This window comes from Cetorhinus maximus, chromosome 10 (assembly GCF_964194155.1).
Source record: "Cetorhinus maximus chromosome 10, sCetMax3.hap1.1, whole genome shotgun sequence".
Taxonomy (NCBI): domain Eukaryota; kingdom Metazoa; phylum Chordata; class Chondrichthyes; order Lamniformes; family Cetorhinidae; genus Cetorhinus; species Cetorhinus maximus.
The window spans coordinates 45,086,487-45,208,382 of record NC_135888.1 but is presented as its reverse complement, the minus strand read 5'-3'; the positions used below and the strand labels follow the sequence as shown (position 1 = coordinate 45,208,382).

The window sequence follows — 121,896 nt, the reverse complement described above, 5'->3', positions numbered from 1 at the left end:
GTAAATGGACTTCCAAAAGGGCATTTGATAAACAGCTTGTTAGCAAAGTTGAAGCTGATGGAATAAAAGGGACAGTGGCAGCATTGATACAAAGTTGGCTGAGTGACAGGAAACAGAGTGGTGGCTGAACGGTTGTTTTTCGGACTGGAGCAAAGTATATAGGGGTGTTTCTCGGGGTCTGTATTAGAATCACTGCTTTTCTTGAGATATATTAATGACTTGAGTGTACAAGGCACAATTTCAAAATTTGCAGATGAAACAAAACTTGGAAGTACTGTGAACTGTGAGGAGTATAGTGATGAAGTTCAAGAGGATATAGACAGGTGGTGGAATGACTGGATAAGGGGCAGATGAAATTTAATGTGGAGAAAAATGAAATTATGAATTTGGTAGGAAGAATGAGGAAAGGAAATATAAAATAAAGGATACAATTCTACAGGGAGGAGCGGAGGGACCTGGGGGCAAACGTGCACAAATCGTTGAAGGTAGCAAGTCAGTTTGAGAAAGTGGTTAATCAGGTATATGGGATCCTGGGCTTTATATAATATATATATATATATATATATATATATATAGAGGCATCGAGTACAAAAGCAAGGAAGCTATTTATTAAAAAAACTGGTTCAGCCTCAACCGGAGTAGTGTGTCCAAAGCTGAGTACCACAGTTTAGGAAGCACGTGACGGCATTGGAGAAGGTGCAGAACACATTTAAGAGAAAGGTTCAGAAGATGAGGGACTTCAGTTATGTGGATAAATTGGTGAATCTGGGTCTGTTCTGAGGGAAGAGAATGTTGAGAGGAGCTTTGATAAGAGGTGTTCAAAATCATGAGGGGTCTGGACAGAGTAGATAGGGAGAAACTTCCCATTGGCGGAAGAGTTTAGAACCAGACGGCACAGATTTAAGGTAATTGGGAAAAGAACCAAAAAAGCGACATGAGGAAAATCTTTTTTATGCAGTGAGTGGTTAGGATCTGGAATGCACTGCCTGAGAGTGTGGTGGAGGCAGATACAACTGAGGCTTTCAAAAGAGAGTTGGATAATTTATTTGGAGAGAAAAGATTTGCAGGGCTACAGGGAAAGGCAGGAGAGTGAGACTAGGTAAGTTGCTCTTGCCAGAGTGCTGGCATGGACATGACAGGCTGAATGGCCTTCTGTGCTATAGCCATTCTATGATGCTTCTCTTTTCTGCAGAGTACTGAACAGCTGGACAATATGGACGGTTTGGAAGGGGTGTTAGGAGTGCTGCAGGGGCATAAGGACTCAGCTCAAACTGACTGTACATCCACTTGGGTTCTCTTTAGATTGGTTGCACCAACTCCTAGTCGTATTCCAATATATCTCCAGGAACAAAGAGCATAAACATACAGCAGCAAGAAAACAAAAGTCTTAATTTTTCAGTTCCAGTTTTCTGCTTGTTGCCCACTCAAGGAGTTAGTGATAAATCCAGTTCCAACACAATACTATGTCATGACCGCATAACACAGATCAACTAACATTACTGCCAACACAATTCAGGCCAAACCAGGAGCAAATCACCTGTCCATGAGGACCAGCTCAAGTTGTCCAGCCTGGAGGCTACTCCACATAGTTTTATTGAGAGTAAACATAATCTGGTTTATCTGTGTAGGGGAGCGGGGCTGGAGGAGGACGACAAATAAGGCACCAGCAGGCTGTGATGAAATGGACGAGGTTGCACACAGATCTGTGGGACACAAAAAGATAAGTAAAGTTAATAACTGATGAAAGGAAAATAAAACACTAACAAAAGTACAGAGTTCCTGACAGTGGAGAATGGATGGGACAACACACCATAGAATCAGAATAGTACAGCACAGGAAGAAACCAATCAGCCCATCAAGTCTGTGTTGGCTCTTTCAAAGAGCAATCCAGTCCATCTCACTCCCCCGCTCCTTACTTGTTTCCTTGCAAATGTTTTTAAACTTCAAATATTTATTCAAAGTAGCCTTTAAAAGGGAACAGAATCTGTTTTCACCAACCTTCCAGGCAGTCCAAACCCTAATTAATAGTTGCATAAAGATGATTTTCCTCATCTTGTTTGGTTCCTTTGTCAATCATTGGGGACCTGGAACTCATTACCTGAAAGGGTGGTAGAGGTAGAAACCTGCATTGCATTTAAAAAATACTTAGATATGCACTTGGGATACCATGACCTACAGGACTATGGACAAACAGCTGGAACAGGGGATTAGGCTGCCTACCTCCTTTGGCTATCAGGGACACAGTGGGCCAAATGGCCTCTTTCCGTGACATGAAATTTTCTACATTTCTATCACCTTAAATTTATGCCTGCTGATTATCGACTGTTCAGACACTGGAACCAGTTTCTATTTAGTTAGTCTATCCAAATCATTCATGATTGTAAACACCTCTATCAAATTTCCTCAGCCTTTTCTGCTCTAAGCAGAACCCCAGCTTCTCTAGTCTATTCAAAAAGCTGTAGTCTCATCCTGGAAACCATTCCAGTGCATCTCTTTGGTAATTGTCTAATTATGACAAATTGTCCTTCCAAAATGCAGTGCCCAGAATTGGACTCAATACTCCAGTTGGAGTCGATCTATGATACAACACAGGAGGCCATTTAGGAACAAAATCAGTGTAATTACATTGCTCTGTGTTGTCCATAGGCCACCAACTAATGGGAAAGATGTAAAATTTGCAAGGACATTACAGAGAAGTGCAAAATCTATAGAGTAGTTATAATGGGGGACTCGAATTATCTGAATATAGACTGGGATAGTAGTAATGTAAAGGGCAGAGAGGGGCAAGAGTTCCTTCAGTGTGTTCTGGAGAATTTTCGACAGCACTGTGTTTCCAGTCCAACGGGAAACGAGGTTTTGCTAGAGCTGGTTCCTTGGCAATGAGATGGGTCAAGTGTCAGTAGAGGAACAATTAGGGGTCAGTGATCATTGTGTCATAAGGTTCTGTTGGCTATGGAAAGGGACAAGGAACAATTCAGCATTAGAATAATTAACTAAAGGAACTCCAACTTCAACAGAATAATGGATCTGGCTCAGATGAACTGGAATGGAAGATTAGCAGGCAAAACCGTAACTGAACAATGGGCTGCCTTTAAAAGAAGAGATATTTCGAGTACAGTCGAAGTATATTCCCATAAAGGGAAAAGATAGGGCAAACAAATCCAGAGCTCCCTGGGTGACAAAAGAGATAGAGATTAAAATGAGGCAGAAAAGGTATGCTTATGACAGATGTCAGATAAATAATACAATTGAGAACCAGGCTGAAAATAGAAGGTTCAGAGGGGAATTGAAAAAGCAAATAAGAGAAGCAAAGAGAGAGTATGAGAAGAGACTGGCAGATAACATAAAAGGAAATCCTAGTCTTTTATAGGCATGTAAATAGTAAAAAGGTGGTAAGAGGAGGAGTGGGGTCAATTAAGGACCAAAAAGGGGATTTACGCACAGAGGCAGGGGGCATGGCTAAGGTATTAAATGCATCTGTCTTTACCAAGGAAGAAAATGCTACCCAGGTCATGGTAAAACAGGAGGTAGTTCAGACACTTTAAGAGTTTAAAATTGATAAGGAGAAGGTATTGGATAGTCACCTGTACTTAAAGTTGATAAGGCACCAGGACCAGATGTGATGCATCCAAGGATACTGAGGAAAGTGAGTGTGGAAATTGTGGAGACACTGGCCATAATTTTCCCATCTTCCTTCGACTTAGGGGTTGGTGTCAGAGGACTGGAGAATTGCAAATGTTACAACTTGTTCAAAAAAGGGTGTAAAGATAAGCCCAGGAACTGCAGGCCACTCAGTTTAACCCCAGTGGCGGGGAAGCTTTTAGAAACAATAACCTGGGACAAAAATTAATAGTCACTTGGGAAAATGCAGGTTAATTAAAGAAAGACAGCATGGATTTGTTAAGTACAAATTGTGTTCAACTAACATGCTTATGTTTTTGATGAGGTAACAGAAAGGGTTGATGAGGATAATGCTATTGATGTGTACGTGGACTTCCAAAAGGCATTTGATAAAGTGCCGCACAACAGATTTGTGAGCAAATTAGAGCTCATGGAATAAAAGGGACAGTAACAACATGGATACAAAATTGGATGAGTGACAAGAAAGAGAGAGTAGTGGTGAGCGGTTATTTATTGGACCGAAGGAAGGTTTATATTAGAGTTCCCGAGGGATCGGTGTTTGAACCCCTGTTCTCTAATAATGACCTAGACTTTGATGTACAAGGCACAATCTCAAAATTTGTGGACAAGGAGGATAGCACAGAACTTCAAAAGGACAGACAGGTTGGTGGAATAGGTGGACAGGTGGCAGATTAATTTAATGCAGCAAAGTGTGAAGTGATTCATTTTGGTAGGAAGAATGCAGAGAGACAATATCAAATAAAGGGCACAATTCTAAAGGCGGTGCAGTGGCACAGGGTCCTGGTTGTATATGTGCACAAATCATTGAAGCTGGCAGGACAGGTTGAGAGAATGGTTAATAAAGCATACAGCATCCTGGGCTTTACTAATAGGGGAATAAAGTACAAAAACAAGGAAACAAAAACAGGTTGAACCTGAATAAAAGACTGGTTCAGCCTCAACTGAAGTATTACATCCAGTTCTGGGCACCACAGTTCAGGAAGGATGGTGAAGGCATTGGAGAGAGTGCAGAAAAGATTCACGAGAATGGTTCCAGGGATGAGGAACTTTAGTTATAAAGACAGATTGGAGGATTTGGGACTGTTTTCCTTGGAGAAGGTTTAGAGGAGATTTGACAGAGGTATTCAAAACAATGAGTGGTCTGGACAGAGTAGATCAGGAGATTCTGTTCCCATTGTTGGAAGGATCGAGAATGAGGGGGCACAGATTTAAGGTAGTTGGCAAAAGAAGCAATGGGAGCATGAGGAAAAACTTTTTCACACAGTGAAAGGGAATTAAAAACAAAAACTGTTGGAAATATTCAGCAAGTCAGGCAGTATCTGTGAGAGAAACAGTGTTAATGTATCAGGTCGAGAAAGTCTTTAATCAGAACTGATGATCAGCTGGCTTCCTCGATCACTGACCCCTTGTTGCTTCCCGCTTGCCACCCTTCTTGCCCCTTTCCTGAGCCCTCATCCAAAAGACGGCACCTGTGGGTTTCTGGGGTTCTCGTAGCCTTAGCAATGGGGTCCAATCCAGGAGGGCTTCTTTTTCCTACGAGCCTCCAGGAGGACGGATCTAAACCCCAGGGATGGTTTCTGGTAACCGCTAGCATTCTGAGGCACACGTACATTGGACATGGGCAGGCTGTAACTCAGGATGTACGATACATGCGGATCTTTTGTTCGATGTCTTTCCGGCAGAGAGGGCAAGCATGCAGCTCCGCTCCACACGTCTGACAGCAGCAAACATGGCCACAGGGTATGAAGATCATCTGACTCTGGAAAACCAAGAGAGAGTTTGTCAACATTTTTCCCATCTGACTCCCTTTTATTAATCAAACCTGATCATCTCATTCTTCACCTTTTAAAAAATTTCTCCTTTACATTGGAACTGATTGGCTCTTTCTCCTCTACAGCAGCACTATGATAGCACTGTGCACCATCTTCAGGGTGCACTGCAGCACATTCCAAACCCATGACCTCTGCTATCTAGAAGAACAAGGGCAGCAGACACATGGAAACACCACCACCTGCAAATTCCCCTCCAAGCCACTCACCATCCTGACTTGGAATTATATCGCCATTCCTTCACTGTCGCTGGGTCACAAACCTGGAACTCCCTCCCTAACAGCACTGTGGGTGTACCTACACCACATGGACCGCAGTGATTCAAGACGACAGCTCACCACCACCTTCTCAAGGAATGGGTAACAGATGTCAGCATTGCCAGCAATACCCACATCCCAAAAAACATTTTTAAAAAAATGTTAAAAATAAAAACTGCTGAAAATACACAGACCTTTCCCTCCAACTGGAAACCAATCTGTGTAGATGTTTAACCGCTGGGCAGTGGTGCCACACGGTTCCCATATCCATCCTTTTCTTTCAACCAACTATCTAACCCATTCTTAAATTGTGCTCCAATCATCAATCACCAGACTGTGCATTCTGCAGCCTCACAGCCCCATGTTAAAAAGCAAACTCAAGGCCACTGAAATTTTAAAGATGGTAGCTTATAAGGATAAAACAGAGAAAGGGTGTGTTTGGTGTTGTTGGGGACAAGATGTTATTTGTCAAGCACGCAAGTGATTCTAATGTGATGAAGGTAAACCTGTCCAGATTGGGTTGGGTACAATTTGTACAGTTCTGTGATCTGGCCCCATACACAGAGTTGGCCATCTGTGTCGAAGAACGTATCCCACTGGCACCGCTAGGTACAAGGGACACATAGCTGGGAAAGGAGAAATTATCCTGCTGTGGGATATCAGGTCGATGCTTTCTTTGTGCCCAGAAGTGTAGATTCTACCTGTGTGAGACCTTGGTCTAGATTGATGAATGGCAGACAATCAAGCCCTTTATCCCCAAGGGAACATGAGAGGGAGTCATCCAGAAAGTTTCAAATCGTCCAACAGCTAAGCTCCACCTGCCCCTGGGTCACACCAAACAATCAGAATCACATCTTTGATGCTCCTGGTCCACCAATGCCTTGACTTTTAAATTCGCGTCTCAGCAACAACCTGCATTTATAAGACATAGGAGCAGAAATTAGGCCATTCGGCCCATCGAGTCTGCTATAGTGTCTTTAACATAATAAAACATCCCAAGACAGTTTGCAGGAGCAATATCAAACAAAATTTGACACCGTCCCATATGGAGGTATTAGGGTAGAAAGAAGAGGTAGATTTTGAGGACGTCATAGAAGGAGGAGAAAGAGGCAGAGAGGAGTTCTAGAGAGCTTATGGCCCAGGCAACTGAAGGCATGGCCACCAGTGGGGCGCAACAATTAAAACTGAGATGCTCAAGGGGTCAGAATTAGAGGAGCACAGAGATCGCAGAGGGGCTGGGTGAGGGTTACAGAGACAGGGAGGGGCAAGGCCAGAGAAGGATTCAAAAACATTGGTGAGAATTTTTAAAATCAAGACACTGCTGAACCACGAGCTGATGTAGTCAGTGAGCACAGGGATGATGGCTGAACAAGATTTGCTGTCAGTTAGGATACAGGTATATCTTTCTGTGGCCTCATCCACACCCCGTCTCTGTAACCTTCTCCAGCCCTGCAACTTGCTGAGCTCTTTGCATCTCTCCAACTCTGACCTTCTTGTACATCCCTCCCTGCCCTTGCTCCACCATTGACAGCTCTAGAAGTTCCACCATAAAACCTCGCTACCACTTCTCCTTCAAGATGCTCCTTAAAACTAAACTCTTTGGCCAAGCATTTAATTAGCTGTCCTAATAGCTCCTCCTTTGGCTGTGTGTCAGTTTTGTCATATAACCTTCCTTGGGTTGTTTTACCATGTTTAAGGTGCTACATAAGTGCAATCACCGGACACACTGACCTCCCTGTACAATAAAGATGTGTAAATATCTGCTTGAAACAAAATCGTTTGTCGTTTTGTGTTTCAACCACTGTCAGTGTCCTTACCTCTCGCTCCATACAGACAACACATTCCGACTGAGCCAGGACCTCCTCAGTGACAGGCGCACTTGGACTGGAGGGTCCTGCTTCACTCTCCACAGGAGCACTGGGCTGGACCTCACCCAGGTCAGCAGCAGCTTCTTTCACTGGGACGAATCTCCGATCTACAAAATTAGAGTCAAATTTTCTGAGTTCATAGGTAAATCAGGAATGACACCACTTCGACCCACTGCGCCACCTCCTCACAATTTCACCTGCTGGGGCTGCGCTGCTGCTTGGCCACCGAGCTGGTCTAGTCCCCATCCCCCACTTGTATCTGTCACACTTGTATCTCCTTCTGGAGACCATTGGATACTCAAGGATAGATCTGCACTTCAATTTCTGTCCCCAGTCCTACCCAGAAAGAGGGGAGTGGGAGGGGAGGTCGGGAACGCGAGGGGAGGTCAGGAGTGGGAGGGGGAGAAGTTGAGAGTGGGAGGGGAGGGGAGGGAGGTTGAGAACAGGGAGGGCAAGAGGGAGAGAGGGCGAGAATGTGAAAGTGTGAGCATGGTAGAAAAACAAGAAGCAAGCAAGCCAGTGAGCAATAGGAAGAAAAAGGCAAAACAGTTGGGAATAAATGAGAACAGCTGCAAGTGAAGACTCAATTGGCTGCTGGGCTGATAAAGGAGAAAAAGTTCCAGCTTCCATTCAGACTACTGCGATGTGTGGCCTGTTGTGTAATGTTGGCAGTAAACTAGGTGACAGATTTAGCCAGGAATCACCAGGAGGCTGGCAATTTATCAGTGAAACACATCTCTGGCTCCGACGGAGACAGAAAATTCCCCAAGGATCCAGTCTCGGTCCCCTCCATGTTACTTAGACAGCCAGCTTCCAGTACTGATGACGATACCCAGCTCTATCCTGTCCCTCATCCCACGACACTCAGTGAGCCACACTCAATTTGACATTAAGCTGTGGGCAAGACTGAGAAGACTAGCCATGGAATCCAGTCTAATGCTTAGGAAGATTAGAGCTGACATCAGACTGTTGTGGTGAAATGTTATTTCCTCACTCCTCCATCAGAGCCTGATGTCAACTCTAATCTTCCTGAACATTAGTGTAGATTCCATGTATGACTGTCAGTCTGTGTTCAACCAGTGCAATCTGTTACACTTTACTGAGGCAAAATAATAAATAAAAAGAAATGTTCTGCATTTATATGGAAACTTTAAAGACCTCAGGATGTCCCAAAACTGTAAAACCAATTAAGCCTTTTTTTTGTTTTTCCCTCATTACAACAATGACTAAATTTCAAAAGTACTTCATTGAATGTAAAGCGCTTTGGGACATCCTGAAGTTGTCAAAGGTGCTACCTTTCTTTGTGAAGTAGGAAATTTACACATAATAAGGTCCCACAAACAGAAATGTGTGAATGATATAAGAAGCTGATATAGTGATATAGATTGACAGATAAAGGTTGTCCAGGGCATCAGAGAGAAAGACCTCTCCTGCCGCACTTCACATAATACCAAGGGATCACTTACCCATTGGTATTCCCCAAACTAAACAATTACCCTTTCAGACTGACTCAAGCCATTCCAAAGTAATCTTTTGGGCTCCATACAGGGCCTTGCTAACACCATTTGCAAATGCTTCCTTGAACTGACAGAATCGGGGAGAGACTGACCATCTCTATTGCAGTTACCTTCCCCAGGCAGACCCTCTTGGACACGGCGGAGTATAGCCCGTTGTAATCTGCTCTCCTTGACTCCAATCTGTGGACATGAAAGGGACATCTTCAAAAAGCTATCCAATCAAGTTCTGACAGCACTCAGCTCATACATATGAGAACAGTATTCTGCACCCAATTGTAAAATATACACCACTCCCACCTCTGCTTCTTGCAAACTCCACTGTAGAGTGGTGTTGAGGAGAGATCTTACTTCTTTAGAGAGGTTGGGATAACACCAGCCAGCTCAGGGTCACCTCTCAAACAGCTCATGATTGTGGAGGTGTCCTGGCCACAGGCGACCTACCCTTCCTCTCAGCTGAGAACGCATCATGTCATGGTGAAAATATCTCATCATTCACGCCACCAAAGATGCCACTGCGTGATAACTTGCACTTCTATAAGCATGTATTAGCACACGAGCAGGCCAATCTGCCCACCATGCCTGTGCCAGCCCTTTGAAAGAACCATCCAATTAATCCAATTAGTCAAAGTCCCCCACTCTTTCCTGATAGACCTGAACATTTTTTCTTTTCAAGTATTTATCCAATTCCCTTTAGAAAGCTCCTATTAAATCCGTCACGCTTTCAGGTAATGCAATCCGGAGCATAACAACTTTGCTGTGTAAAGCTGTGTAAAATTGTGAGGTTATGCACTTTGGCAGGAAGAATAGAGGAGCTGAATATTGTTTAAATGGAGAAAGACTACAGAAGGCTGCAGCAGAGAGGGATTTGGGAGCCCTTGTGCATGAATCCCAAAAACTAACATGCAAGTTCAGTAGGTAATAGGGAATGCAAATGGAATGTTGACCTTTATTTCAAAGGGAATGGAGTATAAAGGTAGGGAAGTTTTGCTAAAACTATACAAGGCACAATTAGACCACACCTAGAATACTGTTAACAGTTTTGGTCCCCTTATCTAAGGGAAGATATACTGGCATTGGAGGCATTGAAGGTTCGCTAGGTTGATACCGGGTATGGAGAGATTTTTTTTATGAGGAGAGGTTGAGTAGATTGGGCCTGGGTACTCATTGGAGTTTAGAAGAATGAGAGGCAACCTTATTGAAACATAAGATTCTTAGGGGGCTTGACAGCGTAGATGCTAAGAGGTTGTTTTCCTTTGTGGGAGAGTCTAGGACCAGAAGGCACAATCTCAAAGTAAGGGGGCACCCATTTAAAACAGAGATGGGGAGGAATTTCTTCTCTCAGAGGGTATTCAATCTGTGGAATTCTTTACCGCAGAGGGCTGTAGAGGCTGGGGTTGTTAAGTATATTCAAGGTGGAGATAGACAGGTAATCAGTAAGAGAATCAAGGGTTATGGGGAAAAGGCAGGAAAGTGGATTTGAGGATTATCAGATCAGCCATGATCTCAATGAATGGCGGAGCAGACTCGATGGGTTGAATGGCCTACTTCTGCTCCTACGTCTTGTGGTCTAAGAAATGTTCTACCCTCTCTTAGCCCTGGCTCTTTTGGCAATTATCTTAAACCTTTATCCTGTGGTTACTAACCCTACTTTCACTGGGAATATTTTCTCTCTATTGACTCTACGTATTTGTGAACGCATCTATTAAATCTCTCCTTAACTTTCGCTGCTCTAAGGAGGTTCTCCGGTCTCTCCACATAAGTGAGTTCCCTCATCCCTGGCACCATTCCATTAAATCTCCTCTGCACCCTCTCTGAGATTTTGCTATCTCTCCTGAAGTGTGGTGTCCAGAATCGGACACAACCCCGTGATTGACAAAGGTTTGGCATAACTCCCTTGTTTGGAAGGGAGCTCCTTTAGTGGGATCTCCTTTATATCTGGGGAAAGCTGGCTGAAAGCTGGTCGTCGACGGGAGATAACAGGAGAAAGCGGCACAGCTTTCAAACCTCAGACTGGCTTCAGTGCTGATGTCCTGCCGACCACTAACACAGCCTCTCAAAACCCCCAATAATCAGCATTGCATATTAGAAATTTCTTGAGTAAATCACATCAACACTCAGCCACTTCAACCATAGCCAGCTCCCTGCCTACACCAGGCTGGCACCAGTCAGCTGAGCAAGCTCAGATACAGAAGGAAATTAAGCATTCCATAACTATCAGTGTTCTAAAGCAGCAGCATCAGATGCAGAACTTCACCTTGAACTCTCCTATGGGGTTGGAGGGAATCTCCACTAAATCATTCGCCAATGAAATTAATGGAAGGGGGTCAGTCCCACACCACTCACTGTAACACCCTCAGTGGGAGGGGGTCAGTCCCACACCACTCACTGTAACACCCTTAGTGGGAGGGTTGAGTCCCACACCACTCACTGTAACACCCTTAGTGGGAGGGTTGAGTCCCACACCACTCCCTGTAACACCCTCAGTGGGTCAGTCCCACACCACTCCCTGTAACACCCTCAGTGGGAGGGGGTCAGTCCCACACCACTCACTGTAACACCCTCAGTGGGAGGGGGTCAGTCCCACACCACTCCCTGTAATTTAGCATATTATGTAGAATCAGGTGAACCCCACCTCCCACCCCAAATTGTTTCCAATTTCTACCAATTCATGGGCGATGCCCGTTTATTTAAAGGCACACTCCATATTACCTGTTGGAGATCCTCTACAGTCATGTAACAAAGCATCTTCAGGGTGACCCGATGGTGGGCAAAAAGGGGCAGGTACTGATCTGCCGAGAGCTCAGCCAACAGATCCACCAGGGCCTTCTCCACACCTTCCTCCTACACAGGACAAAAGAGATTCCAGAGATTAGCAGTTTAACTGCAATGGGGGAGGAGAGAGTCAACAATACACAGGCACAAAGTGAGGGTGGGCAGTGGGGAGACAGCAAACGGAGAAATGCTTCTGAGAGTTGCTGGAGACGTGACCAGACATTGGCTGTTACCAGCTTTCCAAGTCCCAGCCTAACATCTCCAGCTTTAACTCAAACGCATTGCAAATGTTAGCATCTAGCATCAAAACATGGGCAGCTCTCTGTTGTGGACCTTCTTTTACTTGAAGCTACTTTGAGAGTGCCCCAAACTTAGCAGGGAGCAAATACAGGAGCCTTCATTCCATCAACCCAAACTGGCTGAATCCACATCAAGAGGTGAAGGGTAACAACATCTAGCTCAACATCCTATTGAGTGCTGTCCCAATCAATTTTCCAATGCTCCTCCTATTATGTACCCGAGGACACCCTAGTCTCAGGTTCTGCTCCCGGTGGCAAATCACCTCTGACAGAGGGTCAGGTTCCACTAGACTTGGTACTGACCCAAGTGTTTCATGACCCCTCACTTTAGATATGGGCATCAAAAATATTAAAAAGAAAATAAACATTTATGATTCAACAGGGATTACAGGGTACAGGGTATGCAACCTCCAAGGAAGGAGATGGTGTTTGCTAGATTATAGCTCCTGAACACAAGATACAAGGAGATGGGCTGAACAATCTTTAGATCTGTTAAATTCTTACATTCCACCCAAACTGGTTTTTAGAACATGAATAGGAACAAAGTTTTGATCCAGTGACAGATGGAACAGGCTGGATGATCACAATAAAATAATTGTTCAGGCCGTAGGACAGCAGAGAAGGTTCTTCATTCAGATCTGTGAAAATTAGAGAAAGAAACTGATTGCATCAACTTACCCGCGCTCGGAGAGACAAAGGTTTCTGATCCATCAGACGCTGATACTGAATCAGCCAGTAATTCTCCTGATTGGTCTCGTGTTTAGTTTCCATTTCCGCCTGAAGGAAACAAAACACAGCTCTCACCGATTGGATAAAACACCCACCCCATATTCAAAACATCTCAAACCCCTGGCAGGATCTACTCCAAACCCAAAGCCCCCCTGGCAGGATCCGCTCCAAACCCAAAGCCCCTGTCAGGATCCACTCCAAACCCAAAGCCTCCAGCAGGATCCACTCCAAACCCAAAGCCCCCCGTCAGGATCCACTCCAAACCCAAAGCCTCCAGCAGGATTCACTCCAAACCCAAAGCCCCCGGCAGGATCCGCTCCAAACCCAAAGCATCCCAAACTCTCATTGCAATCAACCTCATAACCAACCATATATCAACCACCTTAGTGGATCTTAACTTGCTCCAGGCGCACTAATAAACATGTAGTCCTCCCCGCTACAAGTGCTGTACTGGATTCTTCCCGCCAGGATCACAATTCACAATCTCACCCCCAACGTACCTTGACTTCCCAGTGTAAAACTCCAAAACCAGACGTTAATTCAGTCCAGCTCCTTCCTCTCATAATTGCAATGTGAATTGACATAGAATGGCGTACGTGCAGACATTAATACGGATGACATCTTTTAGTGAAGTTGTCTCCTCACATAATTACACTAAACTACAGCAATGGATATATTCCATATCCAAGGAGGAAAGTCATGCTCAGCAAGCAGATAGTCCACCATTCAGGTGGAGGGCAGAGGCCAATCCCTCTGCCCCCAAAAGGCCCAACGGTTAGATCATTTGCTCTAAAAAGTCTACATAGTTAGCACCAACAAGATGGGCTTGGAATAACTACTTTACCATGTATCACTGATTTCCTTAACCACGCAACTTGAATAAACTGTGCGCTGAGAGGCCTAGGGGAAGTGACATTGAGGTACTGTTGATGAGTTGCCTCCTGTTGTGGAGGCGTTTCCTCACGAATGCAGTTTCAATGACGCATGAAAGTTTTATATTGCGTCAAAAAACAGTATAACTAATTTAACCCGTTTTCTCTTGGACATTCTACAAACATTTGCACCTCCTCTGGACCCATCTTTTGTTTCTTTATGGCCCCATTACCAAGCCCATGATGCCTTGTACCATCTTCCCATCTGTCATCTATTTCCCAACCTTTCACAGATCTTCCCGCTCCTCTTATCTCCTTTTCCACAGCTCTTGGCTTTGCTTCAAACCTGTTCATCTCTAACTAATCCTTTAGTTCCATTGAAGGATTATCGATTTGACCATTTAACTCTGTTTCTTCTCTCCACAGATGTTGCTAGAGCTGCCAAATAGTTCCAGCTTTTTGTTTTTGTTTTGGATTTTCAGTGTGTAACTATAGGAGGGGACAGAGGAACAGGAGTGGACCAGTCGGCCCCTTACTCTTGTTTGTCATTCTATGAGATCATGGCTGATCTGTGTCCTAACTCCATTCACCCATCTTGGTTCCATTAATACCCTTGGCTACCAGAAATCTACCGATCTCCAATATAAAATTAATTAAGTTAGCACGTTTTTTTACAAGATAGAGTTCCACACTACTATAACCCTCATGGGAAATGTTTCCTAACTTCTCTCCTGAATGACCTTGCTCTGATCTTAAAGTTATGCCCTCCAGCAGTAGAAAAAAATTTTGCTCTATTGCCCCCATATCAATTGCTTTCAAAATCCTAAAAACCTCAACTTACATCACCCCTTAAGCTTCTTTATTCCAGTGAATACAAGCCTTGTTTATGTAACCTCTCCTCATGAATCCTATAATGCCTGCCTTTTCAATTGGGACTGTTTGACACTCAGGTCAAGTGCTGGTGATTACAGATCAGTTACTACTGGTGGCAATGATGAACTAAGAATAGGATACAGGAAATCTAGCAATACCAATGTGCTAAATGTGCCCAGCGGCAATACGACAGGCAATGTGTCCCAATCACCCTGTTCAAAGCGTATCCAGTGAGTTACACCACGTGCCCCCTCCCTCATGCTCACTCTCACGTACCAGCAGGTCCCGAAGCTCCTTCTCTCGCTGTTTCTTCTCTTTCAGTAGCTGCTGCAGGAGATCACTCAGTGCTTGTCGCTCTTCCATCAGTGTCCCCTGACAGGTAACAAAGAGCCCATGAGAAGCGAAGAGGACAGACTAAGAGTTTGTGCAACAGAACAGGATGTGTTTGAGGAAAGCATGTCACATGAGCAATGGCATCTGAAGCATGAGAGAAAAGTCTCAAGGACAACTAACCAAGTGGGAGCAGGCGTGGAGAGAGAGAGACTCCAGAAATGTGGAACGAGGGAAAATTCAGACACCTGTCAAGTCAAAGGAGAGGGAAAGAGCGGAGGCAGTCCAATGCAGTGGTGTTAGGGGACAGTGCGTGGATCGGGGGTTAGAGGCACACCGACACTTTCCAGGGAGGGTGGGGGGGAGGGGGGCAAAGATGGTCAAAGGAGGAGGGGTGGGGGAGGCAAATGGGCAGAGGAGAGGGGGCAGGGTCAGAGGGCAAAGGTTGAAGGATGTGAGGGTAAGAGATGGGGAGACATGGGATGAAGAAACAACTGCTATTGTGCAATCCTTTTGGTGAAAGAATATAAACTGCAGGATGAAGCCACTATACAAGCTGGAAAGGAGATTAAAACTTGTAGTGAATCAGTGTCCACAGATTTAGACATTCTAACAGTACCATCACAGCCCTCAAGCTGCTACCCACAAGATTCAGACTTATTCACACACTGCACTGCTTTCAATGGTTTCCCAGTGTTGCTGTCACAGGGCTGGGACTGTGCACTTGCATCAGAATGATTTTCATCCTACCTGAAGATTCTCTGTGTCAATCTCTCTTCTGTTTAACTCGATCTGCGTCAGCTGCATTAACTCATTCTCAATCAATTTGATCTGAATGGTTCAAAACAAAAGATACAATGTGTTGATTAGATACATGCAGATGAGGTGAGGTCTGTTTACAACCCAGCAGCAGAATGCTGCAGAGTTAAACAGTGACAAAAATAACTTCTGCAAATGTTTGATGGGGATGGAGGATGAGGCGATTGCTGAGATGCAGCAGGGAGCAGGTGGAAGGAATCTGCCTGTAGTAGGGAAACTTTACTCGACAGGTGGATTACGTGAACCAGTTTAACTTTGCACCAACCCTGAAAGTTATTGCAAATATAGCATCAACCCAGAGCCAGGGTCTGATACCAGACTGAAATTTAACTCCAGGTTAACACCACACAGTTTTAGTGTTGGGAATGTTAAACATGTGCAACAGTCGAGTCGACCCTACACTGAGCTGCTCTCGCCTCTGACGCTCATCTCTGCCCCTGCATCAGGCTGCTGAGGTTCTGATCCATGCCATCATCACCTCCAGACCAGACTATTCCAATATACTCCTGGTTGGCCTCGCATTCCCCACTCTCCATAAACGTCAGCTCACTCAAAACTCTGCTGCCCATGTCCTAACCTGCACCAAGTCCCTGTGACCTATCAGCCCCGTGCTTGCTGACTATAATGCTTCCAAGTCCCAAAACAATTTTAAAAGTCTCATGTTGTGTGTTTAAAACCCTTCATGACTGCACCCCTCCACACCTCCTCCAGCCCTTTAACGCCTACCCCACACCCCACCCACTGCCCCCAAATCAAACTCTGCATTCCTCTGACTCCTGCCTATTACACATCCCCGGGGTTCCATGTTCTGAAATATTCTCCCTAAACTCACGGTCCATTTTATGACCATCTTGAAAACCCGCCTTTGGTCACCCCTCCTGATATTCACTTCTTTAGTATGGTGTTCACTTTTTCTTTGTGTCTCTACGAAGCAGTTTGTAACATTCGTTCAAAGTTAAAGATGCTTTATATAAGTGTGAGCCTCAGATGATTAGATCAAATGCAAGCAACAAACAAAAATATGAAAAATCACTTCCTGAAACTTCCCACTACACAGGTTGATCCCACCACACCTAGCGGAGACCATTTCAACCCAGAATAGCCTAAAATTATCAGCTTAACTGCAGTTTACACTGTTTATACAAATAGGTTGAAAAGCCAGCTTACTAAGGGCTATTTTTAAACTCTATTTGTCAAGCAGCTCCCATTGATTACCCTCTGTCCAATAATCACAGGTTTTTCATGAAGACAGCAAGTGTCAGTTTAGCTCTGCTAGGGAGCGCTCACACCCACTCATCAGGTCACGGGTTCAAGCTCTGCTCAAGACTTGACCGTGTTAGCTACGCTGGCAATCCAGCTCCGGTATAGCACTGAGGGAGTGCTACACTGTCAGAGGAGTTGCTGCCTTCCCGAGTTAAACTGATGCTCTGTTTCCCTCTTCAGGTGGACGTTCACAGGGAAATTTTCTGACTCCGGAACACCTGGCAGAACACTGTGGAAACTCCAGTGTGTGCCCTGTATGAATATTCAATATTATGCAAACATTCAATAATAGTCTGTGGAACTCTCTTCCCAAAGAACAGTGGAGGCCGGGGTCATTGAATATTTTTAAGGCAGAGGTAGATAGATTCTTGACTAACAAGGGAATAAAACATTATTGACGGTAGGCAGGATTGTGACATTGAAGCCACAATCAGGTCAGCCATGATCATCGAATGGTGGAACAGGCTCGAGGGGCTGAATGGCCTACTCCTGCACCAAATTGGTATGTTCAACCATGTTAGAAAATTGCCCTTCATTGATCTTGTGGCATTATTGGAAGAAGAACTGGAAATTCCTTCAATGCCCGATCCAACATTCCTTTCTCCAGCATCATTGTGCTGTGTGCAAAATTCACCTACATAACAATAGTGATTGCACCACAAAGCTTTGGGATGATTAAAGGATGCAGGAAGGCACTCTATAAAAACAAGTTATTTTCTATGACAGTGACAGAGGAGAGACCGCACCAGCAAATCCACACTGTTTGAGTTAAGGTATGTGCAAACAACAAAACCTTTGAGAGACAGATCTTATATACTAACAATATCTGAAAGCTGTCTTCAATTACCAATCTCTCAGAGGTTCAAACACTAACCACATTTTATTAATAGGAGCAATATCAGTGCAATATGGTCGAATGTAAACCACAACGATTACAGATTAAACTCTCAGTCTCAATACCTGGATTGCTTTAACATGTCAGCCACTGAGCAGCAGATTGAGTGCTGCAGCCTTGGTACTACAGACCTGGGCTTGTAGAGAAGAAACACAACAGCATGAGCAGTCTGCAGTCCCCTGAGAGACACCCAGTCAAAAAGAGACAGGCCACCTGCATAGAATGGCTCCCCTGACCGAACTGGAAAGAAGCAGAGGGATGTGGGAAAGAGCAAGAAAAGAGAGTGTGTAAGAAAGAGGGAGAGGGACACACACACACGTAGGATGGAAAGACACACACACACACACAGAGGGGGACAGCGAGAGACACACAGAGGGGGGTGGGGTAATAGAGGGACCACAGGTGGGGTAGAGAGAGAGAGAAAGACACACACAGAGGGGGGAGAGGAGAGAGAGAGAGACACACAGACAGACAGACACACAGACAGGGAGAGAGACACACACTGGGGGAGAGACAGGCACACACACAGAAGAGGAGAGAGAGACACACAGGGAGAGAGGGATAGAGACATACAAAGATTGGGGGAGAGAAAGACACACACACAGAGGAGAGGGAGAGGGGGAGAGAGAGACAGCATAAGAGTGAGCAGTGGCAAGAGGGGGCAGGGAGCAAGGGAGTAAGGGTTGAGAGATCCATAGGAGAGTATAAGAGACAGAGAGAGAGAGACAGAGCCAGAATACACGAGAGAGACGGAGCCAGAACCCAGGGGAGTGGGGGGGGGGGGGGGGGGTGAGAGAGAGAGCGAGCCAGAACAGGAGAGAGAGCGAAAGAGACAAAGTGGGGAGAAGAGAGAGACAGAGACAAAGTGGGGGGGGAGATGAATGAAAAAATAAACAAGTAGTTGCATGAAAGTACTGCAAAGGAACAAAAGAATAAGTTCCTAAGAAAGAAACATAAATAGAGAAATAAAGAGGACAAGAGAGCAGCAGTCTCGAATGTGTTTCACAGTCAAACCAGCTAGAAGGCCAGTTGATTCATTCAATATCTGATTTTGTTGGATGTGCTGAGTGTGCACTGTGAGGCTAACTACATGGCGTACACGTCCTCACAGCTTCTTGGATGGGGATAGTTAGTGTGTGCAGGGTGCTGTTGCTTGTTCAGAAGCTGAATGCTCGCTCGCTTTTGCACTCCTTCTCGACCATCAGTCAGGAAAACACTTTGAGCTACTTTCCAGGCAACAGCTGAGTTCCGGCCCCTCTCGCCACCACCCCAATCCCAGGTCTGTACCTGTTGGGACTGTGCTCACCTGGTCTCTGATGCGTGTGTGCTTACTGTCCTTCTTCACCTGGAGCGCCTCAAATGCCACCTTCTGCATCTCTGCCTGAAACCACAGAATTATATAGAAATTTACAGCACAGTAACAATCCATTCGGCTCAGTGGGTCCATGCCAGCATTCCGGTGCACATCAGCCTCTGCCCATCCTACTTCAGCTCACTCTACCAGCATATTCCTTTCCCTCTCATGGTCTTATCTAACCTCCCCATAAATGCACCTATACTATTCGCCTTAACCATTCGCTGCAGTAGCGAGTTCCATATTCCCACCACTCTCTGGCGAAAGAGGTTTCTCCTGGGTAACCAATTCTATCTCACCACAGACCTGGCAAACCTTCAGATCTTAATGCAGTATGTTTTAATAGTAGGAGTGGCCTCTAGTTCAATTTAAATAAACCCTGTAAGCTGCATCAGCAATGACCTTTGACTCCGAGCTGTAATTCGTTACCATGGTCAATCCCTCTGTGGGAGAATAAAATACATATACAGGATAACAAAGGGTTAAGTGGTTAAACTATATAATGGAATATTACAATGAAGTGTCCTTGAAACTAGGCCCATCCGTTTTCTCACTAGCACATAAAATAATAGACTAGTCGCGCTATCAGCTACCTTCCCAGACTCATGGGTACCAGATGGGTTGTGCAAGTGTCAGATGTGGTTGTAAACTAAAAGAACTATTGTGTGCATGCCAAAAGATATGTACTTTTTTTGCTATAACTATGTGTGTACTCTGATGCTTCCTCAGAGTGCCGGCTAGCTCCGTTGTATGCTGCTGGGCTCTCCACAATATCATGATTCAATAAAGACTTCCGTGGCAAACCTCCTGGGTCCGAGTGTTCACTCCGTTTTCCACGACACCCTCCCCCTCTCTCCTACTCCTAGTCCCACCAGCCACCCCTCTGGTGCCTTGCTCAAGGCTGCTTATTTGCCAGTGAGCCGAGTGGGGAGCATTAACTGGGTATGCAACAACAAAAACATGTATTTATATAGCACCTTTAAAGTAATAAAACGTGTCAAAGCGATTCACAGCAGCATCAAACAAAATTCACCAGAATCCAGACTGATGCACTTTCCAACCACAACATCACAGACAGCAGAGGGCCATCGGATAGCGATCAGGAGCTGGAATCACGGCTGATTTCCCTTTTTCTGAATCCCAGAGACAGAGGAAAACTGTAGCACCCCACCAACCCCCAACCCCCAGCCCCCCACCTTCCACCTGTACACACCACCAGCTAGGGCTCAGTGGAAGAAGTCTTCTTCAAGTAAGAAGCTTGTGGGTTCAAGTTCCACTCCAGAAACTTGAGCATTTAATCTAGGTTGACATTCTGGATCAGTGCTGAGGGGGTGCTGCACTGTCAGAGGTGCTGCCTTTTGGATGTAATGTTAAACCTGCCTTCCCAAGTCAACATTAAAGATCGCATGGTATTATTTTGGTCCATTTCTGACTCTTCCCTTCCTCAACTTCATTTGGCTTAATTTCTGGGGATAGGCTGTCAACTAATATTCATAAGTCCACTTGCTCCCACAGCTAGCTTGACTACACTTCCTCACACCCTGCTTCCAGTGAGGTCTCAATTCCATTCACCCAGTTTCTCCATCTCGGTCTGTTCTCTTGCTGTAACCTTCAGTACTAGAATTTCCAACGTGTCTTTTTTTCTCAACTGAGGAATGCCACTCATCATGGTTGACAGGGCCCCTTACTGTGTCCGTTCCATTCCGTGCAACTCTGTTCTCACTCCTTCCCCTCCCTCCCAAAGCAATGACAGGGTTCACCTTGTTCTCATCTTCCACCCCACCAGTCTAAATATTCAACAGATCATCCTCCACCATTTCCAGTGTGATGTCATCACCAAACACATCTTCACTTCCCCTTTCAGCGTTCTGAAGGGACCATTCCCTCCATGACACTGTGGCACACTCCTCAGTCGCTCCCAACATTCCCTCCCCCTCCCAAACCCTTTTTCATAAAAGTGCATGAGATGCAACTTCTGTCTCTCTCCCCTCCACCACCCTTTAACCTCATTCCTTTCGCACCATCCTAGCCTTCAAACAGTGAAGCAGCGATTTACATGTACTTCTTTCAATTTAATATACTGCATTCACTGCTCACAATGTGGTCTCCCATACACTGGAGAGACCAAACTCAGGTCGAGTGACCGCTTTGAGAAACACTTCTCCTCAGGTGTGACCCCGAGTTACCAGTCAGCTGTCATTTTAATTCTCCATTTTGCTCTCACTCTGACCTCTGTCCTTGACCTCCTGCAGTGTTCTAATGAAGCTCAACTCAAGCTCAAGAAATAGCACCTCATCTTTCAATTAGGCACTTTAAAACCTTCAGATTGTAACCTCTGCCTCCATTTTGTTTCCCATTTTCATTGCAGGTTTTGGTTTTGACTTTGACTCATTCTTCTGTTTTTTTTGCTTTCAGATGGCAGCTGTTCAGTGCCATTCACACCTCAAGACATATCTTTTATTTCCTTACTTGTCCAATTATCACTCCCTTTAGCCTTACACCATCAACCCTTTTGGCATTTAATTGCTCCTGACTTCCAGCTGATCAAAGACTCTCCCTTTCATTCTCTCTCCCACCCTCCCCCACTTTGCCTTGAACCTATGACATTTCTAACTTCTCCCAGTTCTGTTGAAAGGTTATCAACATGAACCATTAACTCTGTTTCTCTCTCCACAGATGCTGCCTGACCTGCTGAGCATTTCCAGCAACTTCAGCTTTTATTATCTTTGCAAGATAGGTTTCTCTTTAAAGCCTTGCTTACACCCTCAGCCCCGTTCAACACAAACACAACTGGGAGTGTTGACAGCTCAGCTACACACGCAACACCAACTGACACTCACCTCAGACAGAATCTGCCCAATGGTCTTGTTCTGATCCAGTTGCTGCCAGGCCTGGACCTGCTGAAGTTTACCATCCATTTCAGCCATGCTGGAAAACAGAAGCAGAGCTCAGGGTGCCAAAATTTATTGCTAAAGAGATCAACTGATAAACACTCACAGCCCATTACACTGCACCAATTCATCTAATACCACCTCAGAGTGCTGCTATGTAGCAGCCCAGAGGACCCAGCAATTGGGTTGACTAGTCAGTCAGTGCTGTAAACTCACTGAATGCAACTAAGGAGATGCCTTGAAGGGAGAAAAATATTCTCCCTCATTCCTTTTACCACCACTCTCTGTGTATCTCTCCCCTTTCTGTTAAACCTGCTGGATCACTGTGGAGGTGGGAACTATATCTACACCTTACTCGTCCACTTACCCTATGCTTCATCGCTGGGGTTCGCATGTGGCTCACCCATGAGTGGAAACAATTTCTCCAGATCCCACCATATTGAATCCCTTCCTGGCTTTAACCTGGTCTATGTTGGTATTTATAATCCACAGGAGTCTTCTGCCACTCTGATTCCCTCTTCCCATCCTGCCCCCCATATCCCTCTGTTCCTTTCTCCATCAAGGTGCCCCTTAAACATGCTTCAACCACTTCACCCAACAGTGAGTTCCATATTCACACCACTGCATATGAAAAGAAATTCCATCAAATTCTTTATCTGATCACTTGGTGCCTATCTTATACCCCCTGATCTGGATTCAACCACAAGTGAAAACAGTTTACCAAATTCCAGCCCTTCAAACTGTTCCAGTAGTTTTAAAGACTTAAATATCTCCTCTGAGCTTTCTCTTTCCATCCTACTCAGTTTCTCCCGATGATAGGCCATCGGCTGTCATTTGCTTTTCCTCTGTCACCTTTCCTTCCCTTCTCTACTGAAGGTGTTGATTCCTGAGGTTCTCAGCCCATCACACACCATATCTCCCACCCGCTCCCCGTACAGCCCCAGGCCACCCTCCGTCCATGCCTTCTGTCCCAACACCCCCGCCCCAGGCCAGGCCACTCTGTCCTGCTCCCCCCCCCACACCTGCTCCCCATCCCAACCCCCTCTCGGGGCAGCGCCACCACCACCCTCTTGGGCCAGTACCTCATCTCACAACCCTCTTGGGCCAGCTTCCTGTTCCTGTGCCCCCAGCCCAGCACCCTGTTCCATGACCCTAGCCCAGCACCCCATCCCACACCCACCCTAACCCCCACCAATTGAGCAGGCTGTGTGAACAGCTCGGATGTGGTAAAAAGTAGGGACCCGGTGGATTTTCACCTTATGGAGTTGGGGGTGGAGGGGCTCCATTTCACAGGCTATATCGTGCTGAGATGTAACACAAATATAGGAACAGGAGGAGACCATTCAACCCTTGATCCTGTCCCACCATTCAATTAGATCATTGCTGATCTGTATCAACTCAATTTACCCATCTCTGTTCCATAACTCTTGTGTGACAAAAATCTATCTATTATGGAATTTTCAATTGGTCCCCAACCTCAAGAGCTTTCTGTGGGAGAGTTCCAGCTTTTCACTTTGTGTAAAAGAAGTGTTCCTGACATCAACTCTGAATGTCCAAGCTCTAATTTTAAGGCTCTGCCCCTTTGTTCTGGACTTCCCCAGCAGAATAGTTTACCTACCAGTGGCCAAACTAGGGCCTCCCTGCTCCATATGGCCATTCAATTAACCTACAACTGCTAACATAGATTGTAATAATGATTTACCCTTTGAAGGTGGGTCTGATCCTTCTGGGAGTCACTAAGTTGGCCCCTTTAACACGTTCACCGGACAATCACTGTCGCAAACCGCTTCAGAGATCGGCTTAATATTTAGGAGCAAAACATGAACCCAAAAACAAAATGGCCCCATTGAGTTAATAGCAATAAAAAACAGAAGTGCTGTAAAAATTCAGCAGGTCTGGCAGCATCTGTCGAGAGAGAAATGTTAATGTTTGAGTCCAATATGACTCGTCTTTGGAACGGAGAACTGAGTTTTTCTAGCACTTTCTGTTTTTATTTCGGATCTCCAGCATCTGCAGTATTTTGCTTTTATTCTAGAGTTAGTGATGCTGCCCCCGCACCCCTCCCCACCCTCCACAACCCTCTCGCAGGAAGTTACTGATAATTCTGAACCTGGAGCTGGCCTCGTCCACCAACTGGCGTCGCCTTGTCTCATAGACCATCTGCAGGATCTTGTTCATTGAGCTTTCGGACAGCATCTCCTGCATTGCAGCTGCAAGACATAAGCAGAGAAAAGGAGCGTGAGAACTTTATATACAGCCCTTAACATAGTAAAACATTCCAAGACACTGCACAGGAGTCGAACTGAGCAAAATGTCGCCAAACCCCAAAGATATACACTGCTGCTGCTTGTAGCTACACCTGCCAGTAGATGTTTTTTTATTCATTCATGGGATGTGGGTGTCACCGGCTAGGCCAGTATTTAATGCCTGTCTCCAATTACCCTCGAGAAGGTGGTGGTGAGCTGTCTTCTTGAACCGCTGCAGTCCATGTAAAGTAGGTACACCCTCAGTGCTGTTAGGGAGGGAGTTCCAGGATTTTGACACAGCGATGATCACGGAATGACGATATATTTCAGGATGGTGAGTAGCTTGGAGGGAACTTCCAGGTGGCAATGTTCCCATGTATCTGCTGCCCTTGTCCTATCTAGAATCTAGTGGTCATGAATTTGGAAGGTGCTGTCTAAGGAGGCTTGGTGAGTTCCTGCTGTGCATCTGGTAGATGGCACAAGTCAGGAGTGTGATGGAATACTCCCCATTTGCCCGGATGAGTGCAGCTCCCACAACACTCAAGGAGCTTGACACCATCCAGGACAAAGCAGCCTGCTTGATTAGCATCCCATCCACAAACATTCACTCCCTCCCTCCACCACCGACGAACCCACGACCACTACCATTTAGAAGGACAAGGGCTACAGATAGATGGGAACACCACCACCTGGAAGTTCCTCTCCAAGTCACTCACCATCCTGACTTGGAAATATATCACTGTTCCTTCACTGTCACTGGGTCAAAATCATGGAATTCCCCTCTTAACAGCACTGTGGGTGTACCTACACCACATGGACTGTAGCAGTTCAGGAAGGCAGCTCACCACCACCTTTTCAAAGGAAACAAGGGATGGGCAATAAATGCCGGCCCAGCCAGCGAAGCCCATGTTCCATGAATGAATAAAAAAAAACCATCCCAGTGTGACATCATTCACTTCAATCTTCACTCTATTTTCTTCTAAGGTATTCTTTCTAACTACCATTGTTTTTGCCTTTTAGGTGTTCATACTCAATCCATATTCTAAACTTCTAGATTTTAACTTGATCTACGATATTTTGTAGAGCTTCTTCTGATTCTGCAAGTAGTACTGTGTCATCTGCCTACCGCAAGTTTATGTTCTTGCCTCCAATTTTTACCCCTGGAAGTACATCTAGTTCTCTGAATATTTGTTGTGTGTACAGACTGAGTAATTTTGGTGACAGAATACCGCTTTACAGCCAATATATTCAAAAAGTACTTTTTGAATTGTAGTCACTACGGTAATGTAGGAAATATAGCTGCCAAATTGCAAACAAGTTTCCACAAAGGTGCAATGTAATAATGACCAGATAATTGATTTTGTAGTGATTTTGGTTGAGGGATAAATATTGCCCAGGGCACCAAGGGAGGTGGGGGTGCACGGGCAAGAGCTACTGTCCTCTTCTTGGGATCTTTTACATCCTCTCCGAGGCCTTGGTTTAACATCTCATGAGAGATCGTATCCCTGACAATATGGCACTCCCTCAGTACAACACTGGAGTGTCAACCTGGATGACGTACTCAACTCTCTGGCGTGGAATTCAAATCCACCAACTGTCGACTCAGATGTGTGGAAAGCCCCTCCTTGCACCAAGACACAAGGCCAGCTGCCATTTTGTGCTCTGTCCTGGATCATGACAGTAGGGAGAGCTGGAGCCAGATGTGCTCGCAACAGATCCATGCCAATCAATGGGATTTAAAAAAACACAAACATAATGTGGTAATCCTAAATAAGTGAGAGAAAATGTCAGGGTCAGAGGTTAAGTGCTTTTTACTAACCTGCCACCTCTTTCTTTCGCAGCCTCTCGTTCTCCTCCTGTGAAATTGCCATCAGCTGATCCATCCTCAGTCTGTTAGGAGATTACAGAAGGAAAGGTTTAACAACACCCCAATGACTGACAGTCCCAAAAGCTGTTAAAATTCCATTAGCAATATTCTCTAGCCCCCTATCAAGATCTCCTGTCCCACCCCCTTCTACTAGCTTATATTTCATTTCATTTCTATATGTCTTAGTTCTGTTGAAGGGTCATATGGACTCGAAATGTCAACTGTATCCCTCTCCGCAGATGCTGTCAGACCTGCTGAGTTTTTCCAGGTATTTTTGTTTTTGTTCTCTATTTTAATGCCTATCGATATCTTCAAAACAAACACTTTCTGATGGTGCACACAACAGTGTCAGATTTGACCCTGGGGAGCAGAGACACTGTCACAGGCTGGGACAGACAGCTCCATGTGGCCAATGCAGAGTCTAACACCACTGAGCCGGGTTAACACCGCTCAGCGACACAGGGTCCTGACTACAAATAGTACAGCACAGGGTGCTTGGGTGAGGGGTTATTAAATGACAGTGTGAGGGAGCTGGATTAACATCAGTACAGATAGAATCAGTAACACAGGGTGCTTGGTGTGTGTGTGTGTGTGTGTGTGTGTGTGTGGGGGGGGGGGGGGGGGGGGGTGGCAGGCGCGGCACAGGGGGCAGTTGTTGAGTGACATTCTCTGTACTGTAGCCTCTCTTCAGACTGGACCTTCAAAACCAGTAGACTGAGGAGTCTAGAAGGATTTGACCTCCAGTTCGGTAGCTGAAAGGGCCGCAATTAATCACATCGACACTCCAAACCTTTAACACTTTGTTTTTAAACATGTAACATGCTGAAAAAATAAATTCAGGGCTGTAAGTGATGATGGTACAAGAGCCATTCAGCCCATCATCTGTGTCAGCTCTTTGCTTGGGCAATCCAAAGCTAATCTCACTGCCCTGCTCTCTTCCCTCAAATCCCTTTGCTTCAAATATTTATCCACTTTTCCCTTATAAGATACAACAGCCTGTGTCCCATCATTCCATCCTCCGACCAGCCTTGGCATAAAGAAATTCCTCCTCATCTCTATCTTTACTCTTTGAGGATTTTAAACTCATGTCCCTTGTCACTGACTCCTTAAAGGATGCAGCTCTTACCCACTCGCCCATCAAAGCCCTTTGGAATTTTAAAACATTTAAAATTTTCTTTTAAACTTCTGTACTCCAGAGGGAACAGTTTCCTATCTAGAGCTCCCCCATCCCTGGCATCATCCTGGGGAATCTACACTCTATGTTCTCTATGGCTTTAATGTTCTATTTTAGATAATGTAACACTCAGAACAGTACACAATGATCTGACCGTGCCCCAGCTATTGCCAGGTACTAGCTCAGCACCACTTCTTTACTCTTGAACTCTCTGCCAGCGTTTATGACGCCCAAAATGCTATTGTTTATTTTTACGGTTTCGCCTGCACTTTCAAAGAATAATGTGTTTGAACCCCTGGTTTTTAGATTACACAGTCCAAGCTCAGTTCAATTCTCACCTTTCTTTTTCCAGTGATTCTAGCAGCATTGAGTTCTGCTTTCTTCTGAAAGAGAAGCAATTTTGTAAAAAAAAACTTCAATTACATCAAAGGCATGACACCTCCTACCCCCTCAGATCTCCCGTAAAGTTTATTATTTTTAAAAACTCTCTCCTTGATGGTTGGGGGGGGGGGAGGTAATGTTCTGATTTTAAATCATTTCCACCTTTCATCAGCTCGGCTCAACAGCTCTGGCAGGACTGAGCAAGGGTCAGGGGTCAAGCCCATGCCAATCAGCGTGGGTCTGCAGTGACTGGACCTTTGCTATCCTCTTCACTGCTCTTTTCAGGACATCAAGTTATTAGGCAACCAGTTGAGCCCACTAGGAAGAGGCTTGGTTTGAGAGGGACTGTTGGACTCTGTCAGCCAGGGCTTTACAGTAGTAAACTCGTCTCTAATTCAGAATCTTGTGGGTTCAAGTCCCACTCCAGAGAAGCCACTGGCTTTGGTCTCCCCACAAACACAGTTCCATCTCCATCCCTGGCAACTGTCTTAAGTTGAGTAAGACCATTCACAAACTTAGTGTTGTGTTTCATCTAGAAGCGAGTTTCCGACCTCATATCCATGGCATCATCACGATTGCCTACATGCACCTTCCATCTGTCAATATCTCAATTTTAAAAACATCACCCTCGTTTTCAAATCCCTCTATGGTCTCACCACTCCCTCTCTCCGTAACCTCCTCCGGCCCTCCGAGATTTCTGCACTCCTCCAATTCGCGATACAATCCAGGAAAAAACAGCTTGCTTGATTGGCACCCCATCCACCGCCTTAACCATTCACTCCCTTCATCACCGACACAGTGGCAGCGGTGTGTACCATCTACAAGACGCACTGCAGCAACTCACCAAGGCTCCTTCAACAGTATCTTCCAAACCTGCGATCTCTACAAACTAGAAGGACAAGGGCAGCAGACGCGTAGGAACACCACCACCCGGAAGTTCCCCTCCAAGCCACACCCCAACCTGACTTGGAACTATATTGCTGTTCCTTCACTGTTGCTGGGTCAAAATCCTGGAACTCCCTCCCTAAAGGCACTGTGGGTGTTCCTACAACACACAGACTGCAGCGGTTTCAAGAAGGCAGCTCACCACCACCTTCTCGAGGGCAATTAGGGATGGGCAATAAATGCTGCCCCAGCCAGTGACGCCCACATCCCATGAACGAATAAAAAAAGCTTTTGGCCTCATGTGCATCCCTGGTTTTAATCATTCGATAATTGGTGGCTGTGCTTTCAGTTGCTGGACCCTAAGCTCTGGAATTCCCTTCCTAACCAATCCAGCACTCCTCCTTTATGATGCTCCTTAAACCTAACTCTTTGATCAAGCTTTTAGTTAGCTGATTTGTTCTTCTATTGCATAGTGCCAAAAGTGTTTATAGTGATATCGCTTTTGTTAAGCACCCTGGAATGTTTTACCACCTTAACTGTGTCATATCAATGCAAGTTGTTCTGGTTGTCTTTGACACGTCAGCGCAGTTCTCTCTGATGGAGTGCTGCACTGTCAGAGATGCCATCATTTGGATGAGATGTTAAACCAAGGTCCTTTCTGCTATCTCAGATGGATGTAAAAGATCCCATGGTAATATTCCAAGAAGAGCTGACGGAGTTCTCCCTGGTGTCCTGGCCAATATCACTAAGCCGATTGGCCTGGATCTTCTGAGCAGCGGCAATGCCTCTGTGCTTGTAAATCCTCCCAGTTTGACGTTGCTGTGTATTTCCACCGTGGCCTTCCAAGCCCGGCTTTCGAAAAGCCAACCATTGGGGAATTCTGTTGAAGTGGAGTAGAGTTGAGGGGAAAACAAGACATGTCCTCAATTTACAGCTCCAGCTGCCGTATGGTAAGTTTAAAGGTCAGATTAAATGTTAGTGAATGAATGAGTGAGTGAATGGGTAAGTGCACGAATGGATGAGTGAGTGAGTGGGGAGGCGGGTGAGGTGATGAGTGAGTATGGGGGTAGGTGGATAGAGGAGTTGAGGGTGGCTGGATGAGGTTGGCAAGTGGGTAAAGGGAGCAGTCGGGTCAGGTCGAGCCAGGGGGTGCAGTTGGCCTGGCTCAGGGGGCGTAGTCGGCTCAGGGAGCAGAGGTTTAGTCAGGTCAGGTCGGTGGGTGCAGTTGGGTTGGGTTGGGGGGGGGAGGGGGTGGAGAAGGGAATGTAGTTGGATCGGGTCGGAGCAGCAGTCAGGCCAGCTTGGGGGAGTGTGGTCAGGTTGTGGGGGGGTGTAGTCGGGTCAGGGGTGTAGTCAGGTCGGGAGGGGTATAGCCGGGTTTGATCTGGTCGGGGTGGGGGGTGTAGTCTGGTCGGGGGGGGGAGGCGGGGTGTAGTCTGGTTGGGTGGGGGGGGGATGTAGTTGGGTCAGGTGGGGGTGCTGTAGACTGGTTGGTCTGGATGGGGGGTGGGTGTAATCAGCTCAGGTCAGGGGGTTGTCTGGGTGCCCAGGAGTTAGACTAGGTCTTTTATGTCTAACATTTCCTGGGTAACTATCCAGGTAAGCACAGCAAAACTGTCCAAAGTCTCTGACTCTAACTCAGAGTGGGAGACTTCACAGAGGGTCCCGGGGAGCAGGGAATTGCCCATCAAACGTTGAAGCTTCCTGGGCAATTCCCACATAGGTCTGCGCAACAGGACAACAGCATCTTTGGTCGTGTGTTAAGTCTCCATCGATCTAGAGACCAGGAGATTTGGCTTATTATCTGGTCATTTATCACATTGCTGCTCGTGGGAGCTTGCTATGCACAAATTGGCTGTCGCATTTTCTACAATGCAACAGTGACAATGCTTCAAAGGTATTTTACTGGCTGTGATGTGCCTGGGTTGTCCTGAGTTTGTGAAGGCACTATATATATATATATATATATATATATATATATATACACGCTGTTCTGTTACCTTTGCATAAAGGGTGTCATAGATTGAAACCCCACCAAAGAATGCATTCCTCAACAGAACTTCATAAGAAGCTCCTACAATCAGCCCCAGAGCTTTGGTAACTTTCTGGTGGATCTATGCTGCACTCCTTCCAAGGAAAGGTGCGGTGACTCAAACTCCAGATGTGGTCCAGCAAGGGCTTTGTATAATTGTAGCAAAACTTCGCTTTAGATTCTAGTCTTCTCGTTATAAAGGCCAACATCCCAATAGCCTTATTTTTTAACCTGACTACTACAGTTTAGTGGTGTATATAAACCCATATCAGAAAAACTATAAGATAAAAACAAAAAACTGCAGATGCTGGAAATCCAAAACAAAAACAGAAACAGAAATACCTGGAAAAACTCAGCAGGTCTGGCAGCATCAGCGGAGAAGAGTACAGTTGACGTTTCGAGTCCTCATGACCCTTCAACAGAACAGTTCTGTTGAAGGGTCATGAGGACTCAAAACGTCAACTGTACTCTTCTCCGCCGATCAGAAAAACTATATTTTGAAGAGTGAAATTAGTTCAAGATAATCAAACGAGCAGATTCAAATGTCACTGCACTAAAACAATAACGTTTGACAGGCTCCTCTCTAGTCCTCATGTTAGGCAGCAAAAAAAATTTCAGGAATGAACAGCCAGGATTATCAACAGGACAAGAGAGCTACTTATCAACAGGAATTTAACACCTAGCCTTTAAGCGGTTCTGGCCAGAGCTGAGGTTTATCAGTACTGGATTCAAATAGACTCTGCACACTTCTAGATACCTGACCCCTTATGGACTGTCTCTCACAATCTGAATGTTGGGCTACACACAGTTGATAACCCACAGGCCATAGGCTGGAGCAAGCCCCGCTCTAATGAGCAGCAGTGGCCACCCAGTCTGGATTTGTGTCTATTCAATATAGGAAGGTTTGAATGAGGAGCGAGGAACCCTATTATTAGTGGCCCCACAATCCTCATAATTAACCAGGGAGTGCTAGATTAACCTGTTCCTTTCCACTCTGTTTTCTGTGTCTCCTGGAATCTCTGGCTCTGAGACAAGCTCCACCTTGGTCATCTCGTGCTACATTACTATTAACCCCAAAGAAACAAGCTGTGTAATGAGAGCAAAGAGGGTCAGAGTCCACTTACAGCCAAAATAAGCTCGGGAGAGGGTGGATGGAAGACTCTTCAGGCACCGACTGATTCACTAAGTCAGTGCTTCCTGCAAAGGTGCAGCTGATGACCCTGTGGTTCAGTGGTTTCAATCTGACCTTCGAGTCGGGAGATTGTGGGTTCAAGTCCCACTCCAGAAACCTGAGCCCACACCAACATAATATAAGTTCCCAAGGTGCTTCACAAAATTTGACAGAGTCAGAAGATATTAGGGCAAATTACAAAAATGTTTGTCGAAGATGTAGGTTTTAAGGAGCATTTTAAAGGAGTAAAGCAAACTGGAAGGGTGGAGAAGTTTGGGGAGGGAATTCCAGAGCTTAGGGCCCAGGCAGCTGAAGGCACCAATGGTGGGCTAATTAAAGCTGAGGATACTCACAATCCAAGTGGGCACTTCAAAGCAGCACTGAAGGAGTGCTACACTGCCAGAAATGCCATCTTTCAGATGAGATGTTAAACTGAGGCCCCTTCTGCTCTCTCAGGCGGATATAAAAGATCCCTAGGCACTCTTTCAAAGGAAGGTAGCAGGAGAGTTCTCTCAAAACATCGAAGACAATGAAGTGGTGGGGAAAGATTAAAATGAATTTTATATTTTTCAAAACCTCATGACAACTCGACAGGTCCATTGGCACGTGAAAACAGAGGGAGAACTCAATTTAGGGTTGGCACTCACATTGGGAAGAACCATACTTGAATATCATTTCCCGCTTCCAGAAGCTGATGGGCAACTTGCTATTTTCTGTTTTTTCTCACATTTTTAATTTTGACCTTTTAGGAAAGGAAGCGTTCACCCAGTAACTAACCACCACCAAATAACCTCACTCACTAACACTTCTAGAATTAGGTTTTCTTTTTAGGGTGAAGATGTGCTGTCTCAGCCTGACTCACATCTGATATTGGCAGGCACAGCAGTGGGCCCTGGGTCATTCTGTCACCGATCTGACTGTATCCTCACACAATCAAGTACAGCAGCCATAGGTCAGCAGGTACATCATTTATCCTGAATCACAGAGGATGTGCAGGTCAATTTGGCAGACTGCAATTTCACCCGCTTTCCCCTCACCTCTCACTGTCCTCCAGCAGATTGTGGATAAGGTTCGTGGCTCCGCGCTCTCCTCGTTTCAGCTCCTCCTGTAGCCTCCAACGCTCTACCTCCAAATAGCGCTGCTGGTCACGGAGACCCTGATCCAGCTTCCCCTGCTCCTGTGGAACACGAGATGAGGGTCAGGCACGGAACAACATGACACAAAGAAAAATGTAGGACAGGAAGAGCGAGTCAGTACTTGTATTTCTGAAAGTGAATGTGACGATGTGTGGTGAGCAGAAACCAGCAGCCAAGAAGGGACGCCAAGAAAATCAGGAACAAGATCACAGCAAATAGCAGAGAGAGGCGGAGGGAGTGGAGTTATTCCAACTAAGGGGGACTGAAGCAGGTTCATTCTGACACCAGCATCTCCTGCATGTGATGAACATTGTGAACTCCTTTAGTTGATAACATCTTTGAGTGCATTATGGGTTAAGCTTCATGCCTGATCCATTGCAACAAACACTTGACCATCAGCTGTCGGGTGGTCCAGATGGCCATGCCTGATGCTGCCCAGGGGAACTGGTCAAGTGCTCCACGTTAGAAAGGACAAAGGCTGTGACAATGTTAATCATTGTTGATTTTCCACAGTTGGATCCTACAGCTCCACCTAACAAGCAGGGAGTTCTCCCACCGTCCCGACCAACAATCTTCCCTCAACTAACTTCCAAACACATCACTCATTTATTTGTAAATTTTCAGCATTGCTGGTCTTGAATTAAATCAAATTTTCTGACATAACAAGTTACTTCAATGCAGGATGTAATTGTGCAGGAGGGTCAGTAACCAGAGGACACAGATTTAAGATCACTGGCTAAGGGACCAGAGGGGAGATGAGGAGACAGATTTTTACAGTGAGTTACGATGATCTTGAATGCACCGTGTTTAAGGGTGGTGGAAGCAGATTCAATAGCAATTTTCAAAAGGAAACTGGGTAGGGCAAAGAGAAAGAACAAGACTGGGATTAACTGGGTAGTTTTTTTCAAAGAGCTGATACAAGCACAATGGGCCAAAGGGCTCCTTCTGTCCTGTGAATTTCTGTAACATCCCTTGTCCCTGAAAAATATTAAAACATTTTTCAATTTGTAAAAGCCAAATTAAAGACTCCGTTACCTAGGCAACACAGGGGACAATGTGAGATGTCAGCAACAACTCTCTAATATGTCGACACGGTTGCGGCCTGCCAACTACCGATGATATGGAGGGGAGGCAGGGAGTCTCAAAGAGATGCACAAAATCATTCAGAAACAGGTGAGATTCGTAGGTCCCTATACACCAAAAGCCCAAACGCAGAAAGCAGCAACTCAAGTCAAGTAAGCTGAGCTGACCCAGGATACAACTAATCTGTCCCCAGAAAAGAAATGTAACAGGGGACACTGGCCAGCACCATCCTCAACAGCCTGCAGCAAGTTACAAATTGCCGAGAGTTATATTTTGTTTAACACAAAGAATGACCATGCCCACCAATTCTTCCCCTGCCCGTTCATCCCCTGGTTACCTGCTTCACCGACATCAGGACTTGCTCCTTTTGACTGTTGCTCTGCATGATGAGCTGTGTCCTCTCCCGCTGCTCCTCGTTTAGCCGCCGCTCAAAATCCAGCTTCTCCTGTTGCTTCTGTTCCTGAGAACAGGAGATACAGTGGGGTGAGGTACAGCATCACAATCTTGGGTGGAGCTCCCTGGGCACGTGGCATCGCAGCAGCAAAAACACTGCGCCACAATGATAGGCACAGCACATCTGGCTGGGTCAGGTACGGTGTGGCAACAACTCATACCCACCTGGTTTCTCTCGATGGGCTGAGCTGTACAAACCAGGAAGGGTCCAAGTTCATTCTGGATTCATCTGTAGCACTGGGTTAGGTTGGTAGAAATGGCTAGAATAGGGCGCCTGCTAACGGGGAAAAGGAGGAGGGTGAGGGAAGATGGAGGAATGGAAAAATCAGCCTCTTTGTCCCATTGCTGTCCAATAACCCCCACTAGAAAGCACACGTGTGTAAGCGTCAAGTGACCTGTGATTCACACTACCGCCCCCTCATAATTAGCTCAACCTCAACTGTTGAGATTCAAACAAGGAGGGTCACTTGGAAAAGGTATTGAAGCATGATTGGTATTTGTGGAACAGCTCAGGAGAGGGACATCATCAGAGGAAAAGCTCCTGCTTGGAGAAAGACTGGAGAGTCATTTTCTCCTTTGGCAAATCCAACAGCACAGAAAGCAAATATGAGTCCTTAAGGGGAGAATTGTTCAAAAAACACAGCTTGTGTCAGAACCTTCTATAAATAATCCCCGCAGGGATAAAACAGTCACTTACAGATCATCCTGTTGGGCAATTCTTCTAACCCAGGGCATCACTGACTACTCGTGACTGATTGGGCTTCACAGTGACTGCATTTTTGATTGAGTAGGACCAGATTCTGATTGGATGGGACCGAACTGTTTAACAGTCACTTTACAACTGTACATCCTATAAACTGGACCCAATTCTGTTTCAGTATTGCATTTCTACTAAAGTGAAAGACAGTAACCTGAGAAGTCTAATTGAAAAAGCATTTATTAAAAAAAAGTAAAACAGTGAATAAAGCAGTCAGTGAGTTAGAGCAAGAAGCAAGCTGGTCATTAGAAGAATGGTGAGGGAAGTATCTCTAGTTTTCTTATTCAAGTTATTTGTTAAACCTTGGAGTAACAGCAGGAAATTAGAACCAAACAAGGGTTGATTGTGTGTCCCTGGCTGAGGTAGCCTTTCACCAAAATATCTTAATTTATCTTTTGCCTGTGGATAAACTGCCAAGAACATAATGGAGAACACGACTGCTCAATGCCAGATTAAATACATATTGCAAGAATGGTTTCATGAGCTAAGAAGCAATCAGTGAGTCAGAGCAAGAGCCAGACTGTCCATTAGAGGGAACTGTGAGGAACGCCTTTGGCAGGAGCCAGGGAGGGAGAGAGAGAGGCACCAGAGGAGCAGGGAATCAATGTCACATTTTGATAACAGTGATACATCTTGACACAAATTGCTTCCCCATATTGAATGTCTGGCACAAAACCAAATGGCTTTGTCAAATAAAGACCAGTTTAACAATCTAATGAGCAACAATATAGGCAATGTTATACTGGGTATTAGAATACGCAACACCCGGTTGGAAGATTTTGGTACATTAGAACTCTGCCCAATGAGGTGAGAATGGGAAAGGATTTTGTCCATTGGAATTCTGTACTATAGGTGGGATTGGGAATGGATTTAGACAATGGGAATTCTGTACAGCACATGTGAATGGGAAAAGATTTGATCCAATGGAGTTCTATGTAGTTGGGTGAGACTGGGAAAGGGCTTTGCCCCAGTGGAATACTGCACCATTGGTGAGACTGGGAAAGGGTTTGAACAATTGGAATTCAATGCAATAAGACTGGGTTGGTGGATTGAGTCAGAGTTACTTATGGCACAGAAGGAAGCCATTTAGTCTGTCGAGTCTATGATGGTTCTCCGTAGACCAATCCAATCAGTCCCATTTCCCTGCTCTATCCATGTAACCCTGCAATTTTATTTCTTTCAAATGTCCAGCCAATTTCCTTTTGAAAATAGTTACAGGTATTGGTTTCAATACTGGAATCAAAGATGGGCAATTAGCTGGAATCCATTAAGATTTATTGCAAAATAATAATTGAACCAACTACATAAAATAGCAGTTGTGTGCACTTTCTTACCTTCCTCTTTTCGTAGTCCATGAATTTGCTCTGTAATGAAAGAAAATTCCTGTAAATACAGCACCTGCAAACAGTCATTTCAAGCTTTTGTACAGGCATCATCCACCTTACTTCCACTCAGCTGACTGCGTGAATGTCTTGGTCGACTGCACAGTATTATAGAGAGCAGATTCACTTTTTCTTGTGGCGGGTGCGGATGGCAGAAGGGAAAAGGGTGCCAAAGCTTCCACAATGACACAATACCAGCCAATCACAGAGCAACATGAAGAGTGGCTATGGGCTGGTTCGCACTCCAGCTTCCAATGAGCAGGACAAAGCGTGAGATCAGGATGCTGAGGTCCATCTACTGTCTTTTCTCAATGAAGCACAAATGCTAATTAACACCTTGCTCAGGGATGCACGTTGCAGGTACAGAATAATATGATAGCGGGAGTAACTTCTGATAGGTGGAATTACATAGAAATCACAATACAGAAACATTCCAACCTCTACTCAGCAGAGGCTGAATCCCAAATTTCTGACACCTCCTCCTACCTGTCTCTGGACAATGACCCCAACACTGAAAATCAAGCCAAGATATCAGAGACTTGTTGACCTCATTGCCTCTGGAGATCTTCATTCATAGTCCCCAACTCTGAACATCTCACTTCTACCTCTTTCCTAAGATCCACAAACATAACTGTCCTGATAGATTCATCGTTTCAGTCTGTTCCAGTTCCACTGAACTGATCCCTTTCTAACTTGACTCAACTTTTTCTCCCTTTGTCCACTTTGTTCCCACCTACATTTGTGACTCTTCCGATGCCCTTGGTCACTTTAACAGTTTTTAATTTATTGGCCCCAGCCGTCTCCTTTTCATCATGGACGTCCAATCTCTCTACACCTCCAACCCCCACAAGGATGTTCTGAAGGCACTCTGCTTCTTTCTTGAACGGAGGCCCCATCCACCACCACCCTCCTCCGCCTGGCTGAACATGTTCTCACACTAAGCAACTTCTCCTTCAACTCCACTCACTTCTTCCAAATAAAAGGTGTTGCTATGGGAACCCACATGACTCTTAGTTATGTTGCCTTTTTGAGGGATATGTGGAACATAATTTATTCCAGTCCAACTCAGGCCTCCTGCCTCAACCTTTTCTGGCACATTGATGACTATCAGTGCCACTTCCTGTTCTTGTCCTGAACTGAAAAATTTCATCAACTTTGCTTCCAATTTCCACCCATATCTCGCCTTCTGATGGTCCTTTCACCCACCTTCCCATGGTTCTTTCGCCCACCTTCCTGGGGTCCATACTCTTGCCTTCTCATGGTCCTTTCCTTCTTCTACTTCTCTGTCTCCATTACTAGGGATAGGCTATCGACCAATATTCACTAAGCCCACAGCCACCTTGACTACACGTCCTCACACCCTGCTTCTTGTAAGGGCTCTATTCCATTCTCCCAGTTTCTCCATCATGTCTGTTCTGATGATGTAACCTTCCATACTAGTGCTTCCAATGTTGCTTCCTTTTTCCTCAATGAAGGAATCCCCCTCACCGTGATGACTGGGCCCCTGACCATGTCTGCTCTATTTCACGCAATTCTGCTTCCACCCCTTTCCCTCTCTTCCAGAACCATAATAGGGCTCAACATCCACCCCACCAGTCTCCATATTCAAAGTAGCATCCTTCCCCATTTTTCTACAGATGCTGCCAGACCTGCTGAGTACTTCTGGCATTTTCTGTTTTATTTCAGATTTCCAGCATTAGCTTTTGTTTCACTGCAGTGCAGAAATAGGCTATTTGACCCAAATGGTCTATGTTGGTGCTTATGCTCATTGTGGGCCTGCTCCCATCCTACTTTACCTCATTTTATTTATCTAAATATCATTCTAATCCTTTTGCTGCCATATACTTATCTAATTACCCTTGAATTACAGAACATTAGGTCATTGTGCCAGTGCTGACATTTTCAAAGTGCTATCCAATTAAGCCCAATTGCTTGGCAATTCTACATGGCAGTGTTCGTCACCAACGCCACACATACGCAGTGCTGGTGTTTTACTCTGTCACTGCGAGCGACAGAGCAGGAAAACAAAAATCAAATCCTAGGCGGCAGAAGTGAGCAGGGCGCTCTAAACAAATCTTACATACTGGAACATTATATTTAACAATAGGTAGAAACCCGGATCTTTTAAATCCAGACCTGTCAGCGATATTCCTGCCTAAGTACAGTCGTTTCTTCAGTCAAACCACCTGTTTCCATTTCAATCACGGTTTCTATTCTATTCTCACTCAACTTCCCTCCCAGACACATTGAGAATTTTACTAACACCTCTTCCAGCTGAATTAGAGAGTATATAATGTGTTTGGGATTGGGTTGTGATGCGGGGTTTCTCTGCCATGTTTACTATTTTACAGACTCTCACCCTGAACATGAAGAAGGAAAGTCGCACAAAATTTGACTGCACCCAGGCACACCCCCGGTTCTGAAGAGACACCTCTCTGTTTTATTGCAGAGCAGAGGGCGAGCCGTGTGTTGCATACATCCAAATGACCGGGAATTCTGGATTTACGGGAAAACATTTCTATCTGAAATCTGCCCCTAGCGCCAAGACAGGGATCAATTGATCAGGGATCAGTTGTTTCATGAGAGACTGAGAAGGGCCTTTGGGCTTAGAGGGTTGCAATTTGCTCAGGTTATTTCATCTTTTTCCTGGCGCTGCTTTCTTAGCCTTTGCTGCTTTCACTTTGGACTTGGCTTCCAATTTATCCACTTTTTTTTAATGATTGTAGCACTTTTTCCCTTGTCAAAAAAAGCTTTCTGTCAGGCTGGAGCAACATCCTTGGATTTCGGCACGTGTGTGGACCATTGCGCATGCACAGGTGGGTATCGGTGGCCATCTTGCATGGCCATATTGTGTTGGCAAGAAATACATTGTTTCTGCACAACTTTCCCTTCAAATGTTCATTCAGTTCCCTTTTTAAAAAAATTACTGAATCTGCTTCCAACAAACTTTCAGGCAGTGTAATCCAGATGCAATTTTTTTATTCTTTCATGGGATGTGGACGTTGCTGGCTAGGCCAGCATTATTGCTCATCCCTAATTGCCCGTATGAAGGTGGTGGTGAGCCACCTACTTGAACAGCTGCAGTCCAGGTAGCATAGCTACACCCACAGTGTTATTAGGGAGGAAGCTCTAGGATTTTTACCCAGCAACAGTGAAGGAAAGGCAATATTGTTCCACGGCAGCATGGCGTATGACTTAATGGAGAACTTGCAGGTGGTGTTACCATGCACCTGCTACCCCTGTTCCTCTAGGTGGTAGAGGTCTAGGGTTTGGAAGGTGTTGTCAAAGGAAGCTTGGTGAGTTACTGCAGTTCATCTTGTAATAGTACACACAATGCCACTGTACGTCAGTGATGGGTGGAGTGAATGATGAAGGTGGTGGATGGGGTGTTGAAGATTGTTTTGTCCTGGATGGTGTTGAGCTTCCTGAGTGTTGTTGGAGCTGCATTCGTCTTTGCTATTCATTTCAATTGCTCCACTTTGCAGCAAGTTCCAAGGACAAGGGCAGCAGATAGATGGGAATACCACCACCTGGAAGTTGCCCTCCAAGCCACTCATCATCCTGACTTTGAACCATATCACCATTCCTTCACTGTCGCTGGGTCAAAATTCTGGAACTCCCTCCCTAACAGCACAGTGGGTGTACCTACACCACAGGGACTACAACAGTTCAAGGCGGCAGCTCACCACCACCTTCTGAAGGGCAATTAGGGATGGGCAATAAATGCTGTCCACATCCCATAAATGAATAAATAAAAAAAATTCTAACCACTTGTTGGGCAAAAAAAGTTTCTCTGAATTACTTATTGGATTTGTTAGTGATGATCATATATTCATGTTCTGGATTAGTTTGCAACAACCTGGACGCAGCTGTAGCCAAGATGTACTTACACTCAGTGCTTATAATGTGAGGTAAACATTCCCAGCTTCGCTGACCTAAATTATGATTAATTATGTATAAATGTTACATTACATTAAATATCAAAACTAGAAAACTGGCACTAAAATATCTGGGCGCTGATTCCCATGTTAAAGGACTGACTGGATCAGATTTCATGATGGTCTTATTCCTATTTCTCAATACCAAACACTGCTTTTAGCTCAAAGATCCAAAGATGGAAGTAGTTGGACCCCAAGTTCCGAAATCTGAGCCCACAGAACCAGAAAGACAGCTTTGAGTGCAGTATTTGCTCCATCCTTGCCTAATCCACTAAACAGCTTGGTCCTGCCCTGGAATGGCTTGTCAAAGTGTGTGGTTCAGAGCTGGACATGCATGGACTCTGTGACAGGCTTCTCAGGACCACAACAGTTTCGGACAGGACTCCTCCTGTATCACTTCCTCTTTCTGTACAACCCAGCAGCAAGGAAACTAAGTCGTTGGCACTGGTAATAAGAGATGGGGGTTGGGGCAAATAGGGAAGTGCATTTTATCGACCCACAACCAAAAAAATAGGGATCAGTGTATTCTTTCCCCCCTTTAGGAGATGGTGTATTCTGTGTTGGCAAAACACATTGATGCTACCTTCTTTACATTATTGTACCGCTACCCAAATCTTAACTGTAATATGATGAACTAGTTAATGTGGATTCAGAAGAGGACTCCCAGAATTCTTTGAAGAAGAGATGATCCAAGTGGATCATGATCAGAGCCACAATGCATTGTACCAAGATGTTCAAGGAGCATTTGGCAAAGTTCCATGCAAAAGTCTTAGCTCAGAGACATAGGGATCCAGGGTAAACCTTGGGTATGGATGAAGGGTAGTAAATATTGGTTACTTGTCTGAAAAGTTACTTCAAGGTGAGGCACAGGATGGAATTGAATGTCCGCAGGGCTCAAGTGCTGGGACCATTAGAGTTTCTAGTTTATAATGACTTGGACTTGCTTAATGGTCAAATCTGCATTTGATACTCAAGAAAGAGAGTCAGGAGAAGCAGCTGAGAAATAACAGAATTACTTGGACAAGAAATGTCAATGGGCAGAACAATGGCAGACGGAATTCAATGCAGGTTATTATGAAACTAATGCATGCTAGAAAAAAGACAAAAGTGTAAAAAATGCTAAATCTTTAGAAATCTCTGGTTAAGACTCAGTTAGGGTATTGTGTCCAATTCTGGGCACCACACTTTAGAAAGGCCATAGTGCAGAGATTAACCAGAATGGCACCAGAGATGAGTTACGTGGCATGACTTGTCATTATCGGTTTCCCTTAGTTATAGAAGATGACCTTGCCTTGCGTGCGTAGTGTCATCTGATGTGTGTTCTAACATGGCTGTAGAGCCCATTGCAGAGCTGCACTGTTTTCCACAGGGTAGGGAAGGATAAATTGTCTGATTTTGTTGGGTCTGCCCAGTTTTTCTAGCTTGCCTTTGTCCATACCTGCCTTGCTAAGACTAGAGAACCGGACTTGTTCTCCTTAGAGCAGAGAAGGTTATGGTCACCTCTTCGGTGTTTTTTTAATGAGGCTTTGGTCATAATTCAAACTGTACTACTGGAGATCAGGTTTATGGCTCTGTTCTGTACTGCCCAGATCATAACAACTCTAAAAATATTAAAAGATTTAAACAGGGTGTTCGAAATTATGAACGGCTTTGTGGGTAAATAAAGAACTGTTTCCAGTGGCAGAAAAGTCAGTACTTAGAGGACACAGGTATTAGATAATTGGCAAAAAAATCTGGTAGGGAAATGAGGAGAATGTTTTTCATATTTTTACAATCATGATGATCTGGAATGCACTTGTCTGAAAGGGCAGTGGAAGCAGATTTAACAGTAATTTACAAAAGGGAATTGAATAAATACTTGAAAAGCAGAAATTTGCAGGACAGGGGAAAAGGGTGGGGTAGTGGCACTCGCTGGGTAGTTTTTTCAAAAAGCATGATGAGCAGAACGGCCACCTTTTATATTGCGTGATCCTGTAATACTCAATACATGGTATTGGGATAACAATGAATGAAGTCAAACAATACCTAGGAGTCTCAGTAGACTCAATGTTCAACATGTCCGCAATGTAGAGCAGCAATATAAAGCCCTAACAGAATGTTCAGCTTCATGGCCCATGGTAGAATACAAATCAGAGGAAGCTGTGATCAAACTGCATAGAGCTCCAGTCCGGGCACAGCTCCGATGGTGTTCACCTCCATCACTGAGACACAGGGGAGACATTTAAACATCAGAGGCAGTACAGAACAGAGCCATAAGCCTGATCTCCAGCAGTACAGTTTGAATTATGAGCGAAGCCTCGTTAAGAAAGCAGCTAAGAGGTGAGCTTAGAGGTTTACAGGATAGTAAATGGCAAATTTGGACAATTATTTCAATAAATCACCAGGGCTGAAGAAGATAGACAGGTTCGAACTAGTAAAAGGCAAAGTTAAGATGCCTGTCACAAAATAGGATCAACACGTGCAATAAATTTCCAGAAAGAGTAGCACCGACCTGAATCCTGCTCTAGCAAGTGCAGGTTCGCAGCAGACAAATACCTCTAAACAACCATAGAAAAGTTACAGCACAGAAGGAGGCCATTCGGCCCACCTTGTCCATGCCAGCCCGAGGACACCCAGGTGCCCTTTCTAATCCCACCTTCCTGCACCCGGCCCATAGTCCTGCAGCTTACAGCACTTTAGGTGCCGATCCAGGTACTTTTTAAAAGAGTTTAGAGTTTCTGCCTCTACCACCAACTTGGGCAGCAAATTCCAGACACCCACTAACCTCTGCATAAAAAAGTTCTTCCTCATGTCCCCCCTACACCTTCTGCCACTTATCTTGAATCTATTTCCCCTGGTTCTAGAATTCTCCACCAAGGGAAACAATTTTATCCTGTCCACTATCTATTCCCCTCATAATTTTGTACACCTCAATCAAGTCACCTCTCAGCCTTCTTTGTTCTAAGGAAAATAACCCCAACCTGTCCGATCTCTCCTCGTAGCTACACTTTTCTAACCCTGGCAACATTCTTGTAAACCTCCTCTGCACTCTCTCCAGAGCTATTACATCCTTCCTGTAATGTGGTGACCAGAACTGCACACAATACTCCAGTTATGGCCTCACCAGTGTTTTATACAATTCCAACATTATATTCTTACTTTTATATTCTATACCTCTGCCAGTGGAGGAGAGCATTCCATATGCCTTCTTTACAACCTTGTTTACTTGAACTGCTGCCTTCGGGGACCTGTATACTTGTACGCCAAGATCTCACTTCATCTACCCCTCTTAGTATATTCCCATTTATTGTGTAATCCCTGTTTGACCTCCCTAAATGTATGACCTCACACTTCTCTATGTTAAAATCCTTCTGCCACTTTACCACACACTCCACCAACCTTCTATATCGTTTTGGAGATTATGGCTATCCTCTACACTATCTACTACTCAGCCAATCTTTGTGTCATCTGCAAATTTCCTAATCGTGCCCCCCACATTCACGTCCAAATCGTTAATATGTAACACAAACAGCAAGGGTCCCAACACTGAGCCCTGTGGAACACTACTTGAGACAACTTTCCATTCGCAAGGGCATCCATCGACCATTACCCTTTGTTTCCTGTTACAAAGTCAACCTTTTATCCAGTTTGCCACATTACCCTGAATCCCATGGGCTTTTACTTTCCTGACCAATCTGCCATGTGGGACCTTGTCAAATGCCTTGCTAAAATCCATGCACACAACATCCACTACACTACCTTCATCAACCGTTCTTGTCACTTCCTCAAAGAATTCAATCAAATTTGTGAGGCAAGACCTTCCTTTAACAAATTTATGCTGACCATCCCTGACCAGTCCATGCCTTTCCACATGACAGTTAATCCTATTTCTCAGGATTGATTCTACTAATTTGCTCACCACCGATGTAAGACTAACTGGCCTATAATTGTTTGGCATTTCCTTTGATTCATTTTTAAACATTTTTAGGCTATCTGCAGTGCTTAGTTCTTTGTGCCTATCATACGCTTTCTTTTTCTGTTTGATCTTCCCCTGTATTCCTCTAGACAACCAGGGAGGTCTAAATTTGGCAGTACCACTCTTATTTTTGTAGGGGACATGTCTACTTTGTACAATTAGGATCTCGCTTTTTAGTGCTTCCCACTGGTTTTCCACTGTTTTATCTTCCAGCAGTGCTGTCCAGTCCACCTCAGCCAAGTCCTTTCTCATTTCTGCAAAACTTGCCTACCCCCAGTTCAAGACTTTTACTCCTGCCTTATCTCTGTCCTTTTCCATGGTAATGCTAAATCTAACTGAATTGTGATCACTGTCCCTGATATGGTCGCCAACTGTCACTTCACCCACTTGCCCTTCTTCGTTCCCCAAGACTAGGTCTAGAATTGCATCTCCTCTCATTGGGTTTGTCACTAATTTGTTGAAAAAAATTTTCCTGGACACACTGCATGAATTTTTCTCCCTCAGTGCCCCTTATATTGTTTGAATCCCAGTTAATATTAGGATAATTGAAGTCTCCTATTATTGCCCTCTTGTTCTTACAAGCAGAAATTTGCCTACATATTTGTTCTTGTGCACTTCTGATCATAGTCAGAGAGAGGCCGCACTACAGCTGGTGCGGGAAATAATGAAATTGTATATCTGGGCGACCAAAGGGAGCTCTTTGGAGTTTACAGAACAAGTATATGTTTGGGGTGAAAGTGGAGGAAGGTGTATTCTGTGTTTGAATTGTTATACGTGAGCTAAGAGCGCTTGATGCTGACACCTGGAGCAGAGAGCTCATGCTAATGCACATCAATGGATGACAGGGGCGGTACTGACAGGAATCAATTTGCCATAGCAGCCTAGCCTAATCTGCACTGTGCACTTCTGACTTTAGCACAAGCTGGTCTGGCTGAAATGTGTCTTTATTTACTTGCTCACTGTTCATGCAGGAAACACAGCAGGAAGCTGACCAAGTCCATTGTTTAAGGGAGGGAAGGAGTGTTGCGCACCATTCATTTGCAGTTCCACAGCATGACGATAGAGGTAGAGTTGGATAATTCATCATCCACTTTAGCTTGCAGACAGAACTTGCACTTCTGCGCTTCTCACCTGCCACTGCTCTGCCTCCTGCATCTGTTGTTGGAACATGCCATCCACCCCGTCATTCTCTAGTATATTGCCGTCACGCTCCAGAACCGACAGCAGGTATTGAGAGGGAGGCACATAGTTGATTCCAAGCTCTGAAATGGAAGCAAAAAAATCCCAGGCTAATTCCCAATCATGTCCACAGTGAGACCTGTAATATGACCATTCCAGACCTGCTCCTTTTCCCAAACATCTTCTCACAGAAAGTAAACAGCAGCTAAATTGTTTTCACCCTGTAATGTCTTCCCATCAAGTGGCTCTTTATCACTTGAGTGGGGCAGGGGAGGAGGGTGTCCACTCTTTCATCACCTCTGGCATTCCACATATCCAGTAGAACTCACTGGGAGTGGTTAAGAATGAAGGGGACGATCTTAAAAAGAAAGAACTTGCATTTATATAGCACCTTTCACAATCTCAGAACATCCCACAGTCCTTTACAGCTAAACCCTTATGTAATGCAGCAGTCAATTTGCACACAGTAAGATCCCATAAAAGCAACGTGAAAACCCAAATAATCATGATTTTTTTTTAATGAAAGGGGGTGTTCGTTCAGGAATAAATATTGGCCGGGACACCAGGGAGAACTCCTTTGCTCTTTGAAATATTACGCCATCAAAGCATGGGGACCGACCTCAAATCTAGCCAAGAAGGAAGTGAATCTCGGGATATTCTGATCTATTTGGGGAAGGATATTGCTGGGCAGTGCATTTACCCAATGAGACAAACATAATTTATTCTTCGTTTACCTTTTAAGGCTTGATTATATTTTAACATTACTCGCAGATCTGGTCAATTTGCTATGTCATTATTCCAGCAAGATGAAAGCAAATGACCAAAAGACCTGCTGCCCATGCTTTGAGCATCAGAACAGCCTCCTCCACACATGAAGGGCCAAGGACAAAACTGCAGGAGTTGCTCAAGGCATATGTCAATGAGGGGAGGGGCAGGGGAGTAGGTCACTGTGGGATAATCTGGGCAGGGCTGGAAATCACTGACGAGAGCTCGTGCACGAGTAAATGTCAATCAATGGTTACAATCCTGGTCTGGGAGCAGTTAGTTGGCACGTTAGAATTGTCAGCTCCATCCCTTGCCAAAAAGGACAACAAAACCGAAACTCGGCAGTGACAATTCTGGGAAGTGCAAGTGTGCGAACTGCAGGTGAACACAGGGTCAGGAAGGGGCCATGAAGTTCTGTGTAATCAATTAGCTGGATGACACTCATTGCCTATTCTTTAGTCTCACTGCTTGAATGAAGCAGCGAAAGACAGCTGGTGTTTGCGAAGTGTTCAGTATCATTGCCAGAACAGCGAAACCTGAGCAAACTGCCTGGGGAAGGAGAGAGGGAAGGGCCCTGACCTGAAACTTAACACATGGTTAGTGAAAACAAGAAAGTCCAGGAAATACTTTTAACTTTTGTATCCCAATTTTCACTTCACTATATTTAACTTGGAACATGGTTGCTCCGAAGGGCTTGGGGGAAAAAATGCCATGAAAACTTGGAAAACAAATTAAAAAGAATTTTTCAACACAATGCTGGCGATAAACCAACATCTATTTATAATAAACATCTGTTTATGATATCAAACGAACAATGAAGGACCAACAAAACTGGAATTGTCAGAAAAAAGACAGGTCAGTCACCTTCAGAAAGAGAGAGTCTCTGATCTGATAAAGGATTCCACCCGAGATGTCACTCTACTCTTCCCTTTTCCTGCAGTGTTCTCACTGAGCCAAGGTATCACACTCGCACCTTAAAAGTCAGAAGCTGCCATGAGCTCAAGTCCTACTCCAGAAATTTGAGCACATAATCTAGGCTGACACTCCAGTGCAGTACTGAGAGAATGCTCCACTGCCGGAGGTGCCAACTTTCAAGTGAGACATTAAACCATGGTCATGTCTGTCCCCCTCAAATGGACAGAAAAGTTCCTGTAGCAATATTTGAAGAAGAGCAGGGAGTTCTCCCCAGTGTCTTAGCCAAGTGGACATAAAAGTTCCAACGGCACCATTTTGAAGGGGAAAAGGGGGGAAATTGTCCCTGGTGCTCTGGTCTATATATATATCCCTCAATCAACAACTAAAATCAGATTATACGGTCTTATCTCATTGCTGTTTGTGGGAGCTTGCGATGCACAAATCGGCTGCTGCGTTTTCTACATTACAACAGGCGATTAAATTTCAAAACACTTCACTGGGTGTATAGTGCTTTGGGATATCCTGACGTTATGAAAGATGCTGAAAAATGGAGTATTTCTTTCATTCCTTCCTAGCCTGTTGTGTGTTCCCAGCAGTTTCTCCTAACACATTATTATAAACAAAGCTGATGTTGGCTCCTACATCTTACAGCATTTGCTGATGGTTCTGAACCTGAGTATTGGCCCCTGCACACAAATGTAATGAAATCGATGAACAGGAACCCCACGCCAATCCTGGTGACCAGGAGCCTGGTAAATACAGATCTGATCCCTAAGAACCACATGTTCTTGAAAAAATCGCCACTACCCCTGCCCCCGCAGAAGATTGTGGGTCTAGAATGACAGGCAGCTGTAGTGCAACAATGGAGATGATACCGGCCCATCTCCACAAGCCTTTATATTTTGACACCTTATCTCAATGGTGGGGACAGCAGGAATGTTGGCTTCTAGTGTGGAGATGATGATGAAAGGGGAGCAAATGTTCAATGCCAACTCACTCTCACTTCCTGTCAGCTGCTTTCAGCTTCCCCCACACCCCAAGAGAGGTCACTCATCACTTCCCCAATTGGGTGTGTGGTGCTCCCTTGCAAGGCCTGCAGTCACAGAATGACAATCTCTTGACACTCATGCCCGCTCACCTTACCTTTGCACAGAAACTGTTTGATGGCTTCCGTTCCATTGCTGCACACACTGGCTGGAGGATACGTCATAGCTTCTGCATCCAGACTGAGGGACTGTTAGAGGGTTCAGGGTGGGTAGGGGTACGGGGAAGGACAGTTAGAGGCAATGACCCAAGGATGGGGAGGGGCGCGGGGGTGGAGAGGGGGAGAGAGAGAGAGAGAGAAAAAGAGAGAGAAAGAGAGAGAGAGAGGGAGAGAGAGAGAGAGAGAGAGAGAGAGAGAGGAAAACAAAAACAGAAAGATCAGAAAACAAGTACAACATGTAATAAAAACTAGATTTGTGGCTACGGACCACACAAGTCAGAGGGAGGTCATGCCTAACAAATTTGATTGAATTTTTTGAGGAGGTGACCAGGTGTGTAGATGAGGGTAGTGCAGTTGATGTAGTTTATATGGATTTCAGCAAAGCCTTTGACAAGGTCCCACATGGGAGACTTATAAAGAAGGCAAATGCACATGGGATACAGGGTAATTTGATAAGGTGGATTCAAAATTGGCTTAGTTGTAGGAGACAGAGGGTGATGACAGAAGGATGCTTTCGTGATGAAGCCAGTGTCCAGTGGCGTACCACAGGGATCTGTGCTCGGTCCCCTATTATGTCATTTATATAAACGACATAGATGACTATGTGGGCTATGTGGGGGGTAGGATTAGTAAGTTTGTGGATGACACAAAGATTGGCCGGGTGGTTAACAGTGAGGTTGAGCGTCTTTGGCTACAGGAAGATATAGATGGGATGGTCAAATGGGCAGATAAGTGGCAGATGGAATTTAACCCTGAAAAGTGTGAGGTGATACACTTTGGAAGGAGTAATTTGACAAGGAAGTATTCAATGAATGGCATGACACTAGGAAGTTCTGAGGAACAAAGGGACCTTGGCGTGTGTGTCCATAGATTTCTGAAGGCAGAGGGGCATGTTAGTGGGGTGGTGAAAAAGGCATATGGGACACTTGCCTCTATCAATCGAGGCATAGATTACAAAAGTAGGGAGGTCATGTTGGAGTTGTATAGAACCTTAGTGAGGCCACAGCTGGAGTACTGTGTGCAGTTCTGGTCGCTACATTATAGGAAGGATGTGATTGTACTGGAGTAGATTCACCAGGATGTGGCCTGGGATGAAACATTTAAGTTACGAAGAGAGGTTGGACAGACTTGGGTTGTTTTCGTTGGAGCAGAGAAGATTGAGGGGCGGCCTGATCGAGGTGTACAAGATTATGAGGGGCATGGACAGGGTGGATAGGGAGCAGCTGTTCCCCTTAGTTGAAGGGTCAGTCACAAGGGAGCATAAGTTTAAGATGAGGGGCAGGAGGTTTAGGGGGGATGTGAGGGAAAACTTTTTTATCCAGAGGGTGGTGACGGTCTAGAATGTGCTGCCTGGGAGGGTGGTGGAGGCGGGTTGCCTCACATCCTTTAAAAATTACCTGGATGAGCACTTGGCACGTCATAACATTCAAGGCTATGGGCCAAGTGCTGGTAAATGGGATTTAGGATAGTTGAAGTCTCCTATTATTGCCCTCTTGTTCTTACAAGCAGAAATTTGCCTACATATTTGTTCTTGTGCAATGTGCTCTTCTGACCATAGTCAGAGAGAGGCCGCACTACAGCTGGTGTGGAAAATAATGAAATTGTATATCTGGGCGACCAAAGGGAGCTCTTCGGAGTTTGCAGAACAAGTATATGTTTGGGATGAAAGTGGAGGAAGGTGTATTCTGTGTTTGAACTGTTATACGCGAGCTAAGAGCGCTTGATGCTGACACCTGGAGCAGAGAGCTCATGCTAATGCACATAACATTCAAGGCTATGGGCCAAGTGCTGGTAAATGGGATTAAGTAGGTAGGTCAGGTGTTTCTCACGTGTCGGTGCAGACTCGATGGACCGAAGGGCCTCTTCTGCATTGTGATTCTGTGAAGTCCACATCTCTTCAACAAATCTAATCAAGGTGTTCAATGATTATGGATACCTGGGAGTTAATTAATCAGGGATCTAATCAATGGGTTTGGATGAAATCGCGCTCTGCCCCAGCACCGAGACACAATCGATTGAATCCCAGAATCTGTCAGTTTATTTTCTGCTGGGTATTTCTGCTGTGTGGGGCCGGTTACCTCAGTTGGCTGGATGGCTGGTATGTGCTTCAGAATAATGCTGACAGCATGGGTTCGATTCCCGTCCCAACTGAGATAGACTTGGGACCTGCCTCCTTGACCCGCCCCGAGAGTGGAAGGCAATGGCAAACCACCACTAACAAAAAAACTGCCACCCCCAGCTCAGGATGAAGCATCAGCTGACTAATGATCCAAGAATCTGTCTTCAGGCACAGCACTCATGGAATGGAATGGAATTTCTGCTGTGTTTAGGTTTCACCAGTATGACATTTCTCAGCTATCTGGGAGCTGCCAGTAGCTGTCAGTAATAGATTAGGGACTTTGCAAGTGCTGGGAGCTCCTTTCTATATCTCACTCACACAAATTAGAAATTGGTCGGAGACATCAGTTACAACATCAGTGCAGTAAAGGCGTTCAGCATGCCCGATTGGCTTACCCTCGATGGGCTTGTACAAACATAACAGGGGCTTATAGTTTTTTTTACATCAAATTTGCTGATCTGAAACCCTTGATCATTGAATCTCCAAAAGTCACAGAGAAAACACACAGCAGTTGGAATAATCATGCAGAGCTAGGCTGGGAGAGGCTATAGGCCAAGGAGAAGCCTAAGAAGCTCCAACACAATCCAATCAGGAACAGGAAAGGCTTTTATTGACCAATTTCAAACTCCACCTACCATCTTCCTCATCCTATTCCCCTCCAGAAACTTGCCCAATTGCCTACTGAACCCATTCACATTGTTCACCCCAATGACTACTGAACCCATTCACATTGTTCACCACAATGACTACTGAACCCATTCACATTGTTCACCACAATGACTATCCTCATTCCAAAACCTCTCTCACTTTCCATGAGGATTTCAGACTGACACTCCTAACTTTGCGATATTTCCCCTGACATTTAAACCTGTTGTGCCCTCTTTACTGCAGGTTAAAGGTGAACATCCAAACGCATAAAAAAGACGAACAGAAAAAGGTTGGTTATTCCATTGAGTCTGTCCCATTCAGATGTACTGTTGTAGCATACTAAGCAACATGATGCCCCTAGTGCTCCTCACCCACCAGCAATTAAAACAGGAAAACTGTCTCACTTGAGCTCTTGATCAAGGCTGATACTGCAGTGCTGTAGTGAGGGAGTGCTGTACTGTTGGAGGCGCCACCTTTCAGGTGAGACATTAGAGACTCCAATTGCCCTCTCAAATGGACATAGAAGTTCCCATGACACCATTTTGAAGAGGAGCAAGGGAGGAACTGTCCCCGGTGCCCTGGTCAATATATATCCCTCAACCAATATCAACAAAAACAAATTATCTGGCAATTTATTCACTGCTGTGAGGGAGCTTGCTGTGCCTAAACTGGCAGTCGCATTTCATACATTACAAGAATGACGACATTTCAAAAAGTGCTTCATTGATTGTTAAGCACTTTGGGATACCCTGAGGTGCTGAAAGGCGCTATATAAAGGCAAACCTGTTCTATCTGAGGTTATTGTGACAGTAGGGGGTGCCAGGTTCAGGGACACCATGGGCTGTGTGCCTGGGATCACATCAATATCAGGTACACTATCATTCTAAACTCTCCCCAGAATTTTACACCAATTGTAATCACTGTACATCACCTGATCCCACTGCTAAACCAAGGCTACCACGTGATTAAATCACAACCATTGAATACGGTATACATGATAATCTTTTGCCACAGTTAGCCCTGATGGAAAGCAGCACCATAGTTGCTCAATTTTATACTGGTGAATTACCCAGAGTGGGATTCAGCAGGTTACATAAAAGTAAATCACTCATATCATCTACTTGGCCTTCAGGCTTCACAACTGTGCACCAGATATCGTTGCAATATTCATTTTCTTCTCAGTAAACCCCTCTGTCTTTATGCATTCTACACAAATACAGAAAATTCTGCACAGATCAAAAGACGAAAGACAGACCATGGGATTACCTCCAGTGTCCGGATATGAGCCAGGTCCTGTGGGAGAATCTGAATTCGATTCTGACTAATGTCGAATGTCCGCAGGCTCCTCAGTCCATTCAGGGATTCTGGCACTTTCCGGATCCGGTTCCCTAAAGTGATTGGGGTGAGGGAAGAAGATAAACAGATATTTATGCTTAGCATTATACGGAGGGAAAAAGGAGGCCCCTCCCCCCCATCACCTTACAATACCCCACAGATGGTGCATTCAGCCTTTCTCCCCAATCCCCTCTACTGCCGCTCAGCTCTGAGCCACAACTGGGAAATGCCTTGCACATTTTGCTATGTTGAAGGCACTGTATGAATGTCATGTGCTGTTGAAATTAAAAACACCAGAATCAGATAGGCTGGGTGGTCTGGACCAAAACACGCACAGCTCTGGGGCCAGAGGTCCAATCCAGCTCAGACTGACACAGTGAAACTCTCATTTCTCAACAGACTAGAGGTGAAACAAGTCTGGGCCACTTTCCAGCGCCCAGCACCTGGGCCACCTTCAAATCCAACTATTGCCTCTGAAGCCACACGACAGTTCCTGAAGATCTCAGTTGTTGTTGGGTCACTGACACAAGATCAGTGCTCTCTGTGGAACCTTTACCAGCTCAATTCTGTAGAACTCCATCCCCGTGGCAATGCAGCAATAGAAACTTATGGTGATAGCAAATAGACCCAATGTAGAAGCAGGTGTGGCCAGGTGATCTCAACTCTCATTGTGCTTGCTATGTAGAGTTGTTTGGCTGGGGGAACTGGCATTCATCACTCAGACCTCGTGGCGTTGAGTTGGGGGCATTCAGTGGAAATATCATTGAAGTACCCCAAACTCAAAAGACAAAATTGGCAACCAAAGACACAATTCTTGGTACAGTCTCTTCCCCTCCCCTCCCTGGAGCTGTCTGTTATGGCAACTAGCAGGCCATGTACTAAAGCTGCTCACACACAACCTGTCTCCCAGCCGAAGAGGGGCTGTCTAATCAGAAAAAAAAAGGTTCATGGCTTATATGGCTGTAAGGATTACACCGCATGTCTGTTTCCACCATCACATGGTCACACAAATTGCCTCAACAGGAAGAGCAGAGCAAGCGGAGCACAAGCTGGACACAGACAGGCTGCCTCAAATGCTGCTACCTGCAGGGAGCTTTGCAAGATTAATCCACAGCCTCTTCCCTACTCCACCCCAAAGCTAATTGCTGCTTCGACTGAGAGAGGAAGGGACAGAGAGACAAAGTCCCTACTGGAGACCAAAGCACAATCTCACACAGTGATTGGGATTTTAACTTCAGACATCTCAATCAGGAGTGGAGGCAGCTCACAGCTTTGAGTTGACCAGCCTTCCGAGAGAACACACATTAAACACAGGGTCTGTTACCTTTTAGATTCAGTGTCTGAAGCTGGGCCAAGGTTGAGAGAGAGTTGGGGAGAAATTTCAAATGGTTTTGTTCCACGTTGAGCACCTGAAATATTACAAAAAAAAAAAAATCAGAGGGAGGGAAGGCACAGCAGGACATGAAGATAAACAACATATCCACAGATAAGGGAACTGGGCAAATAATATCACTTGAGCGGTGGATTGCAAAGCGGGCGTGGTGGTGGTGGTGGTTACGGGGAACAGGAGCAGTGACCGTTTGATTATCAATTGAAAGCCTTTATGGTGTTCCAGATCACGACAGGGCAATTCCCTTCTCAATACTGATCCTAAATCACCAAGATGTGGCCCCCAATTCAGGCCAACACTTACACTGCAGCACTGAGGCAGTGCTGCATGGTTGAAGGCACCAACTTTCAGCCTCATCTGCCTGATCAGACTGAGTTGAAAGATAGTCACCTCCCCAGTTGTTATCCAGTGACTTATGTCAGAAAGTGGACAAGTCATGAAAAGACAGGACTTGGGCTGGCAGTGATTCCTTGAGAGTCAAATAGTTGCCACCACTCACTGCCTGGGCTCTGACATCAAGAATGACCACTTGACAGAGGCACCAAAAACTTTTGAGTAACCACAGTAACTCAAGTCAACACCTTCCAGATAATCAGAGGAAAATGTGTACCTCGGTTAAATTGGGGAAACAAATAAAAAGAAAGAGGGAGGCTGTGACAACCACAACTTCAGCTGCCTGGGCTCTAAGCTCTGGAATTATCTTTCTACACCTCTCCGGGTGTCTATCTTGCTCCTTCTTTAGGACCCACCTCTCTATGATTTTATTTTGTGCCTTTTAAATAGGAAAGCATTCCAAAGTCACCCCTCCTAACGGCGTCTTGACTTGGTTTTTCTTTGATTACGCTCCTGTGAGACTCCTGGGAGTGTTTTCCTATGTTAAGGAGGATATATGAATGTAAGTTGCTGATGCCAAGCCTCACCAAACTACCTGGGAGCCAAACAAAGGTTATCTGCTTTCTGGCCCAGGGTCTGTAACAACTAGCATTCAGTCTCATTCGGCAGGGTCTGTGGAACAATATAGTCTCCACTGATTCCCCTCCAATGGAGGGACTTCATCAGGTTTGGCTGGGGAATCCAACAGAGGCATTTAAAGAAGAGGATGAAGGAACAAAACTGGGAGCCAAGCTGAGCAGGTGAGTGAAAACAGCATTGACTACAGACATGGCAATTATAAAATGCAAGATATCCAGCCTGCCAAATGCAGGAGGAAGCTGTTAGATTTGTATGGGTGGCTGAGACCATTAAAGCAACCCCCTCAACATATTGTGAGGAACATTTGGATAATGGTTTCCACCAACTCAAAAGGCTTTCACTCCTGGCAGAACTCTTACCTGCAGGGATACGAGCTGACCCATGTCCTCAGGGAGCGAGGTGAGATGGTTGTCATGGAGATCCAGAATCTAGGAGCAAGAAACAGACAGTTACAATCTCCACCATTCAAACAACCTTAGTACTGAACACAACACAGCCACCCATAGTCCTATAGTAGATCAAATATTAACCCCACCCTCCCTCATTCCCTTGGTACTCTGCGAGTAGCTCCACATGTTAAAACTGGTTAAAGAATGACAACCTTTAAGAAACCGTAAAAAAATGAAAATGAACAAATAGCGATATATTTCCAAGTGAAGTTTCCCAAAGATGTGGGGGTGGGCGTTGGAGGGGGAATGTCTGGGTGGGGTCGAGGGTGACCGGGTGTCCAGGTGGTGAGGGTGGATGAGTGTTGGGGGGGTGGCGTCAGGGTGGATGTTGGACGGTGGGTGTTGGGGGTGTGGGTATTGTTCAGCAAGTTTACTATTAAAAACAATTTGTATAAGAAAAAGGTCTTCCTCATACAGCAGCCGCTGAAAAATCACTCCCGACCATGGTCCTACGCTTGTTTAATAGTTCTAGGCAAAATGGCGTAAATTTCTGGGCAACCTCAGGGCATCTAGTCCAAGTCTACAATGACAACGTCTGTGCTGGAAGCATCATGGAGGGGTCTGGGCAGCGCAACTCTCCCTAACGGAAGTTTAAAGTTCATGTGTAAGTACTGCACACGTATCCGCATCTGGACTTCCTCTGGGTCCTGACGCACAACAGCGGCGAAAGTTTGGACGTGGCTGCTGGTTCTATCGAAAGATCTGACCCTTATGCAGATTCAATATTTCACAATGTGTAGTTTTACAGTGAAATTGAAGCAGCATGCAGACGTTCTGCACAGTAATGACAGTCAACATATGCCACATAGCGAGTGATGAGCTACAACTCTCACATCTACCTGACAATGTGGAAAGTTGCTCAGGTGTGTCCTGTCCACAAAAAGTAGGACAAATCTGCCCCATCAGTCTCCTCTTGATCATCAGTAAAGTGATGGGAGGTGCCGTCGACAATGTCATCAAGCGGCACTTACAAGGCAATAACCTGCTCACTGAACTTTAGTTTGGGTTCTGCCAGGGCCACTCAGCTCCTGACATCATTAAAGCATTGGTCCAAACAAGGACCAAAGAGCTGAACTAAACGGGGCAGGTGAGAGTGACTATCCTCGACATCAAGGCAACATTTGATCGAGTGTGGCATCAAGGAGCCCTAGCAAAACTGAAGTCAATGGAAAACGAGAGGAAAACTCTCCACTGGTTGGAGTCATACCGAGCACAAAGGAAGATAGTTTTGGTTGTTGGAGGCCATTCAGCTCAGTCACAAGACATCAATGCAGGAGTCCCTCAGGGTTTTTGTCCTACGCTCAACCATCTTCAAGTGCTTCATCAGTGACCTTCACTCCACCATAAAGTCAGAAGTGGGGATGTTCGCTGACTATTGCTAGGATCATAAGAGAAAGGAACTGTAGGCCATTCAGCCCATCAAGCCTGCTCCACCATTCAATAAGATCATGGCTGATCTGACTGTGGCTTTAACTCCACTTTCCTGCCTACTCCCCATAACCATAGACTCCCTTGTCAATCAAAGTCTATCTAACACAGCCTTGAATATATTCAAGCCTGCACTGCTCTCTGTGGAAGTGAATTAGTCTAAAGACTAATGAACCTCTGGGAAAATAAATTCCTACTCATCTCCATCTTAAATGGGAGACCCATTATTTTTAAACTGTGGACCCCTAGTTCTAGATTCCCCCACAAGAGGAAACATCCTCTCAACATCTGCTCTGTCAAACCCTTGGAATCTTATATATTTCAATAAGATCACCTCTCATTCTTCTAAACTCCAATACAGGAGTACATAAATATATATATTTAAACTCCAATATATAAACTCCAACCTGATCAATCTTTCCTCATTACATACCCCTTCATCCCCGGGAATCAGATTAGTGAACCTTCTCTGAATGGCTTCCAATGCAAGTATATCCCTCCTGAAGTAAGGAGACTAAAACTGTACACAGAACGGTACACAGGTGTGGTCTCACCAATGCCCTATACATTTGTAGCAAGATTTCCCTACTTCCACACTTCACTCCTCTTTCAATAAAGAGGAACATTCCAGTTGCCTTCTGAATAGCTTAGACAATTGCACAACGTTTTATGTCATTTTCAACTCCTCAGATACTAAAGCAGATTGTGCCTATGTGCAGCAAGACTGGACAACATTCAGGCTTGGACTGATAAGAAACAAGCAACATTTGTGCCACACAAGTGCCAGGTAATGACTATCACCAACAAGAGAGAATCGAATCATCTCGCCTTGATGTTCAATGGCATCACCATCACCAACCTGGTGGTTATCATTGACCAGAAACTGAACTGGACTAGCCATATAAATAATGTGGTTACAAGAGCAGGTCAGAGGCTGTGAATTCTGAGGCAAGTAACTCATCTCTTGACTCCTTAAACCCTGTTCATCATCTACACAAGATGGCACAAGTCAGGAGTGTGATGGAATACTCTCAAATTGAGTATTGGAGCTGCACTGATCCAGGTAAGAAGCTTGACACCAACCAGGACAAAGCAGCCCACTTGATTGGCACCCCATCCACCACCTTAAACATTCACTCCCTCCATCACTGACCACAGTGTGTACTATATACAAGATGCACTACAACAACTTATCAAAGCTCCTTCGAAAGCACCTTCCAAACCTGAGATCTCTACCACCTAGAAGGACGAGGACAGCAGACACATGGGAACACCACCACCTACAAGTTGCCTTCCAAGCCACAGACTATCTTGACTTGGAATTATATCACTGTTCTTTCACTGAAGTGGGATCAAAATCCTGGAATTCCCTTCCTAACAGCACTGTGTGTCTACCAGCACCACCACAGCGGTTTGCAGGGTCCGAGAAGGTGGTGATGTGGCTCACCGCCACCTTCTCAGGGGCAATTAGGAATGGATAACAAATGCTGGCCTAGCCAGCGACGCCCACATGCCATGAAAGAATAAACAAAATGAGGAGAAGAGAGCATGGAGGGAGGTAGGGGGGAAGCATTTTACATAGGGAAAGAGCAGGAGAGTGAGAGAGGGAAGGAAGCAAAAGAGTGTGCAGGCAAGGCAGATGAAAGAAGGAAGCATACTGTAGAGAGGAGGGAGAAAACATGTGTAGAGGCAGAGAAGAAGCAGTGTACGCACATACCCAACTGAACTGAGAATCAGACAGTATTCCAGACACACATCTCCAGGGATCTGCAGCACTCCACAAGTACATTAGGTGTAATATAAACCAGAAGCAGTCAGATGCTAAGCCCTGCACTTACCTTCAGCATCGACAGATCCTGGATGTTACATGACTTTGGCAACATTGTTGACAAGTGATTGGTGTGAATGATTAAAACCTGGAAAACAAAAAGTAGATTGACAGAGCTCTTTCACAGTGTAGCCTTGCACCAGTCACACAGCTGACAATGCACAATACATAAATGTCCTGAGGAGGTGAAACAGAATCAAAGACAGTGAAACATTAGCAGTTCACACACAGGGAATGCATGCTCCGCTGAGAGAGAGACAACGCCTGTGACCCACAGCACTAAAACTGCCAATAAGTGACCAATAGACTTGGAGGCATTGATGTGAGAAATGGAAGTTTCACACTGCTGGGGGTTGAAGCACATCATGAAGGTCTGTTTCAGACTCAAATGATTGCTAGGGAGAGAGATGTAGTCAGTAGCTAGAGAACAGAGTTTGAAGCAAGGGCCAAAGACAATGGCTTCAGTCTTCCCAATATTTAATTGGAGGAAATTTCTGCACATCCAGCATTGAATATCAGGCAATCAGTCTGATAAATTATCAACAGTGGAGGAGTTAAGAGAGGTAATTGTGAGGTAGAGCTGGGTGTCATCAGTATACATGTGAAAACTAATACTGTGCCTTTGGACGATGTCACCGAGGGGCGGCAGGTAGATGAGAAATAGGAAGAGGCCAAGGATAGATCCTTGGGGAATGCCAGAGGCAATGGTGTGGGAGTGGGAAGAGAAGTCATTGATGGTGATTCCCTGGATCTGATTGGATAAATAAGAAAGAAACTTGGTGAGTGCAGTCCCTGCCAGCTGGATGATGTTAAATAGACTAAGTAAATACTTGTTGCTGAATGTGGTGCCAACATCCACCAGCTCAGAGTGGACCAGCGGGGGAGGCCAGGCGGGCGTGCACAGGGAGGGTCCGGGCGGGTGAGTGCACATGAGCACAGAGAGGGCCTGGGTGGGCGCACATGTGCACAGGGAGGGTCCAGGCAGGTGAGCGCACATGAGCACAGGGCGGGTGGGCGCAGATGAGCACAGAGAGGGTCCGGGCGGGTGGGCACATATGAGCACAGAGAGGGTCCGGGCAGGTGAATGCACATGAGCACAGGGAAGGGTCCGGGCGGGTGGGCGCAGATGAGCACAGAGAGGGTCCGGGCGGGTGGGCACACATTAGCACAGAGAGGGTCCGGGCAGGTGAATGCACATGAGCACAGGGAAGGGTCCGGGCGGGTGGGCGCAGATGAGCAGAGAGGGTCCTGGTATGTGGGCACACATGAGCACAGAGAGGGTCCGGGCGGGTGGGCGCAGATGAGCACAGAGAGGGTCCGGGCGGGCACACAAAGTTCTTACCTTCTTCTGTAAGACTCTACACATGGAAAAGACACTGACTGGAATCTGGTGGCACAAGATTGAAAATGAACAATACAGGAGCAGAATCCTGTCCAAATTACTTTAAAGATTCCATTACTCACAGATTATCTCCCAGCACTTGCACCCTGTAATCTTAGAATCCTGGCCTGTACCCAGGTCCACTCAGAGTCCAAGCTCCTAATATGATCACAAATGGTGGTGAGGACACTGCTCTGGGGAAGAAACCTGTCACAGTTTGCGTCCTGTTTGCTAGCTGGCAGATCCAGCTAAAAGACATGGGTAGGATCAGAATTACCTGGAAAAACTCAGCAGGTCTGGCAGCATCAGTGGAGAAGAAAAGAGTTGACGTTTCAGGTCCACATGAACCTTCAACAGAACTGAAGTATAGTTAGGAGAGGGGTGAAATATAAGCTGGTTTAAGGTGGGGGGCGGGGGGAGAGAAGTTGAGGGTGGGGTGGTTGTAGGGACAAGCAAGCTGTGATAGGAGCAGATAATCAAAAGATGTCACAGACAAAAGGATCAAAGAGGTGTTGAAGGTGGTGATATTATTTGAGAAAAGTGCTAATTAAGAATGGATGGCAGGACATTCAAGGTACAGCTCTAGTGGGGGTGGGGTGGAAAGATTGACAAGATATTAGTTGTAGATTTTATTCACAGAGATAAAAACAAAAAACTACTGCGGATGCTGGAAATCCAAAACAAAAACAGAATCTACAACTAATACCTTGTCAATCTTTCCACCCCACCCCCACTAGAGCTGTACCTTGAGTGTCCTGCCATCCATTCTTAATTAGCACTTTTCTCAGATAATATCACCACCTTCAACACCTCTTTGATCCTTTTGTCTGTGACATCTTTTGATTATCTGCTCCTATCACTGCTTGCTTGTCCCTACAACCACCCCACCCTCAACTTCTCTCCCCCCGCCCCCCACCTTAAAGCAGCTTATATTTCACCCCTCTCCTAACTATACTTCAGTTCTGTTGAAGGGTCGTGTGGACCCGAAACGTCAACTCTTTTCTTCTCCGCCGATGCTGCCAGACCTGCTGAGTTTTTCCAAGTAATTCTGTTTTTGTTTTGGATTTCCAGCATCCGCAGTAGTTTTTTGTTTTTATCTATGGGTAGGATCAGGCTTGACTGGTTTCCACCAACAGCTGAACAATGCAACAAAACCCTGTTTATACCCAGACAAGGGAAGGTCTCTTATGACACATAGCGCAGGTTAGTGGCAGCAAGAGAAATGACAGAAGACACGATCAGGGAGGTGGACAGACTTTTTCTTTTTCTCCTTCCAGCCCAAAGAGGGGAAGCTGCACCAATGCTCGACCTTTGAACTGAATTCCAACATGGGGCAGATATCAGGAGGGGAGGAATAAGGTGAGTGGGAAGGAGCCTTCGATTCCAGCAGCCTCTGCTGAGTCAGTGTCAGATACACTGTTAGCCCCACTCATTATCATTTTTAGGCTACCACCTACGAGCGTGCTCTGACAAAGGCCACTCCCACAGGGTGGTTCAGGTGTCAGTGTAGCTCTGTAGAAGCATCTCACCTCAGAGTCAGTTCACGTCCCACTCCAGAGACATGAGCACAGGCTGACACTCCTAATGGAGTACAGCTGCACTGTTAGGAAGTGCTGTCCATTAGATGAGATATTAAGCCAAGGCACTGTCTGTCCTCTCAGGTGGATGTAAAAGATCTCAGGGGACTCTTTCAAAGAAGAGCAGAGATGGTCTCCTAGGTGTCTTGGTCAATATTTATCCCATCATAACAGGTTATATAGTCATTATCTCATTGCTGTTTGTGTGGGTCCTTGCCAAGTGAAAAATCGACTGCTGTATTTCTCTGAACTGTGGCAATAATTTGCCAGAAAGTGGCACAGAGTGATTAATAACACAGGAGGCGGCTATTCGGCCCATTGAGTCTATGCTAGCTCTTGAGCAATGCAGTCAAACTCACTTCCCTGCTCTTCCTTCAAGTGTTCATCCAATTTCCTTCTGAAATCATTTGCTGTCTCTGCTTCTACTACCCTCATGGGCAGTGGATTCCAGGTCATCACCACTCTCCGTGTAAAAGACAGTTTTTCTTCACATTTCCTCCGCATCTCTTGCCCAAAATGTTAAATCTGTGCCCACCAGTTCTTGTACCATCAGCCAATGGGAACAGTTTTTCCTTGTCTACCTCATCCAAGCCTGTCATAATCTTGTACACCTCTATCAGATCTCCCCTCAATCTCCTTTACTCCAAAGAGAACAATCCTAGTTTCTCCAACCTAACCTTGTAACTAAAATCTCACTTCATTCTAGTGCTTTAAAACATTGGTCATGAAAGATGCTGTACAAATGCAAGTACTTTCTCTAAAGAATTTTGCTGACCCAGTGTACCTGCACCTCCTTAACTCATACTCAACAGCAGAACAAGCTGCCTCTCTGACTACTGGAACAGGCGATCATCAGGAGCAAGTGCCTCCCTGACTGCACTTACCTCAGACAGCTCACACTTCGATATGTCCAGGATATCATCTGCACCTGCTTCTCGGGCCTGCACAAAAGGGAAAGAGAGTTTTATATTTTGAACCTAGTCAAAAGTTAAACAACTAGCAGGTATACTGTCAAACATACAGAGATATGGAGCTGGAGAGCAAGATTTCCCCATCCCCTTGTACTCTCATCAGCTGTAGCTGCAATACAACTTTCACATACCTTTAGTTAACAATACCCTCTGTTGGGAGGAAATTGTCATGATAAAGTAATAAGCTGGCAGGGCATTCCTTTCTCCACTGCCTGAATGAAGAAGCCACCTGTTTATTGTAGGAGGGTTGATGCTTTAATTAAAGTAAGGGAGAGGGGTGCGGGGAGGTGGCGGTAGAGAGAGGGAGAGAGGATGATAATAAACATGCTTTTAGTGACTAACCGAGTTGATGCATTTAAGGGGAAGTGATACAAGTTCATGAGGGAGAAAGAAACCCCAGGTACGACAATAGGGTGAGATGGAGTAGGGCAGAAAGAGGATTGTATGGGGCAGAAACATCAGTATAGAGTTGCTGGGCTGAATAGCCTATTTCTGTGCTGCCAAGACTGTTGTAACCCACAGCAGCCACTATTGCTTTGGCAGGCTGGTGTATATAAATACAGAATACACAACACCACAGCATTGTTGCAGCTGTGATTGAGATTCATACCAGTTACAGACTGAAAACTCCAAATACCTCCATCCCCACAGTTGTCTGCTCACTGAGTGAGGCATATAATGTAAAATTTTGGAAAGACCTCAATGGAAGTATATATGTATGTCAGTACATTTGGGTGCGTACCAATATCTAGAGCTTTCATTCCCAATGCTGAAGCCTGTTGGTTTATTTATACAGATGCATACGTAGGTTCATGAATAGTTCATTCAGGTTTTTCCCACCATTCCCGCCCCCCAAATTTTGCCACTCTAGCGGACCGCTTAATTGCCTAGAGGTTGCACCGATCCTGACAGCGATGCTTCCTCCATATTTGTGAATCAGTCGCTATATGTTCTGATGAAGGATCATACGGACTCGAAACGTCAACTGTATCCCTCTCCACAGATACTGTGAGACCTGCTGAGTTTTTCCAGGTATTTTTGTTTTTGTTACAGATTTCCAGCATCCGCAGTATTTTGCTTTCAGCTATATGTTCCTTGGTCTGTTCTGAGCACACTGGAGAGTTTTTAATTTTCCATTTGTGCATCAAGTATCCACCCTGGTTTGTAAAGGTGTGGAGTAGGTTAGGGCTTCAGGGATGGGGGAGCCGGGTTGCACTCAGTAGCCCTCACCCCTGTGATCAAATGGCTGTCAACATTCACTCCATCTCCTTTCACAGATAAACCTGTTTTAAACAGGGCAGAGGCTCTTCAATGATGAGGGAAAAATTGCCCATCAACTGCTATCATTAGTCTTAGGAGATGAAGCATTTTTATGGGGAAAAATATAAACTCCCATTAGATCAAAGAGTCAGCAGGGATTTAAATCATTGGGACGTTAATTGTTGACAAATGAGAGCTGATTATGGGAGAAGAGTCAGAGCCGCTTAGCTGGCCCCACCCAGCCTAGTGGCCTCTCCCACCAAACACCCCCCTGCCCGCACCCCGGCCCCCTCTCACTCCTCCCCCACCCCCCTCACCTCTCCCCCCTCTCGCCACCTCTCTTACCCCCACACCAGCTCCCCCTTACCGCCCCCACTCTCCCCAGCCGCCTTCTCTCCTAACCCCCCACCCCGGCCCCTCTCTTCCACCCCCCACCCCGGCCCCTCTCTTCCACCCCCCACCCCGGCCCCTCTCTTCCACCCCCCACCCCGGCCCCTCTCTTCCACCCCCCACCCCGGCCCCTCTCTTCCACCCCCCACCCCGGCCCCTCTCTTCCACCCCCCACCCCGGCCCCTCTCTTCCACCCCCCACCCCGGCCCCTCTCTTCCACCCCCCACCCCGGCCCCTCTCTTCCACCCCCCACCCCGGCCCCTCTCTTCCACCCCCCACCCCGGCCCCTCTCTTCCACCCCCCACCCCGGCCCCTCTCTTCCACCCCCCACCCCATCCCCTCTCTTCCACCCCCCACCCCATCCCCTCTCTTCCACCCCCCACCCCATCCCCTCTCTTCCATCCCCACCCCACCCCACCCTGGTCCCTCTCTTCCCCCCCCTCACTCCGGCCGCTCCCCCTCCCTCCACCCCTCCTCACCCCCGCCCCTTTCTCTTCTTCCCTCCTCCCACCCTCACCCCGGCCCCTCTCTCTTCTTCCCTTCCCCCCGCCTCCCTCTCTTTTCCCTCTTCCTCATCCCCCAGATCCCTCACCAGGCATATCTGATATTCCAGCCGTTTCCGCGCCTCTTCAGTCTGCTTCTTCTTCCGAGAGAACAACATCATTTCGGGCCGAGACTCCGCGAGACCCCGCGGGGAGCGGTCCCGGGCAGCAGCTGAGAGCTGGGGGTGCAGATAGAGAGACCTTCAGCGCCCTCCCTCTGCGCCGATCCGTCCGGCGGCTGCGGCACTGCCTCAGCTCCCGTTCGCCCCGGCTCCCGTTCGCCCCGAGCAGCGACTGAGATCCGATGGAGTTCCGCCTCCCGTCACTCCTCCAGCGCTAACAAGCAGCCACAGCAAAGCAAGAGGCGCCAATTTCACCAACAAGTACCAAGCGAAGAACAAGAAGTGTCACAAATATTGACCTCCCAAACTCCCAACGCCATTAAGTAATGAGAGAATGCAAGAAGTGCCCATCTCTTTCTTTACCTCCAAACTCCCGTCACTCGATGACAGCTTAGAGACAGGAGAATAAGAACCATTGTGTTTCTGTTGTAAATATTTATGAAGTATTGCACATTTTTTTTTTGAAACTTTCTGATAAACTTGCCCCTCGGCTTATTTTGATTCGTTCGGATGGTTAGGCTATGATTTTTTTTTGCCTCACACAATATGGCGGCGCGGCAGGGCCGCTCGGAGATCTCGCGAGAGCTGGGTTGAGTATATAAGGCGGCAACAGAGGGCGGTGTTCCCTCTTACTGCGCCAGTCGGGGACGGTGCAACTGTTATTCGGTCGTCCCGAATCCGGGTTCATCCGACACCGAAACCGCGCGCCGGTGCAGTAAACACCGCCAGGATGCCTCCTAAATTCGATCCCAACGAAATTAAAATCGGTGTGTACGTGGGGGTTGAGGGGGGGGGGGGGGGGGAGAGAAATCTGGCAGCCGGGCCTCGGGTTGTTGTGGGGGCGGTGGAAAGCCTGAGGCCTGAGCTTAGGCCCGGGCACGTGTGTTGGGTGTTTCCGCGGATTCTAGGCCACAGGCTGCGGGCGATCTCCGCCGTGGGCTCACCCCAGTCCCTGCCTCGCTCAGCCCGGGTAAGTTTGTTTCGCTGTTCCTGGAGTGGCAGCAGCTTGAGCTGTACCCCCACCGGCTTTAATATCCCGCCGGCGCTTCCAACAATTTGACAGGTTTTAATATAAATCAAAAAACAGAAAATGCTGGAAACACTCAGCAGGTTCGGCAGCATCTGTGGAGAGAGAAACACAGTTAACGTTTCCAGTCCGTCTGACTTCTTTCTGTTTTTACTTCAGATTTCCAGCATCCCCGGTATTTTTTATATTACATTGACAGGGTTTAAACTGCGCCACCGCCCCCCCCCGCCCCCGAGGACCCAAATCTATTGCCATGCTGCTCCACTGTCCTGCTTCCCTTTTATTATATTGTATGCAACTTCGCAGTTGGCGTCCTGCTGTTTGCTACATTGACTTTGACTTCATTTCAAAGTTATTCATTGTAGGTGGGTAAATCTTTCTGTGGTGTTTTGGGAACCATCTCCTGTGTAGTATGCCCATTACTACAGGGTGGTTATCAAAAAAACTTCAGTGTTTAGTTTTTGAGTTCTTGCATTTTTAAATGGAGGCATGCAGCAAGTACTGGAGCCCAAACAACAATGTTATGTAAAGAGCAATGTTATGTGAACACCATTGCCAATAGCCCATTTAAGCTGCATAAAATCCTGTCTTGGACATGACATTAAACTGAAGTGAAAATTTCTTCACTTGGGGAGATTAGGAATCTTTAGTTAAAAACAAAAAGCTACTGCGGATGCTGGAAATCCAAAACAAAAACAGAATTACCTGGAAAAACTCAGCAGGTCTGGCAGCATCGGCGGAGAAGAAATCAGTTAACGTTTCGAGCCTTCATGGCCCTTCGGCAGAACTGAAGCATAGTTAAAAGAAGGGAGAAATATAAATTGGTTTAAGGTGGGGGGTGGGGGGGAGAGAGACACATTGAGGGTGTGGTGATTGTGGAGATGAGCAGATAATCAAAAGATGTCACAGACAAAAGGGTCAAAGAGGTGTCGAAGGTGGTGACATTTGTCTGAGAAAAGTGCTAATTAAGAATGGAAGACAGGATATTCAAAGTACAGCTCTAGTGGGGGTGGGGTGGAAAGACTAACAAGGTTTTAGTTTAGATTTAAAAATAATGGAAATAGGTGGGGAAAGAAGAATCTATATAAATTATTGAAAAAAATAAATAAATAAAGCGGGGGGTGGTGGGGGGGGGGGGAAGAAACGGGGTGGGGATGGGGGGAGGGGGAGTTTAAGATCTAAAGTTGTTGAATTCAATATTCAGCCCGGAAGGCTGTAAAGTGCCTAGTCGGAAGATGAGGTGCTGTTCCTCCAGTTTGCGTTGGGCTTCACTGGAACAATGCAGCAAGCCAAGGACAGACATGTGGGCAAGAGAACAGGGTGGAGTGTTAAAATGGCAAGCGACAGGGAGGTTTGGGTCTTTCTTGCGGACAGACCGCAGGTGTTCCGCAAAACGGTCGCCCAGTTTGCGTTTGGTCTCTCCAATGTAGAGAGGTGTGGCTATGGGTACCCGCATGGGCCCCAGCTATGCCTGTCTCTTTATGGGGTATGTGGAACATTCCTTGTTCCAGTCCTACTCCGGCCCCCTCCCACAACTCTTTCTCCGGTACATCGATGATTACTTCGGTGCTGCTTCATGCTCTCGTCGGGACCTGGAAAAATTTATTAATTTTGCTTCCAATCTCCACCCCTCCATCATCTTCACATGGTCCATCTCTGACACTTCTCTTCCCTTCCTTGACCTCTCTGTCTCAATTTCTGATGATAGACTGTCCACCGATATCCATTACAAGCCTACCGACTCCCACAGCTACCTCGACTACAGCTCCTCACACCCCGCTTCTTGTAAAGACTCCATCCCATTCTCTCAGTTCCTTCGCCTCCGTCGCATCTGTTCTGATGACGCTACCTTCAAAAACAGTTCCTCTGACATGTCCTCCTTCTTCCTTAACCGAGGTTTTCCATCCACGGTCGTTGACGGGGCCCTCAACCGTGTCCGGCCCATATCCCGCGCATCCTCCCTCACGCCTTCTCCTCCTTCCCAGAAACATGATAGGGTCCCCCTTGTCCTCACTTATCACCCCACCAGCCTCCGCATTCAAAGGATCATCCTCCGCCATTTCCGCCAACTCCAGCATGATGCCACCACCAAACACATCTTCCCTTCACCCCCCCTGACGGCATTCCGTAGGGATCGTTCCCTCCGGGACACCCTGGTCCACTCCTCCATCACCCCCTACTCCTCAACCCCCACTTATGGCACCTCCCCGTGCCCACGCAGAAGATGCAACACCTGCCCCTTCACTTCCTCTCTCCCCACCGTCCAAGGGCCCAAACACTCCTTTCAAGTGAAGCAGCATTTCACTTGCATTTCCCCTAACTTAGTCTACTGCATTCGTTGCTCCCAATGCGGTCTCCTCTACATTGGAGAGACCAAACGCAAACTGGGCGACCGTTTTGCGGAACACCTTCGGTCTGTCCGCAAGAAAGACCCAAACCTCCCTGTCGCTTGCCATTTTAACACTCCACCCTGTTCTCTTGCCCACATGTCTGTCCTTGGCTTGCTGCATTGTTCCAGTGAAGCCCAACGCAAACTGGAGGAACAGCACCTCATCTTCCGACTAGGCACTTTACAGCCTTCCGGGCTGAATATTGAATTCAACAACTTTAGATCTTAAACTCCCCATCCCCACCCCGTTTCTTCCCCCCCCCCGCCTTTTTTCAATAATTTATATAGATTCTTCTTTCCCCACCTATTTCCATTATTTTTAAATCTAAACTAAAACCTTGTTAGTCTTTCCACCCCACCCCCACTAGAGCTGTACTTTGAATATCCTGTCTTCCATTCTTAATTAGCACTTTTCTCAGACAAATGTCACCACCTTCGACACCTCTTTGACCCTTTTGTCTGTGACATCTTTTGATTATCTGCTCATCTCCACAATCACCACACCCTCAATGTGTCTCTCTCCACCCCCCCACCTTAAACCAATTTATATTTCTCCCTTCTTTTAACTATGCTTTAGTTCTGCCGAAGGGCCATGAAGGCTCGAAACGTTAACTGATTTCTTCTCCGCCGATGCTGCCAGACCTGCTGAGTTTTTCCAGGTAATTCTGTTTTTGTTTAGGAATCTTTAGTGTTCTCTATCCGAGTGCTGTGGATGCATAGCCACTGAGTATATTCAAGGAGGAGGTCAGTAGATTTGTGGACTCTTGAAGAAATCAAGTGATACAAGAACAGGATGAGGAAACTGAGTTGTCAAATGATTGGCTGCAATTTTTTATTGAATGGTAAAGCAGGCTTGAAGGGTTGGTATGGCCTACTCTTTTACTCATCACTGTGTCAAATCCTGAAACCCTCTACTAATCCAACACCATCCTCAGCACACCTTCAATGTGAGAACTGCTATTGTTCAACAAGATCCATCGCCCCCATTTGAGGACAGCTGGGGATGGGTGATCAATAGCTCCCTGTTCCTAAAAACCAAGAGAATTTCTTTTAATTGCAGTTGAGTTTGACTTGGGCTTGTTCAGATCCAAACAGCTGTTTCTAGTTCTTATAGTATTGGATTGTCGTGATTTTCTTCAACTTCATACATGCCAGTTAGAGCATTCAGTTCTGGTGTTGGGTTTCTTGCAGCCAGCTCAGAATTATTTTGCCTTTCCCATCTTTTTGCAGGGAAAAGACTGGAGTAGAACTATTTGAATAACTCTTGCAGAGAGCTGGCACAAACATGATGGACTGAATGGCCTCTTGTAACCTGTATTTCAGTTGTAGGATGTCGAATTTTGGACTAACTTAATTAAAATTAGATTTGTTCCTTAAATCGGGCTAGTAATTAATGGACTTTCCCCCCAGATTGTAACACATTTGTGCCCTTAGACATGATGTAGAATCTGCACTCAAATGTTAAAATAAGCTGTTTAGCCATCAAGGGATGGTTATTACTCACTAGCGTACTCCTCTGTGAAAGTATTCAATATCAGAGTGCTGAGGGAGTTGGGTATTTGATTTTTTGGGGGGGCTATGGTGTGGTGAGCAAGGTAACATGGAGTGTTCCTTGCAGCCAGTTTTTACAATGATTAATTTGGAGCTTTTATATCAGAGTTTAAAGGGTGCCTAATTAGAGAAAGCTTTTGTCTACAAAGGCTGGTTTTGTAAAATGCCAACCCTCAAAGTCATACAACAATGGGGATTAGAGTGTCTGCCAGCATGGGGAATTCAGATGAATGAGCAGTTTGGTGTTTGTAAAGCATGCCTGCTTGACCGTCTTTTGTCTCCACAGTGTACCTCAGATGCACTGGGGGTGAAGTTGGTGCTACCTCATCCCTGGCTCCCAAGATTGGCCCTCTAGGTCTGGTGAGTGTCTGCCCCCTTTCTTTACATTGATCTCAGATGACTGCTGGCAGCTCTTTTACATTTCAAGTTTTTCCTCCTTTTTCCCCTTGTTTAGTCTCCCAAGAAGGTAGGTGATGACATTGCCAAGGCTACAGGTGACTGGAAAGGCCTGCGTATCACGATCAAGCTGACTATTCAGAACAGACAGGCGCAGGTAAGGTGGTGGGATGGGTAGCGTGAGTTGTTGCATGTTACTTGTGCCCTGACTAACCTTTTCCAGTTATAGTAGAAAGGCGGAGTTTCTGATTTATTGTGTATTCTCATAGCATATCTGAAAAGTATTACAGCACAACCTGGGAATCCCAGGTATTGAGAGATGTACAGTAGGACAGTTAGGAGGGTGTGACTGCGAGTGAGGCAGGTAAGGGGACCCTGAGGCAGGAGTGCAGGATTGTGCAAAGAGTGAGTGTCCAGGCAGCTTTGTTGCTTACCTGGTGCCAGGGCTTGGGACATCTGCTTGGGGCTGGAGCGGAACTAGCAGTGAGAGGGGAAGGATCCAGTGGTTGTAGTCTGTGTAGGTATCAACAACATAGGCAGGATGAGGAAGGAGGCTCTGCCTAGTCAGTATGATGAGCTATGCAGCAAATTAAGAAGCAGAACCTTAGGTAATAATTTCTGGATTATTACCTGAGCCATGTGCAAGTTGGAATAGGACAAATAAGATTACAGAAATTAATGCGTGGCTCAAAGACTGGTGTGGGAGAAGTGGATTCTGGTTTATGGGGCACTGGCACCAGTATTGGGGAAAGTGGGACCTGTACCATTGGGATGGTCTACACCTGAACTGTGCTAGGCTAGTGTCCTCGCAAGCCGCCTAACTAGGGAAGTGGAGAGGGTTTTAAACTGAATAATGGAGGCAATGGATCAAATTTGGGAAGATGTAGTAAACCAGAGAGAGACAAGGCAAGAGGGACGGGTATTAACGTGGGAAATGGTAAACAGACTGACAGGAAGGGGACAGAGTACAATTCTAAGAGTAAATCAGATAAGGCTAGATGCTAAAAAAGAACAAAACTAAAGGCTCTGTATCTAAACGCACATTTCTATTTGCACTGTTTTGTTTCAAATGCAATAAATAAGTACGATTTGATAGCCAAATCGTGGCTACGGGATGGCATAGTTCGGATCTGAATATTGAAGGGTATGTGACATTTAGAAAAGACAGGAAGTTAGGAAAAGGTGGAGGGGTTGCTCTGTTACTTAATGATGGTATTGGCGCATTAGAGAGGGGTGACCTAAGTTCAGGAAACCAGGATGTAGAAGCAGTTTGTGTTGACATGAGGAATGATAAAGGCAAGAAGGCACTTGTGGGAGTGGTGTACAGGCCCTCTAACTACACAGTAGGACAGGGTATAAAGAGATAATGGGAGCTTGCCAGAAAGGTTCATCAATAATCATGGGGATTTTAATTATATATAGACTGGAAGAATCAGGTGGGCAAAGGTAGTGTGGATGAGTTCATAGAATGTTTTCGGGATAGTTTCTCAGAACAGTATGTTCTGGAGCCAACCAGAGAGCAGGCTACAGTAGACCTGGTAATGAGCAACGAGGTGGATTAATTGATAACCTCCTAGTGAAAGCATTCCTAGGTAGCAGCAATTATAATATTGAATTTTACATTCATTTTGAGGGAGAAATGAGCGCGTCCAAGACTAATATTTTAAACTTAATTAAGAGCAATTACAGGGGCATGAAAGCAGAGCTAGCTAAAGTGAACTGGCGAATGAAGTTAAGGGATATGTCAAAAGTTGAGGGGCAAACTTTAAAGGGATATTTCAGAATAAACAATATATACATCCCAGTGAGAAAGAAATCCCATGGGGAGGGGCCCACCATCCGTGGTTAACTAAAAACGTTAAAGGCAGTATCAAACTTGAAGAAAAAGCATATAATTATGCAAAGACGGGTGGCAGGTCAGAAGATTGGAAAGAATGTAAGTCACAGCAAAGAATGACAAAAAAATTGAGGGAAAAATTAGCATGAGAGAAAGCTAGCTAGTAATACAAAGATGGATTGTAAGAGTTTCTATAGATATTTAAATAAGAAAAGTTAACAAAGTTGGCATTGGTCCTATAGTGTGTGTGTCTGGGGAATTGGTAACAAAGTAGGGAGATGACAGATGAATTAAACAGGTACTTTGCTTCGTTCTTCACTATAGAGGACACAAGTAACATACTAGAAATAGCTGTAAATCAATAAATGGAATGGAGGGAGGGAGGAACTTGGAAAATTACAATCACCGGGGAAGTGGTATTGAGCAATTTGTTGGGGCTGTGGATGGACTTCACCCTTAAGTCCTTGAAAGAAGTGGCTAGTGAGATAGTTGATGCATTGGTTTTAATTTTTCAAAATTCCCTAGACTGGGAGAAGGTTCCATAGCTTGGAAAATAGCAGATATAACTCCTTTATTCAAAAAGGGAGGGGGACAGAAAGCAGGAAACTATAGGCCAGTTAACCTAACATCTGTCATGGGAAAATGTTAAGCTATTATTAAAGATGTTTTAGCAGGGCACTTGGAAAAATTCAAGGCAATCAGGCAAAGTCAACATGGTTTTGTAAAAGGGAAATCGTGTTTAACCAATTTATTGGAGCTCTTTGAAGGAGTCACATGTGCTGTGTAAAAAAGCTTATTATCTAAATGTGAGAGATTGCAGAGCCCTGAGATTCAGAGGGGTCTGGCTGTCCTAGTGTATGAATCACAAGGTTAGTATGCAGGTACAGCAGGTAATTAGGAAAGCTAATGGAATGTCATCATTTATTGTGAGGGGAATTGATTATAAGTAGGGAGGTTATGCTTCAGTTGTACAGAGCATTGTTGAGACCACATATGGGATATTGTGTACTGTACTGGTTTCCTTATTTAAAGAAAGATGTAAATGCTTTAGCAGTTCAGAGAGGGCTTACTAGACTAATACCAGGAATGGTTGGGTTGTCTTATAAGGTTGGACAGGTTTGGCTTGTATCCACTGGAATTTGGAAAAGGTGACTTCATTGAAACCTTTATGATCCTTAAGGGTGTTGACAGAGTGGATGTGGAGATGATGTTTCCTCTTGTGGGAGAATCTAGAACTAGGGGTTACTGTTTAAAAAATAAGGGGTCGGTCATTTAAGACAGAAGAAATATTTTGAGGGTTGAGTGTTTGGAGCTCTCTTCCTCAATAGCTGGTGGAAGCAGAGTTTTTGAATGTTTTTAAGGCAGAGCTAGATAGTTTCTTGACTAACAAGGGGATGAAAGGTTATTGGGGGTAGGCAGGAATGTGGGGTTGAGGTTACATTCAGGTCAGCCATTGTCATATTGAATTGTGGAGCAGGCTTAAGGGGGCCAAGTGGCCTACTCCTAATTTGTATGTTTATAGTTGTTCTGTAACTACTAGTCCAGTGTTTTCCAGTTAATACCCAGCATATCTCAGTAGGGTGTATAAGACTCTCTTTAGGTCTCTGCTGATTTTCATCCAGCCTAGTTGCTAATTGTATAAAGCCATGGCTGCTGTTTTTCCCAAGCCGCTATCTTTTTGCTTCCTGCTAAGGCTGCATAGACCACTGGAGCCAAAATATAGCTGGGCCTTGCTTATGCATTTGGTCCATTGTGAACTCCTGGATGCAAGCTATTTGTCCTTGGATGACATTAAATCCCCACTAGTATGTTCACAAGACTTGCATGAGCATTCCTGTTTAACATGAAATGCTGGTTTATGATGGAAAAAGGAGCCCTTGCTATTGTTTCCATTGTCCTCTAGGCCAGTGTGTGTGTAACTGCATCAGTCAGTGGGGCTGTGGTCACATAACCTTGTAAGTGACGTGCACAGCAGGTTGCTGGGGACAGGTTGTTGTGCAAGTAGTTGGGAAGTACCTTGCAGAATATTTGTGAAAAGTGGTTGAGATTCATTATCCTGATGTGACTGTTAGATGTTGAGTAATCTAGACATATGTATGGCTGGAGAGTAGTGATGGGGATTTTGTACCTGAATCTATTCTAGTTACACCTGTTACTGGTGTGCATGGGTTGGGTGGGGGTAGAGAAAGGTTTCCTGTGTATTCTTTGCAGGCAGAGTATGTTTGTAGTCCTTTGTTATGGGGTCGAAATATCTTCCTGAACACACTTCTATGCAATTGACACAGGACATGGATGATGTAGCTGTACAAACTGCAGTGAGAGTGGTTAAGGTGCTTTAGTTGAGAATGTATTGCTGACTTCTTTTGTAGAAGTCCTACAGTTTTGTTTTGTGTTCACCACTGTATCCTGCACTGACAACTGTATTTCAATTCATAGATTGAGGTTGTCCCATCAGCTTCTGCCCTCATCATCAAAGCCCTTAAGGAACCACCCCGTGACAGGAAAAAGCAAAAGAACAGTAAGTAGCAATCCAAGCTACAAGGAAGCCCAGTGCTTTTCAGTTTGCCCTTTCTGTGTAACATTAATTGTCTATGATTAAAAGTTTAGTGTGAGTGTTTCTTTGTGTAAAAGGGTCACTTGTTTTCTTCTCCTTGCCAGGCAAGTTTTAAGGTCAAACGTTAGTAAAGTGCTAATGTTTGACTATTTTTAAACTTGCCCCTCTTCCTCCTGGATGTACTGATTTTAAGTTGTGGTTCCCTGCAGTTTAAATCAGAAACGAGGATAGTCTGTCACTTACTGGCCACTGAATTTACCTGCTGGTGATGTAGTTGGCCTGTTGTCAATGGGCAGGGGTGTGTGTATTAATTGTGGTGTTGATTCTGTTTCTTTTTTTCTAGTTAAACACACTGGCAGCATCACCTTTGATGAGGTGGTTAATGTTGCCCGACAGATGAGGCACCGTTCTCTGGCCAGGGAACTTACAGGTGGGTACTGACTGCAGTGCAATGAGTGATGTCATCTACCATATACTTGTGTGAGCATTGAATTTTTGTGACCTCAATTTTTTAGCTAAAATGTGAAGGGGTCAACTTTTGCACAGGTAATGTTTTTGAGGGGCTTTTTCCAAACACACCCGCCCAGCACATTTACCTTGTGAATTCTTTTTAGAGCTATGTTAATGAGGAAAGATGTCCTCACCAGCTGTTTACTTTTAGTAAGGAGCCGCCTTCTTGCCAAATACCCCAGGAGAGGAACCAGCAGTGTCAGCTGGGCCTGCGGTTTCAATGCTGCTTGGGAGCCAGGGAAACGGAAGGGCCATGCTGTTGGAAAATGTCATGTTGATGGCTTGGTGCAGGGGGATTACACTGAGTTGGCATTCATAAGAGCCCATTGGCAAGGCCTTTGTCCTTAGCCTTCCTGGGGACCAGAGACAATGATGAGGACACAACACCCAGGTGAAGTTTGCTCTGGAAGTTGCTCCCTGTATCCTATTTCCATGTCTGCTGTTCATCATTTTTCTGATCTGTGCCCCCTGCCCCCCAAAATCAAAATTGACCATTCTTTCAGCCTTGACTTGACAAGTAGGAACTGTTGGAAATATGGCAGTAACATTTTACTGAATATTGAATTAGTTTTATGCTTTGGTTTTGGAATTTTTGGGCTGAAAAAGTAGTGTTGACTTTGACATGAGTATATGCAGCATTCAATGCTAAATTGTTGGAATAGGTAAAAGGCAGACTATTTGTTTGTAACCACAGGAACCGTGAAGGAAATCCTGGGAACTGCTCAGTCCATTGGTTGCAACATTGATGGGAAACACCCCCACAGTGTGATTGACGATATCAACCAGGGCAAGATAGAGTGTCCTTCTGTAAGTTTGTTTTTTGGATTGTCTTGTACTCCAATGATTTTTTTGACCCATGTTTTCCAAGTTACTGACATTTTGTTTCTTCCTTCCAACAGGAATGAATTGGAAATACTATGAAACTAATTTCCAAATAAAGTATTTTTTAAAAATTGAACATGTTGGTGTACTAATGTTTGGTTTCTATAGTGAATGCTAATATCTAATCCAAGTTAGCAATTTTAGTCACTACTTTCGACAATTCCTGAATGTTCGTCTAACCAGAATTACACACACACACAGTAGGAGGGAGATTGCTAGATCACTTTGTACAAACACTTTTTCTGGGCCTTGCACTATGTCTGGATAAGATCTTGTTTGTAGCCTAATGAATTGTGTTGGTTTATGGCTTTATTATACACAATTCTGTCTGGTTTGGGATGCTTGGATGATTTTAACGTGCTTATAAATTTCAAGTGACAGGTTTTACTTTCTTCCCCGTGTACGATTTTTTTTTTGTACTTGAGGGGTGAAGTGCTGGAGTTTGGAATCCTGTCAGCATCCAGTACAACTGACTGCACACTAAAGCTTCCTCTACTTGATCCCAAACTTCCAAGTACCCCCAATGCAAAAGCATATTTCCATTCTGCACTGGCCATCCTTTTGTTTAATGCAATTTAGTGAATTGTGGGTTTTGTGCTGTGATTGTGGGAGTCAAACTCATTGATAGCCTCCTCTGAGCAACCAGAATAGTCTACACTATATGCCCCATTATTAGTTAAGCAGCATAGTATTGATCTCAGCACAACACTGGCTGTTTAATTTCTATGGTTTTACTGAGAGCACACTGGAGTTGGTGCCAACTCAGTACAGTACTCTCTCCTACTTTGTACTGTGACATATGCATGAACTGAGGACCCCATTTGATTGGATGATACATTTGTCACCAGAATAGCAATTCAGGATTGAGTTAGTGTAACTTTTAGATAGGGATATCTCTGGCTTCATGCTGCACTAAAATTCAACTTGAGGCAATCTATCAGACTTGGCTATCAATAACCCCCTGGTGGTCAAGTTTCTTGGCTGACAAATTACAAAAGCTGTTGACCTTAGCTAACCCTACTGCAGGATCTGCAATCTGCTGACAGCAAGGTACCATGGTCAAAGCAAAGGCATGCTGAAGTATCCATCACACTGCTGGATCTCTGAATCTCATGGCAACAGTTAGCCATTCATGAACCTCAAAACTGAAGGCATCAATAGAAGATAGCTTTGAGCCACACTGAAGATGCATTGTTGACATTCATCCCCCATGGATAGTCACAAGTTTCCCACAAGGCTATCCAGAATCATAGGTTTGAATACATAGGTCAGGCAGGAAATGGAGAAAATGTTTCATCCCTCCACAGATGCTGCCTATCTGCAGTATATTTCTTCAAACACATCCTTGGGAATAGAAACGTGATCTGTTTTTTCCCAACACCTTTTCATTGACAGTCCAGCTAACAAAGGGATTAGACTGAGAGATCCTACTTGTGGGATTGATGACTGATAATATGGCAGCCAGACAATTACAATTATTACCCTTTTTATGATAAGTAGCCTTAAACACAGTTTAAGAATTTCTAATCCCTTCAGCAGCCTCAACCTGAATCTACTACCAGCCCATGGCATTCAATTATGTAGTTTGTACCAAGGACCACTTAGTCACATCCATAATTGAGTCCCTCCCATTTGATCCAATGCTACCTAGATACCCACAAGAAATCTAGCAGCATAAAGTACACCAGTTTCGCCTGTGACAGACTGACACTATGCTATACCCACAAGAGGGTTACCTTTAAGAGGCTGTCATTAATCACCCAAATTAGAGACATCCAGTCCCTCCCATTGCCCCTAAATCAGTCATTAATGCAATGTACTTAATTCCACAGTAAGGTTAGATATATTCTTGCTTTGAGCTCAGTTTCTACCTGTATGAAGTGAGCCTACATTTTCTACTTCTGATCATTTTTGCACATTTCCGAAATCCTTTTTTCCACTTAAATTGGGAAAGGAGCTTAAGCTGTTCTGTACAGCAAGATGGAAGTGTTATTATAATAAACTGATTCAGGTTCAATAGCCGGTCACCCCTAGAGTGCCCAAAAGATCCAACTGTGGCTACTTCATCAACATGGTGCCCAGTGGTAACATCAACCACAGGGGTCACTTCCACACACATGCCAATGCCACTCAGCTCTACCTCGCAACAGACTCCCAATATAGACTTATACCAGTCTCACTTTCCTCTTAGTGGGAATACAGAAATCATTTTTGACTTTGCCACTGATTCCATCCTTTTCCCAGCCACTACTTTGAGTATTGTTTGACCCTGAGCTGAATTTCTTAGCTGTCATCTCCATTACAAAGTTAGCCTACTTCCAACACTGCAATTGTTTGCTCTCCAGCTGTTGAAACCCTTATACATTTCTTTTCTGCCTTAATTACTACAATGGTCTCTGATCTCAAGTCCAGCTCAGCAGCTGTTGCCCAAATCCTTTTGTACATTAAAGACCCATTCACCCACCATCCTAATTGGAGATTAAGAGCAATTTAAAATTCCTATCCAAGTCTTTGAATCTCCATAAACCCCCTTCAGCTTTACACTTTATTTGCTCCTCTGACTGTAGCCTTCTGTGTTTCTTCTCCCCCCCCCCCCCACCCCTTCCTCCTCTACAACTGGCAGCCATGCCTTACACCTAGGTCCTACTGGCATTCCCTCCCTAACTTCCCTCTCCTTTAAAGATTTTCTTTAAAACCCATCTGACCAAACTTCCCTTCCAATCTCTGGCTAGGCATCCATTTTCCCTATTCCTCAGTGAAACAGCTTGGGATGTATCCTCCCATGTTTAAGGCACTATTCAAATTATTGTTCCCATAAAGCTGGGTACCAAAAGCTAGATCTAAGTCACTACTTGCCAATGTTAAATTCAAGTAAACTGTATAATTAATACGAAGCTATAATATATAGTTAGTGAAACCATGGGTGAGTGATTTTACAAGACTCTGGAATGTTCCTGAAGTACATACAGAGTACCATTGGCTCCCAGACCCTTGCTCCACCATCATCTGTCGCCTAATAGATATATGGTCTCAATCAACACATTAACCTCACTGCCCAATTCCAGGTGCTATCTTAAGGACTTAGTTATACAAGAAAGATACAAATAATACATAAGATATTTGTCTTTTTGAATGCATTATTCAAAATTTCAATTTTACAAAAAGATGACAAATGATTAACAAAATAGAAAAGGTTTCAATTTTACCCAACTATACAAAAAACAAAGCACAGTGCAGCTCCACCACTGCCTCCTTGTGATGCCAATTCAATGGCACAAAGTCCTTAAACAGGCCTGTGGAAGTGTATAGGGGTAATCCTTGTGATCGTGCCCAAACTCCAAACTCAATCATTCTCAGCCCCTACACAGCATTCATAGGCATCTCAATTTTCTACATCCTCTTCCTCGTTTTCTATCTCCTTTTGATCATCATCTTCCACCATTTTCACCTCTTCAGTATCTTCCTCATTCTCATCTTCCTTGCTCTTGTCATGTTCCTCACTCTCAGGCTTCTTATCCTTCTTCTTCTGTTCTGAAGCTTCTTTCTTTCCTTTCTGCTCTCGCTTGTAAGCTGTGGGGGAAAAAGGCAAGATCATAAGAGGTTTATCACAAAACTTGGGCATAGGATAAGTAATTCCCAGGATATAGGTGAGTGTAAGGAGGAAAAGTGATCAATTTGGCAGAACTCATTAGAAAATCACCAATTAATAAGGCAGAAAACTTTGTATTTATGTGTGGAATAAAAAAAAGAATAAAAGCACTAGGGATCAGTGGAAAGTATTCAAAACAATGCCTGGAGTAATTGGAAAAGTCGAAGACAAAAAGCAGATTTAAAGAAAATGTAATTATGGAAAATAGAACACAACAGAAATAGGCGTGTGAAATTGCTAGCAATGTTCCATGAAACCAAAAATAATAAAACATGAATTTTAAAAAGAAATCAATGTCAAAGCAATAAAGTGATGATATCAAAAAGTGTAATTAATAAAAATGCCCATTAAAAAGTGCCAAGCAGCAGAGTTCACCAATAAAACCTTTTGCCTTTTCACTTAATAGCTGGAGAGACACAGACCTTGCATTCACCTCGGGTGGCCACACTCCGTGCTGGTCTTGGCAGAATTCATTTGAAAACAGGTTTGGAAGCAGGTTGCCTTTCAGCCTGGGTTTTCCTCCTCTCCTGCCTGCTTTGTGGATAGGTTTTGGGGACCGCCACCTGCTCCAAGGCCCAACCGTCACCAGATTGAACACTTGTTGCTTCCTACTTGACATCCTTCTCATTGCCCCTCTCCTGAGCCCTTGCTTGGGAAGGCCCGCGGAGCACTCAGCACCATCAGGAAGCGGCATGATTTCATCTTTCTCTCAGCAAGTGTGTATTTGTAGATTTTGATATTTTATTTCAGTTTTCCTTTAAGGAAAATATGCAACTCTGCTTTTCCTTATTGTCTCTTTGCCCGCTCTGCCATCCTGGCCTAGTGCTTCTTCAGGGACCTATGCAGAAGGGCGAGAGAGCAAGTGTGCTCTTAAAACAACCACTTGTCTTTACACTGCTTGCTGCTCCTCCAATCAGAGACTGAATCTCTTCTCAATTTGCTGCTGATGAGCCTATCAGCAACAAATGCAGGAGAGAAATGGCCTGTGATTAGAAGAGCAGCTCCTTGCAGATCTTTCATTCAACTTAGCTGTAGTGTGAACAGCAAGTCCTTGGGCCAGATATAGAGGCTTTGGGGGCCAGGTTGAAGGATTACTGTTAGGGCATCTGCAATATTCAATATTTTCACCTACTTTAAAACCCTGGGATGAAAACAATTTTGTCAATTTTTATTGCTATTTTTGTCATTAGTGTTATTTTGTTTACATTAATTTTGGTGAGTCCCTGGTTGAAAATTAGTTTCTTTGAGATGTCCAGCATGCTATCCACTTTTATTGTAAATACTAACACAAAACAAGTATTCAACATGTCCACCATTTTGTGTTCATTGACAACATCCCCATTATCCATTCTTAAGGAGACCAAATTGTTCCTGATCAATGTCTTTTTTCCCTAAAATAATTATAAAGATTGTTTGTGTTGATTTGATATCACTTGCAATTTCCTTATCAAACTCATTTGATCTGTTTGTGCCACAAAATCATTTGTTAATGGAGCTACCTATACCACATTTGCTCTGGGAATACTCAATTCTCAATATGGATGCCTGTTCCATTACCATCCTTCAACTTGAACACAAAAGCCTTAGTGAAAAGTAAGCAAACCAGATGAGGGTTTCATTCACCCAGTTCTCAGAGGGTTGGGCAACACAAAAATTTTGCTTTCAAAAGCAAAGTCCAGTTCCCACCCTATGATGTAATCATATAGACTATAAGGATCTACTCACTTGTAGCATACATCAGCTTTTCAGCTCATTTTAAACTACTGTCTCATACCTGTAAAGGCAATTTTTTGCATTAGAAAGCTAAACCAGAGCTTTGAATTATAGTTGGCATCCAGTGCTTACTTAGGTGTACAGAACGGCCATGTCCCCAGCTTTTTGTTAATTAAATGACTATACAATTAGTTCAGTGGTCTAAACAGTGCATCACAGGTTCCTCACCTTCCAATGCATCTTTCAGTGGGGTTATGAAGCGATCAAACTCCATCTCTTCCATTGCTGCAAGCACATCAGAGGCACTCAGCGTTTTCCTCTTGCTCTTCATTGCAAAGTTATTTGCGCTGGGAAGATACAGATTTTAATGCACCTCTTTATATATGGTACAGCCCTTAATATACCGCCACACTGGCTTAGATCAACATCCAAGATCCTTTACAGCTCTCACTGCACCATTAGACAGCCCTCAGCACTAACATAAGGCTCTCAGTGCTGTTAAGTATTGAAACTGTTTTATTCAGCTTCCATGTAGAACTCTTGTACTCCCGTATCCATGGTTTCATTCTTATCTATCCAAACATCTGCAAAAATAGCTTCACTTCCCTCCCCTACATCTCCAGAATAGTTCTTTTTCATTCACAGGATGTGAGCACCACTGATAAGGTTAGCATTTATTGCCCATCTCTAATTCTCTTGAGGTGGTGGTAGTGAGCTGCCTTTTTGCATACAAATGTGTGGCTTACTAGGCCATTTCAGAGGCCGGTTAAGAGTCAACCACATTACTCTGTGTTTGTATGGCAGATTTCCTTCCCTAAAAGACATTAGTGAATAAAATGGGTTTTAATGACAATCCGGTAGTTTCAGTCACTATTACTGACATTAGCTTATTTAATTGAATTTGGATTCCCCAGCTTCCACGGGATTTGAACCCATGTCTCGGGATCATTGTCCAGGCACTTGGGTTACTTGTCCAGTAACAAACGCTCAAACTGCACCAAGTATCTATCCTTGGAATCCTCCTCCTACATGCTATTTCTTAGTTACATCATCCACATGCACAACTTTCATAAATATGCTGACCTCATTTCTCCACCATCTCTCCCTGGCATGTTGCTTGACGAACATCTAGTTGAGTCACAATTTCTTCTAACTCAACACTGGAAAACAAAAAGCCATCATCTTTGGTCCTTACCACAAAACGTCTTTGCTGCTGACTCCACCCCCTCTATTTGGCTAGTGTCTCAGGCCAAATCAGGCCATTTACAACATTGGCTTCCTTCTTGAGCTGAGTTCAGTGAACACCACATCCTATCATCAGGGTAGCTTATTTCCAGTTCCATAACACTATTCATCTACAACCCAACTCAGCTCCTACAAACATACAAAATAGAAGTAGGCCATTCTCCCCGCTTGAGCCCTGCTCTGCTTTTCAGTAAGATCATGGCTGACCTGTTTGTGGTTTGAGTTCCACATTCCCATCTACCCCCAAGAACCTTTGATTCTGCAGATGCTGGAAATCAAACAAAAACAGAAAATGTTGGAAAATCTCAGCAGGTCTAGCAGCATCTGTGGAGAGAGAAACAGAGTTAACATTTCGAGTCTATATGACCCATCTTCAGAGCTGAAGAGAAGTAGAAATGTGATGAAATTTATACTGTTAAAGGGGGACGGGGCAGGTGCAGCTGAATAGAAGACCAGTAATAGGTGGGGACAAAGGAAGGATTGACAAAGATGTCATGAACTAAAGGACAAGGGGAGTGTTAATGGTACTGGTTAGTACTAAAAAAAAAAGGCACTGATAGTGGCATGAAGGTAAGAAAGCAGAATGTGATAATAGCATTTTGTGAAAGAATATCATGGAACAAGTAACACATGGCCCTGTAGGGGATGTGGTGGGGGCAGTGTGGGGAAAGAATCTATCTACCTCTGCCTTAAAAATATTCAGTGACCCCCACCTCCACTGCCTTCTGAGGCAGAGAGTTCCAAAGTCGCACAACTCAAAAAGTTTCCTCTCATCGCTGTCCCAAAAGGGCAGTCCCTAATTTTAAAACAGTGCTCCCTAGTTCTGGACTCACTCACAAGGGGAAATATCCATTCCACATCCACCTTGTCAAGACCATTCAGGGTCTTATATATTTCAATCAGTCACCCCTCACTCTTCTAACCTACAGTGGAAACAAGCCCTGCCTACCTGTCCAACCTATCCTCATAATCATTCCAGGTATCAGTCTAGTAAACCTCCTCTGAATCACCTCCAACACATTTACATCCTTCCTTAAATAAGGAGACCAAAACTGCACACAGTATTTGAGGTGTGGTCTCACCAGTGCCCTGTATAACTGAAGCATGACATCCTTACTTATATGTTCAATTCCTCTCGTAATAAAGGATAGCATTCCATTAGCCTTCTTAATTACTTGCTGTGCCTGCATACTAACTTTTGTGATTCATGCACGAGAACACCTAGATCCCTCTGCAGCTCAGAATTCTGGAATCGTTTTCCGTTTTAGTAGTACTCTGCTTTTTTATTCTTCCTGCCAAAGTGAACAATTTCACATTTTCCCACATTATACTCCATCTGCCAGATCTTTGCCCACTCACAACTTATCTATATCCATCCGCAAACTCCTTATGTCTTCTTCACAACATACTTTTCTAACTATCTTTGTCATCTGTAAATTTAGCTACCATGCCTTTGCTCGCCTCATCTAAATCATTGATGTAAATTGTAAAAAGTTCAGGCCCCAGCACATACCCCTGCAGGACTTCTCTTGTCACATCCTGGCAATCAAAGACCAATTTGTGCATTCTCTCTGTTTTCTGCCAGCCAGCCAATGCTTTATCCAGGCTAATATGTTATCCCCTACACCATGAGCTTTTATTTTCCACAATAACATTTGACGTGGCACCTTATCAAATGCTTTCTGGAAATCCAAGTACAGTACATTTACAGGTTCCCCATTATCCATTGCACTTGCTACTCATTCAAAAGAACTCTAATAAATTGGTTAAACACTTCCCTTTCATAAAGCCATGCCGACTCTTCCTGATTACCTTGAGCTTTTCCAAGTGCCCAGCTATAACTTCTTCAATGAACGACTAACACATTCCCCACAACAGATGTCAAGCCAACTGGCCTATACTTTCCTGTTTGCTGCCTCCCTCCCACCTTGAATAGAAAGGTTAAATTTGCTACTTTCCAGTTTGGTGGAACCGTTCCAGAATCTAGGGAATTTTGGAAAATTAATACCAACGCATCTACTACCTCATAGCCACCTCTTTTAAGACCCTAGGATGAAGTCCATTTGGACCCAGAGACTTGTCAGTCCACAGCTCCATCAGTTTGCTCAGTACTGCTTCCCTAGTGATTGTAATTTCAGCAAGTTCTCTCTCCCTTCCACCTCCCGATTTACAGCTACTACTGGAGTGCTTTTTGTATCCTCTGTAGTGAAGACAGTAGCAAAATATTTGTTCATTTCATCCGCCATTTCCTTATTATCCACTATTAACTCCCCATTCTCACTCTCGAGGACCAACACTCACTTTACCTACTCTTTTCCTGTTTAAATATCTGTAGAAATGCTTGCTATCGGTTTTTACACTTCTAGCTAGCTTCCTCGCATACTCTAATCTCTTACTCCTGATTAACCTTTCAGTCATCTTCTGACCTGTCACTCAACTTCGTGCAGTTATATATGCTTTTTCTTTAAGTTTGATGTTATCCCTAACTTCTTTAGTTAACTACGAATGATGGGTACTCCTTTAGAATTTTTCTTTATAGTAGGAGTATGTTTATTCTGAAATATCTACTTAATTGTCAGTGACTGCTTCTCTATTGATCTATCCCCTAGCCTAGAATCCCAGTTCACTTCAGCTAGCTCAGCTTTCATGCTCACATAGTTGCCCTTAGTTAAGTTTTAAATATTAGTCTTAGACCCATTCTTCTCCCTTTCAAACTGGATATAAAATGCAATCATATTGTGGTCGCTGCTACCCAGGGGTGCCTTCACTTTGAGGTCATTAATTGATCCTGTCACATTGCACAATACCAAGTCTGATATAACCTTCTCTCTAGCTGGTTCCAGAACGTACTACCCTAAGAAACTATTTCAAAAGCATTCTATGAACTCCTCATCCAGGCTACTTCTGCCAATCTGATTTTTCCAGTTTATATTTAAAGTCACCCATGATTATTGCCACCCCTTTATCACAAGCACCCAATTTTTCTTCTTGTATACTTTGTCCTACATTGTGGTTATTGTTAGGGGGCCTACAGGCTACTCCCACTAGTGACTTCTTTCCCCTACTATTCCTCATTTCCACCCAAACTGATTCTACATCCTGATCTCCTGAACCAAGGTCATTTCTAACTATTGCACAAATGCCATCCTTGATTGACAGTGCCACCCCTCCACCTTTATCTAGCTTTCCATTCTTCTTGAAGGTCATATACCCAGCAATATGCAGGGCCCAATCCTTGTCATCTTGCAGCCAGTTCTCTGTAATGGCCGTCAGATCTTATTTACTTAAATGTGCGCTGTCAATTCATTTACTTTATTATGAGTGCTACGTGCAAATACAGAGCACTTAGTTTAGTCTTGTTATCTTTGTGACATTGAATCTTGATTCTTTGTGCATCCTTGGGTTTTTCTCTGTCCTGCCATTCTGACTCATTTCCCATATTACTATTTTCCTCTCACCTTGTCTCTACTCTTTGACATAACACATCTTTCCACATTTGATCCCTTACCCCCCACTATTTGGTCTAAAACCCCTTCTACTTCCCTGGTTAGGCAGTTCACAAGAACACTGGTCCCAGCCCGGTTCAGGTGTAGACTGTCCCAATAGTACAGCCCCTATTTTCTCCAGTACTGGGTGCCAGTGCCCCACAAACGCAAAGCCACTTCTCCCATACCAGTCTTTAAGCCACATATTTATCTAATTTTATGTACCCTATGCCAATTTGCACGCAGCTCAGGTAATAATCCAGAGATTATGATCTTTGAGGTTCTGCTTCTCAACTTAGTGCCTATCTCCTCATACTCTCTTCACAGAACCTCTTTCTTAGTTCCACTTATGTCATTGGTACCTATATGGACTACACCAACTGGATCCTCTCCCTCCCACTGCAAGTTCCTCTCCAACCCTGAGCAGATGTCCTGAACCCTGGCACTGGGCAGGCAACACATCCATCTACGTTCACTACACTATGCTCTTTTTGCTCCTCCCACTTGAATGGCTTGCTGTACCGCAGTGCCATGGTCAGTTTCCTCATCCACCCTGCTGCCCCTGATCTCATCCAAATGAGCTGGGAGAACCTCAGACTTATTGGACAATTTCAGAGGCTCACACTCCTGCCTCACTTGCAGTCACACCCTCATGTCCCTGACCAAATCAGAAGACCCTATCCTAAATGGTCTGACTGCCTCCTGGTACAAAGAATCCAGGTAACTTTCCCTCTGCCTGATGTATCACAGGATCTACAGCTCAGCCTCCAGCTCAATGACTGAGCTGAAGTTCCTCAAGCCACAAACATTTACTGCAGCCATGTTTGCCCTGGATCACAATGTTATCCAGGATTGACATGTCACCTCTCCTGCCATCCTTAGTGTGTTTTAAATAATTACTTAATTATATTAATCACTTACTTATGCTGCTTTGTAACATATTTTATTAACTTTACCGCCAACTTGCGTACCATTTTAAACCTTAGGGATAGAATAGAACTTACCCACTTACCAGATACTCACCAAACAATTAGCTCCTTTCCCTGTAGTAGAGCAAGAACCAATTCCTACAGGGCGAGAGGGAGAGAAAAAAGAAACAAACACCTCCTTCCCCGCTTTCACAGAATTCCCCCTCACCAAACTCGGGACCCCACAGGATCTTCACTCAGTTACCTCAGCTGCACTAAAGAGCCCTGAATTTATATGCGCTGATCTGATCTGGGGCTACAGTAACCAGGTTCAACCAGTTAGCTAATTAACTACTCAGCTCCTACAGCTGAGAGTGGATTTACCCTTTCTAAGCTGAAAGCAAGAAATAACTTAGCCTTCTAACAGTATTTTCCAGTTACTGCTAATTACAAACTAAATTTGATTTTAAGAGCAAAATTTAAGAACAAACTTAAAACTCCCCCTTTCACCAAACTCCAAGTCTTCATTCAGTTACTTCTAATTAACATGAATGTCACATCCAGACCCAACTACCTTGCTGTCCTCTCAACATTCCATTAATCCAAATTGCCCACAACTTTGCTGAAAGTATTCTCTTCCACAGTAAGTCTTGCTCCTCCATTACCTGTCCTCATTCACATATATTAGCTTCTGATCCCAAACATATATTTAAAATTTTTGTCCTCATCTTGAAATCCACACCCACCCCTCAAAACCTCGCAACATCCATCTCTGATGTCTCTTGCAGTACTAAACCCCTTCCTGGACATTGCATTTCTCAGACTCCAGCATTTAGTGCAAACCCCCACCTTCACCCCACCACCAGTAGAACTTTAGAAGCCTGTCTAGTTTGGAACTTGTTCCCTAAACATTTTAGCTTCTCAATCTCTCTTTTATAAATTTCCTCAAAATTTTTGGGTCACTTCTCCTCATTTCACCCTTCTTAGTCTGGTGTCTGTTTCCTTATGGCGGTTTATGAAGTGCCTCAACACATTTCTTTCCATTAAAGATACTTTATAAATGCGAGTTGATGATGTTGGGAGGCAAGGCTGGAGATGGTAGGGGAAAGAGGTTTAAAGAGGTTAATTATGGAGCAAAGAGCCTTGGGTTATCCATGATTTGATCCTGGAGTAATCAGTAGTTTTGACTGAGGATAACGAGGCATGGTCATACTTAAACTGGCCAAGCCAAATTTGCTGATTGGTTCCTAGACCCGATATGCACTAGATACCTTTGAGTTAGCGGACCTCTGATGAGGAACGGGAGTTAGGAACCATACAAAAGAAAACAGCACAGATGTGAGACATTAAATGATTTGTACGGAACATCCTCCCCTTACTCCTCCCACCACTGGTTGCAAAGCCTTCAAATATCTTGGCCATATCCTCTAGACTCAGTTTCCTCAGTCCCTTCTCCTGGCTACTTCTTTTCTCATGTTTGAAAAGCTTCCTATCTTTTTGATGAATGGAAAGCAAAACGCTGCACATGCGGGAAATTTGCAACAAAGGCAGAAAACATTCAAGACACTAGGAGCTGACCGGCCAGCATTTGTTCAAAAGACATGTCAATGTTTCAGATGTTGAACCATTCCTTGAACCTAAAAGATATATTACAGATGAATTGTATTTAAGAAACAGAACAAATGGAAGTGGGAAATGAAAATTATCCACCCTCAGTGACCAAGTAGATTCGAAACAAGATTGAATGCCTTGTAAAGTGCTTAGGTACATAACAGAAGATGGTTAAAATGGCAAAAGTGAAATGCACAGGAAACAAAATTATGTAAAAAAATTCTGTTTCATTGATTTCTAAGACATAGAATGTGAGAATAGCTAAAGGGGTTTTTCATTATCTTTCAGCAGTATAATTTCTGGGTTCAAATCTAACTCAGAGTAAGGGATGAAGTTTCCTTGCTGCTAATTGTAGGGTCCTACATAAAATCAATTCAAATATCTTCAATTCTTACAAGACAGGTCTACAAGGACAAAACTGCTTATTAAACAGCACTAAATTGGGAAGCTCATTCAGATGTCAACTTTGGCAGGACAGAATGGAGGGAGCATTTTTGTGTCTGTAAACATACTACTCTTCAGCTAGGGCTGCTTGATGCTGATAGCACTTTGGAATGTCCCATGGTCGTTAAAGGCACTATATCAATGCAAGTTCTTTTTTACACATCTTTCACTTGGCTGAGCACTGCATTTGCAAAAAGTAATGAAAACAAAGCTTTGCTAGTGTAGTAAACTCAGGATGTATACCAAAATTACAGACAACTGTACAGACATGGGTCTTTACTGCTCATACGGAGTTTCTTACCATGAAGTTGCGTAAAGAACGAAGACACTTGCTGCTCGGGATATTGCGCTACGAGCTTCCTTTGAGACATTCACTCCATCTGGAAGCTAAAAGAGGATATATATTAATTGAACTGCATGCTGTCAGATACAGAACAAACTAGCTTTTGAGCATGACTATATTATAGATAGAATATCATTTATCAGTCATAAAGCTAACCATATATGGCAATATTTTTGTTCAGGAGCTGATATTTGACTTGCAGGAACATACTACTTTTTAACCTGGAGGTTAGCAAGGAAGAATGTTTTCGCTAACTGCATCTTCCCACTCCATTAACTAATTTCAAATCCTTGTGATGTCACACAGTAAAGACTGACTGACCTACAACAATTTCCATTTATATAGTGCCTTTAATGTGTAAAAATGTTCGAACGCAAAAAATGGAAGGTATCAGCAAAGCTGGAAAGAAATGTATTCAGCACTAGAGCTTCAGCACTAAAACCTTTGGGAACGCTTGGTTTGGTGGGAAAGAGGCAGGAAGTGGTGTAAGCAATTGAACCGAGGATCTCGAGCTTAGTGATAAAGAAATCCAATTGCTCCTCGCATTTGACATTGGAGGTAAGGATTGAAGGAGGCAGGGGAGAGGGATTTAAGGTGCAGGTGTAATGGAGAAAAACAGCTAAAGGAGGCAGGGGTTATATTTATTCTCCAGGATGATATTGGAGCAGTGTGCAATTTTGGAAGAAGAGTGATTCATTGTATTCCAGCCTGATGTGGTGTGGAATGACTAAACAGCTGTGTTCCATATAGATGCAATCTGTGCCTCTGGACTGGAGGGAGTGTAAGTAGGGGCCATACCAGGGTAACTGTGATGAGGGGTATATTTTGCTGGGAACAAAAACATTAAAAGGTGGCAGCAAATAGTGGTGGAGCAAATCAATTGTTGCAGAGGCTGGTGAATGGAGAGTCAAAAGCTGGAATGTTGCAGGTTTGAATATGTAGGTGGAGGGGGGCTGGGGTGGGTTTTTTTTGTAGGTGTGAATGCAGAGGAAGCACAATGAGGGGGGTGGTGTAGCGTGTGAGAGATTCATGGAAGTGGTCAGAAATGGCCTTATCAGGGATTGAGACCATGGAAGTTGAGGTCACAGGAGATATCAAGAGGTGGAGGTGAATATGGAGGCAGAGATTTAGGGAGAGCAGGAGTGGATATTGTGAAATACTATCTAAGGAATAACTCCAAATTCCTCTGAACAGATCTAAGTGAAGAAACTGTATTACAATTTAGGCAATTAGACATTTACAGATCCAAAGCAGCAATTTTCTGGAACAAATGGAAGGGCTTGACCTTTTGATCAGTTCCAAATATTTCAAATGACCCACAAGATGTGTCCCCATTTAGGGACAATAGCAGCCACTGACCCACACACATCAAAGCTTTTGACATACCAATGCACACACACTGCAGCTTGCGTAAACGACTAGTAGTCATCACCACTACCTTCTCAAGGGCAATTAGGGATTGGCAGTAAATGCTAGCCTAGCCAGCGACACCCACATCCCATAAATTAATTTAAAAACATTTCTGAGAGCTATGACCAGCAAGAAAGAATCCAATAAAAATTCTTCTATCACAGACTATACAGAAATAAATCTATCCCTTTCCACTATATATTAACTCATTAGACACATTTCCCCCTATTGTACATGGTTTTTCAAGATAAAATGCTTAGGGGTGTTCCAAAGTTCAGTCATCAGTAATGTGATGAAAGGGGTCATCAACAGTGCTATAATGGCAGCACTGCTTAGCAATAACCTGCTCAGTTTGGGTTCCACCAGGATCACTCAGCTCCTGACTTCATTACGGCCTTGGTTCAAACATGGGCAAAAGAGCTGAACTCCAGAAGCGAGGTGAAAGTGACTACCCTAACCTCAAGGCAACATTTGACCGAGTATAGCAACAAGGAGCCCTAGCAAAACTGGAGTCAATGGGAATCAGCGGAAAACTCTCTGCTGGTTGGAGTTATACCCAGCACAAAGAAAAGATGGTTGTGGTTGTTGGACGTCAATCATCTTAATTCCAGGACAGCACGGCAGGACCTCCTCAGGGTAGTGTCCTTGGCCCAACCATCGTCAGCTGCTTCATCATAAAGTTCAGAAGTGGGGACGTTCGCTGATGATTGCACAATATTCAGCACCATTCACGTCTCCTCAGATACTGAAGCAGTCCATATCCAAATACAGCAAGACATTGACAGTAGCCAGGCTTGGCAAGTGGCAAGTAACATTCGCTCCACACAAGTACCAGGCAATCACCATCTCCAACAAGACAGAATCTAACCATCGCCGTTTGACATTCAATGGCATTACCAGCGCTGAATCTCCCACTATCAACATCTTGGGGATTATCATTGACCAGAAACTGAACTGGACTAGTCATATAAATAATGTGGCTACAAGAGCAGGTCAGAGGCTAGGAATTCTGCAGTGCGTGACTCACCTCCTTACTCCCCAAAGCCTGACCACCATCTACAAGGCACAAGTTAGGAATGTGATGCAATAGTCTCCACTTGCACAGATAAGTGCAGCTCCAGCAACACGCAAGAACACCATCCAGGACAAAGCAGCCCGCTTGATTGGCACCACATCCACAAACATTCACTCCCTCCTACACCGACACACAGTGTGTACCATCTACAAGCTGCACTGCAGGAACTCACCAAGGCCCCTTAGACAGCACCTTCCAAACCCACCACCACTACCACCTAGAAAGACAAGGGCAACAGATGCATGGGAACACCACCTGGAAGTTCCCCTCCAAGCCACTCACCATCCTGACTTGGAAAAAAATTGCCGTTTCTTCACTGTCACTGGGTCAAAATCCTGGAACTCCCTCCCTAACTGCACTGTGGGTGTACCTACACCACATGATCTGCAGCGGTTCAAGGCGGCAGCTCACCAGCACCTTCTCAAGGGCAATTAGGGGTGGGCAATAAATGCTGGCCCAGCCAGTGATGCCCACATCCCATAAGTGAAAAAAAAGTCTTTTTAATTCTTTGTTCACTGACCAGTAACTCCACTGCCAAGTTTCACTTAACCATCTTCCCAATTTAAAAAGCAAAACCATCTCATGAAAAACGTAATTCATTTTCTAACTACTAGTGAACAACTATGCAGTAAGAATGCCTGCTTTTTCATTAGGAAAATAAATTAGGCATTTATCAATTACTAGTTGCACAAGGATAGCAGTAATGTCTTGGAGGTATGAAAATATGATTCACGACCTTGTGAAATTAACGGAGTAAAATCTGAGATTATGGATGCCTGGTTAAACCATGAGAAACTTTCATCAGTGCTCACCGCCTCTTTAATAATCCTGGTAATGACTGCATTCGGCAGATTCAAGTCTTCTGGTCTCTCAGCCATCTTTCTCACCTAACCTACAATTACAGAAACAATTCAGTTAGTTAGAAATCCAGGGACAGTTAAGACATTCCTCTCAACTCCAAAACTAGCCCCAAACTCTCAAATGTGACATTGGCTAAACGTAATATCTTGGACAAACATTCTGGGAATAATGTATTTTTGGTTAAAAGGTACAATGAGCAATACATTCGCAGCTGTTTGGGCTCAGGCTGGCCAGTAAGGCATGTTACTGGCTTCTCCCACTTGACCAGATGATCTCAGGTACAAATCCATCATGCATCACTGGGGATGCCTTCGACATGGGAGATTCTATATTAGGATGGGTCTGCAGTTGAGAAAAGCCCATACTGGGAAGGATTTACAGTGGGGAGATGGTGTACTGAAATACATTTGTAATGGGTATACTTTGGATGGGATATTTTTACTACAAGGTAGATCTGTTATAGACGATGATAAAGTTTGCAACACTGGCTACTGTACACATCGGCAAGGTGTCAGAGGGCTGCCAACATACTCAAGTGATTAGTTTTTGTCAATCCATAATTTTGTGGGAACAGAAAATTTAAAGAATAATATGTACATGAGTGAAAATGTAAAATTTGACAAATTGCATTTTGTTCTGAGTGTGACTTGACAAAGTGAGCAGCTGGGAGTTAGTGAGTGAGGGAATCTTAAGGGTTACAAAAACAAAAATTGCTGGAAAAACTCAGCAGGTCTGACAGCATCTGTGGAGAGGAAGACAGAGTTAATGTTTCGAGTCCTTCACCAGAACTAAAGAGAAAGAGTCATACGGACTCGAAACGTTAACTCTGTCTTCCTCTCCACAGATGCTGTCAGACCTGCTGAGTTTTTCCAGCAATTTTTGTTTTTGTTTCAGATTTCCAGCATCCGCAGTATTTTGCTTTTAATCTTAAAGGTTAATCTCTTTCTAAAAACCTAGTTTTGTTTCCATTTAGCATTTAACTAAAATTACTGTTTAAGTTTAAATTTCTTCCCATCTTAAAAGCAGGGATAAACAAGCTATCTACTTGAGAGCAGCTGTATTTCATTGATTAGGTAGCTAGTTGAATTGTTTCCAATGGTATAGCAAAGCTGACTCATCTGAATCTCAGCTGGTATAAATACAGGGATCTCGGTATGATTTGCAAACAGAGTGTGACTTGAGTGAGTAAGTTTGGTGAAGAAGGTACTCCTTTTTCAGCCTCCGGTATTTGGTTCTTACTTTGGTACAGAGGAAGAAGCTGACTGGTGAGTAATTGGTAAGTTATTCTACTTATAACAAATAGTTTGTAAATTATGGCAGGGCAGCTCAGCTGAGTGGAATGTTCCTCAGAAGCCTGAGCTCCAGGTTTTGGAACTCAAGCACCTGCTGCAGTCACTGGTACATCTGCAAGGCAGAGAACTATGTGGATAGCGTGTTTAGGGAGGTGGTCACACCACAGGTTAAGAGCATGCAGGCCGAGGGGAATGGATGACCACCAGGCAATCTAACTGAACCAGGCAGGTAGTACAGAAGTCCCCTGAGTTGATCTCGCTTGCCAACTGGTTTCCTATTTTGGATACTAGTGAAGGTGATGGTTCCTCAGGAGTGCAACAAGAGTCAAGTCCATGGAACCATGGGTGACTTAGTTACACAGGAGGGGAGAAAGAAGAGTAAGTGATAAGGACTTTGTTAGTAATGGAAGAAACAGGTGTTTCTGTGGCTGAGACTCCAGGATAGTGTGCTGCCTCCCTTGTGCCAGGGTCAAGAATGTCAGAGTGGCAGTAGAATATTCTTCTGGGAGAGGATGAATAGCCAGAGGTTGTGGTCCACACTGGTAGTGAGATAGGTAGGAAGAAGGATTAAAAAATTCTAAAAGCAGATTTTAGGGAGTTAAAGAAATTAAAAAGCAGTAATCTCAGGATCACTCCCAGTGCCATAAGCTAATGAACATAGGCATAGGAGGATTGAATGGTTGAACATGTAGCTGGAGAATTGGTGTAGGAGGGAGAGCATCAAATTCCTGAGGCATTGGGAGTGCTTCTGGGGCAGGTAGGACCTGTACAAGATGAACAGGTTGCACCTTAGCAGGACTGGGACTAACATCTTCACAGATTTTCTAATGCTTTTGGGGAGGGTTTAAACTAGATTTGCATAGGCATGTGAACCTGAGAGGGAGCTCAGATTGGAGGGAAGCAAAACTGGTAGCAGGAAGTTAGGGGCATTTTATCCTAATGCATGGCAGCATTTGCTGATTTGAAGGCACAAAGGTAACTGGGTATGATTTTAATTGCTATTACAGAGACATGGTTACAGGGTGACTGAGACTGGGAACTGAATATTCAAGGATATTTTCATTTAGGAAGGATGGGTAAAAAGGTGGGGTAGGGCTGTTAATAAGGGTCAAAAATTAGTACATTAGTGAGCGAGGATCATAGATTAAAGGATGAAGATGTAGAATCAGTTGAGTGGAGCTAAGAAGCAGCAAACATTAGTGGGAGTTGTTTCTGGGCCACCAAACTAGTAGTAATGTTAGGTATAGTAAATCAGGAAATTAGAGTTGCATGTAACATGGGTATTCCAATAATAATGAATGACTTAAATTTACATAGCCTGGGTAAACCTAATCCACACTAATGCTGTGGAGGAGGAATTCCTGTGGGGTGTCTACAAGATGGGTTTCTGGAACAGTACATAGAAGAACCAACCTAGGGGTCAGGCATTTTAGATTGAGCACTATGTAATGAGAAAAGGCTAATTAATAACCTTGCTGTAAAGGAGCCTTTGGAAAATAGTGACCTTAATATGATAAAAATCTTACATCAAGTTTGAGTGATATAGTTCATTCTGAAATTAGGTCTTAAATCCAAACAAGGGAAACTATGAAGGTATGAGGAGCAAGTTGGCTATGGAGAATTGGGGAAAATACACCAAAATATTTGATGGGAGACAGGCAATGGCTAGTACTTAAAGCAGTATTACATGGTCCAAAACATTTATACATTCCTTGAAGACACAAACCCAACTGTGGCTAACAAAAGAAGTTAGACTGCATTAGATCAAAGGAAGTGGTTTATAAGGTTGCCAGAAGGTGGCAAGCCCAAGGATTGGGAGCAACTTAATGCAGCAAAGGAGAACTAAGAAACTGGTAAAGAAAGGGAAAAGAGAATACAAATGTAAGTTGGAAAGGAAACAAAGGTGGACTGTAAAATTTTCTTTAGGTATGTAAAAGGAAAAGATTAACAAGGACAAATGTGGGTCCATTATAGGCAGAGACAGGAAAATGTTTAATGGAGAATAAGAAATGGTGGAGAAATTAAACAATTACTTTGTCTGTCTTCTTGGAAGGAGAGATACAGAAAATCTCCCAGGAATACTAGGGAACCAAGGGCTTGTGAAAATGAACTACATCCCAGATTGTTGAAGGAGGTGACTATAGAGATAGTGGATGCATTGGTGGTTCTCTCTTAAAATTCTATAGGTTTCTGGAACGGTTCCTGCAGACTGGAAAGTAACAACTGTCACCCTCCTATTTAAGACAGGAGGGAGAGAGAAAATGGAGAACTACAGACCTATTTGATTGACCTCAATCTTGAGGAAAGTGTTAGAAAGGATATGATTGGGCAGTCAAAATGGATTTATGATAGGGAAATCATGTTTGACAAACTGGTTGGATTTTTTTTGCTTTGTAGCTACCAGTGAATGGGTATATTTGGATTTTCAGAAAGCTTTTGATAAGGTCCCATATGAGGTTAGTAAACAAAATTGGAGCACATGGAATTGGGGGTAATATGCTGGTATGGATTGAGATTTGGTTAACAGACAGGAAACAGTAGGAATAAACAGGTCCTTCACAGGATGGCAGGCTGTTACTAGTGGGGTACCACAAAGATCAGTGCTGGGGCCACAGGAGTTCACAATCTATATAAATGATTTGGATGTGGGGGCCAAATGTAATATTTCCAAATTTGCTGATGAAACAAAACTAGGTGGGAATGCAAGTTGAGGAAGATGCAAGGAGGCTTCAAGGGGACTTGAACAGGCTAAGTGAATGGGCAAGAACATGACAGATGGAATATAATCTGAAAAAGTGTGAAGTTATCCACTTTGGTTAAAAAACAAAGGCAGAGTATTTCTTAAATGGTGAGAAGTTGGAAAGTGATTTCCAAAGGGACCTAGGCGTCCTCTATCATGAATCACTAAAAGCTAGCATGCAATCAGGAAGGCAAATGATATGTTGGCCTTCATTGCAAGGGGATTTGAGTACAGGAATAAAGATGTCTTGCTGCAATTGTATAGAGCCTTGAGACTGCACCTGGAGTACTGTGTACAGTTTTGGTCCCCTTTCCTAAGTAAGGATATACTTGCCATAGAGGGAGTGCAACAGAGGTTCACCAGACTAATTCCTGTGATGGTGGGATTGTCTTAAGGAGCGATTGAAGAAACTGAACCTGTATTCTCTAGAGTTTCAAAGAATGAGGTGATCTCATTGATACTTATGGAATTCTTACAGGGTGTGACAGATGGGATGTTTTCCCTGGCTGGTGAGAGAGCGAAACAGTCTGGCCATTTAAAGTGAGGGCAAGGAGGAATTTCTTCATATTAGGTGGTAAATCTTTGAAATTCTCTACCCCAAAGAGCTATAGAAGCATCATCATTGAGCATGTTCAAGACAAATCAATAGATTTCTGGAAACTAAGGGATATAGGAGTAGCACTGGAAAGTGGCATTGAGGTAGATAAGTCATGATCTAATTGAATGGTGACTTGATAGGAGCACAAGTAGGCCATTTGGCCTAGGTTCAAAACTGGGTATTAAAATTGTATTTATCAAAATAATTTGGCCACTGCCCCCAAAAATAAAATGCTTGACTGAAGAGAATCAATTTTCACTGCCTGCTTACAGCAGACAATGCCCTACTGTGCCCACTGAACCAGGCTTCAGCACATGTAAGCACCTCTTCTGCAGTATGGAGGGCACACTGCACTGTCAGAGGTGCTGTCTTGAGACATTAAACTGAGGACCAATCTGCCTGTTCATGTGGATGCAACAGGGCCCCTGGCACTCTTTAAGGAAGAAAAGGAGACCAGTATTCATCCCTCAGCCAAGATCACTAAAAAAAGAACAGATTAATTGGTCCCATTGCTTTTTGTAGGATCCAGTTGGGCACAAACTGGCTGTGTTCACCTATATATTTTTGAAAATAACTGATGCACTGAGAAGCACTTTGAGACATCCTGAGGACATGAAGGGACAACACAAATATCTCTTATGTATAAAGCAGATTAATTGACACAAGAGAACCAATCAGCATTTACCTTCCCACATGAGCAACTAGATCAAATCCACCCTGCTTATATATCCCTTCATCCACTGTCCAATCTATACTTGAATGTTGATTTAGTTCCTGCCTCAAAGTGAATTCCATATCTTTGCAACACCCCATGTTAAAGAATTTCCTCTGATCTAATGCTCTTAAATTTATTCTTTTCTATGACCCTGAACCTAATGAAAACAGTATTCTTGTCTCTACCTTGTCTCATTCTTCACAATACCCTCTAATAAAGATCTAACTTTCAAGTTTTTCTTCAAATTTGCATTGCGTCATACCCAACGGTGTCCACATGAATCTGCATTGTCCTGTATTTAAAGCCTCAATATTAGTTATATTGTGTGGTGCCCAATATTGCACACACAACTCTGCCTGAACAATCATTTAAGTTTTATACTGCATCCTCATTAACTCTTCTGATAATTTATTACATTGAAAGGCTATGCCCAACCCAAAAAGATTTGCATGTCTTTAAAACCTTACACAACTAAAAGTGGAATCACCGCTGTAATGCAGGAAAGACGAGCCAATTTTTGCACAGCAAGCTCCCATAAATTCCAATGGGATACATGACAGTGATGCAGGTGACGGATAAATATTAAGCTCTCCAACTCGAATTAAAAATTGTGATGCAGCCGAGTTGGAAGCTCATTTAAACCCTCCCACGGCGCGGCACCCCCTCGGCACTGACCCTCCGACAGTGCGGCACTCCCAAAGCCGGGCTGGGGAGAACTGGTTGCCAGGGCGAAAGTATATTTGCTCCGCTCCTCCATGCCCAAGGCCTCCTCCACCCCGGCATTAACGGTCGACAAACTCACCGGACACCATCGAAATCGGTTAAATTATAATAATAATTATCGCCGACTCATTACAATAACGGCCTCTCCGGTTTTCACCGCGCGCGCTCACCCACCCGGCCACTCGCTCGAGCGCGGCTTCCGACAACCTCTTCAACTTTCACCCCTGACTTTCCTTCAGACTGTCTGATTGGTCGTCGTCTGGACCACGTATTCCCGCGCCTGGTTCACTGACGCGGAGGCCGCGAGAGTGAGGCGGGCAGGAGATTTGAAACAAATAATCGGGAACCGTTCAGCTTCTACCGCCAAAATTAACCCCCATATTCATGGTTGGAGAGTAGTAACCTCTGGCATCTACTGGCCTCATCCCATGACTATTCCTCACCATTGGGATTGACCTCTTTCTGCCTGCACTAATTTATGAACACCAAATGTATTTAGCTCTTGTAAAGCCAGCCTAATAAACTAAATCAACAAAATGAGGGATAACCAGATGTATTTAGTTTCACAGATTCGTTTTCCTATATACAAGGGCACTTAGAGCAGTAAACACATTCATTATGCAAAAGGCTTATAGTAATTGAATGTTATTTCATTTTCACTGAAGATTTCATACTACATCTTTCTTTCGGCGGTCCCTGGGGATCGAGGATGACTTGCTTCCACTCTGGTTCGATGGATTCTGAGGTCAGGGTGACTGACTCTTGGTAAAAAATAATAAGGGATTCTTTGGCGTGGGGGGACTGTAAGAAGGGGCAGGGGTTTTTCACCAACAACCCTTGGTCATTTGTCCTGATACCTCCATCTGTGGCTCAGTGTCAGCATTTTAATCGACAATCCCTAGTTAAGTGCCTTGGAATGTTTTGTTATATGAAAGGTGGTACATAAAGACAAGTTGTTATTGTTGCATTGATCACAGATGTAACATTCTTTCCAAATTCCACCTTCTGTCCACGAGAGACAGTTGGGGCTCTGGATAGCGGAAGCAGTGAAGGCTCCAGGTACTACTGACTGTGAAGGCTCCGGATAGCAGAGACGGTGAGTGTCCTGGGTTTCAGAGACAGAATGCTCTGGGTATTGGAGATGTTGAGGGCTTCGGATTGCAGAGACGGTGAGTGTTCTGAGTATCGGAGATGGTGAGGGCTCTGGGTATTGGAGATGGTGAGGGCTTCGGATAGCAGAGACGGTGAGTTTATCGGAGACGAGGAGGGCTCCGGGCTATCAGAGACGGTGAGGGCTCTGGGCGTCAGAGATGGTGAGGGCTCTGTGTATCGGAGACAGAGAGGGCTTTGTGTGTGAATGCTCCTGTGAATACACCAGTGCTTTACCTGCAGTACTCCCAGTGTTGGTCCCATTTAGTACAATCTACATAGATGAAGCTGTATTTTCAGTAAGAACATCAATGAATACTGAGCCAGGGTGAACACTGACCATGACATGCATGAGTGCTTCTTGAAGATAATTCCACATTCTACAGAATTGTTTCTTAGCATGAGCAATAAGTTTCACTTTAAGTAAAACAAAAATAATGAATATACATAACAAAAACAGAAACAGAAATACCTGGAAAAACTCAGCAGGTCTGGCAGCATCGGTGGAGAAGCGCACAGTTGATGTTTCGAGTCCTCATGACCCTTCAACAGAACTAAGTAAAAATAGGAAAGGGGTGAAAAATAAGCTGGTTTAAGGTTGGGGGGGTGGGGTGGTTGTTGGGACAAGAAACCAGTGATAGGTGAAGATAACCAAAAGATGTCACAGACAAAAGGTCAAAGAGGTGTTGAAGGTGGTGATATTATCTAAAGGAATGTGCTAATTAAGGGTAGAAAGCAGGACAAACAAGGTACAGATAGCTCTAGTGGGGGTGGGGTGGGGTGAAGGAATACTAAAAAGGCAGAGATAAAACAATGGGTGGAAATACATTTAAAAATGATGGAAATAGGTGGGAAAAGAAAAATCTATATAAATTATTGGAAAAAACAAAGAGGGGGAAGAAATGGAAAGGGGGTGGGGATGAAGGAGAGAGTTCATGATCTAAAATTGTTGAACTCAATATTCAGTCCGGAAGGCTGTAAAGTGCCTAGTCGGAAGATGAGGTGCTGTTCCTCCAGTTTGCGTTGAGCTTCACTGGAACAATGCAGCAAGCCAAGGACAGACATGTGGGCATGAGAGCAGGGTGGAGTGTTGAAATGGCAAGCGACAGGGAGGTCTGGGTAATGCTTGCGGACAGACCGAAGGTGTTCTGCAAAGTGGTCACCCAGTCTGCGTTTGGTCTCGCAAATGTAGAGGAAACCGCATTGGGAGCAACGAATGCAGTAGACTAAGTTGAGGGAAGTGCAAGTGAAATGCTGCTTCACTTGAAAGAAGTGTTTGGCCCCTTGGACGGTGAGGAGAGGGGAAGTAGAGGGGCAGGTGTTGCACCTTCTGCGGTTGCATGAGAAGGTGCCGTGGGAGAGGGTTGAGGTGTAGGGGGTGATGGAGGAGTGGACCAGGGTGTCCCGGAGGGAACGATCCTTGCGGAATGCCGCCGGGGGGGGGTGAAGGGAAGATGTGTTTGGTGGTGGCATCATGCTGGAGTTTGCGGAAATGGTGGGGGATGATCCTTTGAATGTGGAGGCTGGTGGGGTGATAAGTGAGGACAAGGGGGACCCTATCATGTTTCTGGGAGGGAGGAGAAGGCGTGAGGGCGGATGCGTGGGAGATGAGCCGAACACGGTTGAGGGCCCTGTCAACCACCGTGAGTGGAAAACCTCGGTTAAGGAAGAAGGAGGACATGTCAGAGGAACTGTTTTTGAAAGTGGCATCATCAGGACAGATGCGACGGAGGCGAAGGAACTGAGAGAATGGGATGGAGTCCTTACAGGAAGCGGGGTGTGAGGAGCTGTAGTCGAGGTAGCTGTGGGAGTTGGTAGGCTTGAAATGGATATTGGTGGACAGTCTATCACCAGAAATTGAGACAGAGAGGTCAAGGAAGGGAAGGGAAGTAAATGAGCTTGTGGCGCAGATTGAAATTGGCAGGTATGATGTGGTGGGCATTACGGAGACATGGCTGCAAGGGGATCAGGACTGGGAGCTAAATATCCAAGGATATACATCCTATCAAAAAGATAGGCAGGTTGGCAGAGGGGTTGGGGTTGTTTTGTTAGTAAGAAATGGAATTAAATCGATAGCAAGAAATGATGTAGGGTCAGATGATGTAGAATCTGTGTGGGTAGAGTTGAGGAACTGCAAAGGTAAAAAAACCATAATGGGAGTTATGTACAGGCCTTCGAACAGTAGTCAGGATGTGGGGCACAAAATACACCAGGAGATAGAAAAGGTGTGTAAGAAAGGCAAGGTTACAGTGATCATGGGGGATTTCAATATCAGGTAGACTGGGAAAATCAGGTTGGTAGTGGATCCCAAGAAAAGGAATTTGTGGAATGTCTACGAGATGGCTTTTTGGAGCAGCTTGTGGTGGAGCCCACTAGGGAACAGGCAATTCTAGATTTAGTGATGTGTAATGAAGCAGATTTGATAAGGGAGCTTAAGGTGAAGGAACCCTTAGGAGGAAGTGACCATAATATGATAGAATTTACCCTGCAATTTGAGAGGAAAAAGCTGGAATCAGATGTAACGGTATTACAGTTGAATAAAGGCAACTACAGAGGCATGAGGGAGGAGCTGGCCAGAATTGACTGGGAGATGAGCCTAGCAGGAAAGACTGGAACAGCAATGGCAGGAGTTTTTGGGAGACACAGCAAAAATTCATCCCTAGGAAGAAAAAGCATACTAAAGGGAGGACGAGGCAACCATGGCTGACAAGGGAAGTCAGGGACAGCATAAAAGTTAAAGAGAAAGCATACAATACGGCAAAGAGCAGTGGTAAACCAGGGGATTGGGAAGCCTACAAAGACCAACAGAGGACAACTAAAAAAGAAATAAGGAGGGAGAAGATTAAATATGAGGGTAAACTAGCCAGTAATATAAAAGAAGATTGCAAGAGTTTTTTTAGATATATAAAGGGTAAGAGAGAGGCAAAAGTGGACATTGGGCCACTGGAAAATGACGCTGGAGAAGTAGTAGTGGAGAACAAAGAAATGGCGGAGGAACTGAATAGGTACTTTGCGTCAGTCTTCACAGTGGAAGACATGAGTGACATCCCCAAAGTTCAAGAGAGTCGGGGGGCAGAGGTGAGTATGGTGGCCATTACCAAGGAGAAGGTGCTAGGAAAACTGAAAGGTCTGAAGGTGGATAAATCACCTGGACCAGATGGATTACATCCCAGAGCTCTGAAGGAGATAGCTGAAGAGATAGTGGAGGCGCTAGTGGCGATCTTTCAGGAATCACTGGAGTCAGGGAGGGTCCCAGAGGACTGGAAAATTGCTAATGTAACCCCCCTGTTTAAGAAGGGATTGAGGCAAAAGACGGGAAATTACAGGCCGATTAGCCTGACCTCGGTCGTTGGTAAGATTTTAGAGTCCATTATTAAGGATGAGATTTCAGAATACTTGGAAGTGCATGGTAAAATCGGGCAAAGTCAGCATGGTTTCATCAAGCGGAGGTCATGCCTGACAAATCTGTTAGAATTCTTTGAGGAGGTAACGAGTAGGTTAGACAAAGGAGAGCCAATGGATGTTATCTACTTGGACTTCCAGAAGGCCTTTGACAAGGTGCCGTACAGGAGGCTGCTCAGTAAGATAAGAGCCCATGGTGTTAGAGGCAAGGTAGTAGCATGGATAGATGATTGGCTGTCTGGCAGGAGGCAGAGAGTGGGGATAACGGGGTCCTTCTCAGGATGGCGGCCGGTGACTAGTGGAGTTCCGCAGGGGTCAGTGTTGGGACCACAACTTTTTAATTTATACATTAATGATCTAGATGAAGGAACTGAGGGCATCCTGGCTAAGTTTGCAGATGATACAAAGATAGGTGGAGGGACAGGTAGTGGCAGATGGAATACAACGTGGGGAAGTGTGAGGTCATGCACTTTGGTAGGAAGAATAGAGGCATAGAATATTTTCTAAATGGGGAGAGAATTCAGAAATCTGGAGTGCAAAGGGACTTGGGAGTCCTAGTCCAGGATTCTCTTAAGGTTAACTTGCAGGTTGAGTCGGTAGTTCAGAAGGCAAATGTAATGTTGGCATTTATTTTGAGAGGACTAGAATATAAAAGCAGGGATGTGCTGCTGAGGCTTTATAAGGCTCTGGTCAGACCACATTTAGAATATTGTGAGCAATTGTGGGCCCCGTATCTCAGGATGTGCTGGCCCTGGAGAGGGTCCAGAGGAGGTTCACGAGAATGATCCCAGGAATGAAAGGCTTAACATATGAGGAACGTTTGAGCATTCTGGGTCTATACTTGATGGAGTTTAGAAGGATGAGGGGGGATCTGATTGAAACTTACAGAATACTGAAAGGCCTGGATAGAGTGGACTTGGGGAAGATGTTTCCATTAGTAGGAGAGACTAGGACCTGAGGGCACAGCCTCAGAGTAAAGGGAAGACCTTTTAGAACAGAGATGAGGAGAAACTTCTTTAGCCAGAGAGTGGTGAATCCATGGAATTCATTGCCACAGAAGGCTGTGGAGGCCAGGTCATTGAGTGTATTTAAGACCGAGATAGATAGGTTCTTGACTGGTAAGGGGATCAAAGGTTACGGGAAGAAGGCAGGAGAATGGGGTTGAGAAACTTATCAGCCATGATTGAATGGCGGAGCAGACTCGATTGGCCGAATGGCCTAATTTCTGCTCCTATGTCTTATGGTCTTATGGAAGTGTCAGAGATGGACCATGTGAAAATGATGGAGGGGTGGAAATTGGAAGCAAAATTAATAAATTTTTCCAGGTCCCGACAAGAGCATGAAGCAGCACCGAAGTAATCATCGATGTACCGGAGAAAGAGTTGTGGGAGGGGGCCGGAGTAGGACTGGAACAAGGAATGTTCCACATACCCCATAAAGTGACAGGCCTAGCTAGGGCCCATGTGGGTACCCATAGCCACACCTTTTATTTGGAGGAAGTGAGAGGAGTTAAAGGAGAAATTGTTCAGTGTGGAACAAGTTCAGCCAGACGGAGGAGAGTAGTGGTGGATGGGGATTGTTCAGGCCTCGTTTTGAGGAAGAAGCGGAGAGCCACCAGACCATCCCCGTGGGGGATGGAGGTGTAGAGGGATTGGACGTCCATGGTGAAGAGGAGGCGGTTGGGGCCAGGGAATTGGAAATTGTTGAAGTGACGTAGGGTGTCAGAGGAATCACGGATGTAGGTGGGAAAGGACTGGACAAGGGGAGAGAGAAGGGAGTCAAAATAACGAGAAATGAGTTCCGTGGGGCAGGAACAGGCTGACACGATCGGTCTGCGGGACAGTCCTGTTTGTGGATTTTGGGTAGGAGGTAGAAGCGGACCGTCCGAGGTTGGGCGACTATCAGGTTGGAAGCTGTGGAAGGAAGATCTCCAGAGGAGATGAGGTCAGTGACAGTCCTGGAAACAATGGTTTGATGTTCAGTGGTGGGGTCATGGTCCAGGGAGAGGTAGGAGGAAGTGTCTGCGAGTTGACGCTCAGCCTCTGCGAGGTAGAGGTCAGTGCGCCAGACAACAATAGCACCACCCTTGTCAGCAGGTTTGATGACAATGTTAGGGTTGGACCTGAGAGAACGGAGTGCAGTAAGTTCAGAGAGAGACAGGTTAGAATGGGTGAGATGAGCAGAGAAATTGAGACCACTAAGGTCACGTCGACAGTTCTCAATGAAAAGATCAAGAGAAGGTAAGAATCCAGAGGGAGGGGTCCAGGTGGAGGGAGAATATTGGAGGTGGGTAAAAGGATCCGTTGAATGGGGAGAGGACTCCTGCCCAAAGAAGTGAGCACGGAGACGAAGGCGGCGGAAGAAGAGTTCAGCATCGTGCCGAGCCCGAAATTCATTGAGATGAGGGCGTAAGGGTATGAAACTAAGTCCTTTGCTGAGCACTGAACGTTCAGCGTCGGAGAGGGGAAGGTCAGGGGGTATGGTGAACACACGGCCGGGGCTGGGATTGGAAGATAGGGTGGGGACGGAGGGACAAGCAGGGGTGGAGGGTCCTGGGTGGGTGTTGGTGTCGATGAGTTGTTGGAGCTTGCGTTCCTTAGCACTTGAGAGAAAGAGAAAAAGTTTCTTTTTGAGGCGTCGGATGAGACGAAGAATAAAATGAAACTGGGGGCACGCGCAGCTTTGAAAAAGGGCGCGGTGGTGCTGCTGGAGGGAGAGGTCGAGTGTGTTCATATGGCGGCGCATGGCACTGAGTGTGGATCTCAGAATGCGACGGGAACAGCAGTCTGAGGAGCGTTGTATGTCCCGGAGATACCTGTAATCCTGGGTGGGTTCGAAACATGAGGGATGGAATTTCAGTTGAAATCCACGTGGGGTAAGTCGGAGACAGAGACAGTCACTGAGAAAGGAAATATGGCTGTGAAAGTGGGTTTTAGTAAACACCTTGTCAAACACCAGGAGAGAAATGGAAAGCAATGAAGGTGAACAAGGCAAAAGTGAGATACGAAAATCCTGAGGGAGAGTAGCGCAAAACTTCTTCAAAGTAGGCATTTCTTGAAGAGAAGTGGCAGTCAATTAAACACAGAGATAAAAGCAAAGAACTGCAGATGCTGGAAATCCAAAACAAAAACAGAAACAGAAATACCTGGAAAAACCCAGCAGGTCTGACAGCATCGGTGGAGAAGAGCACAGTTGACGTTTCGAGTCCTCATGACCCTTCAACAGAACTAAGTAAAAATAGGAAAGGGGTGAAATAAAGGATGGTTTAAGCTGGGGGGGTTGTTGGGACAAGAAGTCAGTGATAGGTGGAGATAACCAAAAGATGTCACAGACAAAAGGACAAAGAGATGTTGAAGGTGGTGATATTATCAAATATTAATAATATTTAATAATTAATTATTAATTAATCATAATTAATTAAATTAATAATATATAATAATGATATTAATAAATATACATGTTTACTTGTTTGACAAATTTTTACAAATTAAGATTATTTGTGTTACAGAGATTTGAAATTTTCATAACATAGGAACAAAAAGATTGCGATTCCATGCTCTAAGGAAATCTGCCATCCTTCCTCAGTCTGGTCTGGTCTATATGTGACTCCAGTGCCATCCTGATATCGTTGAATCTTACCTGCGCCCTGAGGTATCTTACCAAGCTACGTGGCAGTTCAAGGAATAGGCTTACAGCCACCAAACCAAAACAGCCAAAGGCAAATGGGGATGGGCAATAAATGCCAGTTGCCAATGATGCCTACATCCTGAGAATTAATTTAAAAATGAAAGCTGTTAAAAAAGCAAATGTAAAAATGTCAAATGAATGCATTTAGCTTTCAAAATAAATAGCTGAGACAGAGAGATATCAGCAGTGAGAGACAGACTGACAATAGATAGAGACAGATTAGCAGCATGAAGATACATGCAGACAGCGTGAAATCTAAGCAATGAGAAACGAGGAAAGGAAACAAAGAGAACAATGTTAAATAATATAAATTAAATATGTTATGATAACTTTTTCTGCATACAGTGAGAACACAGCTTAAAAAGGCACAGAAAGTGTTTAATTCCAGGCATAAAAGGTAGGCAAGCAAGAAAAGGGGAAAATACATTGTAGTCAGGAGCTCTGATTGCAGTACAATTAGCACTGGAATTTATCGTATTTTTCTGGCCCAGTAGTGGTGAACTTCTGGAATTGGAATCAAGGCACACAACTGGGACTGTGTAGAGAGTTCTTATAGTCCAATGTCTAACTGAACTGCCCCCGACCTGGGAGTACCTGAAGTGAACAATGGATATCAAAAACCTTTCATTCTCCAGTATCAACATCCTCCACTTTGATCAATGCAACAATTCACTAACGAGTTTGCAGTATTGCTGAATCATGGAATATCACGGTATCTCATTTGCAGAAGAAAGTCACCATGTCTGGTACAGGTAAAATTTTAAGTGGAAAAGTGAGGAAAGAAGTAGCTTGCATTGAATTTTTCTTGTATCCCTGATGCTAAACCTCTGGTCCTCCCTGATCCATCTCTCCAACATGTGAAGTTGCTCTTTCATTGGGTGTTGCTGTATCTTGCTCTTCAACACTCTTAGCTATTACAGTGCTACTTTTGTGCTACTTTTACGTGATTCTTCTGTTCCATGATCAGAGCACTATTTTCAGTGGTAGTATCTAGATCTTCCTGTTCATTTCTTCCAGCAACTTGAAGACTGATCTGGTCTTCAGAGTGTATCTGTTCCACACTTGGAGACCTAACTTCAGTGGTAGTGCTGAGGTGGTCCTGTTTATTTCTTTCGGCAACTGGAAGACTGATGTCAGAGTGTGTCTGTTTTACACTTGGAGGCCTCATTTCATTGGTGGTGCTGAGATTGTCCTGTTCACTGCTCTCGGCAACTTGAAGACTGATCTGGTCCTCAGAGCGTATCTGTTCCACATTTGGAGACCCTATTTCAGTAGCAGTACTGAGATCATGCTCTTGGACCTTGTTCACAATTTTCCCCTCGTCTCCTGGATGACGGTAAAAGAGTATTGTAGCTTAGTAAACATAAGTGAAAGATTACTCTGCAACTTATTACACAAGGGACCCTGTCACAAGTTGCTCTATTACACTCACTATCTTAGACATAAAGCCATTTTTGGGGAGCTCAGATACCTGAGAGGTCTTAGGACAATAGAATCATATAACAAAAAAGGAGGCCAGATGGGTAATTAGCCACAGTCCTCAAGGGATTGGAGGCATCTCTCTCCATTAGAGAGAGACAATTAGTTATAATAGCTTGAGGGTCACTGCTCTGGATCAAGTGTGGAGCAAGGCAAGCAGGCAGCCCTCCATGAACTACCACAGCTGGTACAGGGATTGAACCCATGTTGTTGGTATTGTTCTGCAACACACTCTAGCCAACTAAGCTAATTGAAGAACAGTTTCACCAATTCTTGAAAACAAGGGTAAGAATTATCAACACTTTATCTGCTTTGTGATGGGCTAAGAAACCCAAGTTAACCCATTATTGTAAAAATTGGCCATAGGTAACTGACAGCAGGACCTCGGTATTCCAAACCCAGAAGATCAAAATTATATTATTGGCCAAGGTGAATGGGACACAGTCATGAAAATATAATAATTTTCATAATATTATTGATTTATTGTAAAGATAGGTTAATAGTGGGGTTTGGATCAGTTTCTCTGTGTGGATTTAATTGAATTACAGACAGCTGGTCTGGAGCTTTTGAGTTATCAAAAGGGAAGCTAGGTTTGAAATGCTAAATATGTAAACATGGCTGAAGTTTTAGAATGTGTGGTGTGAGGAAAATTAGCATTTTTAGATAAATTAGAGTAGTTTAAATTTCAAAGAGATCGTAGGATGTTACACCTAGCTAAAAGAAGCTAAGCCAAACAGTGTGTTTATTTTTCCCAAAAGTTACTGATAGTATGAGTACTATGAAAGATTTATATTATGAGAAAAGTAAAGTTGCAAAGACATATTGGAACAATGGAATTTACATTAAAAAGGGAGAAACATGTATAAAGGAGATGAGGTTATGTGTAAGGAAGAAGGAATTCTAAGATCTCACACAAGTGTGAAAAACCTCCAGCCTCTGTGCATCAAGTTGCTGTCTATAGGAACAGAAGCTAAGAAAACCCAATTTGAATATCACTGTCCAGGGTATTGTGTGCTTTGCCTGGGTCTGTTAATTCTATTTTTTTTTACTGTTGCCCTAACAGAGGTGTAACTGGTTGCCAGATTAATTAGGGGATTTAGGAGTTATTATAGTAGTAATTTGTAGAGCTATATATTCTTTTATTAATAAATGTTTAATTTAGTTTTGTAAAAAACCTCAGTCACGGTGGACTTATTACTACTGAATTCAAGACATGCATCTCGAAATAAAATACAAACTGCAAAACAGTTGTGGCAGCTGTTTCAAGTTTTCCTCTGGGATTTGAGCAGCTTGCCATTTACCATCTGCTGTGCCATAACAGGCATTTTCCATCTTTGACATCAAATAGCAACATTAGATGTCCCAGATCAAATAGCAATGGCTATATGCAGTCCGAGAGAAGGACAACATGAGATTAATTCTTTCTGTACACTGCCCCATTCTAGGTGCAGTAGGACTAGACACAGAGAAAATATCTTTCTACATTCTGTTATGGATATGTAATTTCAATATTCATATTTTTTAGGAATATAACTTAGTTTGTGGATTGAAATTTTCAAATGTAAGATAAATAAAAATGACCAGTGAGAAGCTGGTAAACAAAGTCTAAAGCAATTGCAATTCTAAGAACATACGAATTAGGAACAGGAGTCGGCCACTCAGCCCTTGAACCTGCCCTGCTATTCAATAAGATCATGGCTGATCTGATTGTCACCTCAACTGCACATTCTTGCCTCTCCCTGATAGGCTTTCACCCCCTTGCTTATCAAGAATCTATCTAGCTCTGCCTTTAAAATTTTCAAAGTCTCTGCTTCCGCTGCCTTTTGAGGAAGAGAGTTCCAAAGACTCGTGACCCTCTGAGAGAAAAATATTCTCCTCACCTCTGTCTTAAATGAGCGTCCCCTTATTTTTAAGCAGTGACCCCTAGTTCTAGATTCTTCCACAAGAGAAAGCTTCCTTTCCACATCCACCCTGTCAAGATCCCTCAGGATCTTATATGCTTCAAAGAGTGGCCTATATTTATTGATAAGGTCGGAGGTAGAAGCGGGAAACCATTAAGCAATGGTGACTGCTCTCTGAGTTTCTCCGTGGAGATGAGATGTCTACAGCTGTATTCATTAGCAGTTTAAATTACTGTAAGTCCCCACTTAATGTTGACTGAGTGAACATTGTTTCACTTTAATGTCTTTAAAAAAGTAGTATCAATATATCCATTTAATGTTGCCAGTTTCACTTTAACGTCATTTGCAACAGACTTCATTTTCTGTGGCCTGCCTGCTCAAATGACTTCCCTCCCTGCAGTGCTTCCACCCTCACTATCAGTCCCTCTTCTTCCCATTGCAACCTTGCCTCTCGGCCTTGCCTCTGCCTGGCCTTGCCTCCTGGCATTGCTCCCCGGCCAAGCCTCTGCTCTGGCATTGCCCCATGGCATTGCTTCCTGCGCTTGCCTCCCAACCTCGACTCCTACCCTCGCCTCCCGGCCTCTGCTCTTACCTTAGTTCCCAGGGTCTGTTCTTGCTGCTCCACTCTTGGCTCCTGCTGCTGGACTGGCACTCAAGTCCTGGGCTCCATCTAGTGGCAAATGTTGGTAGGTGCAGGTAATCCTGGGACTTCAGCTGCTACTTACACTGACCAACATCTGCCACTAGATGGAGCTTGGTCAATCTAAAAGTACTGTACTGTAGGTGAGTGTACTGTATTCTTTTAAACATTTTACATTGTATTGTATATTACATTTCTTTCATCTTTAGTGATAAATTTTGTTTTGCAACTTACTTCAGCTAGGAATGAACAGTGCTGCACATGTATGGTACAATATTTCAACTTGTACATTGTTTTTTTTTGGGTGAGAAATGTCCAAAGGCACCTAACTCTGGCTTTAACATTGATTCCTATGGGAACCTATGATTTGCTTAAAGTCATTTTACTCATTGTCACTATTTTCAGGAGCACAACCATAATTTTAAATGAGGACTCCCTGTATTCATGTGGTTTCCCAGAACAAAAGGAAGATTTGGGAATTGGAAATGGTTAGTTTAAATCTCTGTGACATCCCAGTGTGCCATGTTGCCGCGGAGATAGATTGCAGGGGGGGTCTTTTTTGGTTGCATTTTATCTGTGTGAAACTTCTCACAAAAACAGTCAGTTGGAGCCTGGAGGCAGATTTGAGGCAAGCAGAGAGAGTTAATGCCAGGAGCTGTAAACCAGTAGCAGAGGGCCAAGAGAAACCAAGGGTGTTTTCTGACATGGAGTCACTAAACAACAGTATACTGAGGTCCATGCTTGAGTTGGGGAGTCCACATCATAAGGTGCTTAAGGAGACTTGGAGGGTAGACTAGCTGGATGCTAGTGGAAGGAGCCCAAGGAATTTCAGACCTTGGGGAAAAGCAGGAACACTGAAGAGAATCAAAGTTAATTCCTGAGAGCTGTGGCACACCTGGGTTTGGCCCCAAGAAAAGTGAAGGAACCCTTATGATCCCATAAAGTATAGGGAAACTCGTAGGTGGAAATAAAAGCCAAACGTGAAGTATTCTTTTGAGATTTTCAGGCTTAAAGAATAAGTGTTTATGAAATATAGTGTTATATTAGTAGTACTTGTTTCATTTACCTCTTGTACAATGAAGGTTTCTTGTTTAAAACATGCAATCTTGTGGCATAATTCTTTCAGTTAACAACTAGGAGTTTGAATTTCTTTTTAAAAGTTACTGGTCTCCCTCAGGAGCATAACAGTTGTCATATGACTATGTCAAACTCTGAAGTATACGATTTTGGCCTCTTGGACATTCCCAATTTCCTTCTCCCCACCAATGACTGTCAGGCTTTCAGGTACCCAGGTCCTAACCTCTGGAATTCCCTCCCTATACCGCTCCACCTTTTTCTAAGATGTTCCTGGACTAGTAATCCAGAGACCCAGGGTAATGCACTGGGGACCCGGGTTTGAATCCTGCCACGGCAGATGGTGGAATTTAAGTTCAATAAAAATCTGGAATTAAAAGTCTAACGGTGACCATGAAACCATTGCTGATTGTTATAAAAACCCATCTGGTTCACTAATGTCCTTTAGGGAAGGAAATCTGCCATCCTTACCTGGTCTGGCCTACATGTGACTCCAGACCCACAGCAATGTAGTTGACTTTTAAATGCCTTCTGAAATGGCCTAGCAAGCCATTCAATTGTATCAAATCACTACAAACTCTCAAAAAAAATGAAACCGGACGGACCGCCCGGCATTGACCTAGGGACTCCTGGAAACGACAATGGCAAACTCTGCCCTGTCGACCCTGCAAAGTTCTCCTTACTAACATCTGGGGGCTAGTGCCAAAATTGGGAGAGCTATCTCACAGATTAGTCAAACAACAGCCTGACAGTCATCCTCATGGAATCATATCTTACAGATAATGTCCCAGGCACCACCATCACCTGGGTATGTCCTGTCCCACCAGCAGGACAGGCCCAACAGAGGTGGTGGCACAATGGTATATAATCGGGAGGAAGTTGCCTTGGGAGTTCTCAACATCAACTCTGGACGTCATGAAGTCTCATGGCACCAGGTCAAACATGGACAAGGAAACCTCTTGCTGATTACCACGTACTGCCCACCCTCAGCTGATGAATCAGTGCTCCTCCATGTTGAACACCACTTGGAGGAAGCACTGAGGATGGCAAGGACACAAAATGTACTCTGGGTGGGGGATTTCAATGTCCATCACCAAGAGTGGCTTGGTAGCACTGACTGAGCTGGCCAAGTCCTAAAGGACATAGCTGCTAGACTGGCTGCTAGCAGGTGGTGCAGGGCCTGGGGAGAGAAGGTGCTGCGGGGCCTGGGGAGAGAAGGTGCTGCGGGGCCTGGGGAGAGAAGGTGCTGCGGGGCCTGGGGAGAGAAGATGCTGCGGGGCCTGGGGAGAGAAGGTGCTGAGGGGCCTGGGGAGAGAGGGTGCTGTGGGGCCTGGGGAGAGAAGGTGTTGCGGGGCCTGGGGAGAGAAGGTGCTGCGGGGCCTGGGGAGAGAAGGTGTTGCGGGGCCTGGGGAGAGAAGGTGTTGCGGGGCCTGGGGAGAGAAGGTGTTGCGGGGCCTGGGGAGAGAAGGTGCTGTGGGGCCTGGGGAGAGAAGGTGCTGTGGGGCCTGGGGAGAGAAGGTGTTGCGGGGCCTGGAGAGAGAAGGTGCTGTGGGGCCTGGGGAGAAAAGGTGTTGCGGGGCCTGGGGAGGGAAGGTGCTGCGGGGCCTGGGGAGAGAAGGTACTGTGGGGCCTGGGGAGAGAAAGTGTTGCGGGGCTCGGGAGAGAAGGTGCTGCGGGGCCTGGGGAGAGAAGGTGCTGTGGGCCCTGGGGAGAGAAGGTGCTGCTATTCTCGGGAGAGAAGGTGCTGAGGGGCCTAGGGAGAGAAGGTGCTGTGGGGCCTGGGGAGAGAAGGTGTTGCGGGGCTCGGGAGAGAAGGTGCTGCGGGGCCTGGGGAGAGAAGGTGCTGCGGGGCCTGGGGAGAGAAGGTGCTGCGGGGCCTGGGGAGAGAAGGTGCTGCGGGGCCTGGGGAGAGAAGGTGCTGCGGGGCCTGGGGAGAGAAGGTGCTGTGGGGCCTGGGGAGAGAAGGTGCTGTGGGGCCTGGGGAGAGATGGTGTTGCGGGGCTCGGGAGAGAAGGTGCTGCGGGGCCTGGGGAGAGAAGGTGCTGCGGGGCCTGGGGAGAGAAGGTGCTGTGGGGCCTGGGGAGAGAAGGTGTTGCGGGGCTTGGGACAGAAGGTGTTGCGGGGCCTGGGGAGAGAAGGTGCTGTGGGGCCCGGGTGGGTGGGGATGGGGGCGGGGGAGAGAAGGTGCTGCGGGGCCTGGGGAGAGAAGGTGCTGCGGGGCCTGGGGAGAGAAGGTTCTGAGGGGCCTGGGGAGAGAAGATGTTGCGGGGCCTGGGGAGAGAAGATGTTGCGGGGCCTGGGGAGAGAAGGTGTTGCGGGGCCGAGGGAGGGAAGGTGCTGTGGGGCGTGGGGAGAGAAGGTGTTGCGGGGCTTGGGGAGAGAAGGTTCTGCAGGGCCCAGGTGGGGCTTGGAGTGGGGCAAGAGGGGAGACGGTGCTGCAGGTCCCGGGGAGAGAAAGTGCTGTTGGGTCCAGGTGGATGGGTGTTGCAGGAGGCTGGAGAGGTGCTGCGGGGCCTGGGGGAGAGGGAAAGGCTGCCGGGCTGGGGAAATGGGGGAGAGAGGCCGTGGGGCCAAGGCGGGATTGTGGGGGGGTGATGGGCATGAAGATATTCACTACCGGGGGCCGGGTGTGTGTGAGTGAGAGGAATGTGTGTGTGTGAGAGAGAGGGAGATTGTGTGTGTGTGTTATAGAGACAGAGGACAAAATATTAAGCTCGGTGGGCAGGCGCGCACCCGACCTGGCTGAGCGTAAAATGACGCGTGACAACGTCGGGTGAGCGTCCTGATGTCATTGCGCAGTCCTGCGATATTTCATTCGGTGGGCGCATGCTGGAGTCGGTAGCATGCCCACCGACAATTAAAAGGCCTGTTAAGGCCATTAAAAAGGCAATTAAATTCAAATTTACACTGCCTGTCCAATCTAACGGTTGGTCGGCAGGCGAAAAGGCCAAGCGGCCTTTGCACTTTTTAGGAAACCTCATCCACGTGTAAGATGAGGTTTCCTAAATCAAATAAAAATTTTACAAAAATTTTAATTTTGAGAAGAGTCACATGAGGAGACATGTATTATGACATTTTTATTTTATTTTCTTTTCTTTTTTTTTTAACAGCGTTTCATCTCCCTGAGACAGCTCTGTGCCTCAGGGAGATTACGACGTGCTCATTCGCCTGCATGCGCTAAGTTCGCACTTGGCCCATTCGCCCTCCTTCCCCCCTCCCCACCCCACACATGCAGCGCTGAGCGCTGCTGCTTGTGTTTCACGCTGGGTGGGCCTTAATTGGCCTGCCAGCAGAAATTGCGGTGCAGTGCCGATTGCAGGCGGCGGTCGGCTTTCTGACCATTCCTGCCCGCCCTCGCCGAGCCCACACACCAAGGGCAAAATTCTGCCCAGAGAGTTTGTGTGTGTGTGTGTGTGTGTGTGTGTGAACGTGTGCCTAGCTCACTCCCAGTCTCAGGATTCTCAGTCACCTTCATCCTCATACACTAACACATACTCTTTCCTATTCTCACAGTGGGTAAGGGCGAATGAGTAAATACCCTGAGACTGGGAGTGTGCTGAACACACTTACCCTCACCCTCTTATGCTCTAATAGTCATTTATTATTAATTACTCTTTTAAAAAAATTATCAAATTTTTGAAATTCATGTATCAGCCCCATGACTAAGAAAAAAAATGGAATTGTGGCCCCCACACAAAAAGGTTGGACAAGCCTGGTTTTATCTTTTATCTCCAAAAAGACAAACCATTTCCTCCCAGGTCTGTGGGACATTCACCAGAATACATACTGATGGCAGAACACACTCCATCAACTACTCAGACTTTCAGATCCCAACATTTGCTCTTTAGTGATACATATAGTGGCTTTGTAGATGGGTAAAATGGAGATGTTACTCACCTGGCTCCACGAGTACATTTGGAGAGAGGTCCCTCTCTGCATCAGTCTCTGCATCAATCTGGTTATCCACAATGTCCTTTGCTTCAATTTTTCCACCCTACAGCAATAAGAACAATTCAGTTGGTGAAGAGCTGGAATGTAGTCAAGGTCCAGCACTCTAACTGATGTACAGCATTGACAAGCTGAGGCTATGTGGCTATAAACCAACCTCAACTGGCACATCTTTGATTTAAAAAGCCAACATATGTCGACAGGAGCAGATATCCAGGGCTAATACACATTGAGAGGCTAATGCAACAGTTCACAGCTCACAGTTTTCCACTCCATATAACTGAAATCCTTCGCCCTTGGTCCCAACCCAATAAAGTTCTTTGCACCCTCTCCAAGGCTTTGACATTCTTCCTAAAGTGTGATGCCCACAATTGGAAACAATTCTCTAGGTGAGGCTTAACCAGTGATTCATGAAGGTTTTGCAATCACTGCATCGCATGAAAAGTGAATCAGTGTGGAAAATACCTCGTAGGGTTTTTGGAACCATTAAATTTTCATCTCTACTTCTCTTCCCTACAACATTCTTGCTTCTTCTTTGGCAGCCACGTACCCGTTGCTTTCCAACTACATGGCTATTGGCAGCTCCAACTGTGCTTCCCTTCTCTCAGGGGTACTGCAGCAGTTCTGAAAAGAAATCCAACTGGCCGCATTTTTACTGTACCGAATTTCTTTTCTTCACCCACTTACGTAGCGATGGCAATGCTAGGAAATGAAACACTTTCAATTCTAGGTCTCCAGTGGCAGCATCGAGTTCTCCCAAGTTGGCGACAGCAGGGGTTAAATGAGGAGTAACGTTCTTTCCACATTGCTCATTAAGCTCTCCCTTGTTAAAGGCAGCATGTCTTTACAATAGGCCAATGATGTATGTCATGATCAGGAGACTACTGTAACTAGATGAGGTTCCAGTTTCCTACAACAGACATTGCTGATTATGTGGCTAAGATGACATTGTTTAACCGCACATCAAAATATCTCTTACACATGATGTAGGTGTATGTACATCACATGTATATTTCCTTCACAAACATCTATCACCACTCAATAATCAAGGAATCAGGACGCACAAGGCTTCCATGCTTGATCTGAGACTGGATTTTGAGTGACTAGGAGAACTTACCGGTACAACATCAGTGTGCTGTATCTTGTCACCTGATTTTGAATCCACCTGGAAATTCCTTCCTAAGAGCTCAGTGCACTGTTCCATCCATTCACCTTTGACAAGAGAGACTGGAGAAGGTCGGCACTCAGATCCTGCACACACACAATATAAAGCTTTTAAATAGTGGGTTTATTTCTGCATGTTACACATGCCTTGCTGTGAGACACGTTTCTGCTGGATTATAATCAATCTGAAATGTTCAGTCTGATTCTCTCTCCACAAATGCTGCTTGATCTGTTGAGTGTTTCCAGCATTTCCTGTTGACATTTACATCTGAAACAAAAGGTGCCCATTTTCAGGTTTTGCTGACATTCCTCCTAAATTTCATCCTAAAAAACTGGCAGCTTTCATAACCGAGTAATTCTGAATCCCATAACATGCCCACACCCCTTTTAGTTCCCTGAGGCATTGACTTCGCTGGGAAAACATGGCCCCAGTTACCAGTCCAGCTTGTGAACCTAAATCATCACAGAGTGATTTCCAGAGCTCTGCACCTAGCGGCCTGCAGTTTATTGTAAAATCACAGGTACAATCTCCGTAGGGTCGTCAACTGTGATTAAATGAAGGTTTCATCGCATGACTTGTCCCACGCTCCAGCCATTAGCCAGCCAACGCATCCATCCTTGTAACGCACTGCCTTCCAACGCCAACTGAAAAGCAAAAGGACTCATTGTCCAATTGGATGATGCTTGACTGTAAGCCACTCTTTATTTCCCATTTTCAATATTTTTATAGCTGGTAAAGAGAAATGTTCAAAGAAAATGACAAAAAAAAAACATTTTTTAACGTTCTGATGATTTTTCTCCAGGGTTGCACACAGCAGCATCCTAGAGATTGACCTTCAATTCCTGGAGATTCCAGACCAATCCTGGAGAGTTGGCAACCCTAAATCTCCGTGATTTCCCTTCCCACCACCACTGGTATTATTGGGGGGACATTTGGGAGGACAGGGTACGAGAATTTTCTGATAAGGTAAACACCACATCCAATGCTACAGTGAGTGGTATATGGATATGGAAAATTCACATCCCCCCAAAAAAATACCATGAGCTATGAGCATGGCGTTCATCACCTCTCAGCCAAATCCTATCCTCACACATTAGTGGTAATATTGACTTTCCAGCTGGGATTGGCTGCTTCAGGAATCAGGAATGGGGAGCAAGTCCAATGCTCAGGGGTATAGTACACATTGTAGAGCTCCCCAGACCGGTGATCTGTTGTGGAACTCTGCTCAATACGTTGCTTAACCTCCTCTGCAATAAATAATTCAAACATAAGTAAATATTTGTTTTACATAATGATTCACAAGAAATAGAAGTTTATACATATGTTTAAAACATTTTTTTTAGAAAAATCTATGCAATCAAAGAAGCATATATACAGAGGAGGCTATTGATCCTGACGTGGTATGTCACAGTCTGCTGCCACCGTATACGATGAGGATTTCAATGTAGACCTGTCTACAAGGGATCTGTCTCTATGCTAACTATACCAAGTAAGTTATTGAGACTGATAAAGGTTCTGGTCAAACACAAGTATCTGACATTTATTACTAGCAACAACTATACACAGCTCTGCACAGGCCTCGATCTGGCCTGGGTCCCAACAGTTACGCAGGCTGATTACTTGACTATTTGCCTGACTTATAAGTTGTACATAGAGTCTTGCTGATACAGGGTCACAGGCAGTAGTGAGCATTTGGAATAGAGAGTACAGGCAAGAGTGTGCATCTAACACGCTAGGCTGTAACTTTTATACTCCAGCTTTACACATGGTGATGTCACAGTGATGTCACTATGCAGCTTCTTAAAGGTACATGTCATTGTCTGCATTGGCGTGCTTACAATATCATGACAGATCCTATCATGTCTGTGCTAGCTCTTTGAAATAGCTATCCAATTGGTCCCACTCTCCTGCTTTTTCCTCATAGCCCTGCAAATTTTTCCTTTTCAAGTATTTATTAAACACTAGTTTGAATGTTACTATTCAATCTGCTTCCACCACCCATTCAGGCAGTGGATTCCAGATCATGACAATTCGCTGCATAAAATAAATTATCCTCATTTTCCCTCTGGTACTTTTCACTAATTCCCTTATATCTGTGACCTTTGCTTACTGACCCATCTGCCAGTGGCAATAGCTTCATCCCATCTGTCTGTCAAAACCTTCATAATCTTGAATGCCTCTATTAAATCGCCTCTTAACCTTCCCTACTCTAAGTCGAACAATCCCAGCTTCTGTATTGTCTCCATATAACTGAAATCCTTCACCCTTGGTCCCAACCCAATAAAGTTCTTTGCACCCTCTCCAAGGCTTTGACATCCTTCCTAAAGTGTGATGCCCACAACTGGGGACAATTCTCCAGGTGAGGCTTAACCAGTGATTCATGAAGGTTTTGCAATCACTGCATTGCAGGAAAAGTGACTCAGTGTGGAAAATACTTCATAGGGTTTTTGGAACCATTAACTTTTCTTCTCTACTTCTCACCCACCACCCCCTACAAAATTCCTGCCAAACTTTCACCAGGGAATGGGCAGGGAAGTGGAGTTGAAGCCCAAGATCAGCCATGATCATTTTGAATGGAAGAGCAGGCTCGATGGGCCGAATGGTCTACTTCTGCTCTTATTTCTTGTGGTCTTGTCCAAATGCCAAATAAATGAAAAACTGGAAACAAGAATCTTGACCTGTTATTGTCTTGCTGGAGGCAGAGAGTTTCTTGCCAAAGTACTGATGACGCTTTAAAGTCTCCAGCTGAATGATGTTCATTCTCTTCCCCTTCAAATACTGGAAGAAAGATGGAGAGAGTAGGCAATATAACAAGGGCTGAGGGATTACCAAACCCAGATGTCACTACTCAACATTCAGTTACTTCTGTCTAAAATAAAACTCCTGATTTTTCACTGCTGCTCTCAAGGTGCTGACTGTTGTAAGGGTTACCTGGGTATCTTCTTAGCCCCTTGTCAATAGATCATTCAATGTGAGGGCAGGGATGAAAAGACAACAGAACCATTCCTATTCACTCTGAATACAGTCCCCATCAATTATAACACGACGTGTCTATTCTACACAATAGTAAGAATGTTCTTTCTGTCCAATGACTTTTTGTCCCATGGCTTCCAGCACTACTCTGACCTAAAGCTTTAGTTAAACTACAGTGCTTCAGCTCATTGCACTTAACTAAGTGTGAACTGGTCAACAAGTATGGCTGGTTCTGTCAGATAGAAACAGAGCAGTTGCCTTCTTGAATAAATCTGCATGGCTCTCTGGGCAATTTCAGAGGACAGTTACTGGTCAATCATATTGTTGTGGGTCTAGAGTCGTCCTGGTTCTAGTTCTGGGTACAGCAGCCTTATGGTTAGGTTAATCCAGTAATCCAGAGGCCTGGACTAATGATCCAAAGACAAGAATTCAAATCCACCACGGCAGCTGGGAAATTTAAATTCAATGAATTAAATAACTCACAGCAACTTATCTGGAATTAAAAGCTAGCATCAATAGCTAGACTGAAACTACCAGCTTGTCGTAAAAACCCACCTGGTTCACTAATGTCCATTAGGGAAGGAAATCTGCTGTCCTTACCTGGTCTGGCCTGCATGTGACTCCAGACCCACAGCAATGTGGTTAACTCTGAAATGGCCTAGCTAATTACTCAGTTGTATTCAAGAGGATGCCTCACCACCACCTTCTTTAGAGTAATTATGGGATATAAATGCTGGCTTTACAGTGATGCCCACATCTCATTAATGAATATAAAGAAAATAGATCAGAGCAGTTAAGGACAACAGATTTCTGTTTCTAAAGGATGTTAGTAAACCAAAAGGATTTTTAAAACAATCTGGCTGTTACTGTTATTCCAGATTTATTTAACCAAATTTAAATACCGTAGCTGCCATGATGGAATTTGAACTCATATTACTCAATGATTAATTCTGACCTCTTGATTACTAGTCCAATAACATAACTATGTGCTATCAGATCCTGGCACTTATACGTTGGCACAGTCAAGCAGTCCAGAGTTTAAAAATGGAAATGATGGCTGATTTTCTCTTCCCTAACCCAAGGCCTCAGGGAGAAATTTTAGTGCCTCTCTCAGTACCTTGACAGACATTAACTAACTCAGCACAGACTGGGAATTGAAAGTGTGTGAGAACATGGGGGTGAAATGGTTAAAAAAAATTCCTTATGAACAATGCCAGGCATCCCTTAGCCTGGCAGCATGTGGGGAATCAACCCCGGTTTGACGCAGTCCCTTTCATCCAGTCACGATTAGACCATCTCCCTTCCCTTTTCTCTTCCCGAGTCTGGTTAGAAATTAGGATGGGAAGCTGACTTGTCCCAGCCTTGCACCCAAAGT

General features: G+C 44.7%; 4 protein-coding genes across 9 annotated transcripts; 1 reads left to right on the top strand and 3 right to left on the bottom strand.

Annotated features, from left to right (window-relative positions):
- Positions 1–573: 573 nt before the first annotated feature.
- On the bottom strand, positions 574–65,353 carry lrsam1 (leucine rich repeat and sterile alpha motif containing 1). 3 transcript variants are annotated; one of them, XM_078550405.1, is made up of 25 exons: positions 65,074–65,353; positions 62,745–62,801; positions 60,245–60,289; positions 58,913–58,990; positions 55,557–55,625; positions 54,160–54,244; positions 52,767–52,888; positions 48,673–48,763; positions 45,802–45,932; positions 36,730–36,759; positions 34,523–34,645; positions 33,004–33,143; positions 27,836–27,877; positions 26,276–26,346; positions 24,321–24,420; positions 22,160–22,247; positions 19,272–19,346; positions 15,739–15,819; positions 14,935–15,030; positions 12,863–12,961; positions 11,823–11,954; positions 9,224–9,293; positions 7,546–7,703; positions 5,253–5,401; positions 574–1,703 (listed from the first exon to the last, which is right to left on the bottom strand). In XM_078550405.1, exons 1-24 carry the CDS (start codon positions 65,143–65,145, stop codon positions 5,276–5,278), a joined length of 2,181 nt encoding a protein of 726 aa, XP_078406531.1. In that variant the 5' UTR covers positions 65,146–65,353; the 3' UTR covers positions 574–1,703; positions 5,253–5,275. The 3 variants fall into 3 exon arrangements, with proteins under 3 accessions (XP_078406531.1, XP_078406530.1, XP_078406532.1); XM_078550404.1 differs by having other exon boundaries at positions 27,836–27,880; positions 65,074–65,285; XM_078550406.1 differs by lacking the exons at positions 45,802–45,932; positions 48,673–48,763 and having other exon boundaries at positions 27,836–27,880; positions 65,074–65,285.
- Positions 65,354–65,460: 107 nt separating this feature from the next.
- Positions 65,461–110,067, top strand: rpl12 (ribosomal protein L12). Of its 3 annotated transcripts, none has more exons than XM_078550410.1 (8): positions 65,732–65,912; positions 70,399–70,472; positions 70,567–70,665; positions 74,782–74,863; positions 75,243–75,329; positions 76,104–76,216; positions 94,254–94,300; positions 107,163–110,067. In XM_078550410.1, coding segments are annotated over exons 1-8 (540 nt in total). In that variant the 5' UTR covers positions 65,732–65,875; the 3' UTR covers positions 107,164–110,067. The 3 variants fall into 3 exon arrangements, with proteins under 3 accessions (XP_078406537.1, XP_078406536.1, XP_078406535.1); XM_078550409.1 differs by having other exon boundaries at positions 94,254–94,311; XM_078550411.1 differs by lacking the exons at positions 94,254–94,300; positions 107,163–110,067 and adding an exon at positions 76,309–76,367 and having other exon boundaries at positions 65,461–65,912.
- Positions 79,347–99,339, bottom strand: pole3 (polymerase (DNA directed), epsilon 3 (p17 subunit)). 2 transcript variants are annotated; one of them, XM_078550412.1, is made up of 5 exons: positions 99,278–99,339; positions 92,987–93,066; positions 89,648–89,733; positions 81,882–82,000; positions 79,347–79,861 (listed from the first exon to the last, which is right to left on the bottom strand). In XM_078550412.1, the coding sequence occupies exons 2-5, from the start codon at positions 93,050–93,052 to the stop codon at positions 79,674–79,676; spliced, it is 459 nt and encodes a 152-aa protein (XP_078406538.1). In that variant the 5' UTR covers positions 93,053–93,066; positions 99,278–99,339; the 3' UTR covers positions 79,347–79,673. The 2 variants fall into 2 exon arrangements, with proteins under 2 accessions (XP_078406538.1, XP_078406539.1); XM_078550413.1 differs by having other exon boundaries at positions 99,183–99,329.
- Positions 107,701–118,803, bottom strand: LOC144685654 (uncharacterized). Its single transcript, XM_078550407.1, has 3 exons — positions 117,501–118,803; positions 116,333–116,429; positions 107,701–108,667 (listed from the first exon to the last, which is right to left on the bottom strand). The coding sequence occupies exons 1-3, from the start codon at positions 117,585–117,587 to the stop codon at positions 108,264–108,266; spliced, it is 588 nt and encodes a 195-aa protein (XP_078406533.1). The 5' UTR covers positions 117,588–118,803; the 3' UTR covers positions 107,701–108,263.
- Between the last annotated feature and the right edge of the window lie 3,093 nt (positions 118,804–121,896).

Excerpts from the sequence above, each read along its gene's own strand:
- rpl12 (XM_078550409.1), top strand. The coding sequence starts at position 65,876 with ATGCCTCCTAAATTCGATCCCAACGAAATTAAAATCG. Across the intron at positions 65,913-70,398 it reads TCCCAACGAAATTAAAATCG|TGTACCTCAGATGCACTGGG; the intron begins GTGTGTACGTGG and ends TTGTCTCCACAG. Across the intron at positions 75,330-76,103 it reads TCTGGCCAGGGAACTTACAG|GAACCGTGAAGGAAATCCTG; the intron begins GTGGGTACTGAC and ends TTGTAACCACAG.
- LOC144685654 (XM_078550407.1), bottom strand. The coding sequence starts at position 117,587 with ATGGAACAGTGCACTGAGCTCTTAGGAAGGAATTTCCAGGTGGATTCA. Across the intron at positions 116,430-117,500 it reads AGCACACTGATGTTGTACCG|GGTGGAAAAATTGAAGCAAA; the intron begins GTAAGTTCTCCT and ends TTATTGCTGTAG. Across the intron at positions 108,668-116,332 it reads AAATGTACTCGTGGAGCCAG|GAGACGAGGGGAAAATTGTG; the intron begins GTGAGTAACATC and ends ACCGTCATCCAG.
- pole3 (XM_078550412.1), bottom strand. The coding sequence starts at position 93,052 with ATGGCTGAGAGACCAGAAGACTTGAATCTGCCGAATGCAGTCATTACC. Across the intron at positions 89,734-92,986 it reads CCAGGATTATTAAAGAGGCG|CTTCCAGATGGAGTGAATGT; the intron begins GTGAGCACTGAT and ends ATCCTCTTTTAG. Across the intron at positions 79,862-81,881 it reads ACTGAAAGATGCATTGGAAG|CTTACAAGCGAGAGCAGAAA; the intron begins GTGAGGAACCTG and ends TTTCCCCCACAG.
- lrsam1 (XM_078550404.1), bottom strand. The coding sequence starts at position 65,145 with ATGATGTTGTTCTCTCGGAAGAAGAAGCAGACTGAAGAGGCGCGGAAA. Across the intron at positions 24,421-26,275 it reads GCGAAAGAAAGAGGTGGCAG|CTGCAATGCAGGAGATGCTG; the intron begins GTTAGTAAAAAG and ends TATGTCTTGCAG. Across the intron at positions 12,962-14,934 it reads AGGAGCTTCGGGACCTGCTG|GCGGAAATGGAAACTAAACA; the intron begins GTACGTGAGAGT and ends TGTTTCCTTCAG.